We start from the raw sequence: 138409 nt of genomic DNA, 5'->3' as shown, positions 1-138409 counted from the left end.
CTTATAGGCTAAACTAGACCATTAGGAGAAATACATACTAATTGGTGTCAAAGGTGTAGGTTTGAATTTAAACGGCTGTAAGGACATGAAACTTGCAGAAATTTGAACCTTTTCATTTCATTTCCTGCAGTTTCGCTAAATATACCTTCTTAAACACAATAAGAGCAGGGAAATAGTCCAATCAGATCATATACAGATAATTAATTACAGTCACTCACGAGTCAATATAACTAGTTTTCTATATCTTTATGACTTACATTTGATCAGTTATGCCATTTTCTCATAGTTTACCAGTGAAGAGTTTTATGAATTAATGTTAACATATAGCTGACTGATATAAGGTGTTTAATTGTTTGTGACGCAACACGATTGTAGTCACGAAGGGTATAGCACATGTAAAACAACACCTGAGACATTAATAACCTGTTTTAAAACTGGACAGCAAATCCATCCAGACAACCATTCACACTCACAGTCACACCTACAGTCAATTTAGTTAAGTATCAATCAGCCTCGTTCCCTTTTGCATGTCTTTGGACTGTGGGAGGAAGCCGGAGAACCTGGAGAGAACCGACGCAGGCACAGGGAGAACATGGAGACTCGGGGGCTGGAACCCAGAAACTTCTTGCTGTGAGGCGACCCTGCTGACCACTGCACCACCAGGCTGCCGTGTAAATTTCAGCCTCCTCACAGCAAATTCAAATTCATTAAACTATTTGATTCTTTTATTTGATGTATTTATTTATTTATTGGAAATTACAAATTTGGTATGGAAACACAATGGTTCATACCACCAGGTATAAAGAACTCAAACAATAGCTTTGTGAGCAGTCTAGTACTCAGGATAAAGAATGGTACATAATATCAGCCTTTCTTATCATGGCACTCATAAATATGTAAATAAGCTTTGCAGCTTACACTTGATAACAAGAAAGGATTCGTGTGTGAGGAACACATTTGATATGTTCATTATTTGATCATACTGATAAAGTGCTAGAAAATCAAGCCATGAGTTATTGGCAAAAGATACACAATGATCATAAATAGTACACTGATGAGGGCCAAGTACAAAACCTTGAGGAGTCCCACAGGCAACACAGTCTGATAGATTCATCTCTGACGTACCAGTACAGGATCCTAAGAAATCCTCAGGGTTTATTATCAGTGGAATGAAAGTAGGGGACCTTGTCACAGGGTTGGTGTTATTGATATGCTTAGTCAGTTGTTGATGAATTTAAAAAAATAACTGGAACCTGTCAATGAAAAAATGAAAGATTAAAAAAAGAGTAAAAAGTATTACATTTTTTTGGTTGAAGCATAATTTGGCCAAAGTCTCACAAAAAAGAGGAACATTTGTTTTATCTCGTGCAAAGATGTACTATAATGTTTAATTTCCATTTATTCTAGTTTCCCAAAGGTACTCCCTGGCCAGTTTAAATTTTGTATCCTAAAATTTAGTAACGAAAATAACATCATTATTTCTATCACGTTACTTGCCATTATGGATCTAACAAATAAAACAGGTGAGTATTTGATTTTTGTGCTCTGATGAAAAGGGTATCACCCAACTTCAATGTTGTTCTTCAAATGGAACGTCCCGCTCTGATGCTGCAGATATTACTAACATGATTACACACAGACGTGTTGCCCACGCACACAGCTGTGTGCACCTTGCTCATTACACTTCTGGTAGCAAAAAAAAAAAAACCCTCATCAACTCCTCTGTCTTTGCTGACATTCTGTTATCACACACTGACAGACGCACACAGATAAACACGAGCATTAAATATTCACTGAAGTATTTATGTTGGCAGAAACACCGACAGGCAAACACACTCATACATGAACACAAATCACCAGGCAACAATTAGTCTTGCCCCATAAGTATTCTCTCACTCATTTCACTTAGCTGTAGGTGCAAATTAAATTTGTCTTAATGCACTGTCTGTGGTCTCTCATCATAGAGGAATATGTCAGGGTCACACAGAGACCCAGACAGGTGCACTCGCTAACACTGCACGCACCAAAAACACATTATTACAGCACTTTTTAATGTCCTGCTGGGAAGACAGTAGTATCTCAGAAGACAGCTGCAGAATTTTAATTTGATTTTTTTTTTTGTATAGTGTGAACTGAAAACAGAGTCAGGTTAAAGGGATAGTTCACCCAAAAATGAGAATTCAGTCATTATTCACTTAACCTAGAAATTCTGTCCATGTCTGCTCCTTTAATTTCAATTTCAGGTTTTGCTGCAGTTATAAGTACAAGTATATTTATCTACTATGTTAAACAAACTGTAACACAGAGACAATACATGTTCACTAATTGCCTGGTGAACAAACAAGCTGATGTTTTCTCCGCATTCCGCTCTTGGTCATTTGAATAGAAGTTCAAAGAAACAAGCCGGCTAAAATGAGGAGGTGGAATGAGAGCAATAATGTAGTCCTGCTGTCAATTTGCATTCTGTTTAAATTAAACCACATCAAACATCTGTCAATCATCCCTGTTCATGCTATTTGATGAGGGAGGGTGAGGAGAGCAGAAGGAGTCTGACACTTTGATTGGTCACTTTTCAGAGGCAGCAGTGTGTCACATGCCTGTGCACAACGGAACGCTCAAATTGTAGCAGCATACTTTGATGTTAAAATGCATGCCCGCAATGCAAGATTTGCAAAGGTCGAAGAGGCAGAGAGCAGAAAATAGTGGCGATTTAGCAGCTTAACAGCCACATATTTCTCCTACGCACTTGGTCAGACACCATTATAGAGGATGGCTACATTCCATTTAGGTGCACTAGTTTAGAGTCCTGTTGACAAGTACGATGGCTCCCTTGTGCGGCTGGTTGAAAAGTTAAAATTATTTATTTTTAAACAAATTGGGACCGTGAGGTCCAAATACCTACTTTGGAATGCGGCTACGTCAATTCTGGCTTGAAATTAATTATCTTATTCTTAACTACACCTATCGGCTGAATGGAGCTTAATTTAATAATGTACTAAAGTAATATGATTTCTCAAAGACTTTGACATTAACTACACATACAAAATGTAACCGAGGATTTTAGTTGGCCTCGTGTGAACATATAACCAGATTTCCTGCAACAGTGTAATTTGTCACAGTTGCTTTGAAGTTTCGTCAGTGATTCAAAACAGTATAAAAATAAATGCGAGGCTGTGCAGTGACTTTGCCACATGAAGTTAAGCACACTTGTACCACAGCAGTGTTGAATGAATGAGTGTCAGCTGTGGCAATATGACAACGGAACACTCAAATCAATGGCACTCTGCTGCTAATTAATGACAAGGCTAATTGCAGGAACGGCTTGTTGCTCTTTGGTTTAGATAAATACTCCGACAAGTGAAGTGCTTTAATTATCCCCAGTGTGTTTGTGCTTGAATGCTGTTGCCGCCGCTTCACTCGAGATGCCTGCCGAATGAGACATGCTAATTAAGAGCGATTTCCCCACTCCCCACTCATTAATAACAACCACAATTAACTGGAGCTAGCGGAACATGGTGCATTTGGTGCTAACAAGATTAGCCTCGGGGAGCAACGGGTTTATTAGAAAGCGGGGCACACACACGCACACATACAAAGAGAAATAAGGTGCAAAAGAATAAATCAATTTAAGACAAATTATACTGTCCAGCTGAAGAATAATGGGAGAAATGCAGCCATTGTTGTGCTAACTTATATCATCTAACTTTGGTGTCTTATTTATGATAAATGCTTTGGGGGTAATAAAAGAAGAAACATACAATGTGTGTAGATACAAATGAGATACACTAACAGGTCTTTGTATTTTTGTTTTTGGTCCAGAGCACCTGGAGGAACCTCACAGGCATTGGGAGAACATGCAAATGAAACACAGAGGGTTTCAGACGGCCAACAGGTTCAAACCCAAATACAGGCTGTGAGGAGATGCTAAACAACCATACCGCCCACAAAATCTTTTTAAAAGAAATATGAATAAAACATGCGAAGAGTCTATCACACCCAAATATGCACTAACGAGGAAAATTTTTAAAAAAATACATGCTGAGCATACTGGTAGTTATTCCCCTTCTTAGGGCTTTACTGATATCTAAAAATCTATATTATACCATGTTAATTATGGACAGTATTCATAATAATGGAGAAACTGACTGCATAAAATAATGGACATCATCTCTGGATGACTGTGTACTATAGAACATTTCATTTTAGGAAAGGTAAAATAAAATAACCTGGATAAAGAATCGCACCACCAAAGCGAAAATTCTGTGTTGTTGTTTTTTTCATTTAAGAAATAAATAAATGAATACGCAGTTGAAATTTCTGCATTTGAGGAATTCGCTGGGGTCAGCACAACTGGAATACGCTGAGCCTTTCACCCAGGGTACCACCCCACACTGAAAAAAGACACAAAATACTCTACTGGGTTCACAAAATCCCATTTGCAACAAAACCTTCCAGGTACAGGACTATCTTAGTCTAGTAAAGCAAATTTATTGGGTTCTAGATCTGAGTGTTGAACACACAAACACACACACACACACACACACACACACACACACACACACACACACACACAGAGTACACAACGGCACAACTACTACTGAAACAGCCAGTATCAAGCCAGTGCTGCTTGATGAAGGTGGAAATCATGATCAATATTTCAATGCTTATTTAACATCCTGCTCACTTGTTCTTGTTGTTCCTTGTGTTCAACCAAATGTTAAACAGCAGAACCTTTGTTGTTGACCAAGAGCTCTCCTCCCATCATCTCTGGTATGAGCTGACCATGCCACTACCTGGCTGAGATGGAGTGCAGGAGGCTTAACTTTATTATCTTAGTTTGGTCAAAATTCCATTCGAAAATGAGAAAATACATTTATATACCTCATGCTGGTGAGTTATTAGTGCAAGTAAAATATTGGAAATTCATTCACCTGCTGATCACAAACATGCCTTAGTATTAATATTTCCACAACAAAAGCTTTAGAAACAGATAGTATGTTGAATGTAGTGTTTGCAGGTTATTGCACCGCCCCCAAGAGGCCAGAAAATGAAATAATACAAGTTGGGTCATTCGTTATCAAAACATCCATCCATCCATCGTCGTCTTCCGCTTATTCCTTACTAGTAAGGGTCGCGGGGGGGCTGGAGCCTATCCCAGCATCAACGGGCAAGAGGCGGGGTTCACCCTGGACAGGTCGCCAGTCCATCGCAGGGCCAACATACAGTGACGAACAACCATTCACACTCACATTCATACCTACGGTCAATTTAGAGAATCCAATCAGCCTCGTGTTATCAAAACATGAATATTAATAGTTGCACATGTACATTTTATTCACATGAAGCCATCATTTGAAATGTTGCACTATGTAGTTGAATTACGGCGTAACAGCAAAGGTTTTGGAAATGAAATAGAGTCATTTATTTTCTTCATATGGACGCTGAAAGAATAGGAATAAACTTGTTCAAGGATAAATTCACAATTCAGTGAGGCTGCTCCTTGAGCAGACAGCATGTACAATATCTATAGAAAACAGAGTCTAACACAATGCAGAATGTGTGTATGCGTGTGTGTGCGTGCGTGCATGTGCGCACACATGTGTGTGTAATACAGTGTAAAGGACGTCAGTCACAGTAACTTTTCATGCTGCAGCATGGAGCTCTTGACAAGAGACTCAATCAGCAGCACTAAAGCCTGCCTCTGCTTCCTCTGGCTCTGCCACCCTACTTTTGTGTCGACTAATCTCCACTGTAGGATGTAGAGGAGCCATTTGATATTGTCTTCCCCGGTGTTTTTCATTATCGCCGTCTTACTGCAGCCTGCCGGTGGCTTTACCTCAACATTAGTGGGCTTGACAGGACGCGAATCACCACCGAATCCAGTCACAACCTCCCATCTCTGCGGTAACCCTACTCACATTTCAAAGCCCATCTGCCTCTTCTTATCTTTCACTCACTTTTTTTTCTCCTTTGAGGTAGATCTGCTGCAGGGTCATGGATGATATTTTGGGGAAAAAATTACAAAGAGGTTGGGTTTTCTTTTCTTTTTTTTTTGTTAAACTTTAATTTAAACAGTATCAGACCACAAAGAACGAGCCAATGTAGAGTTGATGGGCTCATTAAAAGATCTTTAATGGCAAGTAAAAACTAAATTATAGTTAATATTTTATTTTAGAAAGAACCTTCCTCCCAGTTATTAACAAATGTTAGCTTTTGTTTAAAGCTGCTACTATGGACGCAGTGTTTGTTGACTTTTACGCCTCCTCTGGTCAAAAGCAGCCTTCCCATTTCCCACCTTATGTCATAAATATCTTGGGTCTTCAAACTTAGCTTAACTTGAGCTCATGCAATTTTTTTTTTTGAAGGTGCGTGAAAAGACACCAAGTATTTTTGTAGAATGTTTAGAGTTATAGTAATGTATCTTGTTTCTGATTGTGTAAAATAACTATCGGGGTGGTGAAATGTGCAAGATTGTAGATTTCAAACATTGTTTAGGACTGTAACTTCATTTCAGGTCATTTTGCAGGGAAACCGATCCAAACACACGCTTTTAGAAGCAGCGCATAGAATCAGTGAATCTGCTGGTGAGTGCATCGGTCGCTCAGTCCAGCTACGTATGTCTGAAACTCCTATCTAAAACCTTAACGAGAGGGCGGAGTCCTGCCTTGACAGACAAGCTCATTCAAACAATCGGGGTAACGAAACAGGATGCCATCACATTCCAAATTCAGTCTTTCTGCAGAGAAACTCTGCTTGTGCGTATTTCTTTTCTTTCTCAGTTATTGTGTCTATTTTCCAAACACTGCACTTAGAGCTGTTCATTCGACCAACATTAACGTCACCACTTGCTGCTTTGAGAGCTCGTCGACTGCTCCATTTTTCCAGCAGCGTTCTGACAGTATTACGGTAAGAACTAATCAGGAGCCACATTACAGCTGGGTGGCAGAAGTAAGGAACCCAGCTCATCAGTTTGTCTAACAACTATCTGCAATAGCAGTTGGTTTTATTTTTCTTTTTGCAATGAGCAACCTGTTGATGCAAATTTACATTTCTGGAAAATATCTCAAATTTCAGAAACAGATAATAAAAAGACGTAACAAAAATCACTTTGTAGCTTTCCTGCTCTGCTCTGACTCGCCGTAGGCAACAGTGGATCCTATTGTATTCCAGCCAGAAGTGAAGGTCCGTCCTCAACACAACATGGAGGCTTGAACAACTATGATATTCCCACGTTTAGTTTCCCACGACTAATCAGCAACAGCTATCTTGTAACCTCCCTACAAACTTCTTGCTTTAAGCTTGCAACTTTCTACCCTGTTTCTCAAATTCGGAGTAAAATTTCCAACATCTAAAGTTGCAGCACCGGTGATCTAAAAACACCTGAAAATAAACAGCAAGTATTTCAGGGAGTATTTGTAGTTTTTACTCACATAAATGAAGCGATAGCACAAATTTTTAAAAGTACACCATGACAAGGTGAAGTATAAAGTATTTAGTTATGTTCAGCCTTTGTTAAGCTGTTATGCTGGAGATACAATGGGGGATGATGGGATGAAATGCAATAAAGGCCCCAGGCTTGAACAAAAGTTTGGTGCACTGGAAAACATGATCATTGGTCATGTGTTAAAGCCCCAAAGCACCAATATAAGCCAGAATAATAGATTATTGTGTAATATTTCTGACTAATACTTACTAATATAGTTTAAATATGTAAGCGGTATTTTGAACTTGTAGTTGATTTTTTTTGTAGAACGTAGAATCTTTATTTACAATGTTTCTATACCTGCCAAACAATTGACTAAAAAAGTAACAATCGGAGCATCGGCGGAGTGTAAAGCAGTCGGTACAGGAAGCATCTGGGTGAAAACTACTTGATCAGATCCTGCAGTGACAGCAGTTTCAAAGCTGAGCGGCTATGAAATATGCAATTGATAAGATAATTGATATTAATAAGATGCAAATAATGCCAAAAACATTATTAAAAAAAACACAGCAATGTCTCTCAGGTCAACTTGGTACGCTGAAGATGAGCCACCAACTTAAGGCCAAGATAAAGATGGAAGTGCCCCCCCATCAGAGGTTGTTGGTTGATGACATCATGCAGAGTGATGACAAAGTTCACGCGGTTAATGGGAACATGAGGGCTTTCATGGCCACAGCTGAGAGGAGTTGTTATTGAGAGATTTCAGACAGATACAGTATAAATGTTAAGATATTACGAGGCGGTGGCTTATTGTACTAACAGAAGATTCATCTGGTTTAAAGTAATACTTCACTCTGGCAGAACATCTTTATCTGTCAGCACACAAACCTTCGCAGCAGGTCCAACATTTCCTGCCCTGGGGCTCCACTGTCAACACCAACACTCAGACTTTCGCCGCTGCTCTCGCTACTGATATTTGCCAACAGCCAAAATTACTTTTTGGGAAGAATCATTTGGGATGTTGTATAAAATAATAACTCCTGCTTCTACTTTACCTTGTGTCCTTCTTTGAGAGGAAGCCTGATTTCTTTTCATTACATTTCAAAATGAAAGTCGGGGAAATAGTCCAAAAGGAAGCAAAAGAAATCAGTTTTAGATGATGATCTACTATATAAACATTTTCCATAAGGTATATTGGAAATGTTCAAAATCATATTTTGCCTTTTGCTACATAAAACAGGTTCTAAGTCTGAAAAAAAATGTTGAAAGGCCAGCAGGTTAAAAAGAAAAATCCACACTTCCGCGCCTACCCGTCCATTCGCTGCCAGAGCACGAGAACATGAAAGTGGTGCATCTTCTTCTGCAATTACAGCTACACACGTTTATTTCTGGATGCCAGAGAGTGATAGTAGCCTTAAACTTATGGAGAATGTGTGGCTGTCCAAACATAATGAGGAGAATGTGTGTATTGTGAGGGTACAGTTGGCTCTCTAGTTGAGAACCCTTTGTCTGTGGTGGTGAGTTGACCTTCAAAGAAAACCACACTGATCAGTCTGTTTATTTTGGGGGCATGTGAGCAAGCAGAAGAACAAGAGTGAGAGACTTCTTTGTTTCTTTTCCTGAAACATTTGATTTCTCATGGTACTGATGAGTCATCTGTTGTTTCTTTGACGTACAAATAATAAAAACCCTGTATTATACAATGCTGGATCTTTAGATTTATGCTGCCCCTCTACTTTTTTGGGATTTGCCTATGTGATTTGATTAGACTTGCTCTATTAAAGCTGTCAAAGGCTCATTAGCATTGAGAGAAATCTGCACTGGAAAGTTTCGTAACTAGAGATTTCTTGATGAACACTTCCACCTAGAGGTCATTTGAAGCACTAACATCTTGTAGTTTTATGGTGGGTTTGCAGATAAGTAGCTGAAATGTGAGTTTTCAGATAAATGCTTGCAATTTCAACACCTTGACTTCATTCTTCATACCTGGTGGGTTATAAAAGTTACAGTCATAAGCTACAAATGCTAAAATTGCACTCATCTAAAGATAACACATGCCAGGTACTGCTGAGTCATAAATAATAAACCCACACACATATATTCTCCTCTTGTACAATCCTCTCCAACGAATCAGAACTGATACAGTGACCTCCCTGACAAAATGCAAATTTGTCAATGAACCTGACATGAATTTAAAAATGTTACCACCTCCCTCTTAATTTCCTCTGCGGGTTCCTCTCTGAGGTGGCTAAAGTTAAGGGTCAGACAGACATCAGTGCTGCAGGAGCTGCTACAGCGTCAGCGGAGTGAAAGCAGCGAGGAACTGGCCTCTAGACATCCAGATGGAGGACGATCTCTCTCACCGTGAAGCCATCCAGCCAACCCTGCTGCTGTTAGGTGGACCTGTTCACGCCTACTTACTGAACTGTTTCTGCAGTCAGTGGGCACAGAAGTAGTGTGAGGTGACGGATTCACCCCACAGGCAAAAGATGAGTGGTAGTGTAGAAGCACTTGGACAATTACACACTATTATTATCATCATCATCATAATTATTATAATAATAATAATAATAGTAATAATAATAATTATATTATTATTCCATCCATCCATCGTCATCTTCCGCTTATTCCTAAACATTAAGGGTTGCGGGGGGGCTGGAGCCTATCCCAGCAGCCTTTGGGTGAGAGGCGGGGTTCACCCTGGACAGGTCACCAGTCCATCACAGGGCCAACACATAGAGACAGACAACCATTCACACTCTCAGCCACACCTACGGTCAATTTAGAGTATCAATCAGCCTCGTCCCCTCTTGATGTCTTTGGACTGTGGGAGGAAGCTGGAGTACCAGAGAGAACCCACACAGGAACAGGGAGAACATGGAGACTCCACACAGAAAGATCCTGTGCCCAAGCTGGGACTCAAACCGGAACCTTCTTGCTATAATGCGACAGTGCGAACCACAGCACCACCATGCCGCCCCCCCTTTAGATACGGACACTGTTAAAGTTTGATGGCTATTTTTAAAACCATTTTGAGTTGATATGATGATTTGGGGATATCTGTTTCAGGTAGATTTGTCTTCTTCCTCCTTGTTTCTACTATGGACCATCATACATCGTGTGCAGCAACAACAAAAATTGAAATCCAGTAGAAGTGACTGACTGAAAGTAGATAAATCAACATCTAAATAGAAGGCTGACTTTCCCAGTTATTAGTAAAGTGGTAAATTACCTCTATGTTTACTGAAAAAGCCACATGTTCTGACAAAAAAAATCAAGAGACAGGAACTGACACTGTAAAATATAATCATGAAATATTTACTGGAATGTAAACATGACAAGAACCATCTTCAGTATTTACATTAAAAAAACGTTAGTTAACAAACGAATTAAGAATTTACTTCAATGGAACAAATGTAACAGACGTTACCGAACAGAGATCAAAGCTTATTAGCAACAATGACAAGACGTTACAAACCACATGTCTAAGGTGCAGCTTGACAGATCCAAGATGGCTGAAAAACTAGTCGAGTTGAGTTTGACTTATTTGAGTTATTAAACGTCACTAAAGATCTCCAGCTAACTGTTAGCGAGGCTGCTTCACTTATGTTCCTTTAGGAATTCTTTCATGTATGCAGCCAGAGCTTCAGTGTCCTCCAGGGTTACAGCGTTGTACAGAGATGCACGAATTCCTCCAACTGACCTGCAGTGGGAGACAAATCCCCATGTTTACAAGGTTTAGGAAACGCAGAAGCTACAATGACATAATTACTACACATTCATTTTTTAATTACATGTCGCTTTAAATCTATCCAAAACTGTGACAAAACACTAACCTGTGTCCTTTCAGTGATATCATTCCACGTTTGGACGCTCCCTCCAGAAACACCTTTTCCAAGGCGTCGTCTCCTCCTTTCTTCCCAACACGAAATGGGATATTCATTCGGCTTCGACAGGCCTCGTCTACAGGACACCTGTGCAGTGTAAAATGGTTTCCATTTTAAAGTCTATTTCAATTGAATGAGTCCAGCTTGTTAACAAAAAAGCCTAATTTTCAAAGTTTTTGAAAAAAATAAAATAAAAAAGGTATATGAAGGGAACTGTGATCACAAAAGACAGAAAACAACAATCTTAATTGGGTTGCTTCCTTTCGGGTCGAATGTTCACGTGTAATTTTACCTTAATCTGATTCATTTTGGAACATGTCAGGCAACATACATGTATAAAGAAGCATAGCATAAAGGTGCAACAGAGGTTGAACAAACAAAGAAAAACATCCAAATCTTTGATCAAAGGGTGATTAATGTCCTGACTGCACCTTATTAGTGTCGGAACAACTTCATTTTCTTTTTAAAATCAGAGCATTTTCCTCCTGGGTGTAGAATCAGCAACCTTCTCTACACTTAAAACCACCACTGCCACTCATAAAGATTAATAGTTTTTAATAACACTGCAAATAAAAGGTTAAATAAACCTGTATTTGTTTGTAGCAACATCTGTCTGTGGATCTGGAACGGCACTAATGCTTTCACCGACTTTGAACGTTGGAGGTTTGTGATACTTACGCGTAAAAACCATTAGATGCATTGATGATGTCATAAATCATTGAGGACTTCTGCTTGCTGAGCATTTCCATGGCAGCGCTGCCTCCGTTGTTCTTGATCCACTCCAGCACCAGACTCATGATGTAGATGCTGAACCAACAGGGATGCGGAGATTGAACACGGGAAGGAAGGAATTGTTTCAGTTTTGTATTGTGATGAAGTCCACAGAGGAAATGGAAGCGTGTCGGTACCTGAAGCAGGGCGGTGTGTTGTACAGGGAGTTCATCTCAGCCTGTACTTTATAATCCAGGACGATGGGACACTCTTTCAACGTGTGGCCTAGCAAGTCCTCCCTCACGATGACCACTGTCACCCCAGCGGAACCCACATTCTTCTGAGCGCCGGCAAAAATCAGTCCAAACTATGCAATACAAACAAAAGTTTAGTTAGCAGCTAAACTCTCCAAAAGGGACATGCCGATTTTAGAGGTTAGAAAAGACGACAGATACCCATCTCTCCTCCGTGTGCGCATTAGGGAGCTGAGACCCACAAAGAGTGCTAGTTAGCTTAGCACAATGAATAGTAGTGGTCGGGAACTGCAAGCATACCTCCGTAAAACATCTTATCAATCTGAATCACAATCGAAGAGATGAAAAAAAGTCTTTTTGAAGCTGCGTTGGCAAGGTATGCGAACCTGCCCATCCACTAACATTCATTGTGCTAAGCTAACTAGCGGTCAGCTGGTCTTCTGGGTCCCACTTTCCAACTGCACACAGAGAAAAGAAGGGTATCCATCTTCCTGTCTGGCTCTGGGGGGACAGTAAATATGTGTATTGCTTTTACTTTAATTTATCTTAGATATTATTTGATTTTTTATTCCAATTTTGTTTATATGAGAACTGACAAGGATGCTCATTCTGTCAATCAAATTTTCCTTAAGGTTATGCAAAATTCAGACGTTGAAGGACTCGTAAAATTTTTTGGGAAAAAATGAAAGTGCTTGGAATGTTGTTGTTTTTTTCAGGATTATTCTTCACCTCACCTTGGACACGTCCACAGGTCGGGACAGAAAATTGGAGGACATGTCACTGACGAGCACCACCCCGTTTGTTTCCGGTGTGAAGTTATATTCAACGCCGTGGACCGTCTCATTGCAGCAGTAGTAGACATATGAGGCCGAGGGGTTCAGCGTCCAGCTGCTGGGGTCGGGAATTTCTGGGTGGAAGAGCAGGAAACTTTCTCATCTTCTGCAAATATGTATATATGAGGTTAGACTGAGCGACAAGAAATAGGCCCTAACAACATGAGAGCCCCGCCGGACACCTCGATGAAACACAGCCATGTGGAAAGACAGCTCGCATACCAGGGTCTTTCCTTGGCGGTCGGCTCTATTGTTTATTATGCAACAGCCTGGCACACACAGCCAGATTCGGAGAGCCTCGGTTGCAAATGCAAACTGAATAACAATGAGTTAGTCATAACAACCCTAATTATTTTTGACGTGTTGACAATGAAGAACTTTAAAAAAATAAGCAAAACATGTCATGTGATGTCATGCATAAAACAGAATCAGTAGTCTTCACTCCAGTAGGCGTGAGCACACACGTAGACTTACTTGTGTAACCATCCAGCTTCGGGTGGACGATGTTGACTTTGCCGTACTTCTCAGCTTCTTTTGCAGCTTTTGCCGACCAAGTGCCAGTCACTACGTAATCAGCACACTTGTCCTCCTTCAGGCCGATCAGATTTAGAGGGACGGCGCTGAACTGTCCAGAGCCGCCACCTTGCAGGAACAACACCTTGTAGTTGACAGGGATTTTTCTGCGTGAACAAAAGGTCATGTTGTCAAATAACACGATAATCCTCGTACCCTAATTCAAACAGCAAATGTGTGTAACACACACACTCATTTCACGTTGAAACATGTCTTTGGTGCGGTAAGTGTGGGAACAAAGGTTGAAACTACATCTTCAAAACTGACTGGATGGTCTCAGCTGAGAAGACAAGACAAGCTTCTGTGACAAACACTTCCAGGCTTAGAACCCAGCTGACTGCTAGTTAGCTTAGCACGATGAATAGTAGTGGGTGGGAAGTGTTAGCACACCTCTGTCAACAGTCTTATTTATTTGACCCAGAATATAAAAAGAAGGAACAACAGGTTATATAAGCTGAGTAGGCAAGATGGATGTATGCTAACCTGCCTGTCCACTTCTAAATGTCGTGCTAAGCTAAGTAGCGTTTCAGGTGTTCTCTGTGGGTGTCACTTCCCTAATACACACACAGAGGAGAGATGGGTGCTGATAATTAATATTTAATTAATAAATATCATTCCTCAAGACGGCGGCATGGTGGTGCAGTGGTCAGCACTGTCGCCTCACAGCAAGAAGGTTCTGGGTCCCAGCTCGGGCATGAGATCTGCATGTGTGGGTTCTCTCTGGTACTCCAGCTTCCTCCCACAGTCCAAAGACATCAAGAGGGGACGAGGCTGATTGATACTCTAAATTGACTGTAGGTGTGACTGTGAGTGTGAATGGTTGTCTGTCTCTATGTGTTGGCCCTGGGATGGACTGGTGACCTGTCCAGGGTGAACCCCACCTTTCGTCCAAAAGTCAATTATTTTATAACTTCAGATAAAAACAGTCAATAACACAATTATTAGTTTATACTTCCAAAATCAAAGGATAATAATTTAGTCGTCCAGATACTGTCCTCTTTTCCTCCTCACAGTTTTAACTCTTGTTTAATTCATGAAAATCTCTTATTATTATTTTCAACCTGCGTAATGTTAACAGCTGGAACTTAAACATAATGCGGTTTGCTGACGTAACACTTAGTTGAGGCTTAATGATCCTGCACGTGGACCAGCAACCACAACCAACCAACAAATTGGAGCTTTTGATCGTAATTTGGACAAGGCGTCCTCCAATAAACCTTCTCAACTGAATTCATTTAGAAACTGCTCAGGTGATCAGTTGCACAAGAAATGAAGAAAAAAATCATTATTCATCAAAAAAAATTAATAAATATTCAAGGAATCCAGCAAATAAAAGTTTGTCAGGTTCTCTAGAGTAACAAACAGTGATGCACCTCTAAAAAAACAAAAAACAAAAAAAAACACCTCACCAGACCAGATATTAAATTATTTTGACATTCATTCACTGTCAACAAGGTATAACAGGACAGGATAATTAGGAGCTGCCCATAGGGGTCTGTGTCATAACCTTCCCAGGCTTGCTAGGGGTCACTGTGGTACAATCCATCTAAAAAAAAAAAAAAAAAAAACACACACACACACACAGGTGCAGAAAACACTTCAATATTTAGTCCTGCTTTGGAAGTGACAGCACCAGTAAACTAAAACCACAATGAAAGACTTACAACAACTCTCGCAGGAGGCTCTCTGTTTTGCTGAGGATTTTGTTGAAGTCTGGTGACCGGTGGCTCATCTCTGGTTTGAACAAAAGAACGTCGGTGTCAGTTAACCCTTTTTAAACACAAATCATCTAACCCGTCTTAATTTATGGGAATAAAAGTAAAACATTGGCAAAATCAAGTCTTCTTCCTCCCTACTAGACACAGCTGTTCAGTAATAAATCTACACAGATTTCCCTCCCTGCATGTTACTATAAGCATGGCCTAATGTTGCAGCCTACACAGTGAAAATCCTGCATACCAACAAATTACAAATCAAACACACACAGCTACAAGTTATTACAGTTATAGGACTACAGTTACTGTCTCCAGCTACATCAGCATCAGCTGGAGACAGTAACCACTGAGAATAATCACTGATTATAGAAATGTGACCTCTGTGCTTTTACTCACCGAGGACACCGATACCGAGGCCACTGTAGTTGAGGAGCTCCTTCTGAGCCTGGAGCAGCACCTGCAGCAGGTCACACAAGTGACATGAGATCCAAATGAGCTCCGGAGCAGTCAGAGATGATGACCAAAGTTTGGAATTAACAGGACTGAATATATAAAGAAGCATAGCAGCAGCAATGGAAACTTTTAACTGAACTGTGACTTTTTCAGAATATTAAACTGAGGTCAGTTGGACTAAATGGCATTTAGTTTCTGTCCATCTTTGTCTTTCACCCCAATCTGTCAAGGCAGAGTCCGCCAAGTTAGAGCCCTGGCTCAATGACTTGACTTCAAAAATATTGTTCTTTTTTTTTAACGAAATTCCCATTTGTGCCATTTTTCTACGGATCAACCTGCCGTGAAAGAATCTGCAAAACATTTCGCGAGATGCAACCTAAGAGTGTGTTCGGGGGATGATATGTCCTTTAATATTGCTGATTATTTTCAAGGTTTTGTCTGCTTGTTTTGTTTGTTGTTGCTGTTTGTAAAAGAACAAAACAAGTAGTTCAAGGGTAAGGAACTAAATACCAAATCTCATCAATTCGGAAATCAAACGCACGGCTCTTTCTACCTTTGCGTACACAACATTTGAGTCGAGATCGCTAAGTGAGTGTTTTGCTCTGCCACCTACAGGTTGCTAGGAGGCACAAGAGAGCAGTTTCCAATTAAATGAATGAGGATGATGCAACTCAGCCCGGTGTTTTCAGACACTCCGAGCTACTAACCGACAGCAGCTACCGGCAAATCACTGCCCCCCTGCGGATAAACCCGCAAGCTTGGAGGTTCTCACGGAACCTGCAGAGTGCTACAGTTTGCACGCCGCCTGAAAATAAAGCAAAGCTGAGAAGACTGCACAAAGTTGAACTCGGAGACGTGCATCTGCACAAGCGGCGTTCTCCTTAGCTGAGTTGTCTTTCGCTGATTTTCTCAGGGAATCAAAATCGGGATGTACACTTACAGACTGGGGGAGTTTTGCAGGTCCAGCCCCGAAGTTGATGGGATGATAGCTGTTGTTTTGCTCCATGATGAGATGGTAGTTTGTTTAACCTGTGGAAGCCGTCTCCCTCGGTGAGTTCAGCGGTGTAGATGAGTCCGAGTCTAGCCTGCTGTCGTCCACTTCTCTGAGGCGAGCGTGCGGAGTATTTCACTGTGCATCGATGCTGCGTTCAAATGCTCACAGAGAACTCGGAATTCCGGGTACAGAGAGCTCGGAATTCCGGTTACAGAGAAATAACTGAAAATATATATTTATATTTAACAAAAAAAATTTCTCTGTTATAAAACAATATAATCAAGAGAATGGATAATTCTCATGTAGGTGAAAATAGCAGGTATTTTTCAATTTCTTTCACAAAATAATACCTAAAATAAGACAATATTATTTTGGATTGGAAATGTTTAATCAGAAAATCATGAGCCATGTAAATTGGTCAGTTTGTTCTCGTTTTTTATGTTTTATTACTTAAATATTGAAGTCAGTGGTATCGATACATAGACTAACAATAAACTACTGATTAACAAGTGAATAAAACATGTGGAAAAACACCTTCCTGATGACAATGTTCAATTCCCCACATCACTGGAAATATAACAAACAGTAACAGTCAGAGGAACATACATGGATGAGATAACATATTATTTCTAAGTTAACACTTGTGTTTTAGTTAAGTGTAAGGGAGTTTGTATGTTGAGGGAATATTTTTGTGTAAAAAAAAAAAGTTTTCAAGAAAATAAAGATAGCATATGGTTACATTTCTGCGGTAGTCGTACCTGCTATTTTAAAGTTAGTTTAGTGGTTCAACACACTCGAAAACGGAAGTACATTTTTCCGATAAAACCTGAACGCAGCACAAAGAAAGGGCATCTGCGCCAGCCTTCCTATTGGCTACCATCAAATGTCACTTTAGTCAACGTTTATCATTGGTGAATATCGATTTACGCGTTATCTGGTTGGCTCCTGTGTCACGCCACTGACGTGTGACGAACCTGGGAAACCGACAAATGGAAGTCACAGTGTTTCGTTTGATGATCTGGAAATCAAATGTCGTAACATTAAAAGTCACGTCACTACGCAATGGAAGGGTGTAAACTGCTGTAAATGTACCAGAGAGGGAAGAATATTTCAAAATATCATGAACACCGTAGCCTACATGTGGCTGTTATTTCACAATAACAAATCAATCGGCAAAATCAATTGATCTGGAGGAATTTGCACACATATTAAAGAAGCGACCGTCAGCACATAGAAGCCTGAATGTCTCTCAGTGCAGCAGTTTAATTAAGGTGAACTAGAAGGGCCAGATTTAGAGATGCAGTACTAGTACTTAATGTGCTATGTATCCATTCTAAGTAGTTACTCACATGAACACAGGCCGTGGCAACCCATGTGTAAAACATAAAATATAACACCAGATACACACTTTTAAAACAGAACTGATGGCCATTAATGAGGCCAAATATAAATTACATTTAAGGCTGTAGTAATGTACAGTAAGTCCCATTTTATGTAAAACTATCTAGTCAATAATGTAGATACTAGTTTTGCGTAAGCGAAGGGTGAAGGATGCAGTGACAAAGATTTCCAGTCCAGAAGTTCACAGTTGACATCCAGTAAACCGATTGCATCAGTCAGCGGAGCTAGAAAATCTGGTAATTGTAAGCTTGCAAAAGTGTGTGTGTGTGTGTGTGTGTGTGTGTTTCTGTTCATGAAGTTTTTGAAACACTCTGTTCCTCTCTGGCATCCTCTCTGGACAAACTCTGCCCCCTGGTGTCCAAACCAGCCAACAAAAAACAACCAAGTCCATGGCTCTGTGAAGTTCTGAGAGAACAAAGAGCTGGACTCAGGGCAGCAGAAAGAAAGTGGCGTAAATCCCAAGAACCCACTGACTTGTCCTTATACAAACAGAAACTTGCTTCCTTCACCTCATGCTTACAGTCCGCTAAGAAAGCCTTCTATCAGAACAAGATCTGTGCCACTTCTGATTCCAGAAAACTATTTATGGCGTTTAACTCCTTGCTTTCTCCTCCAGTTGCTCAGCTTTCCTCTGCGCTGACTTCAGACATGTTTGCCTCCTTTTTTTCTGAAAAGGTTGCTGCAATCAGCAACCAGTTCTCTGAGCCTGACCAGTCCAGTCAGCACCAACCTGCCACTGCTGCTTCACCCTTCTCCTTTGCTCCCCTGAGCGAAGATGAAGTCTCCAGACTTCTCCTGAGCTCAAAACCTACAACTTGTCCTCTCGATCCAATACCCACCAGCATCCTGCAGACCATTTTGCCCACTATCAAACCTGCAGTCACACACATTGTCAATTCCTCCCTGGAAACTGGCATTTTTCCTGCTACTTTTAAGCAGGCCGGTGTCACCCCACTGCTCAAAAAGCCTAATCTCAGCCCCGCCAAGGTTGAAAACTACAGGCCAGTATCACTTCTGCCATTCCTGTCAAAAATACTGGAGCGCTAAGTATTTAACCAGGTCTCTGAACATCTGCGGAACAACAACCTACTTGACTCTTTTCAGTCTGGCTTCAGGTGTGACCACTCCACTGAGACGGCACTCCTGTCAGTCACTGAGTCACTGAGACGAGCTTGAGCTGCTGGTCAGTGCTCTGTCCTACTTCTGCTGGACCTGTCTGCTGCCTTCGACACGGTGAACCATCACATTCTCCTCTCCACACTCTCTGAGCTCGGCATATCTGGTTCTGCCTTGTTGTGGTTCAAGTCCTACCTCACAGGCAGATCCTTCAGAGTGTCATGGCGAGGAAAGGTGTCTAGGTCACATGGCCTATCGACTGGGGTTCCTCAGGGGTCAGTGCTTGGTCCCCTTCTCTTCTCTCTGTACACCACCTAACTTGGTGCAGTGATCCGCTCCCATGGCTTCTCCTACCACTGTTATGCTGACGACACTCAGCTTTTCCTCTCTTTTCCACCTGATGACAGAACGGTCTCAGATCGTATATCAGCGTGTCTGGCTGACATCTCCACATGGATGAAGGAACGCCACCTTCAACTGAATCTCTCTAAGACTGAACTTATGGTCTTTCCAGCTTGTCCATCTGTTCAGCCTCAGGTCAGTGTCCAACTTGACTCGAGCCTACTTGTGCCCACAAACTCAGCCAGAAACCTGGGTGTCATGATTGATGACCAGCTGACCTTTAAGGTTCATGTGGCCTCAGTTTCTCGGTCTTGCCGTTATGCCCTCTACAACATCAGGAAGATCAGACCCTTCCTGACCCAACAGACCACACAGATTCTGGTTCAGGCTCTTGTCATCTCACGCATTGATTACTGCAACTCTCTTCTGGCAGGCCTCCCTGCATGCTCATTCAAGCCTCTGCAGATGATCCAGAATGCAGCAGCACGTCTGGTCTTCAACCAGCCCAAAAGGGCACATGTCACCCCGCTGCTGGTTTCTCTTCACTGGCTTCCAGTGGCAGCCAGGATCAAATTCAAGGCACTTCTCTTGGCTTACAAAACAATCACAAGAACGGCTCCAACCTACCTGGAATCCCTGATCCAGGTCTACTCTCCGTCTCGCCCACTACGCTCTGCATGCGAAAGACACCTGGTGCTTCCAGCCCAGCGCTGCTCCAAATCTCTAGCCAGACTCTTCTCTTCTGTTGTTCCCAAATGGTGGAACGAACTACCGAACTCTGTGCGTTCTGCTGAGTCCCTTTCTACTTTTAAGAGACAATTGAAGACTCAGTTGTTCAGAGAGCACCTAGGCACTTAACCTGACTCTTCTCCTCTTTGTCCTGTGGGGTAGAATAAGTCAGAGGATCCAAGACCCAGCACTGAGTGATTATGTAGCACTAACTGTGTTGTGTGATGTTGTATGTCTGTCAAAAATTAAAAAAAAAAAAGGGGGAGGGGGGCAACACTTCTTCTGCCACTAGATGGCAGTACCTGTGACCAAATCACAACTGAAGCACTTTTGCGCTTCCTATGGACTTTTCCTTAATTAAGTCTAAATTCTTGCTTGTGTTGTACGTCGCTTTGGACAAAAGCGTCTGCTAAATGAAATTGTAGAATTGTAGAATTGTAGAATTGTGTGTGTGTGTGTGTGTGTGTGTGTGTGTGTGTGTGTGTGTGTGTGTGTGATCCCCAGAATGAACTATAAATAAACAATAGGCCTACACTGTCCAAATCCCTAACGTGGCATTTAGGACTCAGATGAAAGAAAGTGCATCTCTGTTTCTCGTTTGGGTGCCTGATCGTCCATCTCTCCTCTTTCCTCTGCGTCCATGTTACCCACCCTGACTCTCCTCCGCGTGCGCCACAGATACATAGCGGGGAAGGCATGTTTGAAGGCCTTTCTGAAGTTGTTGCCCATGAAAGCGTAAACCAGTGGGTTGACGGAGGAGTTGGAGTAGGACATGCAGTGACCCCATATCTTCAGCTGCGGACATAAAATGAGATGTATGATCAGAGTGGAGGGAGCAGCAGTTTCCTGCCCCTAATACTTTCTATGTTACAGCCCTAAAGAGCAAAACTGAGCCCAGTCATCAATTTATACAGTTATCCTCCTTTATAAGCTAAAGTGAAGGAATATCACATGTATAGCAGCTTGAAACAGCATTCAGTACGTGGCCCTCATTATTAGAATTTAAATCAACATTAAACTATATTTTCTGGGGGGGGTTTCTGTTTCTGACCACATTAGAAACAAGGAAAGAAATTATTGTATTGCAACTGCAGGCTTCGACTATGTGTGCCTGCTAAAGTGACCTTTGACCTCTGACCACCAAAATCTTTGCAGTTCACCCTTATATTCCAGTGGAACTTGATTCCAAAATTGAAGAAATTCCCTAACAGTGTTGAAGAGACAGCATGTGAACAAGAATGGGACAGATATTACGCACATCTGACAGTGACCTTGACCTCTGACCTTTGACCACCAAAATCTTTCCTGTTCGTCCTTCATTCACCTTGTAGAGAACATAACTGCGGAGTCCAAAAGCTTGCAGGAGGATGCAGACCTGAATGGGCCCCCAACAGATGAGGAACAGGGCCACCATCACCACCACCATACGGGAGACTCTCGCCCTCACAGCCGCCGCCCGCTTGGCTTGAGCCTGAAGCTGGAGACAAAGGAGCTTCACAATGATCCAAACAAAATGCACGCGGAAATAAATCTGTCACCGTGTTTCCATTTATTTCTCTTACTTGGTAGCTGCTGTCGATGGGGTCCACACTTGCCTGGCCCATACGCTTGAGCATGAAGGCGTAGCAGGCTGTGATGGTGAGCAGGGGCAGCAAGTAGACGGCCAGGAAGCTGTAGATGATGAAGGCTCTCTGGAGGTGGACTGAGGGGAAGACCTCGTTACAGTACGTCTGAGGGCCAAACCAGTATCCTGCCTCCACACGCTGGTACACGGCTACTGGGACGGACAGGAGCAAAGAGCCTAGAGAAAAGAAGAAGCATCAACTTTCTGGTTTAAGATCGCTGTCAGATAACAGCTCTAGTTTTGATGTCTAATATCACTTTTTCCAGTTTTTGTTTTGAAATTGTGTTTGATAAGAAAACATGAAATATTCAGGGTGACAGTGACACCGCCCCTTTTCTCATTTCCAAAGCGTTACAGTGTGTGTGTGTGTGTGTGTGTGTGTGCGTGCGTGCGTGCATGTGTGTGTGCGTGCGTGTGTGAGAGAGAGATGTGTTGGTTTGATACCAATCCAGATGGACACAGATACAGCCAGTGCCATGCGTGGGGTGCGGTGTCGCAGTGACTGCAGAGGGTAAACAGTTACGTAGCAGCGGTCCACACTCATGGCAGACAGAGTTATACATGTCGCCTGAGCAGTCACCTGAAACAGAGACACACACACGTGCGCGCGCACACACACACACACACACACACACATTACAGAATATATCATAACATCCAATTGAGTAGTGTCATTAACAACATGAGTTGTTCAATTCTAAAATCAAGTGGTTACATCATGGGGACTTGCTTTATGTCATCAAACGTGAGAACCTCACAAATGATCTGTAAAATTGTGAGGCCCAGTTTATTTGGACACACAATGTACGTTGGACCTCACAAGTATATTCATGCACTCCTGGTTTTTAGAATATACGAAACTTAACAGTGCTATTTAGATGAAATGTTACTGTACTTCATACATACACATTAATACAGCAGGTTATTACAGGATGCTTGGAATATTTTTTCCTATTATTTCCAGACAGAGTAATTTATTACACAATATGCAGCCACTGTAGCATAAATAACTAAAACCAGTCACTTGGATTTTTGCATAAAAACAATATAGATTTAGAAGATTTAGTAACTTTACAAGGGACGCAACAGTTGTGATCATGACTAGTCTTCTTCAACAAGTATATTGTGATTGAGCTTGTGTCTCACCTGCTGGAGGTAGTTCACCAGCCGGCACATAAACTCTCCAAAAATCCAGCTGGGCAGCGGGTAGAGAGTAGCAGTGAAGGGTACGCAGCACACCAGGAACAGGATATCAGTGGTAGCCAGGTTCACTAGAAGAGCACATCAGATCAGATCAGATCAGGGCAGGTGAGATGAGGTGAGATGGGGCAAAAAAGTAAGAAAAAGACAAGAAAATAGATTATTGATTCAATAAGTTAAACTCAACTAGTCTATTTTCAAAATGATTTGCAATCATTCCTGCATATCCAGAACTTTGTCAGGGCTTTGTCATCTCAGAACCACCTCAGACTTCCTCGAGGCCCACACCAATTTTGACATCGAACGGATGTGTGATAGTTTAGATGATGGAGTCACAGCCAGACAAACATACAAGCAATTTCTTGCTGTTATAGATAGATCATTTCCATCCATCCATCCATCTATTTTCAACTGCTTATCCTGCTAAGGGTCACAGGGGAGCTGGAGTCTATCCCAGAAGCCCTCGGGCAAAAGGCAGGGTTCACCCTGGACAGGTCGCCAGTCCATCACAGGACCAACACATAGAGACAGACAACCATTCACACTCACAGTCACACCTACAGTCAATTTAGAGTATCAATCAGCCTCGTCCCCTCTTGATGTCTTTGGACTGTGGGAGGAAGCTGGAGCGGCTTGAACCAGGCAACAGTGCTATGCATCACCATGCCACCCTAGATCCTTCTAAGGTTTAATTTTAATGTTAATAATTATAGACAATCATTGCCCTTAAAGGAATATGAGGACATGAGGGGACACGTGTTCCAGAAATGTGTGGAAGAGGAGAAAAGCGAGTTTTCACTTAATACATATTTTACAAATGAACTACAAAAATATTACAGAAAGTGGAGGATTTATCCAATCATTTTCTATTTTAGTTCAGTATTTTACCTTTAAATCAGCTCTTCATTCACTGCAAAGTTCTTTATAAGTGTTACCTATGTAGAAATTGGTGACAGTCTTCATCTGCTGGTGTTTGGTGACAACGTGAATGACCAGCGAGTTTCCGACCAGGCCGACCACCATAATGAGGCCAAAGAACGTAGGGACCAGCCAGGCATCAACCAACACCGGGGGCCCCTGGCCCTCCAGAGCCGCAGACTCATTGCACATAGACTCACAGTCGGGTCTGCGACTGGCTGCTGATGCCGCAATCATCTTTATTAATCAAATTCAGAAATATTTCTATCATGCATGCGGAAAATATTTGACAACGACTGCACGTGATCTGCCATGAATCAAATGTAACACAAACATTCAATAGTTTCTTAGGAACAATAATACAAATTCAATAACTGCAAAGTTAAATGCTAAAAAAAAAAATTACCTAACTTGGATTTATGACCATAAAGAAAAGGACATAAACCATCTAAACATAATAGATAATCATACAATAAGGTGGTCTTACCTGTAGCATGTGAGTTTTCACTCCGCAAAGGTTAGTGCTGCTGTTGTGTGCTGCTCTACTCTGAGCAGATCTGGGATGAAAGCCCTGCTGGACCCTCACAGCTGGGGAGAGGTCAGGGTGTTTGGGTGAGGCATGAATGCTTTTATGTGCATTTATGTGAGTGCAAGAGTGAGAGGGAGTGTGTGTGTGTGTGTGTGTGTGTGTGTGTGTGTGTGTGTGTGCGTGCGTGTGTGTGTGTGCGCGCGCGGTGGGGGGGGGAGGCTTTTTAAACCATTTTCACATGTAATTATCTAGGACTTGGAGTCCTGCAGCTTGATTGGATTAGATGTTTTAATTGTGTAAACATCCAACATTTCTAAGGTTGCTTTCACCTCAAACTGCCTGTGTGCGAGACTTGATGTCACTTTATCTTGATTCCTCAATGTTCTGTCTCATTGGTTACTTTGAATTTAAGAGAAATTTAAGAATACCTTTCACATGCTGAGTTTGAATAAGTAATTCAGTAACAAAACAGGCAACACCGGTAGATTGATTCCTCGAACAGCGGAACTATAACTGCTGGGTGGTCATGATAGGACAGGTTGATCTCTCTGTGGCGCACCACGCAGTTTGAAAGCCATCATTAGACCCGTCATGGCTGCCAGTCTGTGTCAAAGCTTGATAATCAGCAAGAGTGACACAGGCACATGGAAAGTGATGTTTTTGTGGTTAAAATATTCTCATGGGTATAATACAATCATTAACTCTATAAGGTTGTTTTTTTTATTTTTGGCATGAGATTATTTCAAATGGTGTTTCATAATAATTCATGTTGAGAAAAAATATCCAATCTCATTTTAATATTCAGAGACAATTTTTCCATAGATGGAAAAATTTACGGGCTGCACGGTGCAGTGGTTCGCACTGTCGCCTCACAGCAAGGAGGTTCCAGGTTTGAGCCCCGGCTCGGGCACAGGATCTTTCTGTGTGGAGTCTGCATGTTCTCCCTGTTCCTGTGTGGGTTCTCTCTGGTACTCCAGCTTCCTCCCACAGTCCAAAGACATCAAGAGGGGATGAGGCTGATTGATACTCTAAACTGACTGTAGGTGTGACTGTGAGTGTGAATGGTTGTCTGTCTCTATGTGTTGGCCCTGTGATGGACTGGCGACCTGTCCAGGGTGAACCCCGCCTCTCACCCAAAGGCTGCTGGGATAGGCTCCAGCCCCCCACGACCCTTAACAGGATAAGCGGAAGATGGATGGAAAAATTTTTGAGGCTTTAACTGGCATTTCGTACATTCAGATTTCAGATTACAAAAAAAAACAAAAATTGACATGCAGTTGCTTTTTTCGGACGTGTCTTTAATGAAACACTTGTAGAGTGCTTGTGTTTACACCCACACTTCCTCTCGTCTCCGGGCCCCTGAGAGGGTCTCCATCGAGGCCATCACCTCACCCTGTGTGTTAGCTGTAATCTCAGGTGATGTTATTTACATTTACATCTCTGTTGAAATGAACTTTTATCTTGAAGTTAAAAAGCAGCCTAACACGTGACGTGCTTTTTCCATCTCTTTATTCATTTTATGTACACAGACATATTGCACAGAATCAAACTAGAACGGTCTATACAAACAATTTGATCGAACAAACCATCATAAACCTTTCAGGTGAGGGTTACATGTTTTGTGCGTGGTATTTTTTTGTGCGTTTGTGTGGTTCAAGGGGGCTTTACATTCTTTCTATATACACAGAGATAAATACACATTTTACTGAACAAAAGAATATACAAACTGATAAAGCAGTTTCAAGACACGTTTGCTCCATATACGGTTGCTGCGGGACTGTGGCGGTACACTTTTTTACAGTGTTTCTTCTCAAATGGCTGTTTTTGGACGTATCTTCCCCTTCTTCAACGACCTGCACCAGGATGCAGGATTAGAGGGTAACTTCAGGGTCCACCTGTGGTTTATGCTACTACGGAGGCGGTTCACGTTTAGTATGACTTACGCCGCAGAGCTAACCTGCTATAGTTTAGTACTTGAGTGATGTGGCACATGATCTGTCCATGTTGGTGACTGATCTTCTTACACTGACTCCGCCCCTTTTATTTGAATGCGAACACTGGTTTGATTTAATGGATTGATAATAATCATCATAGTACCACTTACTCTTGGAGTTTGGATTTGTCAACCTTGGACAGTAGTGATGCGCGGCTCATGGTCCCCACCCATTATTAGAACCACCCCATCTGAAAAAATAAGTAGCAATGACAACCCAAACCCAACATATCCTTCATATACACACGTTTGTGTTGTATTAATTTAAGTATCCTGATTGTCAGAACCACGTTGTCTCCAGAAGCATGTCTGTAGACTGGAGATTCACTATAGATGTACGTTTTTGTAGCCAGAACAAAAGCTGTAGACCAGGGGTGTCAAACTGATCCAGTAAAGGGCCGGTGTGGCTGCAGGTTTTCAATCCAACCAAGCAAAAGCAACACCTGATCCAACAAATGAGCTGTGTGGACACAGCTCGATTGATTTAAGTTGAATCAGGTGTTGCTTTTGGTCGGTTGGAATGAAAACCTGCAGCCACACCGGCCCTTTACTGGATCAGTTTGACACCTGTGCTGTAGACGGTCAATATCTCACTCCTCCTAGCTCACAGTTCCCACGCGCCCCTTAGCCCACCCCGCTAGCCCCGCTGGCTGTGGGCCAACCTGCGCATCACTACTTGACAGGCTAATTTTGCTCCATAGTACAGACCCCCAGCTCTCAGCTACATCGAACATGTTCTTGGCCCATTCTGTACCATTTCCTCCTGTGTATGAGTTATGATGAGAAAGAACTGAATCTCTGAAAATGATGTGCGTATTGGTTAAATGGTAACCAGTCACTATGTTAAAAACACAGCTACTAAGGTCCTGAGAGGGTTTAAATGCTGAGAACAGGAAGAAGCAACTGCCGATATCAAAAATGTAAGAGCCTAAAATCAATTCTGCCGCGATGGCCATGTTCAGCACGGACTGCATTAAAATCATTAAAACTTAAGCTTCACAAGTGTGTGTGCGTGTGTGAGCGGTGTGCAGGAAGAGTAGTAGTCAAGATGCAGTTGCGTCCGCATCTCAGGGAATTCTTCATGTTCAACACCCTCGTCCACACTCTCAGTCTTTATGGATGGGACAGGGGTTAGGTTCGGAGCGGGGGGGCGGGGGCGGCACAGAGGTTCCATCAGGCTCAGACATTGAAGCTCTCTCCACAGCCACATGTGCCCTTGATGTTGGGATTGTTGAAGACAAATTCACTGGACAGCTTTGATTCCAAAAAGTCCATCTCAGTTCCCAGAAGAGTCAGCTGAGCTTTCTTCTCTATGAAGACCCTCACACCTGCGAGAGGGTGAGGGGCACAGGCGTCACCACACCAGAAGTTCTGTCATTGATCACTTGTAACCACATTGTTTTGAAAAATTATTTTACACTTTTAACGCAACATACTGTTATTTGCTTCAGAAAGACAACTGAAATCCGACTTGGGCTGGTGATACACTTAATATTACACATATACATGCATATCAAAAACATCAGATACTCTGATTGCTTCTCTGGGTATTTCAGACAACTACATCTGTGAATATTGATCTTTTTTTAAGTACAGAATTGATACTGAATCGTAACGATATCTCATTGAATTGTGACCCGTGTTGTTGTAATGAAAGCACATTGTGAGGTCCCAACTATTTGCGACTACCCAGTGATATTACACATCATGTTATATGTATATAATATGTTAATTTCACTCTCTGGTCTATCATTGTGAACTAATCATTAAGAGCATACCATCTTGCAGCACCTCCTCATCAGATTTGTCTCTCTCTTTGGTATAGTCCAGTGTGTAGGTCAGTCCGTTGCAGCCCCGGGTTCTCACTCCGACCCTCAAACCAATCTGGAAGGAGCAAGAAGAGCATTGACACACAAACTTCTAACTTTATGTCGGTATTGCGGGAATCTGAGGTGTCAACGTGGATTATGGGGAAAACACCCCAAGAGAGAAGTCATTATTAAAAGTCTGATTCCAAATCAGTTCTATGACTGGAGCTCAAAAATGTCCCTTGTTAAAAAATTTAAAAAAAAAAAGGAAATCGATACAAACAATATTTTTCCAAGTTTATGCAGGGTTACACATATGAGAAAAAAATGACACATTCTGAACTTTATATATTTGACAACCTATATGCGATGGTCACAAGTTTTGTTCTCAGGTGAGTCCGGGGTTACGCTCAGGACCACAGAACTGTGTTTTGTTTTTTTAATAGGATCAGTGAGCAGTTTTGAATGAGACATTCAGTTAAATCAAATATCACAGTTTAAGACGTAGGATTTGATTACTTTTGACCTACAGACATCACACACAACTTGTTGAAGGAGTCCATGGGAAAGCTGAAAATGCGAGGATCATTTTTGCTTTTCCAGCTTCCGGCTAATTAATTAAGGCAATTTTTCTTAAACACATTGTTAAATCCTGTCAGCTGGTTCTGGGTTCAGTTAGGAATATGATTCCATTTCATTCATACGTAAAATTTCATTTGAGCACTCATTATGTAAAAGTTTTATTAAACACGAAGTGGACGTGATGTTGTATTAGATCTTTGTAAAAGAATCATTAAATTCCTCTTACATTTGACATTCAGAATTCAAACCAAAAGGTGACAGTGTGTCTATTTATTATGACGTGTACGATTCGGGCCTGGAGCAACACTGCACCCTGCTGCCATTACAGCTGACACAGCTACAGAAGCTCTGACTTGGTTGTTTCAGGGACTTTTGACTAAATCCAGTACTCACATATTCTGGCTTGTCCTTCAACAACAGCCTGATCTTGTTCACAGCTGCTGGAGTCTGAAGAGAAAACAGAAGAAATCACAAGGATATGAAACATAACCAACATGTACTGTTTGGAACAACTGTACCACTGACATTGTTGTGACATAATAATTAAGAAAAAAAAAAAACACTGAGAAATGGACTACGCTGCCCGATTGGTTTAAGGCAGTTAAACTAAAGCATTAAGGGCTTTTTCCTGCAGTTCAGAGGCTGATACTTCAACCGAACTTGCCTAAAATATCCTGCACCCGTCCCTTACTGTAGTAAACGTAACCCAAGACACAGGAGTCATAAGGATTCCTCTACGACTGTGTGTGTTTACATCCCAACCATTTCAGACTTGTCATACCAACAGTCACAGGCTAAATATAGACAAGTTAGCTTGTTCCTGGGTAATATATCCTCAACAGGCCTATCATAACACCGTAGTAGTGAATACTACAATATACTTCCATTTGACATTTTCTATGTTATTTTGCGCTTAGAAAATAACCAAGAAGTATCTAATAACACATCTTTTAGTGCTATCTCAGCGTGTGCAAAACACTAGTCATGTTTTTATCAAGCCAGAACACCCCCCCCACCCCACCCCCCACAGTATCTTGCAACAACACTGTTACTGGCGCTCGTCAGCTTCATACTGCATTTCCATAGCACCCATAACAAGAACGATGACAGCTAAGTGCCAACACTCCTTCAGCTCATTACTACACTTAACACTTCTGCGCTAACTGCTGATTAATCCAGTCATTCTCTGGTTTGATTGGTTAGAAAAGCCTCCCAAAAGTTCCCATACAGTCGGCGTTTAATCGGGATGAGATCAAATATCTGCGAAAGCTCCAATTCATGATATGAACACTTTTCCCAGGAGACATCTAAATACATTATACCTCTCCACTCATTTATCAGGTTCATATATTAAATATATACATCAAGAACTACAGCCCACTTCCCAATAACTGTTAATAAACATTTAATATATGAGGGTTAAATGCTGAAAGCTGCCCCTTTTCAATACACATTTGTATAAAACCATGTATTGTTCTCTTTTTGTCCTTAATAGGTAATACAATATCAGTTAATTTCAGGAGTGGATTAGAGTCCCACCGATATAACGATGTGGCTGTTAATATCGATCGATGATAATTCAGTATTGTTTTTGTCCGATGTGAACCAGTACTCATCTGTTTATTTATTTAACAGAATATAATTCTGAAAAAAGAAACTTACTGTAATTTAAAAAAAATAATTTCCAAGTAAATTTTATTATGTTAGTGCACTTATATAAAACTGGAGTTCATTTTATAACTGTCAAGTATCATTCCTCCACTTCATACCTTTATTATTAGTATTGGTAGTAAATGTACAGAATAGTAAATGCTGCTGAAAATATTTAAATTTCTCCTGTGTGGGATTAATAAAGTATTCTTATTCTTATTATCAGGCTGATAACCATATTGAAGAGATCATTGCCACCCCAAAAAAAACAAATAAACATCACTTTTAGAATGAATGTTAGTGATGCCAGCACACAGTCTCAAAGATCCAGTACCAATCATATTGTACGTATAACAACATGTGAAGCTGCATTAGTGCTCAGTGCACTGAAGCCCATCTTAGATAATACAGAAAGTTGGTTGTGACCATGATCCTGCTTTCATCGCATCTCTGGTACCAGTGATTGATAACCACATTGGACGGACAATTAACTGTGAGTGGAGTGTTCTTCCCCTGATATCAGTATTGGCCTAAAAAAATCGTGTAGTACTCGGATGGTACTTGAGTTACTCAAAAACATTAGCAGGCAAAGCCTTCAAGAAGGAGGAACTTGTCGCATGGCATCATAATCTAACATTGATTATGCAAAACAAACTATGAAGTAAGTATACAGCTGTGGTAGGTACCCAAAGCTCTCTAAAGCAACGTACTTGAAAGGCACAGGATCGTGATTAAGTGCTGAATACTGTTAGATTAGCCATTAGGCAACTGCACCGTCATGGTATGTTATCAAACAGCGGCTTAGCAGCTTAGTCTAGCAAGGAGCAATGCTAGGAGGAAGTTATGTGACTAGATGACGACGCATATCAATTCAACCTTTAGAGACGCATTTGAGCCCCTTGGTGTAAAGGAGCAAATTTAAACTGAAGTCGGTTTACAGGAAAGAGTATAAATCCAGTCGTTATTTCAGTTTAATGTCCACGTAACAAAAATTAGCTAGCTTAGCTAACATTACATCACGTAATACTGCATAGCGACAGCTCCTATTAACACAACTTCCTGTGTTCACACAAATGAACGGATTATTTTTCACACGTGTTCGTATACGAATTGATGAGATACCAATGTCAGTGCAGCTCTGGTTGGAAGAATCTTTCTTTTGCTGACCGCTCGGACAGTCGCCCGGACCATGGAGGCGGACATCTTGCTATCTTTAATAACACATTCGCTTGCGCTTGCGCGTGAGAGGAAGAAACGTAGTTAACCGCCCCAAATAAAGAAGTCGTCCAGTAAGAGTAGCGAACATGATGATAGGCAGATAAGACACCCAATAGGCTTACAGATAAAAGTTGGGTAACATGTTCATAATAAACTTGTTTAGGATAAATCTCGCGTCGAATGCAGGCGAGTAGCCGAATGCAGACCGGGGAAGGAGTTAGGAAGTGGGACACTTGTGTTTCCGCGGAAACCAGAACGCGTCCATTTGACATCCTTCACTTACGCTCCCCGATATCATTTAAAGTTCATATGTTCACTGTTCCACAGGAGGAAACGCACTGACTTTGATAGGTTTCACCTCTGAAACATAGATGACATCAAAGGTATCCAGGCAGAATCTCAGACTTAATACTAGGTACACACCGGTGCATTGATTGTGCACCTCAATACATTTTATAATATAAATCTTTGACTTAACCTCAACTATCAGCTAAAATAGTAGCTTAAAAATCTAAAACCACAATTAAAACTAAGTACAACTCAATGCACTGATCATTTCATGCATTATTTTGGAAAAAAATCAAAAAGAAAAGTTTCAAGGTAAACTTTGTCTCTTGGATTTTATTTTGGTATAATTACTTCTTTGAGATTGAATGGATTGCGGCAGGATTGGAGTTTATTAGCGAACAGAACCTCTCAATTGGGTCCAACACAACAGAAATGTAGTAAGGCAAACATTAAACATGGCTACTTCAAAAATAAAAATACAATTACAATTTCATCAACAGCACAATGTTAAAAAAAAGACCCAAAAAAATTCAACCATATTAAGACAACAATAAAGCCAGAAAGTCCATATCTGAAGTTGAATGATTAAGCAGGTTTGTCAGACATCAACTAGCAGCAACAAAATTTAAGGGCGTTGACCCTCACAGTGCAGCTACCGAACTGTGGCAATGATACAACCAAGTGTAGCCTCTTGTAAATAAATACTCTTGTTTCCATGGAACTGACTGAGATTACCTCTAGTTTAGGCATAAAATAATGCAGTATTTGCTGTCAGGGAATTTAATCGGTTGCTTTTTTAAAACTTTGCCACAGACTGTGTCATGTAAGCTTTTTTTTTTCCTTCTCCAACTTCTTAAAACTAATGTTCTTGCACTAAGGTTATAAACACCCCAGGGAACAGGAGTGCAGTTAGACCCTACTTCAGTAAAACGAAGGGTGGATCAGCAGTCTCAGAATCAAAAACAACTATGACCTGAAATATCTACACTGGTCACTTAAACAGACTCACGGATGTCAGTGCAGAAAACAAATCAAGTACAAAGAATCTTTTTTTTTTTCTCCTTAAATTATGAAAAAAAAATGGTACACTGCCACTCCAATGTCTATGACCATCTTTTTTTTTTTTTTAAATAATCTCAATAGCAAAAGCTTCTTGTGATTAAAGAAAAGGGAATAATAAATATCAGGGTTTTTTTTGGGTTGAATTTCAAATAGAGAGGACGATTGCTTATTTGGTTGACAACATACAACACCAAAACATGTCTTTTCTTTTTTTTTTTCTTTTTTTTTTTTTAAACAGCAGCCGTGTTAACTCGTAACCTGACTGCAAGGACAATTTAGTATAAACTGTTGAAAAGCAAACAGATGTATAGAAAGTTATCCGTATTAGATACTTAAAGCCATTTGCTATTCATAATATAGCAGATTCAATTTCATAAGTTTGAATTTAGACTTTACACCGCTTTTACATTGATGTTGCTTGAAATGCAATGAGTTTAAAAAAAACAAAACAAAAACAAAACTCGACTGGCAGTGTATGAAGACAAGACACAGGGTGTGCACACAATGGCTTGTCATGTTAAAACAAAAGCTTAAAAAATCACCTCCCACAAAGACGAGAATGTTGTGGAGGGGGAAATAAAATACACACATAAAAGGCCCTATATGGCTTCAAGTCAAGGCGTCCCGGCTTTGGCTTTTATCGGGCTCCCATCAGCCCTACAGTCTGGTTCAGATTCAAGGCTTTCTGGACCTGGGTGGCTGTCTGCCTGGAGAGCAGTAGAACCTCGTGGTTTGTGTAGCCACTGCTCATTCCACTGGGCTGTTCCTGTGACCAGAGTGACTCACATTTCTGCAGGCTAAACTTCCTGCAACACATTTAAATTCAGTTGAAATGACCAGAAACTAACGCACAAAATGAACAATGCATGGGTCAATCTTGATACAACAACAACAAAAACCTTGAAGTAAAACCCCTGATCCTAAAGACAAGAGTTGTTTTAGCTTTATTTGCTTGACATGATTATTTCTAACTACAGGTAGAAAGCAAGAATTTACAGGAGCAAAAACAAAACAACACCTGGGCCAAAATATCAGAAAACATTTGCTCTGTCCTGAAAGAGTGGACAGCATTGAACCTGCAGCAAATCTTTCTTGCTCTCAGTCTCTCTCCTCACTAATCCTACGGCAAAACAAGTGACCCGAAATACAAACAAAAGCTGAATACGGTGAGGTGTCCTAAATGCTTGTATGCACACATAACCAGCAGTTTCTATAGGAAATCTTCACTATCAATTCAAAGCTTGTGTGTGAGCATTTATACCTGGTTGTGGACTTAATATCACAGCTTGCTGCTTTCTCTTTTTCTTCTCTTCTTGTAATGGTAAACCCTGGAAAAAAAAAAAAAAAAAAAAACATGAGTCAGGTGCACAGGTAAAACTGTGTGAACTATCTCAGTACAGAAAAATTCTTAATTCACCAAGAACTTAAATAAATCATACTTGTTTCTCCCTCTCCCTCCAATTCCTCAGGTGGCCCGAAGACGGTGAAGAAAAGTTTTCCATCTTCATATTTCCTGACCAAAATAAATACATAAATTCTCTAAATCCAGCTTGGTGCTTTTTATAAGGTTTGATAAAAGAAGCCAAACATGGCAAACCTGCAGGACTTCTGTAGAGGTGACAGTCCTTCTTGATGTGAGCGGTAGAGCCACACAGGTAACAGCAGCGCATGTCCAGTGCATCTCTTTTCCTCCAGTGCTCATTCTTGTGTTTGTGCTCGACTGCGTCCTCTCCCGGGTCCATTCTGTCTCTCTCTTGCCTTCTCTCCGACTCTCGTCTGTGCTTGGATCTAAGTCACAGTTGGCCATAATACAATAAGAATATGTACATTTGACATCCAGGGTAGACAGATTGAACCCTCCAGGCCGAAAGGATGTGATCTGCTGTTTTCCGGTTAAATGTTTCAGGTCTGTTTCACCTCTGCAAGGAATGTCAACCTGCTGACAGCTACAAAACACCGGGCACGGCCACAGCTATTATAGCAAATTGCGGCCATAATAAATCAATTGAAGCTGCTAAACTGACAACAGGAGTTGTGGACCAAGGAGCTGGGATATATTTTTTCCCCTCTATGCATGACACTGCAGGGAAAAAAAATAAATAAAAAAAATCAAACCTTTGAGAACAATTAAAATGAAAAGCTCACATGTTCAGAGGCAATGTGAGGAAGCAGTACATGTTTTCTTTCCCCCCATTTATACATCAAAGGGGACGAATCAAAACTGATGCATGATCCTGAAGTTTATACAAACGCAGATCAGTAGATAATGTCTGAATACTGACATTGTAAATGACAGGGGAACATAGAGTATCCTGTTCTCCACTTCAGACGTAGAAACTGACAGACCAATCGTGCATTTTTGACACTCACTTCTTGCGCATGGGGCAGTCTTTCATAAAGTGGCCGATCTTGCCACAGATACGGCAGCAACGGTCATTAGGAGCCACTTCTCCCTCAGTAAGAGCTTCGGGATCGAAGAAATACTCCTGAGAAAGGTGCAGACGAATCACAGTCTCAGTGCTTAGATGATATCAGCATGACCAAATGGGGTGCTGGGACAGACAATACCAACCATCTGACTGGGGTACTCAGGTGGAAAGGCTCTAAGAGGTGTGCCAAACACTTTTCTGCCATTGATGAAAGCCTTCATGATGAAATTTGTCACTGCATTGATGAAAATAGCAGTAGTTAGACTACATGAATATACAAGTGAGACGGAACAGACAGAAAACAGGGAATAATCATACTTTTCCTGGACAGGCCTGCTCCTAGATTATGATTGAGGTCAAATGGATCTGTCACATGAATAGAAAAGAAACAATCGTTATGAAAACTGACGACAGTTTTGACAATAACAAGTCAGGGTCAGAACCTTACAACTAGCATTTGTTGTGATGTGGTTTTAAAATTACTTTATGTTTGTATCCCTGAGGTCTGGGCCTCAGGGCATCCACCAGTGTAATCAGCCATGTATCACATTGACCGATTTTCACTTTGACTGACATCTGATGAGGAGGAAATAAGATGGAATTCACAGATGGCAGTCACCAGAGCTCTTTGGTTGATGGGAAAAGACTTTGATTTATAGACTATCAAAAATCCGTCACTATTGGCAAAATAAAACAAAAAACTAAAGGAGCAGAATACACAAACTTAGCTTTGCCTCCTGTGCAGCTGTTAGCTTAGTATATAGGCAATTTCCTACAGCAGTTCTTTGCTTCAACTCCTGCTCTATCAGGCGAATGCACATCCACCTGTGTTCTTGTGTATAAGCTGACCTTCAATGACGATGTATTTGGACGTCCACTGTTTGTTGAAGGTGGTGAGGCGGGCTTGCTGGCGAATACAGACAACATGCTCTCTAAAGTCAAAATCCTCGGTGTAGAAGCGAAGCAGGCCGAGCCACAGCTCCCCCACCGTTTCCGTGTTCTTCCCGTATTCTGGCCAGCGGTTGGGCTGCGGGTTGAGAGACACAATGATTATGTGTCAAGATGGTGAGGGTTGTACACACAAATGTGTAAAAATACAAAGTCCTCACAAGTGTTTTTAAATCGTCAAAGAAGTACACATTCCACCCATCCACTAAGATCTCAGGCTTCTTCTTATCATCATAAATCTGCAAAAACACGAGCAATCAAGAAAGCAGAGATTAAACAGCGGTGTTACTGATCACATCTGTGTTTGTAAGGTTGGTAATTCATGAATAGAAATGTTGGGAACATACAGACAAACGTGAACGATGAGGCTTAATGATCAATAAAGTAAATGATTGGAAAATTTAAAAATAAATAAATCCACATTTCAGATCAAGACCAGGTGGGGATGTCTTCAGGGATTAAAAACGATGGAAGAATTTTCACTTAAGGTAGCTGATAATAGTGAAACCTTAAGGTTGATCAAATCAACATTTATAAATTCAAAACAAACAAAAGCCAAAGTACACATTTTAAATCTACATAGATGCACCTCTTGCAGCACAGGGATAATTGGTGGATTTCTCTGCTGCAGGAAGAACAGAACCATGAGAGTGTAGGCGTAAGACGAGAGGCTGCCACGAGACGCATCTCCAATGTCACACATCTGTTAAAAAAAAAAGTATTCTAATTACATGTACAATACAGAATTTACATTTCACAGAGTGAAGCTTTGGCTGTGGAAGGTCAAAACAAGCTCACCTTTGCAAAAACCTTCATAACATAACACAGGATCTTCACTCTTCTGTCAATGGCAGCGTAAGAAGCTAGCAGGTGTGTGTTGTGCAAAGCCTGAGGAGAAAGAGGTTTGGGTTAACTCTCTACGGCAGAATTTTTTAAAAAAAATCAGTTGAACACTGTTATATTTTGAATTGTGGTCTAGTGGGAAAGCCTCAGACTGAAAGCCCCTACCAGTGTGTTGTATAGACTGATGTCTCCCTCTAGGCCGGTGCGGACGTGGAAGAACTTCACAATGGGAACTTTTGCTGTCGTGATGGGTAGGATGTTCTTCAGATCTTTTGGCAGGGCACAGATGTGGAGACAGGTAGAAGGACACACACGCACGGGTTCAATTTCATCCAATTTTTCTTGTAATTCGTTCTTGTTTTGAGAAATAATAGGACAGACTTGATTTATCTGACATTTCTTACCAGGGTGTTTCTTCAGAAGTCGCGCAAGACATTCGATTATACTGATGCAGTCAACGTCCTGTGGAAAAAACACATGTTGTGACTCTGAACTAAAGAAACCACCACTGAGTAATTGGGGCTACTGCAAACAACTGACAAAGCTTGTTCGAAGCAAGGTGCATTCTTGGCTAAATGAACAGATCAAATCTTCCTCAGGTGACTGTATGAACAAAAAATTATATCATGGCATATTTTAAAATTTTAACGGTTTCACAGTATTTTTTCATGCATTATCAGGTGTTCACAACATTTTCTACTTGAGAGATGAATTACTGCTATAGATTGACTTAGGATGGACTATTTTATGATGAATACTACTGGAGAATAATAATTCCACTCTCGTAGTAATAAAGGTTTGCACGGCCCCAGAAAATTATGCCGTTTACAAAGAAGAGCCACGCATGAATCTAATGAAGAGAGGAATCAGAATGCAAAGACAGTTGTGGTCAAAATAAAGAACTTTTACCATGCAAACTTCAGGAACATCTTTTATAAAACAAGCCTTATTTTTCCGAGTGTATTAAGCGGTACCATGTCTTTGGCTAGGTGGACACTGATAGCAATAATCTCAATCCACCATTTGCTTTTTCAGTCGTAGGGAGTCCCTCTAGCAAACGCTCTTTAAGTGACATTCGGCTCGACTTTTCTTTTGCTTTCCCCGTGATGCCTGCTGCTGATGTAGTAAATTTCATACATTCTTGATATTCCAAGACATGCTTGCAGCCAAGGCGATGGAGCAAATAGCATGTGTTGCCGCCTCTGGTGACAACTTTCGCTCGACAACACTTGCATAAAATGGTTGTGTGGTCCACGTGGGACTTCTTGAAACCAAAAAAACCCTTCAAACAACAGACACTGCTCCTCTTTTAGGCACAAGCTCTTGTGTGTCATTGTGTTCTAATAGTTCTGCAGCTTTAAGTGTGGAACTTACAATATTTGTCCAATCCAGCTTCACTGTAACGCAATAACAGGGCGCTGTTTTCCGTTTACCCTCACCGAGCCACGCAGTCGTACCATGCGTGTTGAGAAACGCAACGTTTAGAAGGGTCTGCCTGAAACACTGTTGCGCACTGTTCTGAACGTTGTGGAATTAAATTCTCCGGTATGCCAGCATGCTAAAAATTTGTATCTTAACGAAATTATACACAACGGTACTCGGTATGAACCAGTATACGGCCCAGCACTATGTATAAATCTAACATTGTTACAACAAGAAAACTTACATCTATTGTGTCCCGCCCTTCCAGCACCATACAGATGTCTAGGTCACTTTGTCTGAAGCCAAATCCATTTTTGGAGGATCCAAACAGCTGCAGATGAGCACCTGTCCATCAAAAAAATTAAATGTTAATTCTACACTAATGGTGCTTTCTGATCTACAAAATGCATTACTTAATCAAACAAGGTTTGAAAAACTGAATGATGGTAGTTTACTTCACCAGGAAACTGTCGTCTGACAAAGGTCTCCAGATCTTGAAGGATGTGTTCTCTTACACCCACTTCCAGATTATCGGGGGCAAAGTCAGCTAGAGGGAAACACGGCAAACAGATTGAACAAAGAGTAATAATGTCACAAACATTAGGATGATGTAATTCAACAGTGTTCCAAAATATATAGCAGAAGACCTACAACTCCATCTCCTTTCACTCCAAATTTAAAAAACAAAACAACATGTTGACTATCTAGAATATGGTCTGGAATCATGTATATATTTAATATCCATTTTGAATTGATCATCTTCTATTAGCTTTTGAAGATAAGGGTCAGCCGTGATGGAAGGTAAGAGAAGAGTGCGACCAATTTTGAATCAGAGGTATTTTGCATTACAAAAATAATCTTTTGCATGACGTTGCCAATCATACTCACTGTAGCACTGCTCACAGACGCTATTCAAAATACTGGAAAACTCTGGGGTCATGGAGGGCAAAGGTTCCAGCTCCACCTTCTTGAAGTCTTCTGGACAATCCTTCTTTAAGTGCCCGTCTCGCTTGCACAAGCTGCACACAACCATGTGTGACTGACAGAGATTAAAAAAAGAAAAAGAAAAAAAGAAAAAGATTAACAATGCACAAGCTAACTTGCCACAAGTTACAACAATTTTGATATAAAGTCTTCTGGAAAAATGTTCCTCTCCAAAGAGGTTTGCATAAATGGTGTAAATACGATGAGAACAGGCTTCAGGTGACTTTTACCTTTCCTCGGGTGAATGCTTGCCTGGTGAATTCATACGACCGTTTAGTCTGTTTTTGGTTTTTACTTTCTAGGACCTCATCTTTCAGCGCACTGTCTAAAAGTGTGGGTGAAACACTGGCAGGTGGCAACTCCTCCTCATCTTCATCATTTGAACCAGGTGTGTCCAAATCTGGACCCTCCTCATCAGACAAAAGCTCCTCACCAGAGATCTCATCCACTGGGAAAATGTCCTCATCTTCTGTGGTGAAGCTATCGAGGTGATGTCTGGTAGACGTGTCTACATACTCGTCTTCCTCATCTTCAGACAAACTACTTTTGCCTAAGTCTACTTTTTCCTTCTCTCTGTCCCCATCTGATTCACTGTCTTCTTCTACTTCTTCCTCTTCTTCAATAATACAATCAGAGTCCTCAGGACCATTGTCTTCAGATTGAGGTTGACTTGCATGTTGTGACTGAGTATCGAGGCAACTGAAATCCAAGAGGCTGGCCTCCATCTCACACGCATCCTTAGCCTTTGCACCTTGATTAGGCTCATGCTGCACAACTGTCTTGTGATTAGCTCCTGATGGGCAAAGTGGCAGCGCAAAGTACTTGTACGTGGTTTTCAGGCAATGGAGGATGTATTCATACATTTGCTGGCTGTTGACGGTGCGAGCCACATTCCTTTTCACAGCGAATGGGTCTAAAGACAAGAACGCAGATTTGTTAGACTTACAGGTTACTCCTACTGAATTTCAAAGCTCTTCTACGAATAGGAAAGTTGCTGACCCTCCACAGCGATACGTTTCTTTGGCCAGTCTTTAGTCTCTCGGGAGAGGACAGCAGTGGCCCGCACACAGATGACATTGTCCGCCAGGTTGAATTCAAGTGAATAGAAGCGGAGCATTTCAACCCAAAGAAGACCCACTTCGACGGGTGGGTGAGGGCTCTCAAACACAAGAGGAACCTACAGGTAAACACATCAGACATCCTCTAAATATAAACATGTCAATGCTCCAACTAAGCCGGCAAAAAATTCCCATCATTATTGCCACTACCAAAAACATGGAGTTTCTTCTGTGAGGTCATTGTTACCTTTCCCTTCATGCAGGCGCCGTCCGCTGATTCTTTGGATGAGGAGGTGTAAGCCCAGTGTACATATCCATCCACAGCATGCGTGAGATTGAAATCTGACAGCCTACTGAGTGAAAAGACCCTAATCTAGAGAGATAATAAAATGATTAGCTGAATTTCCATGAGATAAGGAGCAGTACACATAAGAAACTGATCAGTCTTGAGATGAAAGAAACTCACACCTCTTGATTCAAATAGGTAGGCAAGAGTGGCACTTTACGCTGTTGTAAAAAGTAGATGACCATGAGGGCGAAGACGTACGGTGGCAGCCCCCCTTCTTCTGCACAGTCAATCTGACAGATCTAAGCCAGCCACAAAAGGTTAAATGTTAGAAACGCGTAGCTCCTTTAGAGTTGTTTATCAGATCATTCTTAAAGGTGGATTTACATTTCAGTTAATGGTTAAGATCCTAATTCTAGACTAACCTTGGCCCAGTGTCGGAGCCCGACAACCAGAGGATGCAGGAGATGCTCCCGGCTTGCAAGAGAAGTCAGATAAGTGGTGGTCTGGAATGCGTTCTCATTCCCAGCGCTCACTTTGCAGATCAGCCCACTGTGGAAAAAACACAACCTTATCTGTCAGAAGTGGTTAAACACCATAACATCTCGCTAACTCTTTATTAGCTGTTTGCACATTTGAAATCATAGTGCAGGAATTTCTGGTGGTTTTCACACCTTGATGTGAAACATCTACATCTTGAAGAAAACCATGTCAAAGTTAGAAATCCTTGAATTTCAATATGCCAGAAATCAAGTGGATGAGCAACCGATGGGATACCCACCTCTTATTTTCTTTGCAGATGACCACAGGCACCCGAGCATGAAAATCAGCTTCCAGATCAACAAAGAGAGCTGAAGGCACAAGACGTGATACATTTCAAGTAAGCCTTGCATATGACTTCCACCGAAAGTTCTATAGTGTCAGTTAATGCGTTAAAAGGAAAGAGACTTGACTCACGGCTCACAGAGAGGCTCTCCTTGACCAACAATAAGACATCTGGCTGATGCATCTGTGAATACATTCCATTTCAAAGCCTTTATAAACCATAAATACAATATACAAAGATAATATTAATATGGTGAGTGCTACAAATTCAACAAATGCTGCATATTCATTGTTGCTTACTATCAGGACTTGTCCAAGGCGGCTTAGTATTCACACTATCACTGAGTTACTCACATGAGGTGGAAACTGAATGTCAATGTTGACATCGGAATCCTTAAAGCCAAACTTAGTGCAAGACGATCCATAAAGCCGGAGCCTGATCTCTACAGGTACAACAGATACAGAATATTATCAAAAAAAATCACAAAACACTTCGTTGGGATGAAGCATAACAATCTGTTCACGACCAAAAAAAAAAAAACTGTTCAGGAATTCAAATTCAGATGCATCATCTGTCATGTTATCTGCAGATATTGGTCTTTTTTTGGATGGAATCGGTGCATTGAGCCAATATTTATCACTGCCCAATTTTGCTTCTGCTACAACAAGGAAATAATGCATTAAATAAACTTAATTTCATAAAGATAATCAACACTGATAAACAACATACAGCAGCCAAATCAGTAGTAAAATATTAGTATATCAGATGAAGACAAAAAAAAAACCCTGTATCATGCATCCTTAGATCTGGCCTATTATGTCCTTGGTGGCTCACCAGGTAGAGTGGACAGAAGGAGGTCTTGCATGAGGGACACAACATTCTGTCTGCACTCAACATCTTTGTCATTCAGTCCATGTTCCTGGACAACCACCTGAAGTGCAGCATTCACTGCACTAATCTGCTCTGGGCCAGGAGGCAGGATTTCAGTCAGCATCACCTGCTCTTGCTTCTCCTGTAAACAAACAAAAGTGATCATTCCAGACCCTGACGGACCTGTAACATGAGTAATACTAGTAATTAGTTAAAACTGTTTTCGTCATGAGACCATTTCTCACCCTGGCCCTCCTCTTATGACGCTTGTCTCTGATATGTCTGAGAGCATCGGCCACAGATTCCAGGTGAACGCCACAAAGAGCACAGGTGTAGAGTGCACTGGAGTTGCTGTTGTGGGACCTCTGAACCAATTAAAAAAAGGAGACATCAGAGATAAGTTGCAAATGTGATAAGCTATCAAAGCTAATAAATGTGCAAAGCTCTACATGTAGGCAATCGCTCTGGCTATCTGTACCTTCTTCAAGCAGTAGATCTCTTCTTTATTAAGCCGCTTCTCGATCTGCCGTAAACTGCGCAGCTCTTTGGCTGAGAGTGTGGACTCGTCATTCAAAGGGACCCTATTCTCTTCTGCAAAAGCTTTGCCTTTGTTCTGGTTTCTCCATCCTCTCCCTTTGGAGGCAAGTCATAAATTCATGAAAATCTCTCAAATGAAATCCTTCACATAATAGATGTGACACAGCTCGCAATGGGCAAAATTTAGTATTCTCACAGAATAGGTTGTCATAACAAGCATTCCATTTCGGGCTTGCAAATGAGACTATACCCTTCTGCAGCATGTCAATGAAACCTAATTTGATTGGTCATTTTTAACTTCTGAAATATGTTCCAAGAAAACAAAAGAATTTCCAGTTTATTTTGTGTTGTACCAACTCTGCAATAAGTTGCAAAGCCAACTCCTATGTGGCTGCCATAGCAAGCAGTGAGGGCCAACATCGTGCCTGTGTATGGCTGACTGAAGCTACGATAAAAATGTTACAAGTGATTACATCTTAAATGATCTGAGCATCTGTACAATCCTCATCCTCAAAAACTGTCTAAGGTAAAACAACATGGGGGGGGGGGGCTTTAAAAGACAAATAGGACCCTCTACAACTGAGCTCTTGGGTGGCCCCCGACCCAACCTTGGGTGCCATGGCAAAAGTAGGACACAGGGATGGTTAGGATTGGTCCAGAAGAAGCAGTCCCCTTTTCATCTCAGCATAAAGTATACAGTACAGATTACAGAAGTGGTGGTTTTGGCCTCTGGTTAGTGCAAAAATCACTCTGTTGAATTAAGTTTGAGTATGTAGTGAGCTGTGCATTAGCTACTGATTCAGAATGCAGAGTATTACTTTCTAACCTGGTTTATGAGCACCACCATCACTGGACTCCTTCCTCCACTGTTCCCTGTCCTCATTTGGACCCTCTCCCCGTGTGTCCTTTCTCCATTTCAGCGACTGTGTGCGGTCTCTCCAGTCATCTTCTCGATTACCACCACTGTTTTCAGGAGGTGAATACCACCCATCCCTCTGCATGGGGCTGTGACCACCTCTAAATGTTCCAGGGGAATAACCTGAAGGTCCCTGTCCTCCTTTACCAGGGCTACCCCGATATGACCCTCCCTGGTTTTTCTTGCCCTGCTGTCCTCTGCCCTGCGGTCCTCTGCCCTGGTCCTGGTTCCTCCAGCTTTCCCCCCTGTCTGCCGCTGCTCCCCTCTCCCGTCCACCTTGCCTTCTCCGGTAAGGTCTGCCCGAGTTTTCCATGGTACAACTGTGCTAAAACTACAAGGAGGAATCTTGGGTTAAACAGTTGAAATGTAATCAATTCAGTTACACTGTAGCCTTTGGCAGGTGCTACTCATTTGCAGCAAAAAGGTAAAAGTTGCTCATCTATATAAAGAACCTCTCATTATAACATGTTAGCCTTATAATTATGTAGCATGTAAAAACTCCGTTTAGTGTTGAATTGTAGAGGGAGACCGTTAGAAACAGCAATTAACTTGTATTTACCGTTACTAGGGACGGTTCATGTCACTACACATTATCCTAATAACGTCACGGTTGGTTTATTTATGGTAACTGTTTACATACAAACGTAAGGCAAGCCAACAACTCAAGTTACCTGCAAACTGAAACATTAGCCAAGTTTAAGTGCTTGTTATGACCTGGCATTAGCACAAGCTAGCATACAAACGAACAGTTAAATTGGTGTTTGATTTTCGCAGCAACCTCTTCTCGAAGTTAACAATGTAACGTTAAAAATTAATCGTGCATGAAACAAAAAAAACCCTCCACGGATTAGTATTAATAGGCATATATAAAGTCATTATTTACTTAGCTTCTATGCTAGGCCACCTAGCTACCATACACAGCTAACAGTAGCTAACAGCTAACGCTAGTTATTATGTTGCAGTGTTACTTGTGGTTACGCTATTCAACCTGCAGCTTGCAATAAAGCAGTCAACAGTAAAACGCCTCTAATACTTAAAATATAGAATATTTTCAGCCATCAAAATACCTTTCGAAGGAGGACAGAGGACATATCTGAAGCCTTGTTCAGGACTGACTTTGCATGAACGCTTGCTCCCTTGTGCCTTTCGAAAAGGTGACGTCTGTTTTGAAGTCCTCAGCTTTAAAGTTCCGCCCACCGGTATCACACGACCATTTATGTTGATCATTAACTTCACCAATCCATACAAAGGTTGTAAAAGAAAACCTTTGACATAATCACAGCGTACTAAATCTCAGTGTTTAAGTTTTTATTTGGCTTCTTTTGCTGTAAAAAAACTAACAAAAAATAGTTATTTGAATCTTGCGATTTTCTGATATAGGACGCTTAACTTAGCGTATGAGAGAAAGTATTCCATATATAGACTGACACAACTACGAAAAAACAAGTATAATTTTTACAAGTTAGTGAATTCACATTAATGTTTGGACGTGCATGTGTAGGCCCAACATACTTTATGTGTTTAGTGAAACATTTTACATGTATACATGTGGCGATATATAGTTTACACGTTTTTAGATATAACCTTGAATGGGAGTGGAATATATGGTTCGCAAATAAACCTAAATTGGTACACGTGATTGTTTAGCTTCCCCTCTCAGCCTCGGTAACCCTGGCGACCGGAGAAAGGTGAGCGGCACGAGCGGGGTAGATCCCGGGAAAACTGACGTCACCAGGAGGAACTCCTCTCGCCATCCAGCTTCTATCCAGGAGATCGCCGCTCAAACCCTGCTTTCAATTCTATAGTAGGAGCCGGTGCGCCAGGAGCTCCGGCGGAGATGGTGTTGCTCCTGACGGGTGGATCTCAGACAGTTAATAAGCGGAGGCGAATGACTAACGTGTCTCGCTGGACGCAAGCGCTCACTACACCGGTCCAGGGGCGGCAGACAGATCGGCACAGGAAGCAGAAACTCATGTCAAGATTGAGCGACTCCGGTTTTGAGGAGGACTTTGGTTCTTCTCACATTTCACCCCGTATATCTGCGTCGCCTCTTCGTATAGACGACCTAGAAGGTACCGCGGGGCAGCTGTCCAACTGGTATCTGCAATACGGGGACATCGGTTTCAAGATCCAGAGAGATAAAGAGGCGAAGTTCCACCCCTGCAAAAGCTTGGCACGCCAACCACAAGTAGGCTTCACTACACTTCAGTTGGGTCCTGTTGGATAATAATAATAATAAAAAAACCTGACAATTTACAATGAGTCATATTTAATGTAATCAATTCCTTGAATTGTTATAAATTAATCCAGTGTTTAATCTTTTCCCATTAACTTATTTTCCTCATCAGTAAAATGGAACTAAGTAAGAACAAGTGGATAATTAAAATAACAGTGAACCCTTTGATGAAAACACACAAAGCTGGACAGTCATTTGTGTTTGACTCTCACTGATATGTTTTCAGTAGTCCCTTTGTCCACTTTTCAACATTTATGACTTTTAACCTGTTGATAATGAGACTTAACTGTGTTAGGTGACTGCAGAGGACCGTTGCAAGCTTGTCAGCTGGCTCATCCCCGTGCACAAACATTTCCGTCTGTCCTTTGAGTGCTGCTGCCTGGCGGTGAACATCATGGACAGGTTCCTGGCATCCACACCGGTGGCTGCTGACTGCTTTCAGCTGCTAGGTGTCACTGCACTTCTCCTTGCCAGTAAAAAGGTGAGTTTATGCTTGAGGAGTAAACAGAGTACTTAGTTCAGTCTACCTCACTTGCTATCTGTGTGTCAGGTGGAGGTGTGCTCACCCAGGATTAGCCATCTCCTGTCACTGTGTTGTGATGCCTTCACCAAGGAGCAGCTGTGCAACCTGGAGTGTCTCATCCTACTCCGACTCAACTTCTGCTTGGGTGCTCCCACCCTGGCCTTCTTCCTGGACTATTACACCAAGTGCATTGAAGCGGCCCAGCTTGAATCTGGGAGTTCAGACAAAAGAAAGCCCAGGCAATGCAGCAATTTTGCACGAAAGGTGTGTGAACTGAGTCTAGCAGACTACGCTTTCAACAAGTACCTGCCATCACTGACTGCCAGCTGTGCACTGAGACTCTCGTGTGAGTTACTGAAAACTGAACAGGGGCTCATGGAAGCAACCGTTCCATCAGGGGATGATCAGAGGGACACTTTTTGTGAGAGCAACCATTCACTGACAGATCGTGCTTTTGCAACGGAGAAGCCTGGCCTGTTGGAGGGCTGCTCTCTGTCAGTGAGTCAGGGGAGCTGCGACAACAATCTGGCTCAGGAATGCAAAAACAACCTGAAGCTGTTGGTGTCGCTGAACCAGGAGACGCTGGAGGTGTTGTCGAACATGTGACCAACAGTTTCAGACCATACCAAATGTCATATCCAGTCCCCCCCCCCTCCCATTTTAGTTACATACAGTATGATCTCTGATGTCACAGAAACACACAAGTGTGAATGAACGTTGTGTTTTACATGTGTACTGTAACATGAAGGCTTGTAAGTGAAAGGATACCTCACAGACCCAAAGCTGACTGCAGCCACTGAATGTTTTGCAGATAATGGTTATGTTATATTTATTGCTTGTTTACATTTATCAGCTCAAAATATTAATATGTCATTTTACTTGATTTACAGTTATAAGCAAAGTCATTATCACACGTGAAGTGATTTGTTGCAGGTTTATGAATTGTGTTACTGCTGCAAACTTGGTATAATGAAGGACCTGTAAAATGTACTGTGATGAAATGATTTGTTTTTGTGAAATAAATGATCAGTAATCTCTGAATGGAAAGTCCTTATTTTTAATTCAATTTGATGACCCCCCCCCCCACACACACACACACACACACACAGTCTGTCTATCTATCTATCAAACTCAATTGATTTTGTTTTATTCAACTAATTAATCTTTCGTATTCATAAAAATCCAAATTGGGATCTTGGAATTCCAAGTAGGAAAAGTCTCACCAAATAATTCACTATGAAATTCAGTTGGCCTCAAAATTCAAATTTTTTTCAGAAGTAAGTTGCATTGAAATTTGTATTTTTCTCATGTTATCTACCTGTCTGTCTATCTATCTTTCTACCTACCTATCTGTCTATCTACCTACCTATCTATCTATCTACCTATCTATCTGTCTGTCTATCTATCAGCCATATGTATGAACCGTTGCATCACGGGCAGTGTGTACTATGTGCCAACACTCTCTTTATCTGATAATCCATTACACGTGGCAGCTCGACCTGCTGACACGGTGTCGACCACACAGGCGCATTGAGCGTGAAGGGTCGAGTAGAGTCGCTCTTGTTTGTTTACCAGTGGAGGCATTTGTCACCAGTGTTTACCGAGCTGTCTACTTTAATTGCCCTTTTCCTTTTCCACTTTGCTCCAAATATGGAGACTGGCCTTGACCTTTATTTGGAAAAGGTATTTTACGCACAGTTAAATTGAAATTATATGCACAAAGGCTGAGGAGAGAGCACAAAACAAGTTCTGTTGGCCTGGTTTGGATATAATTTAAGACGTATTGTATATAGCATAGGCACGACTGTAATTAGTCACATTCGCCCCACGCAGGGGATCATTTGGCCGTAGGCTCAAGGAGGGCAGGTCTGACGCAGAGAGCACCTGCTGTAGCCGAATGGCGCCGTTATGCGCGGTACCACCTCTCACTTCAGAGTAAAAACCGTTAGTCTCCACCAATTCAATCTCCGAGGACGCTTTCATTCCCTGGAGACCAAATAAATACATTTGATTGGGCCAAAGCTATGAGTCCGCGCCATGGACAGACTCAGACCGGGAGAATGTGGACTATATGAGCTCCACATCAAACCGGGGAGCTTGAGTACTGCAAACAGAGTTGAACTAAAGATGCAAAGACAGAGCGCGTTGTTTACAGCTGTATGTCCTAATAGAATGGGACCTAAGGGAGCAGCAGCAGCCAGCAAGGTATGCCATCTAGTTAAAATAGTTGCCCACAATGCATCTCTGTAAAATTTGGCTAAAATACTTCGTGTAACTGCAGGATAAAGTGCTGGCGCCCAGGAGCAGCAGCCCCGTCACCGTGTACGTCGAGCTGCCCTGCATCATTGAACAAGGTTTGCGCATCTCTGACATCATCTGTGTGCTCTCCTTTCCTGTCCTTTAACTTTTAGCACAAATGTGCAAAATCAGCGTGTGTCAACAACGAGTAACATCCTTGTGGTGTCTCAGCCTTCTCAACTATTGCATGGGATGATTTGGAAGACTGCGCTTCCATGGTGAGAAGGGAGAGCGACTTCATTGGCTCACAGGTGAGGAAAACCTTGTCTGCATCAGAGTGAAATGTTTATATTCTTTTTTTTATTGTCCACATATCAAGTTCTGGAATGTTTTTAATCAAACACTTTGCAACACTAAAATCGTCCTGAGAGATCCTGCGGCAGATCTGCATCGCTCACAGGCTGTTAATGTTTGACACGATGCGCCGGAATCTGCACGAATAGCATCGTAGTTCACTCGTGACACGCAGGCTACCGCAGCCTAGTTGGCTGGACCTCAAAGGTTTTTATCCACAACCTCCACCGTTCCTGCCCTAAACACATTAAACACACTCGGTGCAATGACTGCTAATACATGCTCTGCTAAAACTCCATGCATCCCTGCGTGGTCCTGGTGGGATTTTCAGGTAGAGCTCATTGGTCCAGGTACTTATTTTATCTTTGACAACATATTTTAAATTAATCACATTTCTTTTCCTCTCAGGTGAATGAATCTGACGCAGATGACCAAGATTTTGGAGATTATGGACTGGATTTTCTGGCAGGTGAGGAAAAAAACAAAAAAATGAAATGAAACATAAGACATTTAAGTCACTATTTCTATAATCATCATCGTTATTATCTGAATAAAGAAATATTTGCTTTTTTTTTTTCAGATTCTCCCGCCACGCTGGAGAGCAGTCTGTCTCCGGCTGAGCTGGTTCCATTTCAGGGCTGTATCATACCTCCCCTCACTCCTCAGAGGTTCTTCTCTCCAGAGGATAGTCAGGTCAACTCTTCAACAGAGACAGACGACCCACCTTCTCTGGACCGAGCTCTGTGGAAGGGCATAAGCCAGTGTCAAGGCAGGGTATTGGGACAGTCATTGGAAGTAAATAACCAGGTAAACCTTGTGGATGTGCGGCACAGATCCCATCTTCCTTTTTTTTCCTTCTCAGTGGTAAATATGATAAATCTACATTGTGATTTTAGTATTACAGAAATTCCAATGCCCTGCTTAGCTTTTGCAAATGCAATAAAAATATCTTGGACAAGTACAGTAAAGGACATCTGTCCAGGAACGGAGATTGTAGTGAGACGAATGCACTACGGCTTGAAAAGATGTAAAAATGATTGACTTGGTTTGTCGACAGCTACATGAGACTCTAAACCAAAAAAAAGAAGAGATCAGCTCTCTCCAGGAGAGAAACCTTCACCTGAGGCAGCTGGCCTGCCGAGCCAAGCACCTGGCCTCAGTGCTTGAAGTGAGTGAACTATCTGATACAATTCAATAAAATAGTATGCACAATAATGCCCATGTGTTTAACCTTTATTTCTGATGGTCTTCAGAAACTAATGAGCGTCAGAGACCCAAGTGAAAGAGAACCAGTGATGCCTGGCGCCGGTAAAACAGCGAGTCCCTGCAAACGTCAGCGCCTGGATGACGGATATGAAACGGAGTCCTCGGACTCAGTGGAGGACATGCTGAGGGACCTCAGTACACGCTGCAATGCTGTCCTGCACAGCACTGAGATACAGCAAGACACAGAGACCATACAGGTCTACGGTTCATTCTCAGGCCTGCAGACGTCCATATGCAAAGACAGCGGCATGAAGACGGATGGAGCAGAAGATGAATGCGTCCCATGTTTCCGTACATCTGTTCGAGAACACTGCACAATCAGGACCCAGGTCTTTCCTCACGGTCGTGCCTTTACCTCCAGCACTCAGCAAGGAGGATACCGCTTTCGCTGGGTTCCCAACCACAGCTGAAACCTACCCAGAATTAGAAAAATAAATGTTACTGGATCTCTAATTAGCCATTTGAGGCCTGGAACTGTGAGGGAACTGATGCTTAACTTCTAATCTTTAGTGACATCTGTAAATGATTGCATGATGTCTTCCTCAGGTAGCGTGTAAGCTGATCAATCAGAGCTGGTGCCGACGAAAGGAATAATACTGCCCACACTTTTGTTTACGTTGTCTCTCTGTTTACATACCTTAAAATTTTTGCACATCAGTATTTGTTGATTTATAAGTTGGCGAATAAAAGTTTTTAAAGTTGACTCAGGATTTCATTGTGAAAAGAAGAATTGCAAACAAATGGAAAGAAACTGTTCTTCAGTTTGTACTTTCCTTGTTTGAGCAGTGAAACAAATGTAACCTCATGACCTTGTTTAAGCAGCAGGGACTTCCTTTCCTTTTGTCTCTGTCTGCGTGGCTGTGTGGTCCCACGAAAGACCACTGAGTCATGATGCATTGCAGTCAACATCCTTCTTTATATCCTTGTTTTAGACATTTGATTTTGTTGTCCTAAATAGGAGGATTTGTTCCTCAAAACTCCCAAGTGGATAAAGAGGAAAAAAAAAAGAAAAGAAAGACAAGCTGAACTTGTGTGACTTGGTGCGACCTTTTGGAGTCTGTGACGTAAACGCCCCCTACCCTCACTGTTGAGGGTTTTAAATAGCGGGTTTTGTGTGGGGTAGAGTGGTCTAAGGAGACAATGTTGGACCTCAGGTCAGACACCTGTTTAAACTTCCCAAACCTGTGTCTATTTGCTTAAGGGCAGTGAAGGCAGCACATCAGCCCCTCAGAGACAATTATAGGACTTCTACTGCTGTCAGGCACACTCCACCTCTCTGTACACCTGAAGATAAGAGACTGGCAATGAGATTAGAGACAAATAATGAATGAGATTCATTTGGACGTGTTGAAGAGAGAAATGTTGAATTTCTTCAAAATAATGCTTTTGTGTAGAGGCGGACGCTGCAATACAGCCGACACGGCCTATACTGTCACTGTTCAAGAGGTATTACACAGATATGGGGATGTATCCAAGACTAACTGTCTTGCGATATCATTGAAAAATTGCTACAATGTGTTATTATTGTTATTCAGTGCAAAAGATAAATAACAAATAGATCGAATCCCACCACCTTATGGTATTAGCAGTGAGATTTGCATTATAAATCTAAAATGACACCTCAGCTTTTACAATCATCAAACTGTTTCAAAAAAGTATACGAAGACCCGAGAGGGACTTCCACCTGAACTTTTTTCAATATGGAAGCGCTGAAGTAAAATATTTCATCAGGATGATACAGGACAAGTTTATACGGCTCTATTCTATCATGGCAGATGTTAAACTGTGCAGTCAGATTCAAAATGTAGGTGATCAGTTTCTGTGCATGGTGACAAATTTAACACAACACAAAAGTTAGCGAAGACTTGATTATGTCTGTGTGTAAATCTTGTCCTTAAATTCAAGATATAAATATGTATATATTCTTTTAATCACCTATCTGCATTCAACCACACTTTTTATCTCCTCATTTGAAGTCTAAATATTCTTTCATTCAAAGAAATGGAGGTGACTTCATCTTCCTCTATTAGCAGGAGCACATTTTAGATATCCATTTTTCCCTCACTTTTAATCTCTGAAATGTCTGTTTACGCATGCCAAGCACACCAAGAAATCTAGGCCTGATTTTAATTTTTTTTATATTTAATTAAAACTGAATAACCTGCTACATGATTTGATGTAACATGAAAAAAATATATCAGTAAATCAATATTAACCAGAGCAGATTTTACTAAGTTGATACTGAAGACTGAGCTAAAACACTCCTACTCAGATATTCATTCACTATGTGTGAGTTTTAAAAAATACTGCAACTATTGTTTCTGGAAAAGTCTTACTGAAGCTGCATTATGAAAGAGACACGAAGACAGAACATCCTTATTTGTTTACTCACTCAACTGATAAGTATCAGTATCATCAAGCTCGAAAAATACAAGGAATTTGTTATGGTTGGCATAGCTCACTGTACAGGGAAAGGGAGGAATAAGTTAGGTAAAAAATAAGAAGGAAAAATATCCATATAGTTGTATGTACAAATAGGATATATATATATGTATATATAATAAGAAGGAAAAATATCCATATATTTGTATGTACAAATCGGATATATATAAAATAAGAAGGAAAAATATACATATGTACAATTATACCTATAAACTTATCCTGCTGCCGCCGTTAACCATCTCAGTTCCTGCTGCCAACGCTCGCGCCCCATCGTTAGGTCAGCAGGACCCCCACCCCATACACACACACACGCGCACGCACACACAAACACACACACACACACACACAAACACACACACACAAACACACCCCACACACACACAAACACACCCGGCCACTTTTACTGCAAACAAATCTATGTCATCGACAGCAGGGCTGGTGGTTAGAGTATGGGGGGGGGGGGGGGGGGGCTTGCTTTGTTTCAAGCTGGTTGTGACACATTTGACCGGTTAAGCTACCGCCAAACTGCGGGGGATAATGCGGGAGGAGGAAAGGAAAAAGGGACACAATGGGTTTCTAGGGTGATTGAAACTAAAGCTGCAGGGAGGGTGCGAAGCAGACCGAGTCCCGCGGGAAGGAGAAAGGTGAGGAAGACTTTTCTTGTGGAGAGATGCACAGAATTTACAGGAGCAGGGCCTCTGGTAGTAAATACCCCGAGCATATTAGCCTCCCTTTGCCTCAGAACGTCGCCATTATTGAAGTAATAATACGATAATTCGGTGTTATTGTCTTTAAATGACGTAAATTCATAGATAGGAATATAAACTCATTATTCCCCCTCAAATATAGTCTGTGGTCCTCGTATTATTATGTGTACCATCATTTATAATAGTTTATATACCACGCATCAACCTTTACTCTCATCAAAAATCCATGTCTGTGAAAAAAATCTTAATTAAAAAAGCACTCAATCTAACACGTCTCCTGCTCCTCCTTTTGTTTACACGCCACAGTTTAAGCTGCATCTTAAAAAGTTACTGCATTCAAAGTTTCCACGCTTGGTCCTGCTCGTAAAGTTTCCCATAAAGCAACAATCAAACTCCGTGAACAACCTCAAACATCCAAACTACATCCTGCTGTTCCCTCAGCGCGACCTCGGGGTGTGTAGATGTGTGAGCGCATATGGAAGTGGCAGTGGCAGGTGGCAGGAACGTGCGCATCGCTCGCGCCGTTCAGCTCATTTTGCGCCTCTTGCGGCTCTTCATTAAGCGGTGACTCCCGCGGATCCTCGGCCCGGACCCGCAAAAGTGCCACCAGCAGGAGCGTTTTAGTTTTTACTTGGCAATTAATATTTGGCCCGAATGTGAACACAAAATAAGATGCGAAAAAGAGGAATCAATTCCATCAAAAATAGCCTTCCTTTAAAGTTAAAATTGTTAAAACAATGAGGATCTTCCCCCTCCTCTTCTTTTTATTCTTCTTATAATAATAATAATAATAATAACAATAATAATCTATTTTCTTTTTCAATATATCATAGAGGTGGGTTACACACATTAAAAACGTGATTTTTTTCAATAAATACGCAGTTAATGGCGTATGAAAACATACATCAATCAGGACATATTTTTAAGCGCCATGTGAACATAAAAATTGATTCAAAACAGTAACACGCTCCAACAAAAATCCTGGTTGTCATCAAATGCGCAGCACCACGTAAATTAACAAGAAATATAAAGGATAATTTTAATAGAGGAAATGCACAGACACCATTACTTGCAGCATTCATAATCTAATCCTGATAAATGAATGGAATTGCATACTTCCGAATACAAGAGTGCAAAAAGGCTGTAACCATGACAGCTTTAGGTTATACATTAGCAACTTTCGGTAATAATGACTAGGTTTGTTATATGCTAAACTCGCATCAGCCTTGAACAAAGTTTTTAACTGATAACACGCCGCGTTGTTCTTTTTTTCTCTCTTTCCCCTCTAAATTACGGCGTCTATTTGTCTCCAGTAGAAACCAGGACGCGGAGGGAATCCCTGCGACCAAACACTTGATTCAAAACAATCAACTTTCTCCGGCTAACCGCCCAATAGCGGAGAGGAAGAGAAGGACGGTGCTTCCCGCCCCGTCGTCCGCCCCCGGGGGAACTATTTAGGAGCGCAGCCCGTCCAGGAGAGGAGACAACAGGTGCGCGGGGCATGAGAGGCCGGCCTCCTCCTCCACCTCCTCCAGGCTCACAGCACCGGGAGGAAAAACGCTGATTGCGGGGACGGAAAATGCGTCTGAGAGGCGAAGAGTCAACTGAACAGGTGAGAAACTTCTGTGAGAGTGTAAAAATAACCTTAAATGAGACAGAACTGCTTTCACTCCTGGTCCGTTGCTGTTGCTGCTACTAGGCAACCATGCACTTCAAACTCTAAACACATGGCTAGACCGCTTTATTATTACAGATTATGACTAAATATATGAGTGAGACAGGTTCAAAACAACACTGATGAACTGTAATTGTATGGAATCTATGATCCCCATATTTAAATGTCTTAAAATCATTATTGCACCAATAAAATTCATTTTAATGTGGCACAAGAGCTTATTATAATCAACAAGTGTTTCCATTTTTGCTTTGCTTCTTTCTATTTAGTTCCTTTTTTTGGGAGGGGGGGGGGTTGTTAAATTATGAGCAACCACCTAAAGTCTTGTGTTGATACACAGGAAACGATGAGAAGAATTCCAAGAAACTGTGTCGGGAAGAGGAGGCGTACTCTCCAGGTAAAAGCAGAAATATCCCACTGGTTAGAAACAGCACTGAAAATGTGACTTTCCTCCAGGTTTGTTGGCTGCAGCCTTCAAGCTTAGCTGCTAGTGACAGTGTGGCAGTGCACTGCTGCTGGCTGTGTTCTCTTACTGACAGCCGTCAGCTGCACTCCTCACTGCTACCATCATCTGACCACACACACACACACACACACACACACGCTGATGACCTGGCCACATGTGGGACATAACAATTAGTAGGACACATGCAAGCAGCTTTGAAATCAGCCTAGTAAAAAAAATATTCATGAAGTCCAAAGCAGGCGTTTGCATTAGCAGCACCGTGACCGGTTGGGTGGCAGTGCTACGTTAGCTGACGGAACCTCAGTCAGCTCACAGTGCTCTGCTACCTTAACAGTCACTCTAAACTGCTGAAGAATCCTCTACTGGTTTCAGGCACTGTGCTTCTTCTCAAACGTGTGAAAGAGGTTTATTTTGTGGCAGATGTGAGGAACATCTGGTGTCCTAACTTTTAAGGCGTATTTGATCCCTTGCTGTTTTCAAAGGCAGCTGGGATGGTGGGTGGCTGGGAGGCAGTGTCTTGTTAGCTGGTTGAGTCTGGTTGTGCCAGCTTACTTGCTGCTGCCCTCCAACTGTTCACCTCAGCCACCAGCGTGTCTCCTATCAGCCCTCCATCAGCACCGCGACCGTGCATCTCCTTCTTAAGATCTTGAGCTACACGCTGAACGAGTGCAGAAATGGAGTGTTACTTTGTTCACCTACTACATTTCTAATGTTGTATTTCACTTCAACGCATTTATTTCACAGCTTTATCAAATTTATATTTTCTCCATATATAGTTTAATAATAACTTTTTATGATTATTTCTGTACCAACAACAAGCACTGACATTTTATTATATAACTGAACTGTAAAGAAATATGAAAATGATTAAATGAGGCTTTTGGTTACTGAAAAATAAAACCAATTGCTTCTTCGGACCACTAGATGGTACTAAATCTAAAATTTTCAGTTTTCCCTGCTTCAGTAACAATTGCAAAATGGATCCGTTTATACAGATAAAACACGTGCAGTTGACATGGTTTTCCATTAAAAACAATGGGTCTAACTGACAAAATGGCAATATGTGATATTGTACATCACCAGGAAATTCCCTCCAGTACTAAATTGTGATTTGAATCTTTTTTTTTAACTTGACTTTGATTGCAGGAATTTTACTTGTAATTGATCACTTTTTATGGTTTTGTGTTGGACTTGTTGTCATTCACAAAATATCTCAGGAACAACTTTAAGGGTATGCCTTAAAATTTGGCCCAAAAGTCCACTGGGATTCAAAAAAACAAATACTTCCACGACTGAAAAATTATTTTAGAAATGTCAGTCAACGATAATCGGTTTTACAGAGCTTCAGCACCAATATGCCTTTGTGTTGCTTCACTGTAAAATGCATTTTAATGTAAACATTTGGCAGAAATGGTACAAAGAACAGAGGAGGCCAAGCTAAACATCGGAAATGTGACGGAACAATATTTTAGTGGTCATTAACCGGAGAGTTCATCATGGTTGTCATTCTTAACCACAGGATGGTCCCTGCCACACGCATGTGTGCACACACACACATACACACACACTAACACACAACAATCTGATGAGCCTCACACAACTTCCATCCCTGCTGAATCTTTTCGTCCTGCTGGTGCAGAGTCACCATCCAGCTGCAGGTCCAGTCACAGTCTGGTCAGTCCAAGCTGGACGGACGGACACAGTATTCTACCAGGAAGTGCCATCATAGCTCCACACGCTTTTTCAGGATGATTTCTCGCACCAGAGTTGTGGCCTCTTGGCGAATGCTCTCTATCGGCTCGTCTGTTCGCCAGAACCGCACCACTTTCCCCTCAGGATTGATGAGAAACTTCCAAAAGTTCCACTTTGGAATTTTCTGCACAGAATCTGGGAAAAAAAGGAGAAAAAAGAGAGTTGTCAAATATTCAATAGTTTTTTTATAAAGACTCATCCGGGCGGCGTTTCGTCATCTTTGCGAGCCTGTGTCCACCTAAGTATTCTTTTATTTTCCAGCTACATTTCCCTGAGCTCACCTGAAAGCACCCATTTGGGAACTTATGACACATGATAGGTGTAGCATTCGGTTGCTATGATACCAAATATCTGCAGAAGTAAAAGTGTCCTCACAAGGTACTTCCTCCTGTCTTTGTTGTGGACAACAGAGGGAGAGAAAACTGACCCGACAAATTCGTATAAGTTCATAAGATTTTGTGGGCAAAGAAGCATGGTGATGTCATTGTTGTTCATTGTTCATATTATTGTTGTACGTGCAGGATGTGGAGTATGTCCCGCCCCTATTCAACTGTGATTGGACAGTAAAAAGTGACAAGAGACATTTTACAACTCTTAGAAACTGGAAGAAAAAAACAACAAAACCAAACGCTCACGTCGCTGACATCTATGGTACAGCTTAAAAAATGATCCACTGGCCTTAAGAACAAAAAGAGACGCTGGCTACAGGAAAGAAGGCTTCGGTGGAATCAGGCTCTGATGCGGTGGGATGTAGTTCTGCAGAGCGGCAGTGAACTCCGCTGATACAATCGGTAAAACGCCAAAACAGAGCAGTTCATGTCATTAGTTGAGTACCGCGCTATTGTAAGATGACATGAAGTATGAGGGGCTAGCACGAGTCCAACTTTGCCTCTAGTATCGGAAGGCAGTACTATTACTTGATGCAGGAGCTCAGAGGGGGAATGAAATCTGCATTTTGAGCTAAAAATGCAAAACCAGGTTGATAGAGCCAACATGGTAGCGATCAGTTGCTAATATAGGCCACATATGCAGCTCAATGCTAACCTGACTACAAAAAAAATTATGTATATGTACATGTATGTGAATTATTAGTGTATGGCAGCAACAATTATTCTCATTATCAAACAATTTCTTAAAAGTAAGAAAATAAGGAAAAGTCTGTCAGTTATTGTTTCTTCGAAACATCGGTGAAATGTCTCTTTTGATCCAAACAACAGTCAAGTATTGTTTTATGTATAAAGGCTTCAATTATTCATATTTCAAAAGGGGCAAATGTTTAGTACCTTTGCTTTAAAAAAGCAGCAAAATGATTGAGTATAAAATTATTTAAATATTTGTTGTAGATATATTTTCTTAAGAGAGAGAAAAAATCCTGTAAGTCACTTGGATGAGCAATCATATATTTGATTGACAAACAGTATGGATCGGCATTATCAGGACGCAGGAACTGCATGTAAAATACACACAAATCTTTCAAAAGTCACTCAGTTCAGAGGCAACTTGCATCCTGGACATCTGAGTAGTATTTTTATATTTAGTTTTAGGAGTTTGTTCAGAAATAAAGATAATTTAATAGAAAAAAAGCTGTTTTAGGTGGTGACAATGATCAAAGTTAACATGTCTCTGTAAATCAGGTGGTAATGGAAACATGGTAGCCCTCAACACTAACATACCCCCCCCCCCCGCCCCCATCACCACCACCACTACCACCACCAACCCCGCGACCCTTCACCTGATAAGTGGTATTAGAAATGGCAGGATGGATGGTTCAGTTCTCGATCCGTCTACCTGTGAGGAACTTGAAAGCGGGGTCTGCCTCTGAGCCCATTATTTTGATCTTGCTGAAGAAGGGGAAGGTCACCCCATAGGTGAGCTTGGCGAAACTCTCAATGTCCCGGCTGGTCCCGGGTTCCGTGTCCCCGAACTGGCCACAGGGGAAGGCCAGGACGTTGAAGTGAGAGGTGCCCAGCTCCCGGTGGAGCTCCTGCAGGGACTTGTAGTTCGCCTCCGTCTGCTCGCTGTGACTCGCCACGTTTACAACCAAGGAAACCTAGAAAAGAAGCGAAACAACCCGCAGTGGTCACGTATAAATGCCCCAAACCCGATTTAAACCATGATGGCAGAACTTCTGGACAACTTGGTCAAAAATTTGCGCAGATTTTGTCCTCATACACTGGAAAGACTGGTGATGATGTGGACCTACTTTTCCTCGGTACTTCTCCAGGGAAACCATCCTCCCTTTCACGTCTTTGACTTCGAAGGAATAAAAATCCTGCGGTTTTCTCGGCTTCACCAGCTGAGTCTGCAGGAGGAACAAACAGCCCACACCGACTGTCATGCTCAACAAAACTCTTAACTTTTTCGCTTTTGGGTTGGAGGACTTGGCAGGGTAGCCCCCTAAGGCCTCCATCTTGGAGGGGGAAGAACACTAATCTTCCAGGTGGGGAGGAGAAATCTGCCCCAAAGTCTCGAGGGCGGGCCAGAGGAGTGAGCTGCGTAAATTCTTACGTAAAACTCAAAGAAAATCTCAATACCGGAACCGATGGTTCCTACAAAATAAAATTAATGTTGAAACGTCTTTATTTACTCATTTATCTAATGCATTTATTTACTTTTAAATTAAAGTCAACGTATTTTCTACATGAAATAAACAAAACTGTTCAGGAACTAACTGTGAATTGAATAATTCAAAAATAATTTCACATGCAACATTGTTTAGATACTTAAATTATTTCATTCTGGTTGTAATGGGATTTTTTTTTTTCATTTTCAGATCCATTTGTAAAAGGAATGTGTTTTTTTTTAAGTAATTCTTTAAAGTGGTTGCCTTGTGACAGTGTAACGTTTAAAATAAACGTAATTTTTAACACAGATAAACAAGTAAAAGTAAGTAAACTGAAACAAATGGTTAAATATTTCAAAATCATTTAATATTTATTAAAATTATTACATTTTTTGATTTTGATTTTTTTCATTTTTAAATATTTCAAGAAGAGCTTTTATTTGTTTGTGTAGCTTTTAAAACTTACTAATTAGGCTACTTTGTTGTATGTATAATGTGCATTTTCTATGTAAAATAATACAAAAGAGAAATTAAAACAAAACATGCAATTCATAGTTATTGAACTTTTGTTAATGTTAATCAATTTAATTTAATTATTTTAAGATAGGCTGTTCAAACTATGTTCTTAATGTGTTGTGTGTGTGTTTTGTTTTGCTTTCAGGGAGACAGCGACATACATCATGCGTCCTACAAACGGTTCAGGAGGTGGATCATTCAGAAGTCTAACAGCGAGGGTCCGGTTGCAAGTACACCTCTGACCTCTGGGCGACAGTGTGACTCAAGCTTTGTGTTTGATTCTGTCTGTCAGAGACTGGAGTTGGATTCTACTTCACAGCAACATGAAACAGCTCTTGGAAACAAAGGTGGTCCATTACATAAACAATCCATCACACCATAAAGGACAATATGATCCACTGATCTCACACTCAACACTGTTTAATTCAGTGCTGTACTGTATGAGGACGCATTGCTGTTCTCCTAATTTCCTAATAATCACAATTTACTACCCTGAACATATTTAAATGTGTTCATGTCGACATTTTTTTTCAAAGGGGCATAAGTAGTAGTGGTATTGTCTTGCACCAGCTCATTGCTTTTGCACTGGACAACTTCTACATGGAGCCCCCCACCCCCCACGACCTTTAACAGGATAAGCGGTAGGAAATGGATGGATGGATGGATGGATAGATAGATGGTATCTGCAGCACCACCCTTTGACAGCACCTGGCACTGTGGTTTTCAGCCGGAAAATCTGCGCTCCTCCTTGCTGAGCCTACAGTACCATGGGAAGAGGGGTTGGAGGCTTCCTACAAGAGGAAGAGAGCAAAATGTGCAGACTTGGCAGAGTGCAAGGAAGGAGGATGGAGTGTCAATCCCTTCCTGGTTGAGGTGGGAGCCAGATGATACGTTGCAGCCACAACACATCTGCTCAAGGCCCTGGAGTGTCAAAGGGCTGAACTTTATGAGGCATCCAGGGAGCTGTCAAAGGAGGCTGAAAAAGCAATCTCCTGGCTGTGGTTCAGTAGATGGGATAAGGAGTCGGGGTGAACAGATCCTGATGAAGGTTAGCTGCAGGAAGTATCAGGGAGACATCCCCGCTCACTGCCCGGGGACCAGGAGATATTCAGGGTTAAGAGACAAAATATCCATGAGCGGTGGTCCCTAGCTGATGATTTTACAGCTCAGCAGGCTCGGCACCATTTGGGGTGCAGCAGGACTAAGGCCATGTAGGAACAACACCTATCTGTGAAATGAGTAGCTGATTATTTAAAGATTAGTGGGCACTTTTGAGGGCGGCACAGTGGTGCAGTGGTCAGCACTGTTGCCTCACAAGAAGGTTCTGGGTTCTTTCTGTGTGGAGTCTGCATGTTCTCCCTGTTCCTGCGTGGGTTCTCTCTGGTACTCCAGCTTCCTCCCACAGTCCAAAGACATCAAGAGGGGACGAGGCTGATTGATACTCTAAATTGAATGTAGGTGTGACTGTGAGTGTGAATGGTTGTCTGTCTATATGTGTTGGCCCTGCGATGGACTGGTGACCTGTCCAGGGTGAACCCTGCCCCTCGCCCAAAAGCTGCAGGGATAGGCTCCAGCCCCCCCCCCCCCCCCCCCCAACAGGATAAGTGGAAGAAAATGGATGGATGGATGGGCGCTTTTGAACCAGGTCCCAGGACAACTGACCCGGTTACACCCTTTTGTGTAATCTGCTAACACATACAAACGGACAGACATCGGAAAAAAAAGACCTCCTTGGCAAAAGTTATGCTTTCGGTGTGAAACATTTGTTTTATTCGGAGTATTTTTTTTCCTGTATGTCATGTTTTTCTATGGCAGGTTTAGATGAAATCATAAGTGACCCGCAGCCATTTGCCGTCCTGGATGAAGACTCAATGAGTGTGCAGGGGATGTCACTGGAGAAGTTGGCTGCACCTTCACTGCTAAATGATTACTGTGAGAGAAGATCTGTTGTTTACTTTCAAAAACATGTTGAACTAGAAGGGAAATCAGAGAGCACAGAACACCACCATGACCAATATTAGTCCTCTCTTAAATAACCATTTAGTAAGATTCACATTTATAGATATTATCAGCGTTAATCTAATACTTGTTTTCCCATGACATGTTTCCTAGTAGAAATTAATGTAAATATCAGAAATGTTAAAGGTGCACTCAGCCTTGTTGCATGGTTCCAGCGCCATTTCCTTTTTGTCTCAAATCTTAGGTGTCTTCCCTTGATCCGCTAGCTGCCTGCCCCCTGAATAAACAATGAAAAAGTCCGGTCTCTGGAGACAACACAGGGCTCACAAATGACAAACAAACACTGCGTGCACAGGATTTGTACATAAACATATCAAACCATGATCCAGCCAATTGCCAACAACATGGTTGGGGTGGGGGGTTAGTCTGCTTGCATACATTTGGGAACAAGCAGAGTTGACTGAGTAGCGTAGTTGCTGTGACACTCGTAAACCATTTTTCAATGTCATAGTTTGTTCTTCCTAGCTTACTCTGTAGGTCCTAGCTAGCACTAGCATGGATACCAGGAAGGACAAATTCTACAAGAAGTGTCTCTTTCGCACAAGCTCCTAAAATAATTTTCAATATATCAGCGGAAATTCATAGCCTAACAAAATAATTTAATTTCAATAATTTACAGAAACACAGGGCGAGGGGCGACCTTGCTCTGTTTTTGTTTAGTATTTATAATAAACATCAGTGGAAGTGACGTCAGGCAACATCACTTAGTGCACCTTCAAAGATCTGTCCTGTGTTTTGAATCTGCTCCCAAATGGCCTTTACCTCTCCTACTCCACCCGTAACCAGTAAGAGGAATGAACAACCCAAGAAACTTAACCTCATTGATGGAAGACATACTTTTACTCAGTTTTAAAGAGTTAAGTTAGCCCGTATTAAGCTGTGATTATAAAATAACTCAGTTATGGTGCCCTGCAAAATGTGATCCAAATTTTTAAATTCTTTCGGTAAACATGTCGAAAAGTTCTGAGGAGTACTGAGAATGTTTTGAAGGGAGAAAACAAAGTTGACATAACTAATGTTCCAATGTATCACAGCCCCAAGCAGAAACCCTGCATTCACTCATCACCTCTAGTGGTAACATGGGCACTCATCATCATAGTCCACATTCTTGATGCAGAATGACCTTATGTCAATATTCTCTCTCTCTTTTCCATTTCTTCCCTTTCAGACACTAATCTTCTTGACTGCAGTTGTAACGGTATCATCGCCTTAGCTCTGGGCTCTACTGTTTACATCTGGAATCCAGAAACACGTTCTCTGATAGGACATTTGGATTCCAGGCCACCACTTGTACGACAGCCCCACCAGTCTGTCTCATCTCTGTGTTGGAGCAGAGATGGCCGAGCTCTCTGTATTGGGACCAGACGAGGGGAGCTGCAAGTAAATGTTTGGATTAGAGGAAATGAGGACTTAAACTCACTGTGGTATTGCAAGGGTCGTGTGAAAGCAAATGCAACACTTTGCTGAATCAGCAGGATTAAGGTTTGTGCATCTGTTCTTCTTCGACTCTGTAGGTGTGGGACGTTGAGCGAAACCGGACTGTATGTTTCTTCTCGCCACATCTATCTGTGGTTAGAGCTCTTTCCTGGAAACAGCAACTACTTAGCAGGTAGTGGTGTGTTACTTCTCACAATTCTCTGCTCAAAATGAGGTTTACATTTTTTTTTTTTTTTAGTGTTCTTTTAACTTTATTCACACCGGGATGATACAGAAGTTGGTTTTTAGTCATCACATCTAGTTGCACCAAAGGAAATGTAGCTGGTGTAAAAAGTGAAACAAACTTAGGAGTTGTATAAAGTCTTTAGAAATAATTTTCCACTATTTGACAGTGGCTCAGTCCTCGGACACATTCATCACCATGACCCCCGGGCCCCAGCACCTCTGGTGGGTGCAGTCTTCCAGCAGCAGGGTGTCTGCAGCCTGCAATGGTCATCAGATGAGGACTGGCTTGCCAGTGGCTCAACAGATGGACTCCTCAATATATGGGATAGTGACATCATAGGGTTCTCGAGATCACATCAGCCAATCATCACAATGAAACAGCCCAGCGCTGTTAAGGTATGTTTTATGGGGGTGTGCAACCAAATCCATACTGACCAACACAATTTTTTTAACATTGTGGTCTCGATGTGACACATCCACTTTAAATGTAAAGCTCCTCTATGTTGCTTTGTCAATTTTACTGAATCTATGGTGCAGTAAGATTCACTAGTTTCAGTCTTTTATCATAACAGAACCGTTGTTGTGCTTTATCTAATCCACCTTAGTATCATTGAGATTGCTTTTGTCCTATTTGTGAAAGCGACTAGAAAGTTAGGTTTCTTTAAGCTGTGCTCAAAATTCTACTGGGTAGGTTTATTGACTCAATACAGCACACAAACACCAGTTCTTAGGGGATACATCGGTTGCATTTTAAAAAGGGGAAGAAATAGACCACAAAAACAGGATAAAATGCAATGTTAAAAGGGAATAAAAGATTAAAACCAGTCCAAAGAGTGTCAATGTCCAAGGGCCCAAAGTGTAATGTGCCTAAAAGTCCCATCTGTGACGCTCCTGCGTTCCTGACGTCAGCTGCCACTTGCAGCGTAGACCTCCAGCAGGTGTGGGCGGAAAGGAAGAGGAGAAACCAAACCAGCAGATCCTTCGACTCACTTATTTCTTCTCAGAAGTTCCAACAAAAGTAACGAATAGGGTCTAAATTTAACTGAGGGGGTGGCCTAGTATAACACCCAAAAGCACTACGAATAAGTCACACCATGAATTTAAACAAATTAATAAATCAAGCACAACGCAAAGGAAAATCATTACACAAACTTAAGCAAATAAATGGTAGATCGCAAACGAAATATACCAAAGAAAAACATGAAAACAAGAAGCGGCCCTCCCTTTTAATTCCAGTTCGGCAGGTTAACTCTCTGATGAAGTCAGCAGCTGGGCGAACCGGGCCTAAACCACGATCACGTTCACCCCTCCACTTTCCCACTTAGCGTGTCTCCCTCTCTGCAGCAGCGGGCGTCTACTGGTCATGCCTGGTGCGGTCGAGCTGACGTGGCTCTTCCCGACCACTTGAGTTCGGTCGATCCGGCCGTCGGCTGGTTGGGACTCCCGTGGTTTTCCCCGAACTCGTCGGTCCCGTCTCTGTCTGCTCCACTCCTCTCTGCCACAGCACCTGTCGTCTCACCTTTATTTTTCACCCGCACACCAGACTCGCATGTCTCCATAGGGCTGGTTGAAAGGAGTTGGGCTCACTGCTCCAAGCCGCATGGGCAAATCAGCATCCTCCTACGGAACGCGCTCACACGCACGCAGAAGCACTGCACTCCTGAGACATTTTTGCCGAGAGAAGCTCAGGACCAGTAAATGCATACAACCAGCAAACAGAATCAGAATTGTGCATGTTAGTTTTGTGTCTCCAAGACTCGTACCCGTCACAGGGCCTTTGACCCTCTAAATTCTTTTCAGTTCATTCAGTTTCAGTGGAGTTTTTCTGGCTAGCTTGAAGAAATCCCTTCAGTCGGTCCCAAGATTTCATGTAAAGACCTTCTGTGAACAGTCTCTGTGTCCGTGTAACACAGACCATGTTTGTGATTCCACTTTGTGAGTGTTTAGGCGATGGGTTGGTGTCCATGGCAGAGAAAGATGATCGCAACAGGAGGCGGATGGAAAGATGGACAGCTGAGAATATGGGATGCAAAATCAGGAGCGTGTGTTACTTCTGTCCACACAGACTCACAGGTTTGAGACTTTTGAGAAAGTGACAGAGTGAAACGCTGACGAGGCCGCATTACTGAATTAACACTGTGATAATTGCAATTGCAGATCTGTTGTCTACAATGGGCAGAGAAGAAGAGACGCCTCATCACTGGCCACGGCCTCCCCTATCACCAGGTTATCTGCTGGGACTGGGATTTCCCTTCACTCAACCCAACGTGCCACCTAGAAGGTAAATAACCTGAAATACAACTGATCCGCATCAGCAGACCTCAACAATCCCTGTAGAACTTTCGCTGAGCGATATTTACATAACAGCGTGAGTTCTGGTTATTCTTCCGTCATCTACCGTCGTCTTTAGAATATTCATCCACATGCTCTGCTGACTCACTCTTGTCCGAGTCTTCCTAGTAAATGTGAAAGTACAGCATTGACGTCATGGCATTTGACAAACGTTGTCACACTTTCCTATAGTAATTAGGACAAAAGACTTACAAGAATAAGACTTCACATAATGTGCCACAAAATATAAAAGCTCTTTAAGACATTTTATATTTCACGAATATTTGGCAAAAGAATGATAAATGCAGATTCGAGACTTATTATTTTATGTCTTGTTGCTGACATCTCAGCTAATTTCCTGCAGCCATTTTTCTGGCTCTTGCATCTACAAACCAACAGACTCTGGTTGGCTCATTAGGGCCGGAGCGCTCGACAGTGTGGAAGCCTTCTTGTTTTTCAAAGACTTTTTTTTTTTTTTTGGGATTTTCCTCCTCAAATAGCAGCAAATGTTTAAATACATTTTTTTCTTTCCAACTGTAAAGTCTAAAAACCTCTCATATATCATCGTGATTCACATCTATCCTGTTTATTTCCATTATCATTTGTTCAAGCTAGTGATGTCGTGATATACTGCTACAAATGGTAACTGATACTTTTAAAATCGATCATCAGACTTGTGTGAAATAAATGTCACCTAAACAAGAAGAAAGAAAATGAAATCTAACTTTATTACTTGGTAGTACTGCAGTACTTGAGCTGTGACAATGACAACAAGACATTTATAAGGAAACAGTATACTGATCCGTCAAAGTTCATCGATGCTGTTGTTGTTTTCAGGGCATTCAAATCGCGTCCTTCACTTGGCTGTTAATCCCGATTGTTCCCAGCTTTTCTCTGCTGGAGCGGATCAGTGCTTCCACATTTGGGCTGTCTAGTTTCCTCATTTGGCCACCGCGCTGCCGATCTTGGGAGGCGAAAGTTGTTGGCATCTGCTCAGACATTTGTTAAACCTACTGACTATTTATAACTCCTGACATCTACTGTGCAACTCTTGTAACTCTGGTAATCACCCACTGCAAAGATTTTAATGTACAAAGTTGTGTGATATGATATTTTAATCAATCCTTTTTTTTTATACGAGAAATCAAATTATTTCCTGCACCATTTATTTGATTTTTTCTGTTCCAGCCAAAAATCTATTCAATATTCTGCATATCCACACATTGAATGTAACTTGCAACCCAATAAATATCGCTTATCTTATAATCTTATAATATGTCCTGACTATTTTATGGATTTTTTTTGATGGCTTTGATGCAATTTCTTTTTTTGGGTCTCTCTGGTACTCCAGCTTCCTCCCACAGTCCAAAGACATCAAGAGGGGACGAGGCTGATTGATACTCTAAATTGACTGTAGGTGTGACTGTGAGTGTGAATGGTTGTCTGTCTCTATGTGTTGGCCCTGTGATGGACTGGTGACCTGTCCAGGGTGAACCCCGCCTCTCACCCGAAGGCTGCTGGGATAGACACTTATCCTGTTGATGTAGGTTGGACATCAACAGGATAAGCGGAAGAAAATGGATGGATGGATCATTCATGAAGTTATCCAGGTGAAAGTCAACATGGCCACTCCCATTTTCTCAACCTCTTGCATCACAGTCGACTTTATAAAGATCCCTTGCAGATACGAATGCACACACAGGATTGGATCGATTTCAACAAAACACAGTTAACAAGATGTGGGAAACACCAGAGAGTAGCATGGTCAGATGTGGGGTGGCTGTCCAGGACATCACGGACTGGATGTTTGCTCATGAGTCACAGATCCTGCAGTGTCTGGCTGTTCTGGGTAATAAGTTATCATTTAATGTAGTTGTGTTTTCTCCTTTTGCATTTGTTTTCTCTTTTGTGTTTGTGTTTTTTCAAAGTGAACCGACAGCTATACAGGTCAGAACAGCTTGGAACACTTTATTAAAAACGCGTGCATAATCTAGGCAACTTGCAGTTGGAATTCTTCCTTTTTTCTTTTTCGCATTTTACTGAACCGAAACGCATGGTTTAATCTCCGTTTTCTCTCTTTGAATCATCCTGAGCTGTCAGTTTACTGCAGAAAAAAATAATTTTGACTATTTAACTCAGGATACTCGGGATTTTTCAGCTGTATTACTGAGGAATATTGATGCATTCTTAGAACGCGTCTTGTAAAATTTCACGAGTAAAAATCAGAAGCGCACAAATGTTTTATTTCTTGGGGTGATAATAGAAACTGTAGTCTGACCCCAAATGAAATTCCAAGCAAGAGACAAACAGATTTACACAGCTGACAGCAATCATATCTGACTTTCAACTTCTGCAAACATTTTTATTGGCTGTTCTCATGTATTTTAGGCCTTTGTTGTGACCCCCGTGGCTCTACATTGTATTACTTTCTTGATGCACTCTGTATTCTATCAAAGAAATGTGACATTTTTATTGTTGGTACTGCTAACGTCACATCAGTACATATTGACTCCAAGATGCTTGACATGATGCCTTTGTTTGCACATTAAAATCAAATTAAGGTACGACTCAACACATCTTTCAATATTCTCCAGCAACAGGCTCTTCTCCAGTTTCGTTTTATGTCAGTTGATATGTTGAACTTTTCTCAGGACTCACAGAATGAGTCATGAGCAGCTAATATAGTCAAAGCCCCTCGAGCTGTTTGACATCCTCACTAGTCTGAACTCCCCCCACTTCGTATCCGCTGATGAAAATGATCCTGTTAGCTGGTAATTGACATCAGCGTTTATCACAGGTTGATGATGTCCACCCTGCTGACTCATGAATTTCCATGGTTTAACCACATCCTTTGAACATATAAGGACTAGCGTGAACTTTGAGGTGGGTTTCAGTGTTCAGAGCAGCCGTCGTCACATCAAAGAAAGAGGAAATGTTCAGCTTCTGGGGGATCAGCGTTCTTCTCTTTTGTGTGGTCGCCCTCGCCGTCAAGTCAAGTGAGTCGTTGATGGCTTTCAATACATGCAAAGTAAAGCTACTGGTGTGTTGAACTCAGCTGCTGCTGCAGCAGAATGTGATGTTTTGTTGGTGTGACCAGCTCCTTGCTGCATGAACAGTCTGGATGTTTGCTGCTGTAGGTGATGGTGCTGAAATCATTGATGGGACAGAGGTGGTTCCCCACTCCCTGCCTTTCATGGCTCTGCTGGGCAATAAGAGTCCACACTGTGGAGGGACACTGATCCATCCACGGTGGGTCCTGACTGCTGCCCACTGTTCTGGGTGAGTTCAGGTCTACATTATCCATCCATATGCTGCTGTGAGTTTATTAGAGCACCTTCAATTGTGTAGAATCGTGTTGTTAAGTTTTATAGCAGAATTGCTTTTGTCTCAATTTGATGACTGCATAAGGAAAATGAAGATTATAACACTTTCAGTTATTGAAGAGTGCCTAAGTCCAAGTATAAACACCTCAATGTTCTAGTTGTTAAATGGATGAGTAATAATGGAGAAATACAGTTTGTGTCTTGGCATGTCTGTGATTTAGCATCTTTGTACTGCAGAACATTTAAAGAATGTGTTACAGACATGAAATCACTCAAATTATATTCCTTTGAGGTTAAGTGCTAAATATGTTCTAACTGCAGTATTATGATCTGTTGCTTACGCCAACAGTTTTAGAATGTTACCTACCTTTAGGAAGGACATTTTGAAAACAATTCGGAACAAAGAAAAATGACCAAAACACTGCACATTTATCAGATTGGAATCTTTTTTTTGTTGTTGCAAGGAATGTGTTTATATTATGAAATTTGTTGTGGATGCATTGAAGGGAAGAACAGCTGCAACAAGGCTGTAGTTAATAGGGATACTTTTAAACTCAATTCTAATAATACAGGTGCAAGATAAAGCACATGTAACAAGATGATGTCAACTTTCTGTTGTGTTTTTTGTTGAATTTGAACGGTAGTTGAACAGACTCCTCTGTCTGGTTGCAGTATTAAGATGGTGTGGCTGGGGGTGCACTCCTTCAGAGCAAACGAAAAGGATACCAGGCAGATCAGAAAGGTCAAAAAAGACTATATTCATCCCTGTTATGATAAAACGGACAAGGTGAATGACCTCCTGTTGCTCAAGGTACGTTGCTGCACGTGTTCCAAATTATCCTTCTGCACCTAGAGAGACCACAGTAAGACTGAGTTTGGGTTAGATTCACATGGAAAAAATATGATTAGTCAGTGACACCTCAATCACCTGCTGCAACATTAACTTATGTTTCTTTTGTTTTCAAATTTCAGCTTGACAAACCTGTGACCCTGACCAAAACTGTTCAGTGTCTCAAGCTGAGCAACGTCATCAAAGAACCAGCAGCTGGCAGCAGCTGTCTGGTGGCTGGATGGGGTAAAACAAGCAATAGCAACAACAACATGTCCGATGTACTGATGTCTGTCAATGTGACTGTGATTGACAGAGTGAAATGTAACTCTCCTCATTATTACAACTTTAACCCTATCATCACCAAGGACATGGTATGTGCCGGTTCAGACGGTAGAAACCATGCTGATACCTGCCAGGTAAATACAGACAGGTTGTTAGTTTCCTCTTCTGTTCAGGAAGCACCAGACAGACTTCTCTGTTCTCTCTGCAGGGGGACTCAGGAGGGCCACTGCTGTGTGATGGAAAGCTGGCTGGAGTCACCTCTTTTGGAGTGAAGTGTGGCCTGAAAAGAAAACCTGGAGTTTATGCTTTTCTCTCAGAAAAGCAACTCAACTGGATTAAAAAGACAATGAAGAAGTCTGAAATATAATCATCTCTTCCTGTGAATTAATACCTTTAATTCAGATCAGATTTAATTTGTGTCAGATTTATTATGTACGAATAAAATAATTAAATTATTGTTTGACATATCTGTATATATCCGCACATGTGCCTGGTTGACTCTACAGATGTTCTGGGGAATATGATGACTAATATATTATATATATAATAATATGTATATATATATATATATATATATACATATATATGTATATATATATATATACATATATATATACATATATATGTATATATATGTATATATATGTATATGTATATAAAATATACACACATTATATATATATATATATATATATATATATATATATATATATATATATATATATATATATATATATATATATATATATATACATATACATATACATATTATTATACATAACATAACATAACCCTGCCTGGATGTCTAAACTCTGGTCTCAACACCAGTTTAAATATCTTTTTATTTGGGTTTTTGCAACAAGGTTACATTGTCTGTAACAGTAAAGACAAGATGAGAATCACACCACTTTGAAATCTGTGCTTTTTTTTTGCTGTTTTTATGATGAAAACTATTGGCTCTAATTAGTTGAGCTTCTTTTCACTGTTTCAAAACAACACTGCACACCAATGAACTTTTCAGCTTCTGTGGAATCTTTCCCCATCTCATTCAGTTCATACCCATTTCATTTGAGTTGAGTTGAATTCAGAGCTTTTTGTCCTTCAGGGGGAAATTTGATTTTCAGTTGTCAGAGTAAAAAATCAATAAAATACAAATTTGGTTTGCGGTTGGCATTTTTGGAAAAACAGTAAAATCCAATAAATCAAGGATATAGGACATCATAGCAACACACAACAAAACCAAACTTGTTGACGTCCCTGCTAATTGACCTTTTCTGCAGTGTTTGTACGTGAAATTTATCGATCGATCGATCCATTTTCTTCCGCTTATCCTGATTAACGGTCGTGGGGGGCTGGAGCCTATCCTAGCGGCTCACAGGCAAGGGGCAGGGTTCACCCTGGACAGGTCACCAGTCCATCACAGGGCCAACACATAGAGAAAGACAACCATTCACACTCAGTATCAATCAGCCTCGTCCTCTCTTGATGTCTTTGGACTGTGGGAGGAAGCTGGAGTACCAGAGAGAACCCACACAGGAACAGGGAGAACATGGAGACTCCACACGGAAAGACCCAGCCTGAGCCGAGACTTGAACCTGGAACCTCCTTGCTGTGAGGCGACAGTGCTAACCACTGAACTTCCACGCCTCGTGAAATTTACATCAATTTAAAAACTTAAGGGGACGCTACCAAAAGGTTACACACAATGACAACTATCACTGTCACCTCTGCCTCTAAGAGATTTGGCCAATTTGAAACAGGGGCAGGTACGATCCACCTTCAGCAAGAACTGTGGGGCCTTCAAAATTATACACTTGTGACAAGATTTAAGAACCCTCAAGAAACAATACAAGGTAGCCACTGTGGAGGAGTGCCAGCCACTAGCAAAGTTGTGAGGATTACTCAGAAAGAAATTCAAAATGATTGATGGAGCAGAGTGGCACAGAAGAAAGGACAGTTAAGAACCAACCCCTCCAGCTATACAAGGAAGTTGCTCGGTGTAAAGTGAAGTGGCCACCTCGAATGCTCAGCAGCAGGGCCCAACTGATTAATCGGCCAGCAATCTATAAAAGCCCAGACCTGTAATTGACTGAGTGCCACGTCTTCCCGTGATTTCCTGTGGCAAGTGCAGCCGTAACTTCCTCAGCCTACACCGTAGCTGTCCATTCACTGTAGAGCTCTTTTTTCCTTGACAGATTGGTACCGTCCTCGCCTGCTGACGAACTCCGTCCTGAGTGACACTCAGCCTGTTTTGTTTTTTTTTTTTGGCCAACTGGACACTTATCACTCTGGTGGTTATCTTGAGTTTTTTTTTCATGAAATGCCTGACCAGGCATTGAACCTCTTCCCTGCGTCCTGTATGGTTGGGCTTTGTTCCGAACAATCAGGCCAACATGGAACCAGCACCCACAAGATGTCAGCTAACAGTCCTGCAGACCCTCCAATCCCTGTGGGCAGTGGTCGCTGACCACACCCAGCAGCTCTAAAACGCCACAACCATGGTGCATAACCTGACGGAGAAACAAAAAGCACAGACCAGTCATCTTGAGACTCTCACCCAACAGCAGGCTGCTCTTCTTGCCCAGATGCAGACACTGACGTCCCAGCTCGCTGCACTGGGTGCACCAGTCTCCATGCATACGCCCCAGGCTCAGCCTTCTGGTACCACATCATCCTGGTAACCCTCCCTGGATAGCAGGCGACCCCTATGATAGTGGCTTCACAGAGTACTGCTGGTTTATGCTGCAGTGTGGGTTTATCTTTGACCTACAGCTCAGCTTGTTCACCGCTGATGCTGCCAAGGTAGCCTACATAACTACTCATTCCACTGGAGAGGTGCTCCAGTGGATCCAGTCCTACCTGAGTGCCAATCTGGCCATGAAGCACAACTATGCTGAGTTCGAGAAGTTCAAGCTAGTGTTTAACCACCCTGTTGCTGGAAAGGATGCAGGCTCCAGACTCCTCAACATCAAGCAGGGCTCCCAGACAGTTTCTGCCTACACCATTAAGTTAAGTTCTCTGGCGGCCAGCACAGGGTGAGAGGACTCTGTTTTGTGCTGCATCTTCAGAGGAGGACTCACCAAGGTGAGATGATGGGCAAACTAGTGAGGGATAAGGCAAACACCTCCGTGAATGCCCAGGAACCAGAGCACTGGTGCACCAAGACACACCCCACCTGCCCCGTCTCGACACTGGCCAGCATACCCGTCCCTCTTGTCTCCAGGAGGCGCCCTCTTCTAATATTACCATAGAGGTGGAGCCTATGGAGGTGGTGCAGACACACCTGATGGCTGCTTGGAACACTGAAGGAGGTGGGGCCTGTGTTTCACTGTGGCAAGGAGGACCATGCAAGAGAAGACTGCCCCAAGATACCAAAAGAGTAGGCTCATCAGAGACTCGGGGATTTCAGGTGAGCAGAATCCCTCATTCCCCCAAACCTTCTCGTGCTGTCAAGTTCCCAGTTCACCTCTCGTGGCCTGGAGGGACACTAACTGCTAATGTCCTCATTGATTCAGGTGCCGATTGCAGTTTAATTAACATGCAGTTTGCAAAAGTTGACAACTCTGGGTTGGCATGTCATGTTAAGGCTTTGAGGAGGGAAGAGTCAGCACAATGATGGGCCTGAGTTAGTGAGGCGCTTGGACAAGGACACAAGAGAAAAGGTCCTGTTAAGGCCTAATGTTCAGGGTGGACCGTAATGGCAAGAGACTGACTCATTTCTCAGGAAAAAACAGGTGTTTAATTGTCACAACAGAGCAAAGTCAAGAATCCACAAAGTAACAACTCCAAATCGCAAAAGTGCTAAACCAAAATTTGTGGTCAACAAAGTAGGAACAAAAGAGGGCAGGCGGGAAGCTGGCTGGTCTCAGCAGACAAACAAAAAAAACCACAGGTGGCAGCAAGGCAATCGACACTGGGGACAAAAAGGAAAAGCAAAAAGTAGTTTGGGAACAAAAAAACTCAGATGAGGAAACTAAAGGGCACAGTACAATGACTGGAAAAAAATGGAGAACCAGTGGTACAATGAATGTCATGGTAAGACAGCACAGGTGACTTCCATAAGGGACTAAAACAATCTGGCAGTGTAGCACAGGCTGAGCTGGTGTTTAATAGAGCGCTGATTAGGGTGGATTGATGACAGGTGTGCCTTAGCCGCCACCTGGGAAAGAATTGACCAGCCACGCCTCCTGCTACACATCCTGCTGAGAGAACAGGCGGGGGGGGGGAGAGTTAAGGGAGAACAACAGAACATAGAACGCAAAACACAACCAAGCCATCAGAGGTTCCCTGTTTTCTACTTGGGCTGTTTTTCTGATAAAAATAGCATCAATCACATAAAAAAGGGGAAAACAAATGAAAAGAAATTTATAAATCCCTAGCTTCAAAATGGATATCTAACATCTCATAGTTAATGATTTTATGCTGCAGTGGTCATTGTATCAAAAACACATGTTCATGTGCTCATATTCTCTGCAGGAGCTCATTACCTATCGATGTCAAAACAGCACAGCTCCTACTCAAGCTAATTGCATAAATGGGGAAATGTCTTCACCTGGTGGGCAAATCAAAAATTGGACCTTTTTAACTACTTGAGAATAGACAACAGGACCATGAATGAAGGAGTTACTTTTCAATGTCTGATGGTCATCATCCAAAGCATCATTTATGCTCAAATCATGAAAAGTCTTTGTGCAACAAAAAGAAAGAAAAGACATTTTGAAACTTAAACTGCCATGGCCAGCCAGTGACATCTGTACTGTTAAACCTTTCACGGTAAAAATACAGCAGTACTGACAGCAGATTTGCCACCAAACTGCAGTATTTTTACGGTATCTTACTGTATTTTAGAATTACACTATATTACTGAAAATAAATCCACAACATGATGCTGATAAATTACTGTATACTCACAGTATTTGAATTGTATTTTAATCTACACTACACTGTAAATACAGTACAGTACTGCTGGTACTGTACTGTATTTAATGATAATTACAGAATGCTACTCTAATACTTCTACTTCTACAAATAATAATAATTATAATACCATCAATCACAACAACAACAACAACAACAGTAATAATAATAATAATAATAATAATAATAATGATTGTAATGAAAATAAACAAAAGATAGCAGGACAATATTCATTAAGTAATTCCTTGTCAAATATTTTTTAAAATAAAAACAATGCAACATAAGTAAAACTAGACATGAATAAACCTTTACTCCCTGTCTATTTTCTTTTCCTTGCTTTGTTCTTTTAAAAGATTAACAATCTTTAATTTTAATTACAGTGCATACAATATGTGGCAACTCACTGTGACAATTTTGTTATTGTGAGAAAGGAACGTCAAACCATTTTAATTAACGTGCTGCAGAACAGCAGCAATATATTTTGTGCAAGTGTAGCTTATGGAAGTGAACAGTTAACAATTATGCAAAAGTTTTTCTGACAAATCCAAACAGTTTGGACAAGAAGAATACACTGAGGTCCCTAGAAGTCACTGATATTCTTGATGTGCCGTTGGCTTCTTTTGGACCATCTTGAACCTTCTCTGCCTGCTTGCTTTTGTGCCCCTCTCAGAATTGATGTCAGTGCAGCTTCTGAATAACAATGTAAAAACATACAAATATTTTTCTTTCAGGTGATACTGGTTTATGAATGCAACATATCAAATAAGAGTGTGATCAGAACAATGTAGCGATGCAGAAGGAAACCCATGCAAGCACCGGAAGAACAAGCAAACTCCACAAGGAAAAACCCCATGCTGAAGCGGGGTTAGAACCCAGAACCTTCTTGCTTTGAGGCGACAACGCAAACCACTGCACCAACATATAATTCATAATTTGATGCTGCAATGGTCATTGGATCAACAACAACAACAACAACAAAAACAGGAAATGAATACATGCTCCAATTCAACACACAAAGGCACAAATATTTCTAATATTGATAATTAAAATTTTATATAATTTTTATTCTGTTTTTGAAAGAGCAACATTATTTGAATCCAATCCATTAAAAGCGAATGCATGTAAAGGAAACCCTGAGGGGTAAAGAGTTGCTTGTTGAACATGAAGGCTGAACACCAAATTGATTTTCTTTAACGTGTCAATAAGATGAACCACTTCCTGCATCAAGGGATCAAACTGACATTTAGGCTCATGAAGAGACTGTGTGATACAGGCTTATCTCGGGTACAACACGTTATCTCCTCATGATATCAACAGGCTACATCAGGTTGATTCAAACAGTGGCCGATAAAGAGGGGTGGTCTAGGTTTCTGCAAGATGGTTACAATTAGCCTTTAGTAGCCTGACTGCAGAAGGAATTAGGGAATTTGCATATCTGTTCATGGTGCATAAGAGCGCCATCCTGAGGGAATACAGTAAATGAAAGCTCTCAACAAAGCACACAATCAAGTTGACTTATTGTTCCTTCTGCTTTCTGGAGAACATGCTTCTTTTAGAGGAACACAGGTCTTTCTGTCAGATGCTGATGATCTCAGAGCAGACATTAATGTTGTTATTAAAACTATTTCATTTCACTGAAATCGTTCATTTCACTTCAAGTTGCCTCCAGATGATGCTAAAATTGCTCAGTGCACAAGATGATTCATGCCAACATTGAGAAACACACAGTCCTGAACCACAGCTACTATCTAGTCCATGCAAGACCACAGAAGACAAATGCAGAAGGGTTGAATGAGGACATCAGTTGTCTGCCCCCTTCAATGTGTTTTTAACATCCTAATATTTGTTTAAATAATCTGTAATTTCTCAAATTTGTCAAAACTGGATTTTTTTTTTTTAGTTGGAGCTGAATAATCTGTGCTGAACGGCGCCCAGCAACAATTCATAACTGAACGTGACAGCTAGTTGACGTTAGGACGAGCTTCACCTAACTTGCTGCAGCTTACCAACACAAAATCAAAAAAGAAAGATAAACCCACTCTTTATGAATGAATGAATGAAAAGTGTTTATTCCAAATATGTTAACAGCAAGAAACGGCAGGAAAATACATAAAAATAAAATTATAATAACAATTGTGATAATAATCCTCATCTTCACCATAATTATTATCATCATTATCATGGTAATTATACTGAAAGGCATGAAACACAGGAAACTGTAAAACAAAGACTTTTTAAACATTTTTGAAAAGGGGAGGGAAGAAGACGAACCATATTTAATCCCTGACGTTGAGATTGATAATTAATCATCATCAATCTCCCCGTTCCCTAATTTATATTTTCATACATGCACCCTTGAACACAAGGTCAAGTACAGTTTCACATCAACTATGAACAAAAATGATTGCCTTAGGAAGAAATGCATATTCAGTAACCCAATATAAACAATAGATACGGTGACTCCTAAACAAATAAAAAATTAAAAAAGACCAATAAACATTTGATTATTGTCAACCCTCAACTTGAAATATGGTGAGGCTCGTGAACAGAAAAGAATGTGAAGTGATTTTTGATCCAGAAGCTGCTCAGCTTCATATAATCCTGAAATGCAATGTGACATTTTGGTGTTTAGATATTTGATCAGAGACTTCCATCTGATCGTTTCATTCATATTTACCCCAAGAATATTTATTTTCATGAACCTGTTCCATTTTGACCACATCGATTTGCGTCTGCACTCATGCCTTCATCCTACAGTTTCCAAATGACATCATCTTTGTTTTACGTTCAAGTTTAATGAAAACTTATAAATATTAATCAATATTTTTATTTCCTCTTTTCTTTAGTGATGTCCTCCAACAGCTGATGTACATTTTCCTAAAAGCAAAATATGTTTGAAGCATCTGAAAACAGCACTTGATTAATATTGAAACTCCCCATGTGCTATCAATGGACTTAATGAACAATGGTCCCAGCACTGACCCCTGGAGGACACCACAAGTCATGTCCAAACATTTACCACGTGACGATGGTTCAAATGAATTCTTATGTAATGTTCTCATCCTTGAAATGTCACACCCTTTGAACATATAAAAACTAGGAGGTGGGTTTCAGTGTTCTGAGCAGCCGTCTTCACATCAGAGAGAGAGGAAATGTTCAGCTTCTGGGGGATCAGCGTTCTTCTCTTTTGTGTGGTCGCCCTCGCTGTCAAGTCAAGTGAGTCGTTGATGGCTTTCAATACATGCAAAGTAAAGCCACTGGTGTGTTGAACTCAGCTGCTGCTGCAGCGGAATGTGATGTTTTGTTGTTGTGACCAGCTCCTTGCTGCATGAACAGTCTGGATGTTTGCTGCTGTAGGTGATGGTGCTGAAATCATTGATGGGAAAGAGGTGGTTCCCCACTCCCTGCCTTTCATGGCTCTGCTGGGCTTTAGGAGACCAGGCTGTGGAGGGACACTGATCCATCCACAGTGGGTCCTGACTGCTGCCCACTGTTATGGGTGAGGTCACGTCTACATTATCCATCCATTATATATTGTTTTTGAGTATCTAAAATTGTGTGTGAACTTTTATTTGCCAGAACTGCTTTTGTCAACTGTTATTATGAGACAAGGAAAATAAAATTAACTGTGTATTGTATTCCTCTAAGGTTTAATGTTTGCTGAAAACATTCTAAATGCAACATTCTCACACAATAAATATCTAAATTATGATCTGTTGCTTACACCAAAGGTTTTTGGACATTTTCCATCCTCTACCTTTGGGAGGAATATTTTGCAAAGGAATTCAGAACAAAAGTATGAAGAAGATATACGTTTTTCGTTATGTTTTTTTGTTGAATGAGTTGAACAGACTCCTCTGTCTGGTTGCAGTATTAAGATGGTGTGGCTGGGGGTGCACTCCTTCAGAGCAAACGAAAAGGATACCAGGCAGATCAGAAATGTCACAAGTGAATTTCCTCATCCCTGCTATGATCCAAGAGATATGGTCAATGACCTCATGCTGGTCAAGGTACAGTGTTGCATTGAGTCCAAACTCTCCTCCTGTACTTAAAAGAGAGACCACAGCAAGACAGAGTTTGGGCGAGACTCTTTTGGAAAAATGTGATTACTCAGTGACAACTCAATGACCTGCTGCAACATTAACTTATTCTCCCTTTTTTAAATTTCAGCTTGACAAACCTGTGGAACCAACCAACACAGTTAATCATCTTGAGCTGAGTAAAGTCATCAGAGATCCAACAGCTGGCAGCACCTGTCTGGTGGCTGGATGGGGTAGAACAGTGTATGAAGACAACAAAATGTCCGATGTACTGATGTCTGTCAATGTGACTGTGATTGACAGAAGGCAGTGTAACTCTCCTCATTATTACAACTTTAACCCTATCATCACCAAGGACATGGTATGTGCTGGTTCAGATGGTAGAAACCATGCTGATACCTGCCAGGTAAATACAAACAGGTTGTTAGTTTCCTCTTCTGTTCAGGAAGCACCAGACAGACTTCTCTGTTCTCTCTGCAGGGGGACTCAGGAGGGCCACTGCTGTGTGATGGAAAGCTGGTTGGAGTCACCTCTTTTGGAGTGAAGTGTGGCCGGATAAGAAAACCTGGAGTGTACGCTTTTATCACAAGAGAGCATCTCATGTGGATCAAATTTATAATGATGTCTGAATAATAATCATCTCATTTCCTTTATTTCTGATCACCTGTGTGCCAAATTGGTTTTATTCCTGCAAGATAATTAGATTATTGTGTGACACATCTGTGTATATCCACACATGTGCCTGTATGTATCTAATATGATGGATGAACCTGCCTGGATGTCTCAACTCTGGTCTCACCACAGCATTTGCCAACATCGGTTGGAAACATTGTTGTTTTGGTTTGAACAAGGGTCCATTGTGTCATGTCTCATATACAGTGTGAAATCATATCCATGTTATGTCAAGTCTTGTTTTGGTTCACCTTCCCGTCATTTTCAGTTTAGTTAAGTCACGAAAATCCAATCTTGTCATCACTTCCTGTTTTATTTTGGTTTTTACCTTTTCCCTCTTGTTTCAGACCCTGACTTCCCCCCTTTCTCTAGTTTTCCCTGCTCTGTGATTGTCAACCCTTCCCCTGATTGGTTCCACCTGTTTTCACCAACCTCATGTATAAATAGTCCTCGTCTGGCCTCGTTTTGTCTGTTCTTTTCACAGTCAGGTTGTCATAAAAATCTTCCCAAGCCCGTTCCGGAAACGATTGTTTGCCTTCTCTTGATATCCTCCAAGTGAGCGTTCTGTGTAGTATTTTTCATGTCTTCCCTGAGAGCATTTTGTGTTCCCCGATTAAAGTCCTTTTTTTTCCTTCTTAAGTCGTGCATTCAAATCAGGAACTGCCAAGGGTCGTTACAAATTGTGTGGAACAATAAACGGAAGATGAGATTTACACCACGCTGAGATTTGAGCGTATTTTGCTGTTTTATGGATTAAAACTAATCGCTCAAATTAGCTGAGCTTCTTATCACTGTTTCGAAGTAACAATGCACTTCAATGAACATTTCAGCTTCTTCTTTCTCCATCGCGTTCATACCCCAGTTCATCACCCTTTCAGTTCAAATACAATTCAAAGCTGTTTTGTCCATCCAGGGGAAATTTGATTTTCAGTTGTCAGACTAAAAAAAAATCAATAAAATACAATAAATCAAGGATGTAGGACTTCATTACAACGCATAACCAAACGTCATGAAAGCAATCTTTATCACTCAAAGTGTAAATATCATTAAAGGTCACCTTTAAGAATATCTGTTGGGGAAAAAAAGTTACAATGGTCATTTAAAAAAGAAAAAAAAGAAAAAAAACATCTCTGTGTTTTCCACAAGGGCAATCTATCAGTTAAAATAAAAAAAGAAAAGTTCATAGGATCCGCCCCCTCCCCCCCCCCAACCACCCTTAATAGATACGTAAATAAAATGGATCGATTGATGTTCAATCACATGAAAAATGGCGGTGGGGGGAAATAAATAGAATTTGTATCTGTGTCTTCAAAATGAGGCAGAGCAGTGGTGCAGAGCGAATGGTTGTCTGTCTCTATGTGTTGGCCCTGACATGGACTGGCGACACGTGCAGGGTGAACCCCGCCTCTCGCCCAAAGGCTGCTGGGATAGGCTCCAGCCCCCCACAACCCTTAACAGGATAACCGGTAGAAAATGGAGGGATGGATGGATGGGCTTCAAAATGAAGAACATATAACTAACATATAATTCATAATTTTATGCTGTAATGGTCATTGGATCAAAAAAGGAAATGAATACAAGCTCTGAATCAACAAACAACACAAAAGGCAAAAATATGTGTGAGGAAAATGAAAATCCAATTAAAATTTCATATTTTTTTTCTTCTTTTTTTTTTGAAAGAGCAACATTATCTGAATGCATTCCAATGTCTGATTCTGATAAAAGCGAATGTGGGTAAAGGAAACACTGAGGGGTTAAGAGTTGCCTGTTGAACCTGAAAGCCAAACATTAAAGAGGTTTTATTTACGTGTCAACAAGATGAACCACTTCCTGCACCAAGAGATCGAACTGACGTTGAGGCTTGTGAGGAGATTGTGTGATACAGGCTTATCTTGGTACAACATGTTATCTCCTCATGATATCAACAGGCTACATCAGGTTGATTCAAACGGTGGCCTGTGGGCCTCATGTGGCCCTACTGTATGTGCTGCAGCCCATAGCTGCAAAAGAAATAGAAAAACCAGAGAAAAGACATTTTGCAAGCCTGCAAACCCTGCTTGTTGTTGTGTCCATCTTGAAGAGGTGGTTCTTGATGAATTGCATAATGTCTCTCTTAACACAGAAAGCAAGAAAAACTCGCAATGAAAAGACCTGACTGACCTCGTCTTTCCAAATTGATTCTTGAAATGAAAATTCATGTGTGCTCTGTATCATTTTACAGTTTCTATCAATGAGCATCCAACTCCTGTTAAACTGAAGTTATTTTCTTGGAATTTTTTGTGGGCGGTGACTTCCAAAATAAAAACTGTCTTCATCTCAACTGCCACTCGTGATTATACATGTGACTTAAGGCTTAACTTTAGTAACTGAAGATACATTCTCTGAGGAAAGAACAAGATTGAGTGACTATCAGAAGTCAATCATTTTATTTGCAGACAAAACTTTGATACTTCTCAATGTTTGGAACGAAGAGCAATAAATGGAATGAGTCATGTCAGCCACATGTCATTATTTCACACCAAAACAACAAGCATGAGTCTTTGTTTGTGCGTGTGTGTGTTGCAGTCATCACTTCCAAGGACGTGCTGGCCACTGGGAAAAGGCCCCCACTGGGACGATTCCCGAACAGCCGGTTCAGCCAAGACCAGCAAGGCTGCGGAAATTTTTAAATCTTTTTTTATAGGCCTATGTAATTTCCAGCACAGGCACTGGCAGAGTCCACCCCACACACACACACACACACACAGATATATCAATATGGCATTTTCATAAAGTAGCCCTATCTGAAATTGTATCATATTCCATCCATCCATCCATCCATCCATTTTCTACCACTTATCCTGTTAAGGGTCATGGGGGGCTGGAGCCTATCCCAGCAGCCTCCAGGTGAGAGGCAGGGTTCACCCTGGACAGGTCACCAGTCCATCACAGTGCCAACACATAGAGACAGACAACCATTCACACTCACAGTCACACCTACGGTCAATTTAGAGAATCAATCAGCCTCGTCCCCTTTTGCTGTGAGGCGACGGTGCCAATTAAAAAAAAAAATTCCTGAAAATTTCAAGAGAAGCAAACGTGTGTAAAGGAAACACTGAGGGATTAAGAGTTGTCTGTTGAACACAAATCTGATTTCTCTTCATGTGTCAACTAGATGAACCACTTCCTGCACCAAGAGATCAAGCTGACATTTAGGCTGGTGAGGAGATTGTGTGATACATGTTGATTCTGGGTTCAACATGTTATCTCCTCTTGAAATCAGCAGGCTACATCAGGTTGATTCAAACAGTGGCTCGTGGTCCTCCTGCGACCCAGAAGCAACCTCTATGTGGTGCGGCCCTTAGCGCCGTAAGAAACAGAAAAACAGAGAAAAACACATTTTGCGACCCTTCAGAAATTCCAACAGTAGTCCAGGCAGTGACTTTAACCCTGAGCAACATTGGTGCTGGTGTGTCCGTCTAGAAGAGGTGCTTCTTGATGAACAATAGCATGTCTGCCTCAGTGAAGAAAGGTCTCCTAAACTCGTCTTTTCAAATTGTTTCTCTAATAAAACAAACGTTTCTCTCATTTTTCATTTTCTATCAATGAGCATAAAAAAGTATTGTTTAACTAAAGTAACCTACACCGAAACAAAAAGTGTGTGTGTGTCTAGAATGAAGGGCAATAAAAGAAAACCTCATCTCAGTCGCGTGTCATTATTGTACATCAAAACGTCAATCGTTTTTGCGTCTGTGTCAGTTGCACAAATGTCTTGATTAAGATGATGACATTAACAGGACACTTCAAACATATTTTCATGTGTTTCCATAAGTGTCTAATAAAATGAGGAATGAAGAATAGATACATTTTGATATGTGTATTATTTAGTTTAGTTTAGTTAGACCATGAGATGCTACTAGATTAGCTGCTATCTCATTTGTATCTAATTTTGTCTGATTACAAACAGCATAACTCTCTCTCTCTCTCACACACACACACACACACACACACACACACACACACACACGCCAAAGAGAAAATCAACTATCCATCCATTTTCTTCTGCTTATCCTGTGAAGCGTCGGGGGGGCTGGAGCCTATCCTAACATCCTTCAACTAACAACTCCACCACTGTACCGCAGGAAAAAAACAGAAGAGAGTAAAAGTATCACTGCACAGAGGACGATACATGAAGTCAGGTCAAGTCAGCGCCAAATCACAACGAAAGTTATCTCATGACACTTTACAAATGGAGCAGGTCCAGCACCACACTCCTTCAATGAATGAACATTCAAAGGTGGAACACAAAATTAATGGAAGGACTACATATCGGCCATCTGCCTCCTTTACTGAGAGGATGGATTGGTATATGGACTCTACTGTTGAGAGAGACTCCACAATCTATCTATCTATACAGATAAAGATGTAGATAGATAGATATAGACAGACATATAATCATCCTACCTGAGCCCACATGCACCCTTTAACCCAAATTCAAATACAAATTTACATCAGTTATGTACAAAAATGACAAACAGAAGATAAACGGTGACCCCTAAACCAAAAAATACCAACAAAAAAAACAACGACAACTCAACACTTGATTGTTCTCAACCCCCCACTTCTTCGTCCCTGTAACCCATGAACATGTTCTTATGCCTCATTTTAACTGGTTTATTCTTGGACTGCTGACGTGCTTTAGTTCCACATTGAAACTGTTCTTAGGTTTCTCTCCAGCAACTGAGAAACAACATTTTTTTCTTCTTGTTCACCTACTTCCAGTTTACCTCTTGAGTTTTCCTCTAAATTGTAACCTTCCTCTCTATCCCTGAATGATTATTGTACATTTCCTGATAGTTTTGTAATTTTTAGTTCAAACATGTTTTGCCATGTGTGATATTTCACTATCTCTCAGTTTTAATAATTTTGACTGTAAGAATAATTAGCTGCTATTATCATGACACCCAGTGCTAATCAGTGTTTTCCTAAACATCTGAACAGAAATTGAAATACGGTGAGACTCGTGAACAGAAAAGAATGTGAAGTGATTTTTTGATCCAGAAGCTGCTCAGCTTCATATAATCCTGAAATGCAATGTGACATTTTGGTGTTTAGATATTTGACCAGAGACTTCCATCTGATCTTTTCATTTGTATTTACCCCAAGAATATGACTTTCATAAACCTTTTTGACCCCATCTGTTTGTGTCTGCACTCTTGCGTTCATCCTACAGTTTCCAAATGACATTATCTTTGTTATCCATTCTAGTTTAATGACAATTTATTTCTATTGAACCATATTTTTATTTCCTCATTTCTTTAGTGATGTCCTCCAACAGCTGATTTACAATTTCCCAGACGCAAAATATGTTTGAAGCATCTGAAAAAAGAACTGCTTTGATTAATACTGAGGCTTCCAATTGCCATCAATGGACTTAATGAACAGTGGTCCCGGCACTGACCCCTGGAGGACACCACGAGTCATGTCCAAACATTTACCACCAGACGATGGTTCGAAATAATTATTACGCAATGTTCTCATCCTTGATATGTCACACCCTTTGAACATATAAAAACTAGGAGGTGGGTTTCAGTGTTCAGAGCAGCCGTCTTCACATCAAAGAGAGAGGAAATGTTCAGCTTCAAGGGGATCAGCGTTCTTCTCTTTTGTGTGGTCGCCCTCGCTGTCAAGTCAAGTGAGTCGTTGATGGCTTTCAATACATGCAAAGTAAAGCTACTGGTGTGTTGAACTCAGCTGCTGCTGCAGCAGAATGTGATGTTTTGTTGGTGTGACCAGCTCCTTGCTGCATGAACAGTCTGGATGTTTGCTGCTGTAGGTGATGGTGCTGAAATCATTGATGGGAAAGAGGTGGTTCCCCACTCCCTGCCTTTCATGGCTCTGCTGGGCTTTAGGAGACCAGGCTGTGGAGGGACGCTGATCCATCCACAGTGGGTCCTGACTGCTGCCCACTGTTATGGGTGAGGTCACGTCTACATTATCCATCCATTATATATTGTTTTTGAGTATCTAAAATTGTGTGTGAACTTTTATTTGCCAGAACTGCTTTTGTCAACTGTTATTATGAGACAAGGAAAATAAAATTAACTGTGTATTGTATTCGTCTAAGGTTTAATGTTTGCTGAAAACATTCTAAATGCAACATTCTGACAATTTAAATATCTAAACTATAATCTGTTGCTTACACCAAAGGTTTTAGAACATTTTCCATCCTCTACCCTTGGGAAGAATATTTTGGGGAGGAATTCAGAACAAAAGTATGACCAGAACATTGTATCTGATACTCTCAGAACATTAAGTAGAACAGCTGCTTCAAGGCTGTAGTTATAGGGATACTAGTAAACACAATTGGAGCAGTATATTTGCTAGATAAAGCATGTGTAAGAAGAAGATGTAAGTTTTTTTGTTATGTTTTTTGTTGATTGTGAATGGTAGCTAAACAGAATCCTGTGTCTCATTGCAGAGTTAGGAAGGTGTGGCTGGGGGTGCACTCCTTCAGAGCAAACGAAAAGGATGTCAGGCAGGTCAGAAGAATCAGCGGCTCATTTCCTCATCCCTGCTATGGTTCAAGAGATATGGTCAATGACCTCATGCTGGTCAAGGTACAGTGTTGCATTGAGTCCAAACTCTCCTTCTGTACTTAAAAGAGAGACCACAGTAAGACAGAGTTTGGGCGAGACTCTTTTGGAAAAATGTGATTTGTCAGTGACAACTCAATGACCTGCTGCAACATTAACTTATTCACCGTTCTTTTTTTTTCTTCGTCTTTTTTTTTTTTTAAATTTCAGCTTAACAAACCTGTGGAACCAACCAACACAGTTAATCATCTTGAGCTGAGTAAAATCGTCAGAGATCCAACAGCTGGCAGCACCTGTCTGGTGGCTGGATGGGGTGTAACGTGCTACATTAACAACAAAATGTCCGATGTACTGATGTCTGTCAATGTGACTGTGGTTGACAGAAGGCAGTGTAACTCTCCTGATTATTACAACTTTAACCCTATCATCACCAAGGACATGGTATGTGCTGGTTCAGACGGTAGAAACAGCGCTGATACCTGCCAGGTAAATACAGACAGGTTGTTAGTGTCCTATTTTGTTCAGGAAGCACCAGACAGACTTCTCTGTTCTCTCTGCAGGGGGACTCAGGAGGGCCACTGCTGTGCGATGGAAGGCTGGTTGGAGTCACCTCTTTTGGAGTGAAGTGTGGCCTGAAAAGAAAACCTGGAGTGTACGCTTTTATCTCCAAAAAGCAACTCCGCTGGATCAAAATGACGATGAGGTCTGAAATGTAATCACCTCTTCCTGTGAATCAATACCTTTAATTCTGATCACCTTTGTGCCAAATTGATTTTATTCTCAAATTAATCAGATCATTGTGTGACACATCTGTGTATATCCACACATGTGCCCGTATGAATCGACAGCTTTCCTGGGTAATATGATGGATGAACCTGCATGATGATGTCCTTGCATTGTTTGTAACAATAAATGGAAGATGAAAATTACACCACTTTGATGTGAGATTTGTGCTTTTTTGGCTGTTTTTATGATGGAAACTAATCACTCCTATTAGAATTAAAAATTCTTTCTAAATTACAGTGCACATTAATGAAAACTTCAGCTTCTATGGAATCTTTCCCCATCTCATTTAGTTCATACCCCATTCAGAACAGTTCAGTTCAATTCAGAGCTTTTTTTTATCCCTCAAGGAGAAATCTGATTTGCGGTCGACAGAATAACATAACAATAAAACACAATGAAGAATAGGACTAAGGACAACATAGTACTAATTTTTAAAATTCCAAATTTTAAACATTATCAAATGTCAATTTTTTAGAATATCCATCTGGGAAAAATTGACAATGGTCGTTTGTATAAAAAGTAATTTTAAAAAAAGTAATTTTTTGTCAAAATGATGATGATGATGATTGATTTTTTTTATCAAATAAAAATCTTAATTAAAACAAAAACAATTTATTAAAAAGGATCTTGAAACTCTAATTTTCTCGGCCAACCAGTTACATCTTGGAAAAGCCCAGAACAATTCCTCCCTTTTCTACTAAAGCTGTTTATACTGTGGAAGAGAATTAAGGGCATCACACCGTATAGGTCATAATTCTATACTGCATGGGTCATTGGATCAACAAAAAAGAAAAAGAAAAAAAGTAAGAGAATTCAGGCACTCTGATTCTCTGCAGGAGCTCATTCTCCGTTGATTTCAACAACGGAAACTCAGCTCCGATTAAAACCAGAGGCGTAAATGAGGAACTGAGGAAATGGCCCCATCAGGCGTGAAATACAAAAATTGCATTTTTTAAGTCCTTTAAGATGAATAATACCACGCGTTTGAACACCTGTATGGGAATTAGGGGCACTGTTTTGAAGTGGTTTCAGTCCTACCTCTAAAACCGGAGCTTCTCTGTCCAGCTGGGCTAGCTTTCCTCGGCCATTTCCCCTCTAAGTTATGGAGTGCCCCAAGGTTCTGTTTTGGGCCCCCTCCTTTTCTCAATATATCTGCTGCCTTTGGAATCCATATTTAGAAGGTATAACATATCGTTTCATTGTTTTGCAGGTGATGTGCAAATCTATTTTCCCCTAAAATAAAATGGTCAAGCCTCTGTCCAGGCTCTACTTGACCGCCTTAGAGATATTCGAACACGGATAGAAGTTAACTTTCTGTCTTTGAACAAAACCAAAACAGAAATCATTTTATTTGGTCAACAAAATCTGCTTGATGGGTGTGACAGCACCATTGGCTCCCTCAATTCCTACTGTCATCCTTTTGCAAAGAAACTGGGATTTTAGAGAGTAACTATAGGTTTGACAAGCAGATATCCTCCATTGTCCAGACAAGCTTCTTCCAACTAAGGCTGTTGGCAAAAGCAAAGGCGTATCTCCCAAGAACTGTTTTTGAGAAATTAATTCACACCTTCATTACATCCCGTTTAGATTACTGCAATACACTGTGTGTTGGCCTTGACCACAAAGCACTGCACCGCTTGCAGGTTGTTCAGAATGCGGCCGCCAGCTTGCTAACTGGAAAGAAAAAAGACGAGCACATTTCTCCTGTCCTTGCATCTTTGCACAGGCTGCCTATTAATTTTAGGATTTCATTTTAAAATTCTCTTAATCGCTTTTAAATGTATAAATGGTCGAGCACCACCTTATTTATCAGAGCTCTTACAGCTGCACACCACTGTCAGGGCACTTAGGTCATCAAGCCAGCTGCTCCTGGCTGTAACCAAGTCCAGACTCTTCACTCATGCAGACTGAGCATCCTCAGTCACAGCTCCTAAGCTGTGGAACAGCCTGCCTCTCCAAGTTAGAGCTGCACAGTCTGTGGAACATTTTAAAACACTCCTAAAAACTCATCTCTTCTCCTTGGCGTTTGCTCCCGGCTAAGCAAGCAATCTTGGCTCTCTGCCTCTCTTTCTTTCTCTCTCTCTCTCCCTCTCTCCCTCCTTTATACTCTCTTTTTAACCTGCTTTTGTTTTAATTTGACTATTATCCCTTGTGTTGTTGTTGTTCTTTGTTGTTTTTACAATTGTAGAGCACTTTGGTTGACTGAGGTTGTTTTTTTAAATGTGCTTTATAAATAAATGGTGACTTGACTTGACTTGACTTGACGATGAACAAGGAAGCTTCTTTTCAGTGTATAATTTTAAGGGTTTCCAAGATTTGTGGTTTTTATAGAAGTCAAAACCACAAATACATGCAAGAGGAAGCTCAAAAACCCATTTTATAGTTTATATGAAAAATCTTTTTTTGAAAGCGTTAAATTATTTGCACGTCATGAAAAAAATCCTTAAAATTTCAATAAAAGTGGAGAAATGTATGTAAAGGAATAAAATTTGAACCTGTGGCTTCAAAATGAATTACATATAAATATAAGTAACTAATGGTCACTGGATCAAAAAAGGAAATGAATACAAGCTCTGAATCAACAAACAACATAAAAGGCAAAAATATATGTGAGGAAAATTAAAAATCCAATTGAATTTTCATATCATTTTTTTAAAAAATAGCAACATTATTTGAATGCATTGCAATGTCTGATTCTGATAAAAGCGAATGTGTGCATAGGAAACACTGAGGGGTTAAGAGTTGCCTCAACACTAAAGATGTTTTATTTACGTGTCAACAAGATGAACCACTTCCTGCACCAAGAGATCAAGATGACATTTATGCTTGTGAGGAGATTGTGTGATACATGTTTATTTTGGGTACAACATGTTATCTCCTCACGATATCAACAGGCTACATCAGGTTGATTCAAACGGTGGCCCGTGGGCCTCATGTGGCCCTACTGTATGTGCTGCAGCCCATAGCTGCAAAAGAAATAGAAAAACCAGAGAAAAGACATTTTGCAAGCCTGCAAACCCTGCTTGTTGTTGTGTCCATCTTGAAGAGGTGGTTATTATTAAAGTCACTGCCAGTGGTTTTTACCCTGACATACAGTATATTGTGAACTCACAAAGATGAAAACGCTCATTAGTCAATATGGTAAGAATGAATCAAAAAAGATTATATTTAATCTGTTATATCTGTCCTGTTAGCTGGTAAATGACATCAACATTTATCACAGGTTGATGGTGTCCGTTCTGCTGACTGAAGAATTTCCATGGTTTGACCACATCCTTTGAACATATAAGGACTAGCGTGAACTTCGTGGTGGGTTTCAGTGTTCAGAGCAGCCGTCGTCACATCAGAGAGAGAGGAAATGTTCAGCTCCAGGGGGATCAGCGTTCTTCTCTTTTGTGTGGTCGCCCTCGCCGTCAAGTCAAGTGAGTCGTTGATGGCTTTCAATACATGCAAAGTAAAGCTACTGGTGTGTTGAACTCAGCTGCTGCTGCAGCAGAATGTGATGTTTTGTTGTTGTGACCAGCTCCTTGCTGCATGAACAGTCTGGATGTTTGCTGCTGTAGGTGATGGTGCTGAAATCATTGATGGGACAGAGGTGGTTCCCCACTCCCTGCCTTTCATGGCTCTGCTGAAGGGTACGACATACTGTGGAGGGACACTGATCCATCCACAGTGGGTCCTGACTGCTGCCCACTGTCTGTAAGATCACGTCTACATGATCCATCATTATCCTGCTGTTATTTTTTTAAGAGAGAATGATTGAGATTGTGAAGCAGACCAATCAGCTGTGTGCAAACACTTTCATGTTGAAGTGGTTAAGTGGGCAAGCAATAAGACACTGATTGTTCAAACCCCTCTCTTAGTGGTAAACCTGTGTTAGACCTTTGTTTAAATGCTGAAACCCTGAGTGCTGCAAGCTTGAGGAACTTGGAACATGAGACAAGTTGGAAAACAGTAAAATATTTAAAGATTTTTTGTAAAGATAGAATTTGAAATAATTTTCCTAAAAGTTTAAATGTTTACAAAATGTTTCAACTGCAACAGCGAGAAATTGTTGAATATTTGATCTGTAATCTGATGGTTAAAGCAACAATTTTAAAATCTTTTTACAGAATGTTATCTGTCCTATCACTGAGAAGAACTTGTGTAAAACTTAAAAAGCAAAACATAAAACATTACAAGAACAAGGAGCATAATAGTTTCAGAATAATACATATATGTGCTTATGATATTGGTTGTATGGCTGCATTGCAGGGAAGAATAGTTGCTAAAAGGCTGCAGTACCAAATTCTAACCTTATCATAAATATAATATAATGGGGTGAAGTATGTTTTTTGTTATATTCTTTATTGAATGTGAATGGTAGTTTAAAGACTGTGTATCATTCTGTAGCAAATTTCAGACCGCGTCGCTGGGGGTGCACTCCATCACCTCGAACGAAATGGATTCCAGGCAGATCAGAGATATCATAAGCCATCACGCTCATCCTTCTTTTGACAAAAAAACATGGGTCCATGACATCATGTTGGTGAAGGTACAGTGTTGCAAAACTAACTGCCCCAAAAATGAGAGACCACATTAATCTTGAGCCTTTATTTTGGTTCGCCACATATCCAGGATTACCGCACCACATAAAATGTAAATTTGTGATATTAGAATCAGGGATCATGCGTTTAAAACCTCGCTCATGCCATCAATGCCACTGCAGGACTGTTTAGCTTCAGTATTTAGCATACACAGTACCTCTGTTTTTAGGGTTGGCCAAGATTCAAACGTTTGGAGGTCAATTTTCCCTGATGTTGTTGCAGGAGCTACTCCTGCAGGCGCTCTTGCTATGTTGTGCTGGACACACTTGATAATCCTAAAGCAGGTGTGAGCACCGAGGAGAAGGAATGAGTTTAATGTCGGCTTCTCACTTGGATCATGTGTTTCACTGACCGAGCATTTGATTCTAAAGCCTTGACCTCCATTGTTCCCAGCTGAATTGATTTCTTACACGAGGTGAAGCTGGCTTCAAAAACGCTCCCCTCCAGTGGCGCCAGGGCGGCACAGCGGTGCAGCGGTTAGCACTGTCGCCTCACAGCTAGAAGGTTCTGGGTTTGAGCCCCTGTTCGAGCACGGGTTCTTTCTGTGTGGAGTCTGCATGTTATGCACTTAATGTACTTTTTTCCAAACCACACATAACTGAACTTGAACCTCCCCATCGTTCCTCATAGCATTCCATAAGTTATATCATAAAGGCGGGTGTATTTCTCTGATAATAGCCCAGCGGGAAAGTTAGTGATGATTTGGTCCATTGATTTATTTCTGTACTGGCTGTCGAGGAACAGGTGTAACTGATTAAACCATGAAATACCAAGACCAAATAGTCACATCATAACTTTTAAGACATATCAAGTCATATTATGACTTTTTAAAGGTATTAAAATCAGATTCTTAAATTTAAAACTTTTAAGACCAGCAGGATTCCTGATATATAAAATCCATCCATTGTCTTCCGCTTATTCCTGTTAAGGATCGCGGGAGGGCTGGAGCCTATCCCAGCGTCTACAGGGGAGAGGCGGGGTTCACCCTGGACAGGTCGGCTATCCATCACAGGACCAACATAGAGAGACGAACAACCATTCACACTCACAGTCACACCTACGGTCAATTTAGAGTATCAATCAGCCTCGTCCCCTCTTGATGTCTTTGGACTGTGGGAGGAAGCTGGAGTACCAGAGAGAACCCACACAGGAACAGGGAGAACATGCAGACTCCACACAGAAAGATCCCGTGCCCGAGCCGGGGATCGAACCTGAAACCTTCTTGCTGTGAGGTGACAGTGCTAACCACTGCACCACTGTGCTGGTGATATCTAAATTATTATTGTTATTATTTTGTTTATAATCTTACAAAATCTATGATGTCACTTACATGCTGCAACATTAACTTATGTTTTCTTTTGTCTTCAAATTTCAGCTTGACAAACCTGTGACCCTGACCAAAACTGTTCAGTGTCTCAAGCTGAGCAACGTCATCAAAGAACCAGCAGCTGGCAGCAGCTGTCTGGTGGCTGGATGGGGTAAAACAAGCAATAGCAACAACAACATGTCCGATGTACTGATGTCTGTCAATGTGACTGTGATTGACAGAGTGAAATGTAACTCTCCTGATTATTACAACTTTAACCCTATCATCACCAAGGACATGGTATGTGCCGGTTCAGACGGTAGAAACAGCGCTGATTCCTGCCAGGTAAATACAGACAGGTTGTTAGTTTCCTCTTCTGTTCAGGAAGCACCAGACAGACTTCTCTGTTCTCTCTGCAGGGGGACTCAGGAGGGCCACTGCTGTGTGATGGAAAGCTGGCTGGAGTCACCTCTTTTGGAAAGAAGTGTGGCCTGATTAAAAAACCTGGAGTTTATGCTTTTCTCTCAGAAGAGCATTACGACTGGATCATTAAAACAATGCAGAAATCTGAAATATAATCCTCTCTCCCTGTTAATAATTATCTGTCTGATTGCTTTTGTGCAAGACTGATGTTATTCTCATAAATTTACTTTGAATCATCTGTGAGCGCCCATGACTCAATTTACAATTATGCCTTGCAAATGATGCAAAATGGCCACTTTTGTGATGACCTAGTTTAAATTTTGGTGTGTCAAAGTAGGACCCAGCAACTTGTTCTGCGGCGTGGGCATTATTAATCTAAAGCTCCATGACATCATCAAGTATCGCTTGCTATGCATTTGAGACTTTCATGATATATTGTAGAACACAGGATTTTGTGTGACAATAAAAGGATAATAATTGACTTTCTGGCATTGCTTCTCAGGTGCTGATCAGTAGTTTCAACAGGTGTCTTGACATCAGTGAGTACTTCAATGAGATTTAGGGGTGTGAGCATTTGCATACATCATGAGAACTCATATTCCAGATAATTCTTCTTCTTTAGTTTTTAATACAATTAGAGACCCATGTGGATTCTTAATGTGTCCCCTTTTGAACGCAGCATCAGCCCACATGAGTTGTGGACTGATTTGATTTTTAAAACCATCCATGTAACCACAAGCTAAATGTCAAACACATGTTACTACACTGGCTGGGATAATCGCTCATTAGCACAAATTCAATAGCCTCTATAGCCTATGACTAAATGATATATATATATATATATATATTTTTTTTTTTTTTATTTTATTTTATTTTTTTTTTTAAGGGAAAAAGCTAGTAGACCCGATCTTAAAAAAGGAAGAGTAAACATTTAGGGACACTTCAGCTTGTGGGAAAACTTTCTCGATCTTTTTTGATTGTACCCCCTTCAGTTCAATTCAGCGACACAGCTAAACTCCGAACACAAACACGCTCACTGTTGGCAACCGAGTTGATTCCTCACTCGCTTGCCAGCCAGTCACACACACACCTGCTCTGCTGCCCTGCTATCAAGCTAAACAAGTGGCACCTGGTCTGCTCACTATTTAGGCTTCAGCCTCACACTGACAGCTTGTTGTTTAGCTTTGTGTGAGTTGCTCCAGCACTTAGCCCCTGACTGCTCACCTGCTCCCAGCCTTACCTGTTCTTAAACAAGGCTCATCGCAAGTTACAATCCTTTGTTGATGCGCTGCTTTTGGACTCAAAACCAACCTAGTTCAGACTTTTAGTGTCCTTTAAGAATGCAGGATGTCACGTCGGAACACAATACAGCCAAACTTGATTAAAAAAAACCCTACAGAAGGAAATATTAAATTTGTGTATAAAAAAGTGACACTGGTCGTCGATAAAAGGAGTCTTTAAAAAGGGGGTTTCCTGTCACTTTAAGATCTTCGTACCAAAGGGAAAAAAAACCCACTGAAATTGTACGTTATAGAAGTATTGTATTGATTGAACATCAAACATAAGTGAGGTTTTGTTTTTAACCTATTTGGGCTCGCTTTAGGGAGCCTACGTCTCTGGGCAGAGAGGAGAGGAATGGATCCCTCCAAAGGTGGGAGGTTAAGAGTTGGACAAAACTGACTGTGCATTCTACAAAATTTGCCCATCACGGTTCTGTGTGAAAGAACTGCTGCCTGCCAGTTACTACTTACTTACTGGCTTTGGTGACAATTTGTTTTTCAGTGAAAGTTTCTCATAGAATTCAATAAAATTAAAACTGACCCAATGAAGGATTTGTGGAATAAAACCATCCTTCAAAGTCCTCACACAGATGACCTGGTGGGAATTATCAAGACCAGCACGAAAATTGACATTACTCAACATTTCAAACAGATTAACCGTTTCCTGCATCAAACGATCAAACTGACACTGATGCTTGTGAAGCGACTGTGTGATAAAGATTCATCGTGTTATCTCCTCATATTAATAGGCTATAGCTTAAAAACGCCAAACCTTCGCATGAAATGGAATCTAACAGGCTCTTAATTTCTCATCTTGATGACACCCCCCCCCCCCTTTTTTGTGTTCAGAACTTCCTGAACCAAAGAGCACAAACGATGTTGTATCTAATCAATGGTAGACCACAGAGGAAAAATTCACACTGGGTGAATGAGGATGACAGGAAATGTGCAACTTGCAGATGCATAAATGCCTTGATTAACATAATGAAGACACTAACAGTACACTTCAAACTTATGAACTTGGACATGGACATATAAAGAAGTAAATAAAGATTAGAAATATGTGTGTTATTTAATTTTTAGACCATGAGATGCTTACAAGGGCGGCACGGTGGTGCAGTGGTCAGCACTGTCGCCTCACAGCAAGAAGGTTCTGGGTTCAAGCCCCAGCTCGGGCACTGGATCTTCCTGTGTGTGTCTCCATGTTCTCCCTGTTCCTGTGTGGGTTCTCTCTGGTACTCCAGCTTCCTCTCACAGTCCAAAGACATCAAGAGAGGACGAGGCTGATTGATACTCTAAATTGACCATAGGTGTGACTGTGAGTGTGAATGGTTGTCTGCCTCAGGGGCAGCTGGGAGCCCTCCCTTGACCCTGAACAGGATAAGCGGTAGAATATGGATTGATAGATTCTGTCAGATTTATTCACTAGTTTATTGAGTGTAACTGGAAAAAAAAAATACAATCCTGATCCCATTTGCATGCAGGAACTTGATGAAATAAAGTCTCAGTTTCAGAACTTCTGTTGTAAAAAAAAAAATCTTTCAAAAGCTTACAGAGGATGGAGTTATCACCTCTGACAGACATGGGATTTTTTCCACATTGATCAATAAACTTGCCATCAAAATCATGTTGTATTACTGCAAGAAAACTCTATCCATTCAAAGGCTAAGTAAACACACTACATACTTTATAAATATATCATAATTATTGAGAAAGTACATAAAGTACCCATTATGCAATATGTCCATGTCTTACTCATGATATATGTTCATGTTAGAATGATAATGTGAATAGGAATAAGAAGTATTAATGATAGTTTTTATTTATATACTATACTTGCATAAAAGAGTTGATAGTGAAAGTAATAAACTGCATAAATACTATGCACATTAAAACAAAATTTGGACAGAATGTTTTGAATGTGTATCTGAAATATCAAGACTTCTAAATTCTCTTGAAAAAAAGGCACTTTGAGTGCCATGAAGATAAAAATATAGTCAGTTTACCTTCACGATCATTCTGCCACTGCAAACACTTCAATGAATTGAAAGTAAAACGTACTTTTTTTTCAAAGAATTATTGATTCGCTAATAAGAATGAAACACAAACTAACGCTCGACAGATTACAGCTCACGCTGAAAGGGATTCAACATTTCATTGGAACTGTGAACCTCTTGATGGCGCTACAGGAGAGGTCAAGTTATCACCCAAGTCCTTTGCATGGCCACCAGGATTGTAATCTAGAACAAAATACTACTATCAAACTCCGGCTGTAAGCACTTTTAAAAATTCTACTATGCGCTTCTGATCTGTGTTTTTTCTGTTTTAATATCTTAATGTTTCTGTCGCTGTTGGAGATATCTGAATCCTTGTACAGCAACAAATGTAATAATAATATTTTTTTTTTTTTAAATCTGCGTCATTCGAAGCAGATCTTGTTTTGTGGTTTAAAATTCAAAACAGAAAAAGCGTTTCCTTGTTGCTGACCTGCAGTCACGTAGAGTTGAAGTGGGGGGGGGGGGGCATTGCGACCACACCCGGGAAATTCCAGCGTGTCCTTTATTTGAGCTCCAGGTGAATGATCACCGTTATTGACCAGGTATCTACAGCTGTGTTTACTCTGTTTCCATGGTCACCCACAAAAGCGTACAGGCCCACCTCAATGGCGCGGAACTATCAAAGCTCACCACACCCATATTAATTATTTTGTCCTTTTTTTTATCATTCATCCATATTTTTTCTGTGCTGTTTCCACCTTTGCTTTGGAGATCACCATCATACAACACACACAATTCCTTAAACTCCCCATCCAAACAATCACAATAGAATGCTCTAATTCGAACTTTCCCAGAAAACTGCTGTTCTGACATACGGGGTCCTTGATTTTGGTCCCGTCAAAGCTGTTGGACCCCGAAAGTTCAGTGGGTTTACAGACCCCATAACTGCAGTAAAATGAGCGTGCACACATGCTCATACAGGTATGTGTTTACCTTGACTTGCATCACTTGTGACTTTTGGACGAGCTTCCTACCTTGCCTCGCCTTTCCCTCGCCTAGTGATGCAACACACACATAAACACAGAGTGAAAACACGTTTTAAGAGCAGGAATCAGTTGGACCTTACAAGAACCGCACACTGTGACTCAGAGATGTCTTGGTTTATATGCAAATTGATGAGAAGACATTTGTCTGTCTTTTACCATACTGGTCTAATATGAGATTGTTAATTTTTTTTATTCATTGTTTTTGGGGTAAAGAAAAAGGTTAAAAAAAAAATCTTCGGCAGTTTGGAAACAAAGGGCTGCACAGTGGTGCAGTGGTTAGCACTGTTGCCTCACAGCAAGAAGGTTCTGGGATCTTTCTGTGTGGAGTCTCCATGTTCTCCCTGTTCCTGTGTGGGTTCTCTCTGGTACTCCAGCTTCCTCCCACAGTCCAAAGACATCAAGAGGGGACGAGGCTGATTGATACTCTAAATTGACTGTAGGTGTGACTGTGAGTGTGAATGGTTGTCTGTCTATATGTGTTGGTCCTGTGATGGACTGGTGACCTGTCCAGGGTGAACCCCGCCTCTTGCCCATTGACGCTGGGATAGGCTCCAGCCCCCCCGCGACCCTTAATGTAGGAATAAGCGGAAGAGAATGGATGGATGGATGGAAACAAACACAAATATGCATTTTGTGGAGGAATATATCGGAGAAATCTGAGCTGATGCTGTATAACTCTGGTTAAGTAACACTGTTGCACTGTTTCCTACCTCTTGTCAGGGATTCGATCTTGGTACTGTCATTTTTTTGAACCTGATATCTGAGCCACGCTAGCAAACCAGCATCCCCTTGCATTTAAAGTCTTTTTTTTTGGCTCTTCAGCCCTGAACCATCTAATTATGTTGAAGGCTTTGTTTGTATTTGTGTGGAACGTTCTTTAAATTACTGGGTCTGGACATTTCCCAAAATAGCTCAGAGCAGACACACCCCCTCTTTTTTCCCCAGTCCACCTGTGCCACGGTACATTTAGTCACAAAGGTTCAGACGTCACAGCGATAGCCGTGTTTGTTTGAGGCGGAATGATCTTTGTGTGTATTTAATATGGTGTTTTAACATCTGTGAATTTGACTGTCCCCTTGTCTTGTAATCAGAAAAGGTTTTTTCCAGGCGTCAGTGCTTTTTTCTGGTGCCCTAACAACTCTCTGAATTTCTCTGATGATGTCAGAGTTTTCTTCAGAGAGCTCCTCTCACGGCTGGTAGAATCTGTGTCTGACTAAAAGGTCGAGGCGTTTGTGTTAGCCAACTGCTGAGGTATGGGGTGCATCCAGCCATGGGAATGTAAACACAAAACTCAGGCACATGCTCACGGACAAACAACACTTCACTTAATACTGAGACACTTTATTGGTGATTGAATTCCATCCCTTTTCTAGAGCGAGGTGACAAGCGTTTCTCTGACCTATATCAACAGCAATGAGATAAATCACACCAAACCTTCAGAACATCTGAATGCTCAGCATTCACACAATACAGACCTCATAATAATCCAACATACACAAACTCATACAGTCTTTCTGCAATAAATAGTCACACTAAATAAATTACATCCTAACAAGTTTTCATACTGCATTTAATGAAGTCGTCTATTGTCTCTACTGCTCTCTCAGGTCCCGCGACTCTTCTAGTCTTGAGTTAGTGGTGCTTCCTGAAAAAAGGGAGAAAGAAGCAACAATAATGTAAGATTTTCATGTTAAAGTATAATTATTTGTGCTCAGAGTTTACATGCAGTTGATGATTTTATTGTCCTTGTTATTGCAATGCAAAGATTGTTTGCAGATGTGCCCAGAAGAAAAAAAAAAGTGTAATTCACAGGGCTTTTCAGTTGCATCGTAAATCATATTTTTGTTGGATTTTTTTCATACGAAATTGCAAATTAGCTCATAGTTTGAACTGCCAAATGGGGACATTTATGTTAAACTGTTTCATGTCCTTTTAAATAATGATAATAACAATGACACCGTAGATCCAATGAGGGTTCAAATGAGGTCAGCGGAACTTGTTTGTCCATATTTGAAGATGTTTTGCCTCTCATCCAAGGCTGTGTTGAAACATGTGAAGTCTGCACGTGTGTGTCTCAGCGTGATCTGACCACCAGTGAGGTCATCATTCAGGTTGTTGTTGTTTGGGGTACAGGTGAGTGCGAGTGTGATTTTTATTACGCCTGGATACAGCTGAGCGAAGGGACAGGCCAAGACATCCCCAGCTAATCCAGGCTAATTCCTATAGCAGGGATTCCTCTTTTAATGACGCGACTGAATGCATTAAACAACAACAGGCTCTTCTGCCACCAGCCCACAACTTCCTGTTCAGCTTAACACTCACGTGCGCCTGACACTACCCTATGAGCCCTGAAGCAAGGCTTTAGATACGTATTCCATCAGAGATACAGGTGCACTGGAATACATTTGAACTTTTACAGAGTGATGTCATGCAATTACTTTAAATTTAAGAAGAAAACAGCTGTTTATTTACACATCGAGCAGGATAGAAAGTACCACCAGCAGCGATTCTGAGTCGTGCGTTTTGAAGCAAACGTAAACTGAAAGGAAGAAAAAAAATCGGCATCTTGATCTGAAGTATGTTCCTCCATGTTCACCAGCTAGTTGCTAACACAGAACCACATCTCACAGAAATACATGAAGCCGCCGCAACCTCTGAACGTCACATTAAATGTTACCATAGAAACAGTCCTCATAGGAACTCGATTATCTCTTGGTGAACACACAAGATCCTGGGTACACTGGTATATATGGTAGATGGGCAGAGGTTAAAGATTTTGTAATATAGAAATCTTCATAAAAGAAATAACATTCACTGTTGAAAAATAATCTTTCACGATAAAGGTGTGGTTGTTGTTATGAAACTGTTATGAAAATGCAAAGGAGCAGTACAGTAAAAAACTGAATCCATACTCCGCTCTAATGTTGATGGAATCTGATTTTTTTTTATGAAATAAATGAAAACAAGAATGATAATAAGTGAGAAATGATAAGTGAACTGCCGTAGACACCTACCTCCACCGTACTGAAGCCCTCACACTACGAGGTCACCGATGGGTTTCTGCAGCTTCTCCTGCTCCGCCCAGGTTCCCAGGTAGGATGCCAGAAAATTTTTGTGTGACCTGTAACTACAAAAGAAAGATAAGCTGAGTACGACACTTGATAAGTTCCTCTGTAAAGGCCAGAGTAAATATTGAGTTACACAGCTTAGATCCTATCTGAGAGACATGAAATTTGAGGTGTTTTTTTTTTCTGTTTGTAGTTTTTTTTGTGTGTTTTTTTTCACTGTGGATTACTTTCTTGTACTAAAATAAAATGCCCTGCGAAGTAATCCTGTAATAAATTCTACCCTGCCTCCACCTCTTCGCGACGCGCGGCAGTAAAATACGTGCTCCCTTGGACTGTTGACTTTGTCCCAGATATTTGGTTACACATTGATAAGCATTTATGAGTATACAGTTCTTGAGCTGTCATACTTTCTACTTTATCTCAACTATTTCTTCAAAGGAAACCCAATAAACAATTTACGGTAAAATTCTTGAGTCCGGCTGGTGAGCAATACCTATGCTGGGAGGGTGTGTTTGGGTGTGTTATGTGCTTTTTGATGTGTCAGTGTGTTTGGCAGGATGTGTGGAGAATAATGTTGGTTCTGTTGGGATTTGCTGGGGTGTGGAGTGTTCCTCATTTATGATCTGACTCTGCAATGAAAGACTGCTATTTTCTTTCCCTTTTTCTTTTCTTTTCCTTTCTTTTCTCATCTTTACATTTATGGAAATTTTAGCCAGCTATTAAGAAAAGTAAATACCTATAATTTGGGTAATTTTGGGGGGATTTAGGTCGGAACACTTCAGTTTCTGAATTATTGAATAATTATCAATTTATGTGCGAAATGTGGTTGAAAACGATATGAAAGAATTAACTCATTCAATCACAAGGACCCCCCCCCCCCCCCCCGCCGCCCCCAATAACAGGAGAAATAAAGACCTTCAAAATAAGATGAGCCGGCGGTGAAATTTGTGAGGTTTTATCTGATTTAAGCGATTAATTTGTGTCTTTACATGTTTTTGTCGACAGGTTGCTTGAGTTAGCTCAGTTTGAATAATTTAATGTTATTTGAGTGAAGATTGCAAGGTCCCTCACTGCTTCCTTCTCAGAATGACTTGTGTCGCACTTACTGAGCGCAGGTCATGAGCAAGATGGCGGTGCAGCTGATGACTGACAGCACAACAGCGATGATCACTAAGACCGTCTGCACCAGCTCGGCACTGGTGCTTTGGTTTGTGTTGTTTCTAACCGTCTCCAGGGTTTGGATGCCACAGCGCTCCCCATCATAACCTTTCATGCAGCTGACAAATGAAGAGCAGAACAAAAATTAGTTGTTAAAAGTTGATGAATATTATTTCTTTTCTATTTGTCAAGAATGGATGTGGCTGTGACAGCTTTGACTATCTCAAGATCATGAGTTGATGATGGGTTACATGAGATAACCAAGGTTGTTTACTTGTGATAACGGATTAATAAAAAAGGGCCTTTTATTTGTTGAAATAGTGAGCTTGGTTGTTGGGAGAAAATGAAATTAAAAAAAATCCTGATTATGCTGTTTCTTTTAATCAACTATGATGATGAGATTTTCCTTTTGTATTCAATTCACATGCAAACACAAACCCAAAATGAACTGGTTGAGTACTCACACACACACTGGTTCTGGCAGACCCTCCATGTACTTGCAGTAACCATGGATACAGTAGCCCAGATGGGTGGAGGTGCAGGGATTCTCTGTGGTGCTCAGAGTGGACGTGTAGCCACTAGTGAGGAACGTGTGTTCAGGGTTGAAAGCGGTCGTGCTTTTGTTCCTGTACTTGTTCTTCTTTTTGCCTTTGCCTTTCCTCTTCTTCTTCTCATCTTTACTGGGATGGAAGTCTGTAACAGGAGAGATGCTGATGAGCTTTGCGCTTCCGGAAAGTAAGAGACTGAAATTACAGGATACATTTTCATGCAGTGATTCTCCAATCTTACATATAATGTCTAAATTCTGAGCAATCCTGGTAAAAGGTGACATGAAGGAAAGAGGATTATGCTGACTGTTGATCAGTATCTGGCAATGCAATCAAAAGACTGATACAAAACAATCAAAATCTAAATTCATCATTGGGATTTTTCTTTTTGCTTTTGCTCTCCTTACACTGAAAATCACGTTCTTGTACAACAGTTGAATTGTACTATAACATCAAGACATCAAGCAGAAAAAGGACAGAGAAAAAAAAATACCATAAATGTTGACATTTTCGTTGGCTCCTCCCAAGAGCTCTTCATCTATTTCCAGCTCGTCATCATCGCTCAGAGGACTCTGGAGGCCCTCCTCTGAGGCTGGACCCCCAGTTACTCTGCTTAGTTCAGCGGACGATGTGGCCTCAGGTCCCTGAGCACCAAGAGCGCTGTAGACTACTAGAAGAAACACATTCACAGGGAAACAAAGATTATAAAACTGAATCTGAAGAGAATTCTGGAAATGAACTGGTCAGAGTTTACATAAGAGACGTAAAGAACCCAGAAGAGAACAACAAAAAAGGCTAAACATGTATTTAGATATATTAACAAAGAAATGTATTCCACAATGTGCAATTCCATTTTTTTACTCCTCTTTTATGGTCGGGAGCATTCTTCTGTCTTACAGTAAAACCACTACAACCAGTCCACATCCAGAACCACGCTGTGCCTTAATCCATCTGACAAGAACATTAGTGAATGAGGTTACAGAAGTTTTTGAAATATGTCATCTCTGCTAGTAATAAATTGGTGTATCGAGGCCAAAGGTGTCCCATCTCTGTCAGAGCTGAACACCTCGCTCCTGCCTGACAAGTCCTCACTTGTGCTCTCGCACTACCCTTCCTCATACCAGTTTACCCTCTCTTTCTCTCCACTTCACCTGCAAACACACAATGTAAAGTAGATTCAAATCCAGACTTACCGAAGCACAGGAGACAGGTGAGGACAAAGAGGTTCATATCCCAGGAAGAGTTGTTGTGTGGATGACGGTCCTGCTCTAATCTGAAGTGTGGTTGTGTTGTGTGTGTAAGCGTGTCTGTGTGTTTGTCCCCTGCAGATAGAGATTGTGCTTTGGTCTCTTAACCTCCACTGGGATTGGGTGCAGCTTTTATAGACCTACGCCTGCCTCTGCAGTCTAAGGACAAGGGTATGTGTGTGTGTGTGTGTGTGTGTGTGTGTGTGTGTGTGTGTGTGTGTGTGTGTGTGTGTGAGAGAGAGAGAGAGATGCATGTCTGTCGTGTGTGTGTGTGTGTGTGTGTGTGTGTGTGTGTGTGTGTGTGTGTGTGTGTGTGTGTGTGTGTCTTAAGGGTTAATCTGCCCCAGGCGACACATTTTGCATCTCATGTTCTCACATACATCAGTGAGTCTATGAAGGAAGTCTGACACATAAAGTAGATTCATGTATTCACACCTGTTTCTCCTGGCCATTCAGACACACCTAAACAAGCCACAGTTAACTGTTATTACTTCCTTTTCATCTCTTGCTATGGTCATGTATCCGGTCGGATTAATTACAGCGTCAATCCATGAGTGAGCCACTTGGTACACACACACACACACACACACACACACACATGCTCTGTTGCTAGGTAAGCATTCCATCTATACAACCTTTGTGAAACTGAATTTTTAAAAAAAAGTTTCAACCATTTATCAATTACAATTTTTGTATGAGTATGTTTGAAAACTGATGAATCTGATAATTAAGGTGAAAATGGTGTGAATTTTCCACCTCACAGCAACACAACATTGTTGTCAATAAACTGCAACTGCACTTTATCCAAGGTGCAACAGTCAATAAAGTATAATTACAGCACAATGAGAGCAATAATCTGTTTTATGGACGAATGATTTCATGCACAGGTAGGAGCAAATGGGGGAAAGTTAAGCTCTTCTATACATCATGAACAAATTTGATCTATTGAGTCTGTTGTTTGAGTTTATTAGTGTTTTTGAAGATTGAATATAATAAATGATGCATTATGCAAATCAGGTGTTTTCTATTGTTCAGGGGTTTCTATTTCTGAATGACTGTGAATGTGTTTTGATGACTTTGTAAGTACACAAGCGTTTGGGTGGGGATGATGCATGGGCGTATGTGGCGACCATGTTGTGTCTGCGAGCGGTGGTTGTCCTTTCATTCATGCTCCGCCGGAATCCTAATAGAAACCTGCTTGGAATGCTGGGAAACTTCTTGCTCTCATTCCTCGGCCCATGACGCGTTTTGTTTATAACGGCTGCGGATGAAATGGTTTGGATTATGTGTAATGGCATTGAGGGTACGTGACATGAACGTGTGGAAAGTCTGACACAAGCCTGGAGGGAATCACCTCATACAGCCACCCACTGTAAACACATGACTACACAACTAACAGACAAAAAACTGGACAAAAAACAGTTGTATCTGCTTGGATAAAATAATGTTTTAATAAATGATTCCAAATGCTTAGGTGTCTCAATTAGCACCCCCCCCCCCCCCCCGAAACCTGAATTCCTGCCGATACACAAAACACAACCATGAACCTCTGATGCAAAGCCACAAGTGTGTACCTGCAATAAACACATATCTGAATACTCACAAACGACGCTGACTAAAGACTAAAGAGCCACTAGTGACAGACATTTTGAATTCTTTTCTTTCTCTACTGGGCCTAAGACACCCACTATGCTGGATCCCAGGCAAAGAATGAGTAAGAGAGTTAAAACGGGAATTTATAACATCAAATTTTTATGTTTTATCTCTATCACACCCTTTTAAACCCTAGAGTTTTGATTTTAACACCCATATTCCTCCTACTCTTCCTCAAGCCTAAACTAGACACCAAGCGCTGGCCAGTCAAAGACAGTAGTGCCACAGGTAGGTCTGCACATTCAGGAGGTCCATGTCCTTAAGCATCCAACATGTTGTCTGACTTATTCAAATATATAAATGGTTAATGGTATATTGGTATAATATAAATGGTTAAAAGATCTCCCCTCAGATCCCTGGGAGCAGCTGAAGCTGTCAGTCAGAGCTAGCATTTATGTTAGCCGTGCTAGCCCAGCCACTGTTGGGGCCACGGGGTACACCAGGAAGTTCCAGGAGGTTCACAGTGCATAACTCAATAAGGAGTCACGAAAATGAACTTTTTCAGAAACTTTCGTACAACCACCTAAGATATGTTGCTTCATACACTGTCAAGAAATTTGGACTCTGACGCATGCCCCTATGTTCATTGTATTAATACCCATAATTCCACTGAATTTGATCAAAATCCTTGAATCAGTTTTCCAGATATCCTGCTAACAAGCACACAAACTAGTTGATACGCATTGGTCTTGACATTACTTCTAAGATGGATGTAAAAATGAATAGACTTTGAGTACATGAAATAAATAAAGGCTAAAAAATATGTTTTAAGAAGCTTTTTGAGGGATTAATAATTCCATGTAGAGGAGAGTTTTCCAGGTGGACAGTGCGGAGTTGCACCTGGATTTGAGAAGAGTGATTGGAGGAGGCCAAGGAAGCGCAGCAAAAGTCATTTACATGAAGCTGAAAATCAGAGAAAACGAGACAAACACAGCAGGATGAGACATGAGACTCGCTGGTAAACATCCTGATAGTTGTTGAGATGTTTTACATGTTTAAACTAAAAAGGAGTGAGGCCAACCCAGAAATGTCTGACCAAGATTCATGCAACTATGACAACGGTGAAAATATAATATGACCTGTTTTGATCTGTAATACAAACTGTACACATGGCGCCCGTGCAAGTCTTTGTTTTGTCAAAAAACATGCGGGGATGCAGCTTAATGGAGCTTACACCGACCACATTGCATGAAGAACCCACTAATATGCAAACAATTAGGTAATAAGGGGAAGATAAAATCAGCGCACGGCTTCTCCACAGCTTTTATATTTAGCACCAAATGGGCTTTGAATCTTTCTGTGTGTGCTCAGGCGCGTGTGTTGTAAGTGTGCCTGAGACACACCGGTGAGGCAGGTGAGTTAATGTTTGTGTGTGATCATTACTATTCATCAGAATACGGAACATTAAAAAAAGCTTAATTCGGCTATTAAGGATGGCTCAGTGCTTTTGGTTGCAGCTCTAATGAGGGCGCTGGGAAAAAAAGTGGTGTCAGTGATTAACTCGACACACTTCGGCAAAGTTTGTTCGGACATGGTTGCATTACATTAGTGTTTAGTAGAATTTCTTGACTTAGTTTGAGAGAAGTTCGCACACGTATCATGAGATTAACAAGATAAAGAGCGGCAAAATTGAAGTTCAGAAGGTGCAGGATTTCTCGTCTATTTCATTTCTGAAAATCATTTCTGATTTTGTATTTCTGTGATTTGTAAGAGTGTCTATATGCTGTCATACTAATACCAATATCGAGGTCACGTCGATGATTCCTGCAGTTCTTGCGCAGTTGTTGCAATGGTGCCACTCAACTAAACCTGAAATCCCTCCATTTAAAGATGTAAATCCACATAACACTGGTCCCTTCATGCATCAAACGTCTCAATTTTCAAAGTTCTCGATGTTTTGTTGCTGCCAAAAAAAAACAAAACTTCTGTAATTTTTCACTGCAGAAATGAAAATTATAAAATAGTTCATCACGGTTGTACATCCCCGCGATGTAAGCCTGTCACACACACACACACACACACCTTTGACATCCTTTATTTTTCCAGCTCATCCTTGAATCCAAGTGGATGTTTGAGGCAAATATGGAGGAATTCTGTCAAGGCGTTCCGAGGACATCATGGTCCAAGGACAAAAAAAATGTGAAAGACAGACAACCCAAAAACATAAGTCCTGATGACGAAGCGTAATAGAAACAGCAACAATGAAGGTATCTTTCTTCTCATGAACTTGGTCCAAATTGCTACCATCAAAGCTACTCAGTGCTTCAACATTAACCAAGTAATAATCGTGGTAAAACATCTACAAACATGCATTTTTAAAGTTGAGACAAGTTCTACATCTGAGAATCAGCATTAACTGAAGGGGGCACATGCTGCTTGAGAGATACAGCTGCTTTGTTTTATATTGGATTTAAAGTCTTTTCTTGATACTCTAGGTGTGGATTATACTACTGTTGTAAAATAACAAGAAAAAAAAACAAAAAACTCTGTCCGTCAGGCTTTATCATGGGTTGAGAATGAGCCGTACTGATTGAGTCATGACGAAAGCGTTGCAACGACAAAAAGCAACACATCAATACAAGAATAGAAAACAAAATAAAGTTTTAATACTTTTTGTGGTGTAACAGCTCGTCCAAAACATGTTGTATGACTGATGTTTTACAGTACAACTCAGGATCCGTTTCACCACAGATGATGATCATAACGGCAGGTTTTGGTTATTTATTCTAGGAACAATAGGCAAAAAGCAAAAATAAATTAACACGTAACCAGGCAGAATATATTTATATATAAAGATATAAATTAGACACTGTTATAAAATAAATTGTGAAATATATTAAACTACTCTGGAAAGTCAGAACGCAGAAAGCAGCAAGATGGCACAGACTTGATCTACTTTTATGAAATTCTATTTAACATTGGTGAGGTACGAAGAAATCTTTGATATTTGTATCAAAATTTTCATTCAACTTGCAAGACCTGCTGGGACAAGTCTGTTTCAGCAGCTAGTGTCAGTTTGAATTCTGCAAAAAAACAAACGAACCCTGGTGTATCACTCTTCCTTGCTGCCGGGAGGGAGTTTAAAAAAATAACGAAGATCGAATCATCGACTCTAGCCTCAATCTCGCAAAGCACGAATCGCTGCAAGAATTTTTTGACAGTTATGTTTCAGGACTCGCCGTCACCATTTTGATGAGTCTCATGATTCTTTTTTTCAATGAAATACTAGAATGGTGCTGCGATCTGCAACAGAAATACAACAAACCAAAGCTATGCAAAGTCTTGTAAACCAGCTGTCACTGTGTTGAGCATCCATGGAGAGAACTGGAAAGGGTTCAGTGACTGTCTAAGCAGTCTGCATGCCTTTGGACTCCTGACACTTCTGACTCGGGAATCTGTTTTTCTTATACCTGGAAAAAAAGGTGACACGCACACACACACACACACACACACACACACACACACACACACACACACACAGAGCATATCACATAACGTTTTTTTTTTTTAAACAAATAAAGCAATGAGCTCGTGATCGCCCTCTGCTGTTGGACGAGCCTGCACGCGAGACAGGACGTGAGTGTGTCTGGGGCTCGGTTTTGCAGGTTTTATAGTATGTAAAGTGCCGTCTGATCATTGGCGCACTTTTAATGCAAAGAAAATTTGTAGCCATCAGGATTAAAAAAACAAAAAACAAAACAGAAATGTGGGAATTTAAGTTAATGTGGGAGGCTTTCATTAAATTGAAGTGGATCATTTATCAAAAATGACGATGTTTAGGAAATTCCAGGGTATCCCAGAATTCCTACCTGGATACAGAACTATTCACAGGTGTTGAAAACTTGGGTTGATACGAATACAGATTTGTGTCGTTTTATTCTCACTTCTATGCCGCATAAATGAGGAAGTCTTCATTGAAAGAAGAAATAAAATAACAAATAAATAGAAAAAATAATAAAAAAAATGTTTTCAGCACTGCAACTATACAAATTTATCCCAAAAAAACCCCATTATTTTACATCAAGAGATTAAAAAATGGAAACTGACATTGGTTAATGCATTAGTAGTCGTCATTGCCTTTCAAACTGTGTATTAAAAATAGCACGAATGGTGACGTTTCATTATGTTCACTCACCATTTACAGCACAGGTACAGAGCTCCAGCCAGACCCACGATCAGGAGACCCACACAGAAAATGATGACAATAATCTGCTTTTCTCCCATTTGCTGAACGACCAGCTCGGGGCTGCTACACCTGGTCCCGTAGAAACCTTTCTGACACCTGCAGCACCAGGAGATCGGTCACAACACGATCAAAAACACACACACACACACACACAAACACAGGCGGAGGGTCTCACTTGCAGTGGTGTTCGTTGATGTCCACCAGCAGCATGCACTGGCCATTGTTCATGCAGTAGTTGTCAAAAGTGCTGTCGCAGTTCTGTGTTGACCGCTTCCCCACATGATGGCGCTCTTCTCCCTGACCTGAGTCATCAGCAGCAACACAGATGGAACAAAAAACTTTGTCACAGGCGCCAATAATCCCAGTAAATGAAACCCAGAAATTAGAAGCCTTTATATCAATCTATATTTGTCTTATCTCATGTCAAATGGATCATTTTTCTGCTGAAAAGCCTGAAATGATAAAGTTTTGTCTAGAAAATCATGCTGGAGTGTAACCCTGTCTATTGGAAGCAACATGACAAAAATAAAAGGTTTAGTTACTGACCTTCAACTTCACATCAAACTAGCAGGTATAGGACTTTAACAGTGAAATGGTATGCAAATTAGCGCTCACTGCTAATGTGTCATATAGTCACTGTATTTGAACATAAAGTGCTCCATGAAATATTTTTTAAAAAATGTCTCAAAATAAAACACCAAACGTGACGACAACCATCGACATCTTAATAAACCTCGGGAGGATCATTTCCAGTTGTTCAAAACAACATTTGCACCTCTTACCAACAAAAAATCCTGTCAAACAACTCAATGCAAAATCAGTTCAAAAATAAATAGTAGTATAACAGTTTTCAAGAATAGCAAAAAGTTTTAAGATCAGCAGGGGCCAGTACCTGCAGGAGAGGCGCCGTCGGCAGGTTGCAGTTTGGATGAGGCACTCTTGGTGAAACCAAAAGGCCAGAGCAGCAGGACACCTGTTGAAGGGAGAATATATCCATTTCTCCTTTATTTCTTCTCATTGACTGATTTAAGCCGATAAAAATGCCTGCGCGACACTGCGTTTTATCAGTTTCCAAAAGTTAACGCATTTCCATTCCCTCTCCAAAACAAGAAGCTGCTGCAATCCGTAGATGTACAAAATCAAAATGTTGTTGTTGTTTGTTTTTTTTGTTTTTTTAGTATTTTCCTCTTTTTTGTGAACAAAGTTTATTTTTTTGATTATCTCTGCAAATATTGTAGTGACAAAGCGACAAGACAACGACAGAAAATGTCATTGAATTCTCATTGATAATAAGTTATGATGTCAGCATCAGCTACTGACAAAACCACACTGGTCAATCACTCCTGTGGAAGCTGGAGGATTATGGGTGTTGTTGTTGTTTTTTTTTTGGGGGGGGGGGGGGTTGGGGGTGATTAAAAACCAAACCTAATACAAACAAAATAAAATCATCTAAAAGTGTTTTAGTGCACTCACCTCATCTAATTTGTCTTTTCAGATGATGAGAGTGTTCGTTATAGAAAACCTGACATGCATCATCAGTCATAAAGGCAGTTTCCAAGTGTAAAAAACAAAAACATAAACGCCAACATGTCGAAACAGTTCGACTGGGCCGTGGATTGTCTTGCGATTTTGGCAGGAAACGTCTGATTTCCTGTCAGGTCTTTGTGATGTGGTGCGGCTGGTGTTGGCTGGTCCACAAGCCTGTACCAGTCCGCGCGACTTTATAACATACGGCACCTGCAGACGCCCACATTCCTGCAGGCAGGCAGGACAGAAAAAGCCAGGAAACTGGATGCAAGATGTGTCTGGTTATGAATAAGAATATACTTGTTGTAAAAGCCTGACTGTCGCACCTCTCCAGGAAGGTGGTGGTGAGTTCCTCTCTGTTGTTATGGCTGCAGACGTGTTTTCAGGGAGAGGACGCAGACGGGTGACGCAGAACCTTTTTATATATATATAAGTAGTTAATCATTGTTAAATCAACTAATTGATATCATTAACAAATGACTCACGTTTATCTGCCACGTCTCCTTTCTTACCTGTCCAGTCCAGTCTTTCTTTTTTATCCCCCAGAACACAAAAACCAAATATGACGCTTTCTGACGCTCCATTGGGTTTATTCTAAAATACAAACGTCGAATGCACAGTTTTTGTGAAAGTAAAAGGTGAGCAGGGTCATGACAAGCCCACGGATGAACCACATGAATGGAACTGGCTAGGTTCAAACCACTCCTTTGAAAGAAGAGGAAATTACAGAATGTTATAATTGAATCATTTATGGTTCTTTTTTTTTTTTTTTTTTTTTAGCCGGTTGAACTATTTACAGCTTGTGCTGATGGATCACTTTCACATTAGTACAAAGATCGAAGCAGCAATTCCCATTTCCTCCCTCATGGTACATCAACACATCTGACTTGTTGGAGTTTACTGGAAGAATAAATAATTTGATGCTTCGATCAGCATCTTGATATTTCTATGAGTTTATATTTTGCCTTGAAAGACAATTGTTCAAAGTCCAATTTACTCTTTCTTTAGGTTTGTGGCACTATAACTTTATGCTTATTGTCATTACATATTCAAGAATAACCAATAATTGTGCAATTGTTGTTGAAGAAACACTTTAGATCGCATGATGACATCGGTAACCTTTTCAACATTCATTCATTGTTTCGAACACAAAAAAAGAAACACTCGGGAAAATCTATAATTTAGTGTAAGAACGTCTTTTTTTTCCCTTCCCATCATGGACCAGTGTGGGGGATTTAGTGACATCTAGTGGACACGTTGCAAACTGCAACTGACTGAACAAGCTTCCATCACTCCCCCGTGTTGACGGAGGATCTGCTGCAGACTTCAGGGGAAATTACTTGTTCAACCAAAACCAGGTAACTTCTGAGTCGCCTTGAAAATATTTGCCCCTTGTTAATGATTTTTTTTTTTTAGCCCTCAATTTAGTCTTACAGACAGAAGTCTTGTGGGTTGAGGGTTACAAGAGATGCGCAATAGATGTCAGGGGCAAGGAGCTACAAATCCCCTTCAGGCTTTGCTTCCTGAGGACTGAAAATTCATAAAGAGTGTAAAAACAAATGTGTGCCTGAAACCATCTCATCACCCCGAAACCTATGTTGGAAACTAGTGGTCAAAAGTGCCAAATTGTATTTTTAAGAAGAAAGGATTAAAAAAAAAACAGTTAAAATAAACAAATCAATGAGCTTCAATTGTGAAAAAATTATGTTTTGAAGGAAATAAATGCCATACACTGACGTATCGTGTTTAATCATTTTTTCCTGCTCCCTTTAATTGTTTGTTTGACGCTTAACCTTGAAAAGAGGAGCGTTTGGTTTGTTCTTATTAGCTTTACCTCTCATAAGTGTTACGCAGCTCTCTGCCGGTGAATGTGGAGCTCAACGAGCCATGGACGGGTGATCCATCCTCGTGTGTGACTGAACTGCCAGTATCAGCATCCCTCAGGCTCAAGGGCGTCAATTCATTCATGTGTGAAAATCTTCCACTCAGGACCACTGCTGATATTCAGTCTCGCAGAGGAAACCTGCCGAAACCTGCTGACTGTTGAAGTCAGCTGTTCTCTCTACCACGGCATCAGAACTAATATGATAATGACACATTAACAGCGAAATGCAGCGTTCAAATTGGTTCATTTAATTGGTTTTCAAATGGGTGTTGACGACCGCGGTGGATAATACGTGCCTTTCCTCGCCCTCTCTCAAAATAGTACATAATTATTAAAGATATGTACAAACTCGAGCATCAAATGAAATGTTGGATGTATTTTCATCATTAATGACTATTTTTTTTTATTTATCCAACATTTAAATTGTTCAATTTCAATATGCCGCGTGTGAAAAGTGAATATTTAAGTCGAAAAATGCATATTTTAATCAACGTTCTGACCAGTTTTGTGTGAGGAAAAACAACCTTGGATCCGCAGCTGTCAAAAGTATTTTGGATACGTTTCAAATATTGTGAAGGAAATAAAAGTAAGGAGTCCTGCAATGCACAAAAAGTCTCCCTCGACATTTCAAGTGGCTGGTACTTGAAGTTACGCATCTCTCTAAAAAATCAACAAAATTTCAATCGACCACCTCAGCACAACGAGGAGTTTAACTGAGGAGCACTCGGGGGCTTTAATGCGCCCTTTTACGCGTCCTTGCTGGCCTGTTCTCCTCTGCTTTGCGCAAAGGTGAGTGGCGCAGATTTCAAGCCAACATCGACGCCCAAATCACAAATCTATCAGTAAAAAATGAATATGCGAGGATGATTTTCTTGGAAATATCGTTGGATAACAACAAAATCAACTTACCTATAAGCGATAAAAGCGCCGATGGTTTGATGTTCCACATTTCCGAGGCTGCAGGTCGCTGAGAGGAAGAACCGAGGGACGCGCAGGTAAAAGAGCGCAGGTAAATGAGCCAATCTGGGCTAGAAAAGCTTCCGACGAGTCAAATTAACTATTAGAGGAGGTGAAGGGGCAGGAGATGCTGCCTCCTCTGGTCCGACGGGAAACCAATGGGCTCATCTGCGGTCTGGGAGTGGTGACAGATCCCTGTAATTTCGACAGTTTCGCACTCCAGAAGATCCGCTCTGAAGACAGGGTGGGGGAGCTCCCATCACCCACCTGACAGCCTCTTTTACCGTCAGAAGGAAGGAAAATTACGGTTTGTTCAGTCACTGCACAGAATCAGCGAGCAGGTCAGGCGTGTTAGGCCTCCTAGGTTGAAACAGAGCGTGAAATGACGTCACAGTTGGTCACGTTGTCATTGTAAAGCAGAATGACGTCGACTAACTTCGAAGAAATAAAGGCCTACGGAGGATTCTTTACTTATTAATCTTTGGTCAATGGTAAAGTTTTAAAAGTTGAACGCGGAATAAGTTATATGTCGAAATTCTGTCTTTGATATACTGTATATACCTATATATGTGTGTACAAATATGTATAAATACAGTACACGTGTATACATATTGATACATACAGTATATACTTTTACATACACACACACACAGTGAGTCCAGCGTTTTTGTCCATTCCCTACAAGTCACATGACATCTAAAACCAACACTAATAAAATTGCAGCCAGACACTGACCTAGGATCAGTGTTTGGTCAGGTTGACCTCTCTGCAATGCTAACCTCAATTAGCAACAGCTTGAATCGCCCCCTGCTGGTCATTAGAAAGAACGAGGCTTTGAAGGACTTGGCTTTTCCATCTACTTCTTTATACGGTCTCTGTCTGCTGCTAAATCAAATCATTTATTTCAAACAAATTATAGCATAGCTGTCAATTTACTACACATTGTGTGTCGCGCATCCAGTGATTGTCTTTGTTTCTGTAACATGGAGTCTTTTTACAGGGTGGGGGCACTGGCCCCACGCCCAACCCCCAACCTAGGGGCCCAGGTGCTGATTTTTGTCTGGCCTCTACCTGGGAGACGTCTCGCTGGGGTTAAGTCCCCGTCATTATAGCTACCCAGGTCATGGAGACACACAAGCTTCCATACCACAACAAGGTGAGCAGCACAAGGCCTTACGTTCCACTTGGGATGAAGAGGATTGATGAAATGAAGTGTCACCAACTGTCTCACATTGGTTTCTAAATCAGCTAAACAAAAATGATCACATTCTGTCCTTTCAAAATAAAAGGGCTTCACCAAATCAACCAAACACTGAATCTATAAAACTAAACTGTTATCACCTTAATTGTAATAGTACAGTGTGTGTGTGTGTGTGTGTGTGTGTTCGCTGTTAATCCCCAGAAAAACAAACACACAAATATTCATTTTCATAAATTTATTACAAAAACTATAAATAAATCTAACAATTTGAAATAAGTTACTTTTGAAACACCAATAAATAATTTAGTTCACACTTTTTATTAAAGGACAATGACAATTATCGTATCAGTTTAACCAATACTGTCATTTTGAATGTGGCTCATTATGCTGTGGTTTATGCTTTTCTAAAGAAAAGTTAGAGTACTAAACAGGGTTTACACCGTGGAAGGTGATGATGATGACGATGAGCAGGAGGAGAAGGAGGAGGAGGAGGGGGAGGAGGGGGTCTCTGAGCGCTGAAACTCACACTGACATCTCGCATGGTTCCGATTTTTTTAACTGTGTGGATTTTTTACACCTGAAAACAGATAAACAAAAGGTTAACCTCTTATTCTTGGTGGCACGTGAGCATTTTTTCACAACATTTTTGGACAAAAACAAATGCAAATCTTCATTGGGCAGAAGCAACCTGCAGTACACAAACTCAAAATGCGGATTTGCAGCTATAGAAAACTAATGTTATGTAAAACAATGGCTCTAATTCATATAAATGAGAAGATTGAACAAATACGAATACTAAAAAAAACAAAAACAAAACACCTCTCAGTTCACCAGCGCCAAAAATGACGGCGGTCAGAGTGTCAGCTGAAACCAATCATCCCCTGTGCAGCATTAGTTTAGGTTTATCTGGTGAATTAGCAGGTGCGTGTTTATGTCTCCAGGAGAAGCACTGTGTGAACGGAGCCTGTAGATTCTCACCTCTTGAAAATGCAACAACCCATGACGGCCAGGATGAAGAGGACTATAAGCACCCCAAAGATGATGGTGATCAGTTGCTCCGCCGCTAGTGGAGCTTCAGAGACCACACCGGTGATTTCGATGACGAAGAGGCAGCGTGGACCGTTGAAGGAAGGGGGGCAGCTACAGAGCAGAGAAATATGTTAGTGCATTCCAGAGGTGAACGCGAACCAACATGTAAACTCCAACATGTTTATACATGCATGTGTGTGTGTGTGTGTGTGTGTGTGTGTGTGTGTGTGTGTGTGTGTGTGTGTCGGGGTGATAATGCTTTACATCTTACATGCAAGAGGGTTTTTCGCTGTCTTGGGGGTACATGCACTGGCCACCGTTTCCACAATAGTTTTCATGTTCACTTCTGCATGAACTGTGTAAGCGTAGCACCACAGGTTCCTCCACGCTGCCTGCAGAGAGAAGAACATGGTAAGGAAGTACAGAACACTACCATCAGTTGGTGACGCGTAAATGATGAATTAAGGGTTATTAATGGATGAGAAATTGATCAAAAACAGACAATTATCTAAATGAATGAGTATATTTTTCAAAATCTGACAGGAATTGGGGCCTAAACAGATGGTAATTATCATAAAATTTAATTAATTAATAGGCAAGAGACACAGAATGGAACCTTGTTAAACTACTGGTCTTCATTTAGAGACAGATCCTCCTTTGTATAATCAGTTCAATGAAAGAAATGCAACTGTGACTTACTGTCATTAAGCAGCGCGGTGGGAGACGAGTCGGGCACAGCAGGAGGTGTTGTGGTTTGTGCAGACTGACCTGACGTTGCCAGGAGAAGCAAAATCAGGAAGGAGATGCCTGGAAAAGAGCGACAACAGAAATTACATCTTTGGTTTAATGATGCTTCCCTCTTGACGATGCTATCCTGCTGTTGCATTTCTACATTCATTTAAACTCATAAACTTTTCACTTATAATTGTTCATATGATCATAAATAATTCATAAACTTACCCATCTTGAGATACGTCTGCCGCTGTGCAAGCATTTTTCTCTTCTGGAGTATTTCAGTCTGTTTACTGCCTGAGTGCTCGTGTCTGCACTGTGACCATCAACAGGTTTTTGCTGAGCTTTATATACAAGCGCGCCCAACCACTGGAAATTTTTTGACAGCCAATCAATTAAGCAGGACTTTTATTAAAAAAAGAGAGAAGCATTTCCTTTGGAATAACTTCTGCATTAGTTCCTTTCATTCATTATTTTCAGCAGCTCCCTGCATGCAGAGACAAAGTTTGAGGGCTGCCAAAGGCTGCCGATGGTGGCGGAAGGAGCATACGATTCCCCAGAGGCAGCGTGGGACGTTTATGAATCCACGTATTTGGCAGATGGACAGTTGAGCGCAAATGCCTCAGTTGAAGTTGTGAGGTTGCGTCACTGAAGATTACAGCTGTTGTGAAAGTCAGGATCCTCTTATTACAGCGGATTACACAGGGTAGACAGATAAGAGGCTGTCTATACAACAGAAAGGGAGAGATCCAAGAGAAGAATCCTACCCAATTATGGTCAGTTTTCCTGGTGCAGGCTCTTTGGGAGATTAAATTAAACAAATACAGAGTGACAGATTGTAACACTGGCACAGTTCTGCTTGTTTTTGGTTTTTATTTAATATTCCCGTTTCCAGTGAATCTGGAATGTTCCAAAAAAATGAATCAAAATGACTTCAGTAGAAAAAATATTAATCTAAATTCATAAAAAGTGAACTCTGAAACAAATAACAATAAATAAATACATAAATGAACAAATTCAAACAATCCAAAATACATATCAAGTCTCAGCAGGTATGGAGTCTTTAAACAAAAACAGTGTATACCTAAAAGAATAGATGTATGTGCTGTATGCCTGTATATGCATATACTATCTTCTGTGTGTATCATTCATTCAAATGAATTTGTGCTGTGTCTAATGCATCAGAGCGTTTCGGGCAGCCGTCACAGTGTTCTTCATCAGCATGGCGACTGTCATGGGACCCACACCTCCAGGGACAGGTGTGATGAAAGCTGCCTTCTCCTTCACGCCTACGATACAACAGCAGAGTTGCGGTTAACCAAAAGGAATAACGTCATCTTTTTATACCTGTGTAAAATTAAATGTGTCATTTGTGACGGGAGTATTTGAATCATAACTAGCTGGCGTTGTCTCGTCTTGCAATACCCCTTTATTCCTCAAGAGGCAACAGTGAGTCAGTGGAGCGCCAAGGCGCCATTCCTGCAACGGGGAGCAAGATGTCCTTAAGTTGGGAGAGCCTGTGATTATTTACCCTCAAAGTCAACGTCACCAATGAGCCGTAGTTTCCCCGTTTTTGGATCTTGAATGCGGTTTATGCCCACGTCGATAACTGCTGCGCTTTCTTTCACCATATCTGCTGTGATCAGCCCGGGAACACCTACACACAAAAACCCAGGAGGAGTTGAAAACTAGAGGATAAAATGATCACTCAATAATGCTTGCAGATAAATCCTTTCAACTGTGGAGAGATCATCAGCTCGAGGACCAAAGCTTTCATAAACACACTTGGAGGTGTCTAGTTTTTAAGCAGAAAAAAAGATAGTCGTGACTCACAGTTTCAAACCTGCATTATCTTGTTGAAGAATTATGTCCGTCTGCTGCTGCGGATCAAGCCAAATGTGCCGACTTGACTCAGCTAGTCAGGCACTAATATGTTTTTCTTTCCAGCATATAATCCTCTGAAGATACGAATTGTGTTTTTGCTAGCTGAGCTCTTTAGAGGAGTAGGTCAAGAACAGACAACCCTGCACCTTTGTGTTTGTTTGCCTTTGGGTTTTTTTAGTCGTACTTTGTACTGGTAGAAAACTATAAGCTGCACCTTCACTAAACATGCGTGTTCTGCTCTGTTTCCACCACAGTTTGACTTTTTTCATGCAACTACTTGTTGCTGATGCATTTGCACAGCAACTCCACGGCCTTGAGGTCCTCCGATGACCGTCCGCGGAAGTCACCCAGACGCAGCTCCAGTAGACATGCAGGCCCCAACAGCGTTGGGTTTTATGGGACTTCTTCATTTGCAAAAGTAGCTGTACCATTATTACTGCCCTGGTTGATGACAAATAGAAATGAAAATTTCCAAATTGGAAATATTATACGTGAGTGAGGCTATAGTAGGTTTCGTTGATGGAGAGGGGAGGTGAGGGGCTGCATTCTCCAATTTAACCACTAGATGACACTACATCGTACACCCTGGTCCTCAAGTAAACTCCTTCCAGGAAGAATTAGTAATATTCAATGTGCCAAGTTGGAGTTCAATGATAATTTTTTCCCTCAAAGCAACCACTGTCCTAGTAAACACGCCAACCACGATCTATATGATTGTATGGGGCGCACAAAGCACAACTCCAATCCGCGGATACATGACAAGAACTGATTATAGGATAGAGGTATAATTTGCAGTTCCCATTAAGATATAATATGAAAATCAAGGCACGCTGAGCTGAACATCCCTCCTGCAATGATGCTTTACATGTCTTCCTAACCGCCAGGCCAACGATGACTAATGACCATGTCACCTTGGCCTTAAAAGGCAACACTGCAGAACAACATGACAACCTCTTGTAGACAGGTGACTGTCTACAAGAGGTTGGAAAAAAAGTGAGCATGTATTCATCTTGATCATCACCCCATTTAGATCTGACTCCTCAGGTGCTAATTTGAGCAACATCAACAACAGACTCCAGTCTGAGCCAAAAAACAACTAAAATACCAGACTGAACTTCAGAAAATACTGTTATATACTGCACACACGTCAGAGGAACACAGTAACCCCAAACTTCACTCCCTATCCAACTGTCTTTTTTACTGCAATTACATGTTGTACAATTAACTTTTCAACATACATTTGGTTCCATGAAACAGCTGCTGATGAGTGGACACTGCCTGGCTGGGCTTTGATTCATTATACAGTTTATAAATCACAATCACAATCTTTCTTTTTGTTTTAAAAAAGGAGGCTGGGGGTGTAAATACCTGCAGCTGCAATAATGATGTCCGCCAGGCTGGTGAGCTCCTTCAGCCGTTCCCTCGGTGTACATCTGTGGGCGATGGTCACTGTGGCGTCACCTGACGAGAAAATTTTACTTTTTCCCCCACTTGACTAAAGAGATGTTTTGTGCAATCATTTTTGACAAAGCTTCATCTGTTTTCATGTCATGAGATAGTCACACCTCCAAAATTGATGTGAGACGTGTATTTGCTGCGAGGCTGCCCCAGTTAGGACAGATTTTCCAGCATAGTGCAAAAAAATTCATCTTTTTTGCCGCTTATCCTGTTAAGGGTAACAGGGGGGCTGGAGCCTATCCCAGCAGCCTTCGGGCAAGAGGCGGGTTCACCCTGGACAGGTTACCAGTCCATCACAGGGCCAACACATAGAGACAGACAACCATTCACACTCACAGTCACACCTACGGTCAATTTAGAGTATCAATCAGCCTCGTCCTCTCTTGATGTCTTTGGACTGTGGGAGGAAGCTGGAGTACCAGAGAGAACCCACACAGGAACAGGGAGAACATGGAGATTCACACAGAAAGATCCTGTGCACCACTGTGCCGCCAGAAAAAATAATTTGGAATCTAAATGATCTACCTAGTTCAGTATCACTAAGGTAAAGAAGGGGAAAAATACCTGGAATTTACTTTTAAAACAATCATAGTAGCTTGTTTTTTTAAATAGTCATTGCTGACAGTTGCATTATGGTTGAGCCAGTTTTTCTCCCTCAAGGTCAAAATCAACAGAGTCTCAAACTCACAAGTGGCAAGTGGTCATGAATGAGAATGTTACACAATGATTACACAATGAGGAAAGACATCATACAGATAGAAATCTAAACCTATCCTTAAAATCCATCCTGCACCCTCATTGCAGAGCAGATATGTTGCAAGTGTGGGGCACCAGAAATTTGATCAAGCATGGAGGGCTTCACGGAAGATACGACTGTGAGAGAAGGAAAGGCAAGTTAAAGCACATCAGACTTCCAAATCACATTCCGGAGAGGATGCCTGTGTGTGTGTGTGTGTGTGTGTGTGTGTGTGTGTGTGTGTGTGTGTGTGTGTGTGTGTGTGTGTGTGTGTGTGTGTGTGTGTGTGTGTGTGAGAGAGAGAGAGAGAGAGAGAGAGAGAGAGTGTGGGGGTATGAATTAAGCAACTTTCAGTGAAAAAAATCTATACCTTCCAGTTAATCAACCAATTAATTGGAAATGGCATGAGTAATCTGGGACACAAATTGTGTCCCCATTTTGCTGACTTTAATTGTTGAGGTTAGGAAACTACTGGTGAGGGTCTCCAGGAAATGAAGGAATGAATGAAAGGTCTAATGTCTAAGTACATTTATGGCCAAAATGCTTAACACCGCAGCTTTAAATGGATGTTGATGAAGGTTAAGATCTTGTTTTGGGTTAGGGTTAGTCTTTGGGCAATGGTGGGGGGGGGGGGGGGGGGGCAGAGAAAGTTTTATGACATGTTTACTATATTGCACTGATCAGGGTGTTATTATATCATTTGGTCACAGTGTTGAACACATAACAGTGATTTCAATTTCAACCATTTGTTCTGACTGTCTTTTATTTCCCTTTTCAGTCATTTGACATAGAGCGAATTGGTTCAGTTGAAGGTGAAGTGAGGATTTCAGTCTGCAGGTCAAACACGGTCTTCTTCTGGGCCGCGCTGTCAGCTGATTCCTACGCTCAGATGCACGCTCCTTTTTATGCTTGGTTGATAAATGACAGCTATTGTATCTGTTCATGATGCATAACCAGACCATTCAAAATGATCAGTTTATCACTTCAAATTAAAAGAGCAACAGGTCAAAATAGTCAATCATTTTCCTTTTTGTATGATTTGTTTCTTTCTTTTCCTACATTGGCCCTCATACATCGTCAAAAGTAACAGATATTTCTTTTTTCTTCACTCCCAGAGGCTAACAGCAGTTGTGCACATGACTACTGTTGTACACGACTTTAAATCCTTGTTTGCGATGCAGCATTGGTTCAATCAACCTCAAGGTTCTTCTAGTGTTTAAAGAAAAATCTACCCTGAAGCAGGAGCAATAAAAAAGCTTCCTCAAATATTGGTCCAGGTAACCACTATTCTTCCTAGTTCCTGCAACAGTTCTTTATGATCTCTTTATAACCAGGTGACTGCAGCACCCGTCACCTTTCAGGTGTGTGAAGACCCAGTTTCTCCTCCATTCTAGTAGATGAAGGGAGCCACATCTGCCTCCCACATCAAGGTGTTGTTTCCACTACATCTCAAACTCAAAAAATTTAGCAGGAATGTCTAGATTTACCAGTCTCGCAGCTTTGTAACTTGAGTGAACTTTTTTTGTTTACATACAACCACTATACTTTGAAAGGTCAAACATATCCTATTGCTTCTTAAGAACAGTAAATTCCATGCAAGCCTGTCCAAATCCCATCCCCTCTTCCTAAACCCTTACAAGGACAGTTGATCCGTCTGACACTGCATAGTGCAACAAGTCCCGCCCCACCCTCTTCTGTTCCTCCACACTCCCTGGTACTCTCTCTTTGTTCACCCCTGGCAGGACATGTATCAGCACTTAATGTTTGATAAAAGAGGAGTCACAGTTGAACTTTGTTGCTGGACATACCGAGACAAAGATTAAGGCATCAAAGGCATTCAAGGAAAACCAGGATGTTGCAAAATCATTTGCATGTACGTGGATCAGTAAATTATAATGTGACTCATCGGGATTTACAAACACTGACACACACACGGATGTAAATCTAGTAATGGTTTGTGTCAGTGGTCCCCAAACTACGGCCCGCAGGCCGGATACGGCCCGCCACCACATTTGGCCCGACCCCCTGAACAATACCAGAGAAGCATTTGGATTTTTTTTCCATATGTGTATTTGTATTTGATCATAAAATTGATAACTAGCTATGAACTATTTTCATTATTAACTATTAAGGTGTGTTCACTGGGGCTGCAACGATTAGTCGACGTCGACAAAAAATCGATAATAGAAATAGTCGACAATGAATTCCATCATGGACTATTGTGGCCACACGCGTTTTTCCAAAAGAGTGAGGCATCTCACTTGATTACCATCTCAGCCGAGAGTCACTCATGCGCAATAGCGTCTCTGTCTCTGAGCGGTAACATACAGAAATGGCGGCGTCAACATCAGGTACGCGCACCAAAACTTCTAAAGTTTGGGAACATTTTAGCCTGAATACGGCGGAAAAAAAGACTACTTGTAGAGGTTGCAAAGCAGACCTCGCGTATCAGGGCGGTGATGCACAAACATTTAAAGAAGCACGTCGGGCAGTTGAAGGAAACGGAGTCTGACTCGCCTCGGTGAGATTCAAGTAACATTCAAGCCAGGACGGTTTTTATGACACACATTGTACATTTTAGAAGCGTATTTTCGCTATAAAAGAGAGCTCTCGCGTTATGCCAGACTGTGCCTGAGAAACATATTTTGAATTAATGAATGTTCAATAAAAGATGTATTTTTCATTGTACCCATCTTTCTTGTTTATCATTTGACACATAATTAAATCAACTTCATGCTAAATTTAAGAAAAAAAATAATTATCCGATTAGTCGACTAATCGTTTCAATAGTCGGTGACTAGTCGACTATTAAAAGAGTCCTTTGTTGCAACCTGAATGTTCACACCAAATGCAACGCAAATTTTCACGTCACTTTATTCGTGCGAATTTGATCGTTGGATCAATTTGTTTATATTCGCGAATAAAGCGACGTGAAAATTCACATTGCCGTTTGGTGTGAACACAGTCAGTCAGTAACTATTTCATACACGCATGGAGCGAGACGTTCTATTCCACCCTTCTGTAGTCCGTGCCCCTATCTGGCAACCCCCAGAAAAAATTCCTAGACCCGAACCCTAAGAGGGTTATTTGGTAGTGTCATATATGTCCTGACTTTTTTTCTGTGAAAAACCCAGAGAGGGTTGTTTGGTTGTGTGGCTTTCTGGAAAACAATAAATTTTTACGTTTAGGCAACCCCATGATCGCCACACTTTTTCTGTTACAAACTGAGCCCAGCCCCCCATCAGAGAAGGGGAAAGTTATGTGGCCCTCACAGAAAAAAGTTTGGGGACCCCTGGGGACCCTTTTATGTTAAGATAACTTGCTTTTGTGATGTCCCAACAACAATAGTGTTACAGGTACACACTTACCCCCAGGGCGTTCATGGTTGCGATCAGTGTGCAGCAACATTGCAATGGGCATGCCAACATTTTTGGAGCGACCAGCAACCAGCACATTCTTTCCCACCGTCTCAATACCTGCATAAGACATGTCCAAGGGAAAATTGTTGTATGATTGATTGCACTGATATGACAGAGTGAAATTTCTTTTGTGACATATTTATCCCTGTCTCTAAGCTGAAAGGGCAGGGAGACAGGAAACAGGGACATGGCAGAGAGACGGTATGGCCAGACAAACATCAGTTTATCTTTGAGTAAATGAGTGAGTGTTTGTGCCAAATTTGACGGAATTCCCCTGTGGCATTCCTGAGATTGCATTCACAAGGCCAGCAAAGTGGCCCTGTGAGACATTCTGACAGTTATCTACCCATCTGCAGCCACATATTCACTTTAAAAGGATTTTAAAAAATGGACACCAAGGGGAACTGTAGTGTACATGATGGAGAAGGTCTGTGACGTGTCCGTGGCGTTAAGCTCAATATTGCACAGATCAGGATGTTATTGGATGTTCCAGTCTATACAGTGGTGATTCTGTGCCTCCTCCGCTACATACTGACGTACGCAAGTGTGACCACGCACCCCTCAGACTGTCACTCAAAAGTGTCAATCAGTTAAAGCAGTGATTTCAATCAAAAACTTGAGTTGCAACTTCGTTTGATCACTTATCAGGCTGTCAGATAAACTAGTTGGTTCAGCTGATCAGTTGACAGAAGGTTTCAATCGCCCCTCGTGGGGTGAGGCTCCAAAGAAACGGAATATACTGGGGCATGGTATTTAAATGTCACCTGTTTTATCAATGCCAGGTCACAGTTCCTGAGATCATTGGACATAAACCGGGACACTTTAGACACCTGTTGAACTCTGCTGAACACTCCTGTGGATGATTTCGCAATCTTTATATTGAAGCTGAAGAGGTTACGTAACTGAAATTTTCCAGTTGCTTCCTGGACCCCATCCCAGCCACTGTTTTAAAGATGGTGTACTGCATACCTACTTAGAGGATGACGTACTACTGATAATAAATCCATGCATTTTATGGTCAAGCCCAGCTCAACCATTCGGCCTATTCAGTCGAACCAACTCGCTCGCTGTTGTCTGCATTGTTCACAGTTGCACCGAACTTGAAGTGTTATGGTTTGCTTGTTTTACGCTCAAATCCAAGTTTTTGTGGATTACTGAGGATACAACTGGATAAAGATGTGAATTGTACAGGATGATGCACATGAGAGTTAAGAAAGGTTTTTGGGCAGTTTGGCTGGTCTTTGATTTCTGTCGCTGTTGTAAGCCATCAGTCACCATTCACTCTGTCTGCATTCTGGAGTCACAAAGAAGTGAGTCAGGAGGGAAAAATGTCTTTGTGAGCTCAAGACATGTTTGTGAGTACTTGACAAGCAAAAAAACCCACTTTTTGGAGGACGTATCGCTTCAAGACTACAGTCAAACATAAAGGTACATATTAACAGATCTGATAGCTTTTGTTTAATTTTTTAAAAATATCTTTCATATAGGCGGCACAGTGGTGCAGTGGTCAGCACTGTCGCCTCACAGCAAAAAAGTTCTGGGTTCGAGCCCCGGCTTTGGCACGATCTTTCTGTGGGGAGTCTCCATGTTCTCCCTGTTCCTGTGTGGGTTCTCTCTGGTACTCCAGCTTCCTCCCACAGTCCAAAGACATCAAGAGGGGACGAGGCTGATTGATACTCTAAATTGACTGTAGGTGTGACTGTGAGTGTGAATGGTTGTCTGTCTCTGTGTGTTGGTCCTGTGATGGACTGGTGACCTGTCCAGGGTGAACCCCACCTCTCGCCTGAAGTCAGCTGGGATAGGCTCCAGCCCCCCCGTGACTCTTAACAGGATAAGCAGAAGAAAATGGATGGATCTTTGGTTTATGTTTTTGTGCAAAATCTCTTTGCATATCTGTAGAATGATATCTTAAGTCTCCCTCCATCATCATGCTCAACCAGTAATTCCAGTATCTTCAAGGTGCTCTTGAGGATGATTAGCATTCTTCAGGTTTTTGGAGGCCAGGACAGAAAGTCTCATGTATCATAGACATGTATTTGCTCAGGGATACTACTGGTTTAAAATAATAAACATTTTCTACCATATTTCCTCTAAAACTGTGTGGAAGAACATCCCATTGTATGGACCACATTCTACACCCTGAGCAACTTCATCACTGTCTGGTATGAGAACTTCACAAATTCTGATAATAATGAAACAAGGTTTCATTAAGGTTTCTCCCTCCTTGGCCCACACAGGACTCATATTTAAACAATTCTCCAGCAGTGTCAAGATCTTCAGTATCAGAGCATGAGCGTTTTCTGAAATAAACAATATTCAGTGGTAAAGAATGGTGAAAATATATTTAGCTTTCTGTAAGCCATGCTCTATATTTAACAAACATCAATAAAGTGTTCAATCACTTTTGTAAATGACACAAAGATTCATGAGTCAGAATTAAAACAAAGATGAATATAAATTCAGTCGCATTAGGCTCACTGCCTTGTCACAATTTAAGAAAATGCTCTTTGACTTATGTAACTGCAGTCTGAAGCAAATTCATCCTTAAATGTAGTTGTTGCAGTCGGTATACGTGTTACAATTCACATTATCCAGAATGTATATGACTCACTGAATCTCCATTTGGCTCAACCTCAGTGTGTGTGTGTATGTTTTACATGTTTCCTAACTTGTACATCACCACCTGTGAACACCTGTAAAACACTGGGAGGATTCTAGACACCACACTGGGATGTGTCAAAAAAACAAAACAAAACAAAACATTATGTTATATTTTCCTACTTATTGGTGCTTTTGATCAGCAGATTCAAACTGAAGACTTCAAATTCTGTATATGTCAATCCCAAAACTTGATCATTAGAATGACTTGACTGGCTCATCTGATCCATTAATGCAGGGGAGAGACTTTTATTTTGAAAATTATTCTTCACTGCCATCTAGTGGGGCATACATGGTAGAGCAGCAGCACTACTTGCCATTCTCTCATTCGCATCATTTTACATTTTTTCCACTATTTAACATGAAACACGTGTTGGGGTTTGTTGTGTGGGTAAAAGGATCCTAATACACATACTGAACATGTAGGAAAAAAAAGCAGTATTTTTTTTCTCTACTTGAGTGTTATTTTGTGTTTTTAGATGATGGTGGGCTCACATGTTCATGTGAATATATGGTTTCTCTATTACTTTTTGGAAAAAAAAAATTATCTTGAGTTTACTCTTTAATCACGTGTAAATTCTGATCATTCAAAATCAAGAGTTGAGAAAATATTTGCTCTCTGTCATTTAGGATGGGCCGGCTTCAATGGTGCCTGACACAAAAACAGTACTTCATGGTACTGAAGAACCGGTGGTGGTTTACCTGCTCTTTTGATGATCTCCCAGACAGCAGCAGGTGTGGCAGGCACCATGGATCTCTGGTCCAGACACAGCTTACCAATGTTAACAATATGGAAGCCGTCAACATCCTTCTCTGGAGCGATGGCATTACATACTGCTCTTTCATTTATGTGGTCTAAAAAGTGAACGAAGTACAACAAGATTTTCATTTATAATGAATATAATAGTATAACGGCAAATAGCTGGACACTGCTTACACCGCATGCCTTATAAATACAATTCAATGTTTTAAATATATGAATAATATGATTTGCAATATTATTATACAGTATTATAGTCTATTTTGTGTTTTTCTGGTCTCGCTCTCACAGTAGCCCAAACCAGGTCAAATGGTAAAATGCTAAACAAGTGATGTGTAGAGAAAGTCTCGCTAGCCCTTGACACGTGACACGTGACTTGACACGAGGCAGACTGAGAGTAAAGTGAGGTCATTCGTACGATCAACTTTCAGCAGCGTGAGAAGCCCACATTTTCATGTTAATTTTGAACGCTATGCAAGAACCAAAGTACATGTAGGCTGCTTGACTTTGACGTCACTGAGAAAAACTCATCTGCGCTTACCAGGAAGTGGCAGCTGCACCAACAGTCCGCTGACCCTCCAGTCACGATTCATCTTGTCAATAAGATCCAGCAACTCTTCCTGAGAGATAGAACTGGGCCGCACCACTGTGTCACTGGAAATACCTGGAGCATACATACACACACACACACACACACGCACGCAGGCACAAACACACCATGTTCAAATTTTAGTCACGTGCATGGTGTGACATTATATCAGTTTTGCATGTGAAAGACTTGTTTATCCATGTGTATCTAACACGTTCATGCGTGTCTATAAATGGAAAATTCATTTAAGTAGATGTAATGTTATATTTGTTCTCCAGGATTCACACGAGTGTTCAGGAATGTGTACAGTGTTCACATCTGACCCAATACGCTTGCAGCCCGGGTCTTATTCCTAACATAGGTCCGACTGGCTGGGTCGTCTCCCACAAACACCACTCCTAGATGTGGTCTCATGTTGCCCTGAGCTACGAGCTCTTCCACATCGCGCTGGATTTCTCTGTGAAGCTGACGAGCCATTGCTGTCCCTGAAATCACCACAGCAGCATGCCTGGAGAGGTAAAGTGCAGACAAGTAAGATTAATGATCATGTGGTCATGAAAATGTACCGTCTTATTCCACAATGAGCTGAAATTATCATATTCTGATGACTGAATTAAAATAATTGAATTAAATGAACTGGTCAGAATTACAGTCACAGGGAACATTTTGCTGGTTTTACTCTCAGTCTTGTCCTGACAAAACAAGAACTTGACAATCAAATTGAGTTTTGAAAAAAAGTTATTTTTTGTACCATTAACTCTTTTAATGATATAAGAGAAATAAAAGAATAAATAAATGTGAAAATATAGAGACAAATTATCTAAATTATGGAAAGGAAAGGCAAAAGAATAATTCTCTATTCACAGAATGTTAAAAAAGGCAATCCAAAGGAGCATAATATTTTTTGAGGATATTACGAATATACAGAGAAATACATCAAACCTTAAAACCATTAATCATTTACGAATGTGTAATCATTTTTATTTCTACATTTTATTTAGTTTGTATTATTTATGTCTTTAAAAAACGGCCATTGTCTACATACCCAAAGACCACAAATGGAAAATACCTAGCCGCTAAATCTGGTACATCTTTTATCCGAGTTTGTATTATTTTTTTAATAGTCTTAGCTTTCATCATACGTATTGATTTGTTCATTTGTATTTACATTCACATGCATATTCTAATACACATTCATTGTTTCAGTGGCACCCGTATGTCTCAATAGACCCTTGTTTACAGTGGTTTAACGTCACTGTTTGCTCTGATAGTAAACCAACGGCTTGATAGGACAACTGGTGCAGCGCAGGTCAACGAAAGGTCAATGAAGACAACAACTTTTACCCTATTTTCTCTCGCGAGACGCATAAAGTTCTGATGCTAATTGCAGCCAACCGCCCAATTAGCAGCAGCAGCAGCAGCAGCCAGCCTATTTTATAATGCGTGTCGTTAAACGCTACAGCCGTGTTTTAATTGCTCGTTGTCAATTTTCTCCAACCTTTAATTGAATCCTGTTGAAATGACGGCGCGCTGAAGCCGCACCTGAACCCTCTCCCTCCCCAGCGCGAGCCGTCAAAGCCTGCTGTCAACAGCATCCCCTGGCACGTGACGGTACTAGAGACTTCAACGGTTCAGATACTCGTCAATCGGGGAGCGTAATGTCCCGTAGAAAACGTAAACGCGGCGCCATGTACCTCGTCTCCGACAAGTGTAGATGTCTCCTTTGATATTCACATTTTCTGTGTATCCGGCAGCAGTGATGGTCATACACCAGTGGGCTACAAATCCTGAAGGAGGAGCGTAGCGGTGAAACAGAGGCCGCCATGTTTGCGTGTGTATGTAAAGATCGTGCGTACGTAGTGCGTGCGTGCGTGCATGGCGTGCGTGCACGAGAGAGAAAGGAGGAGTGTGTGGCGATAGAACGACATACTAGCGGATGTAGAGTTTCGCTGTACACGCGTTTGTATGTATTGTGTGTGTATATTCTATGTTTGTATTACAATGTTGATTAAGAGGAAAGGCGACATGAATCTAGTTGTAGAACTGAGTGTTCAGACAGGTAGGGAGGCTACAATAACGTTGTAAACACTCTGTATAACCAGTGAATGAACCAATGAAAGTAATAAGAATGGCTTTCTCATCTCTCTCAGTTAAGGTCAAGACTATCCAAACAATTTCCTTTGAAGGGCCAAAACTGAAACTTGATTGTGTGCTGGGGGCCATGAGCATAGAGCTATTGAGCTGTTAAAAGGCATTTTGTCTTTGTATCACTGTGTCTGCCTCTCTACTTTTTCTTTGGTTTATTTTTACCAAATAGTATAAATAAATATATAAAATAAATTCATTAATTGTCAAGAATCCTAGATATTTGAAGAATGTTATTACTTCAAATGAAAAAAGTCAAACGGCAATATTTTTTAAATACATTTAATTTTATGATCAACCGTTATTGTCACTTTGATTTTAAGTGTCATTTTATAGTTTGCAAACCATATCAAACCTTATGGCTGATCAAATTTGGCCCCCAGGCCCCGCTTTGCAGCCCTGGTCAGGGTCGTATGGCTTGTTCTGTTATCGAAGCTACATGAACATGTTAAATCATATGGAAGATAGGAAGAAAGAGTTTGTGCAGAGTTTGAAAGTTTTTGAAGACCAACACATTTCACAAGTTATAATTTTTCATTTTGTTAACTTAGGGTGTGTTTGGCAGATTTTGACCAGAAGAAGGTTTGTTTTTCCATTTCTTTTATGCTCTGGTTGTACCACGTTCCAAAAATGAAAATAGCTTGCATATCATAAATTGGTCTTTCATATGCAGAAATATACTGCATTTTAGTGTGTGTCAGTGTTAGTGTCAGCTTTTATTTGCATTTTCAAAATGTTAACATTTAATCACAATTATTTAAAACCTAACATCAAAACTGAAAATGAACATCTATTTATGTTGTAAATTACCTCTTGCAGCCCTGCTGCAATAGTGCAAAGTGGGATATCGCTGCTGCAAATGGAGGGAGCGATGATGCCCTATATTTGCCACTAGGTGGCAGCAGATAGTTGTAAAGATTGAATAAAAAAGGGCCATATGAGATTCTGAAGTTTTAAGATAAAGGAAACAGGTCACACAGGTGTCTATCTGGCTCTAAAGGCCCACAATGCAGGGACAACCGACTTTTTCACACACACAGACAAACAACCCAGAGTTACATGAATGTACCTGAAGGTTTATATCCTGTCTCGTGCCTCAGTTTAGAATATTTTTCCCAGAATACATCTTCCCCCTTGGTCAAATAAGAATTATCAAAATCGAAACATTCAAAAAAACAAAATACATGGATATTGAGCGTTAATAGGCCGACAACGAGAGGTTTTACAGGACAAGTCCACAGTCGCTCATGAAATTCTCTTTTTTTAGATGTAAACTTTCTCAACAAGCTCCCCTACAGGAATATCCCAATTTAGAAAACGTAAAATCCAAAATAAATGGAGAAATTGGGAATTGATATGCTTGGAGGTAAATGTCTCAATGTTAAACATAAAAATAGGGAGCTTCGAATCAATGCCGATATTGCTCCTATAACTTATATGTATATAAAGCGTTGGGGTTATGTCAGATAAACAAAGAAGACTTAGGTTGACATAGCAAATTAGCACCAGCCAGTTATTTTAACAGATGCCATTGTAAGATGGTGGTAAGAGACGGGTACACAGTGAGTAACACTAGCAGCTGTGTGTCTCCAGGTTATATAATTGAATTCCATCATGTTGGTGGTGAAAAGTTCAAGCACAAAATGTTCAGAGCATTTAAAGATTTTGTATCCTGATGGACACAAATCTGTTTTTTTTTTTTTTTAAAGTGGTAAATTATGATCAAAAACAGGAAATGAAATCGAACAAAACAAAAACATCTGTAGTTTCTATGCTGTTTCTGTGCGAAGGCAAGTCGTCGATCTTGTGGCGCTTTTGAGATCAGTGAACATAATGTATGACACATTCAGGGTAAAGGTTTGTTTGAATGGTGGGAATGTTTTCAGAAATGTAGTAAACACTGCACCCATCTTGGCATGCCTAGACAGGAGACCCATGGGGTATACAGTCATTTATTTATTGTGACAAACTTGCTGAATGAACGCCATTTACGTACGTACACGACATGTTTTCCATTCTATTACGTAATTCTGAAAGTCTTTTAAACAGTCACGAAGACGCCGCAGCTCCAATCTGGTTTAATTGGTGCCACCGATTACCAAAAAAGGTCACTGATATCAATTTGTTGTAAAAGAATATTTGAAACTTATCTGATGCAGTGTTTGTGTTACAAACCCAAACTGCGGAGTAAATAGTAGAGTTGCCGACACGGACGCAATACGGTATGAAAAAGGCTCCAAGAAAGCAAAAAGAAAAGAAGATAATTTCCTGTAACTGTGACGAAGCTGTGATATTTGATGCGTGACTGCGAGGGAGAGCGAGAGCAGACAGTACATCTGAGGCACAAGATGTTGACCCTTCAGTGTTTGGTGGACAAGAACCCCTGTGAAGAAGGGGAAAAAAAAACAGCAACAACAACACTAAATTCTAAGTGTTCCACTTGATTCAACACGTTAACTCTACCTTAAAATTGTTCTTTTAGAAAAAAAAAAATCCTTTCTTAGATGATTGCCTATGTCACTCAGGGTACTGCTTTTCATCAGTGCACTGCTGAGTCAGCTCGACTGGATTGTTGTCAATCATCTTTAAATATTTAGTTGAGAACGTGGATTTTATTGATAAACCTTGATCTAAGTCAAAAGTTCTCAAATGTATTTGACTTGTGTATCACGTCTTTGCTACTTTGACTCTGACTGCTTTTTTTTTTATGTCAGTTTCTTTGGCTTCCCTCTCATTTCAGCATCATTTTCTCGGCCTGCCCGCCTCGCTATCTGTTGTGTTGTGAACGTATCAAATCAACAGTAAAAGCTCTATTTCTCTTGCTTTAAAGGAGCACGACAATGTTTTTGGGGAAAAAGAAGTTGGTAAATAAACTGGGCGCCGGGCAAGAAAACCGATCAACTTCTTGAGTGTGCAGTAATGCTTAGACCTACAAACACCGTCTGACCGCTAGTTAGCTTCGCACAATGACAGGGAGTGAATGGGAACTGTTAGCGTAGCTTCATCAAAAGACATTAAATACAAGTTTTTTTTTTCCACAAATGTAAAGTATGCATTAATATAACTAGGATTGTGCATGACATAGCCATTTAATGTTATGAGTGGAATTATAGAATCAGACACATAGCTGGAAAATCAAAGCACATCCTTATTCATTTTAGCCAAGAATAACAAATTGATCCTCTGAATTTACTGAGAAGAAACAGTGTAATGTTTAGCCTCATAACACTGTACAAACCTGGATTATTAATCAGCCTACATGTTCTAAGAAAATACTTCTGTATGATAAGAGCACTTTCTATAAAAAAGCTTTAATGTGCTTTGTTTGGCAAAATATTATGGCTGTTGCCAGATAGCCGTGACTGAAACTGTACAGTAAGTTGTTCCACCCATTCATTTAATGGAGTCATGTCTCAACAACGCAGTGTTTATACAGTTCAAAAGGGAAATTATTCCCCTGCCCATACACACACACACACACACACACACACACACACAAATTATACATTATGACCACTTTGGATGATTCAAACTGGGCTTGTTCCTCTTAAAACTTGAAAAAAAACACTTCAGTAAAAAATTAATTATTTATATATTGCAACGTTGCAAGTCTGAAAAAATATTTAAAAACCAACTAATCTCGACGTTATCTTTAGACCCCACTGTAAATTGAAATCACACTGTAATGCAAGGTTTAATTAATTACCTCTCCAAACAGCCCCCCCCCCTTCCTTCCTCCCACCCACTGTTGTTGACTGGCTCGGCTGGTTACGTAACACATTTAGTCTCAGCGCACGTGGCCACGGCTACAATAGATGGCAATATTTAGTCGGATTAAACATTATCATCGACCCACTGATCACAACACGCAACCTTCATTTTACCTTAGGAGGCGTCAAATAAAGACTGAAAGCGGGCGATGGTTCGATTTTTTTTCACCGAAAAATGACACACCCGCAGATTCCACCGCTGGGCACGGGGAACCATAAACATAATCCACAAGAAAGGGAAGAGGGTGATCTGTTTACTTCTACCTGAAAACTCGCTGTACTTTATGTTTTAACCCTGTAATCGCTTGGGGAGGGGAGACAAAAAAAACCAAACCCTTGTACTTGTGTTACGATCAGGAAGAGTATAGCAGCTGCGTGTGCATCACTCAGCAACAGTTTTTGACAGCGCAAATAAATCCACGTCCCACCGTAATCTTCGCTCGGATGTATTCAGATGAATAAAATACGATTGAAGTATTTGATACTGGTGGAAATACAAAACGAGCGCGCGCTGTGCGGCGGCGTGCGTAAAGGTGTTAACATCCTGCTCATTTACAGTTGTATCTTGACTTGTTAATTGTATTACATGTTTCTCTCTCCCGATTTGGTGTCACCGTGCCCTCAACAGACTGACCACAACCCCCCCCCCCCCTCTCTCTCTCTCTCTCTCTCGCCGTCTCACGCTATCACTCCCCCTCCTTCATCCAAAAACTGTCATCCTGAAGCGGCACAGGGCTCAATCTCTAAACGCCCGGATGAGAGCAGCAGGCGTTATTCAAGGCAACATGGTCGCATGAGTCGGTCGGAGCGAGGGCAACCATTCCGGGGGGACGGCAGCCACTGCTGGAATCTGTGACATTTTTCGACGCAGCCCACGGAGAAGGGCTCTGGGAAATTACGGACAGAGATACAGGCGTGGAGACGCTGCGGCGCATTTCTCCCCTTGCGGTGTCCTATTTCGTCAGTAAGTACATTTTGTTTAGCGATACGAGCTGCAAACGTGTATTTTCGCCTTTGACTGAGTGTGTTCGCCACTTTCCCCCCCCCCGGCATTTCTTTGTGGTGAGCGTGTGGTGCATTAAAGGAGGACCGGGCCTTGTCAAAGAGTATCGAGCGCAGCCTTAAAAGAAAACGAGTATTTCAGTCAGCTGCTGCAGCCCGTAAACACACAGCTTTGACACACATACGGCCAAAATGTTGCCTTTTACCGACATTATGCTCAAGTGTGCCTCTCTACACATTGTTGTCACTCGGTAGCACGCTACAAAACCAGTGAATGGAGCTGATACACGTGTGTGACTTCACATCCGATAGAGTCACAAAGGCAGCAATTGAGAGACACTGGTTGGTGGACTGGCCGCCGGTCTGAGAACCAGTGTGGGAAAGCTGGAGGTGCCAAGTGAAGACAAACGCCTGATGAAGAGCTTTCAACGAGCGCCCAATCATTTGTCTGCTGATCACGCGAGTTCATTCCACTCTGTTGAGCCTTTTAGTGCGCAGAGCAGACGGTGTTTGACGACAAGGCGGGTCGACAACTGAGCATGCGCACTGATCAGGTCATTACCCAATAACTGCATGAGCTTGTTCAAAGATAGTAAGAGTTCATGTCAAGTTTCCTCCTATGGTGACCATGGAGAGCTTTAGTGATTAGTGTTCAGTCTTTCTCTCTGGCTTTATGTGTGTGTGTGTGTGGGGGGGGGGGGGTAGCAAGAATCAAGAGTCCTTATTGTCGTTGTGAGAACATAACAAAATTTTGCAGACTCCTGGCTTAAAAGGCACACAAATAACACAGACATTTAAACAACACACTTGTGAAAAATATAAACCCTAATCTATTTCTAAAAATATGTACATGTGTATGTAAGAAAATGTAAAATAAATTCAGTGGAAGTCCCAGGCTATGAGATGTTGTGAGTGTGTGATTGTCTGACTGCAGAACTGGCAAACAGCCAGTCAGACAGTAAAAGAAGACTCTTAGAGTCAACATGGTGAGGGGACTAAATCTGTCTCATCAAAGCCATAAATATTTGAATATACATTATTTTTCTTATACCTTCAAATAAACTGCCATCAGTGTAACATTGTTTAAAAAAAAAAAGAAAAAGAAGTTGTATTCGCATGACGTCACAATTTTAACAGAATTTATAGAAATTTGACTGAAGGGAATGATTGCATGTGTCCATCTGCTGCTGTTATGTGAATATTAAGTGCCCGTTAATCAAGAAGGGACACGCAAATTCTCATGTCTACCGCCGTAGAAGAAGAGGTAGACGATGTAAGTGAAAAGAAAAGCACAAGTCAAAACTCAAACGAAAACAAACAAAATGAGGGGATGGATAGAAAACAGTCAGACAATGGAGATGGAGAGTTGAACCTATAACAGCTGTGATGCTCCTGGAAGAAGACACCATTGAAGTACAACATCATTTATCGGCTGAATTTATTCCCATATATCTTTTTATCAATACAACAACTTCTTAACCACCCCAAAAGCTCAAAATCTTATTGGATTTAAAGAGATTTATCGGAATTTTCAGTGGATGAGAAAGCATCTTATGTGGG

The 138409-nt window shown here is 41.1% G+C and overlaps 15 protein-coding genes and 1 long non-coding RNA gene across 25 annotated transcripts in view; 8 read left to right on the top strand and 8 right to left on the bottom strand.

Moving 5' to 3' along the window:
* Positions 1-10734: 10734 nt before the first annotated feature.
* Positions 10735-16979, bottom strand: psat1 (phosphoserine aminotransferase 1). The gene is made up of 9 exons (XM_086205383.1): positions 16790-16979; positions 15793-15853; positions 15346-15415; positions 13583-13788; positions 13010-13182; positions 12219-12388; positions 11989-12117; positions 11260-11397; positions 10735-11126 (listed from the first exon to the last, which is right to left on the bottom strand). The coding sequence occupies exons 1-9, from the start codon at positions 16853-16855 to the stop codon at positions 11024-11026; spliced, it is 1116 nt and encodes a 371-aa protein (XP_086061509.1). The 5' UTR covers positions 16856-16979; the 3' UTR covers positions 10735-11023.
* Positions 16980-20989: 4010 nt separating this feature from the next.
* On the bottom strand, positions 20990-24410 carry kiss1rb (KISS1 receptor b). The gene is made up of 6 exons (XM_086205382.1): positions 24191-24410; positions 23202-23326; positions 22500-22635; positions 21994-22232; positions 21756-21908; positions 20990-21226 (listed from the first exon to the last, which is right to left on the bottom strand). Exons 1-6 carry the CDS (start codon positions 24408-24410, stop codon positions 20990-20992), a joined length of 1110 nt encoding a protein of 369 aa, XP_086061508.1.
* A 1784-nt stretch (positions 24411-26194) lies between these two features.
* On the bottom strand, positions 26195-31990 carry isca1 (iron-sulfur cluster assembly 1). Its single transcript, XM_086206658.1, has 4 exons — positions 31858-31990; positions 29479-29532; positions 28474-28579; positions 26195-28023 (listed from the first exon to the last, which is right to left on the bottom strand). Exons 1-4 carry the CDS (start codon positions 31936-31938, stop codon positions 27875-27877), a joined length of 390 nt encoding a protein of 129 aa, XP_086062784.1. The 5' UTR covers positions 31939-31990; the 3' UTR covers positions 26195-27874.
* A 564-nt stretch (positions 31991-32554) lies between these two features.
* Positions 32555-45627, bottom strand: tut7 (terminal uridylyl transferase 7). 2 transcript variants are annotated; one of them, XM_086206653.1, is made up of 29 exons: positions 45490-45627; positions 44333-44753; positions 43448-43602; positions 43215-43334; positions 42934-43111; positions 42453-42541; positions 42231-42282; positions 42055-42124; positions 41699-41825; positions 41456-41575; positions 41235-41360; positions 40929-41106; positions 40160-40842; positions 39834-39984; positions 39406-39492; positions 39190-39290; positions 37928-37985; positions 37689-37792; positions 37479-37568; positions 37270-37383; positions 36842-36919; positions 36582-36759; positions 36051-36098; positions 35876-35967; positions 35674-35789; positions 34901-35091; positions 34743-34816; positions 34565-34631; positions 32555-34109 (listed from the first exon to the last, which is right to left on the bottom strand). In XM_086206653.1, exons 2-29 carry the CDS (start codon positions 44733-44735, stop codon positions 34051-34053), a joined length of 3909 nt encoding a protein of 1302 aa, XP_086062779.1. In that variant the 5' UTR covers positions 44736-44753; positions 45490-45627; the 3' UTR covers positions 32555-34050. The 2 variants fall into 2 exon arrangements, with proteins under 2 accessions (XP_086062779.1, XP_086062780.1); XM_086206654.1 differs by lacking the exon at positions 45490-45627 and having other exon boundaries at positions 44333-44923.
* On the top strand, positions 40316-48196 carry ccno (cyclin O). 3 transcript variants are annotated; one of them, XM_086206656.1, is made up of 8 exons: positions 40316-40417; positions 40916-41112; positions 41251-41293; positions 42073-42153; positions 44573-44711; positions 46083-46610; positions 46954-47139; positions 47209-48196. In XM_086206656.1, exons 6-8 carry the CDS (start codon positions 46260-46262, stop codon positions 47785-47787), a joined length of 1116 nt encoding a protein of 371 aa, XP_086062782.1. In that variant the 5' UTR covers positions 40316-40417; positions 40916-41112; positions 41251-41293; positions 42073-42153; positions 44573-44711; positions 46083-46259; the 3' UTR covers positions 47788-48196. The 3 variants fall into 3 exon arrangements, with proteins under 3 accessions (XP_086062782.1, XP_086062781.1, XP_086062783.1); XM_086206655.1 differs by having other exon boundaries at positions 46070-46610; XM_086206657.1 differs by lacking the exons at positions 40316-40417; positions 40916-41112; positions 41251-41293; positions 42073-42153; positions 44573-44711 and adding an exon at positions 45213-45576.
* Positions 48197-49218: 1022 nt separating this feature from the next.
* Positions 49219-51684, top strand: mcidas (multiciliate differentiation and DNA synthesis associated cell cycle protein). The gene is made up of 7 exons (XM_086205214.1): positions 49219-49386; positions 49463-49535; positions 49651-49730; positions 50182-50242; positions 50354-50580; positions 50831-50941; positions 51027-51684. Exons 1-7 carry the CDS (start codon positions 49219-49221, stop codon positions 51447-51449), a joined length of 1143 nt encoding a protein of 380 aa, XP_086061340.1. The 3' UTR covers positions 51450-51684.
* Positions 51685-55477: 3793 nt separating this feature from the next.
* On the top strand, positions 55478-68444 carry LOC147260193 (cell division cycle protein 20 homolog B-like). 2 transcript variants are annotated; one of them, XM_086206647.1, is made up of 10 exons: positions 55478-55800; positions 56204-56260; positions 61306-61507; positions 62976-63092; positions 64348-64559; positions 64694-64788; positions 65009-65237; positions 66782-66914; positions 66999-67122; positions 68010-68444. In XM_086206647.1, the coding sequence occupies exons 1-10, from the start codon at positions 55768-55770 to the stop codon at positions 68041-68043; spliced, it is 1236 nt and encodes a 411-aa protein (XP_086062773.1). In that variant the 5' UTR covers positions 55478-55767; the 3' UTR covers positions 68044-68444. The 2 variants fall into 2 exon arrangements, with proteins under 2 accessions (XP_086062773.1, XP_086062772.1); XM_086206646.1 differs by having other exon boundaries at positions 66789-66914; positions 68010-68437.
* gpx8 (glutathione peroxidase 8 (putative)) lies at positions 57106-60552 on the bottom strand. Its single transcript, XM_086205381.1, has 3 exons — positions 60285-60552; positions 59870-60131; positions 57106-58216 (listed from the first exon to the last, which is right to left on the bottom strand). Exons 1-3 carry the CDS (start codon positions 60489-60491, stop codon positions 58053-58055), a joined length of 633 nt encoding a protein of 210 aa, XP_086061507.1. The 5' UTR covers positions 60492-60552; the 3' UTR covers positions 57106-58052.
* A 798-nt stretch (positions 68445-69242) lies between the features above and the next one.
* On the top strand, positions 69243-82175 carry LOC147260192 (granzyme A-like). Of its 5 annotated transcripts, XM_086206649.1 has the most exons (6): positions 74920-75018; positions 79627-79742; positions 79884-80025; positions 80398-80536; positions 80697-80972; positions 81047-82172. In XM_086206649.1, exons 2-6 carry the CDS (start codon positions 79679-79681, stop codon positions 81197-81199), a joined length of 774 nt encoding a protein of 257 aa, XP_086062775.1. In that variant the 5' UTR covers positions 74920-75018; positions 79627-79678; the 3' UTR covers positions 81200-82172. The 5 variants fall into 5 exon arrangements, with proteins under 5 accessions (XP_086062776.1, XP_086062778.1, XP_086062774.1 ...); XM_086206650.1 differs by lacking the exons at positions 74920-75018; positions 79627-79742 and adding an exon at positions 69243-70168 and having other exon boundaries at positions 81047-82174; XM_086206652.1 differs by lacking the exons at positions 74920-75018; positions 79627-79742; positions 79884-80025; ... (1 more) ...; positions 80697-80972; positions 81047-82172 and adding exons at positions 69245-70212; positions 70310-70451; positions 71168-71306; positions 71468-71743; positions 71818-72133.
* A 4650-nt stretch (positions 82176-86825) lies between these two features.
* LOC147260191 (granzyme K-like) lies at positions 86826-88740 on the top strand. The gene is made up of 5 exons (XM_086205380.1): positions 86826-86912; positions 87054-87195; positions 87699-87837; positions 88024-88299; positions 88374-88740. Exons 1-5 carry the CDS (start codon positions 86849-86851, stop codon positions 88527-88529), a joined length of 777 nt encoding a protein of 258 aa, XP_086061506.1. The 5' UTR covers positions 86826-86848; the 3' UTR covers positions 88530-88740.
* A 3179-nt stretch (positions 88741-91919) lies between these two features.
* LOC147260190 (granzyme K-like) lies at positions 91920-95380 on the top strand. Its single transcript, XM_086205378.1, has 5 exons — positions 91920-92021; positions 92163-92298; positions 92992-93133; positions 94561-94836; positions 94911-95380. The coding sequence occupies exons 1-5, from the start codon at positions 91958-91960 to the stop codon at positions 95067-95069; spliced, it is 777 nt and encodes a 258-aa protein (XP_086061504.1). The 5' UTR covers positions 91920-91957; the 3' UTR covers positions 95070-95380.
* A 5194-nt stretch (positions 95381-100574) lies between these two features.
* On the bottom strand, positions 100575-105366 carry areg (amphiregulin). The gene is made up of 6 exons (XM_086205377.1): positions 105205-105366; positions 104505-104681; positions 103928-104156; positions 103412-103582; positions 102252-102364; positions 100575-100882 (listed from the first exon to the last, which is right to left on the bottom strand). The coding sequence occupies exons 1-5, from the start codon at positions 105239-105241 to the stop codon at positions 102271-102273; spliced, it is 708 nt and encodes a 235-aa protein (XP_086061503.1). The 5' UTR covers positions 105242-105366; the 3' UTR covers positions 100575-100882; positions 102252-102270.
* Positions 105367-108943: 3577 nt separating this feature from the next.
* On the bottom strand, positions 108944-115823 carry LOC147260188 (proepiregulin-like). The gene is made up of 5 exons (XM_086206645.1): positions 115419-115823; positions 111990-112070; positions 111273-111399; positions 111047-111193; positions 108944-110321 (listed from the first exon to the last, which is right to left on the bottom strand). The coding sequence occupies exons 1-5, from the start codon at positions 115456-115458 to the stop codon at positions 110258-110260; spliced, it is 459 nt and encodes a 152-aa protein (XP_086062771.1). The 5' UTR covers positions 115459-115823; the 3' UTR covers positions 108944-110257.
* LOC147260187 (uncharacterized) lies at positions 115496-118560 on the top strand. The gene is made up of 3 exons (XR_015116522.1): positions 115496-115773; positions 116467-116622; positions 117609-118560. It is a non-coding gene; the product is annotated as an uncharacterized LOC147260187 (long non-coding RNA).
* On the bottom strand, positions 118052-131777 carry LOC147260186 (bifunctional methylenetetrahydrofolate dehydrogenase/cyclohydrolase 2, mitochondrial-like). The gene is made up of 10 exons (XM_086206644.1): positions 131627-131777; positions 130256-130440; positions 129885-130007; positions 129286-129438; positions 125875-125982; positions 121681-121773; positions 119960-120085; positions 118657-119717; positions 118396-118503; positions 118052-118088 (listed from the first exon to the last, which is right to left on the bottom strand). Exons 1-8 carry the CDS (start codon positions 131755-131757, stop codon positions 119602-119604), a joined length of 1035 nt encoding a protein of 344 aa, XP_086062770.1. The 5' UTR covers positions 131758-131777; the 3' UTR covers positions 118052-118088; positions 118396-118503; positions 118657-119601.
* A 4744-nt stretch (positions 131778-136521) lies between these two features.
* Positions 136522-138409, top strand: part of slc20a2 (solute carrier family 20 member 2) — a 49837-nt gene continuing 47949 nt past the window's right edge. Inside the window, exon 1 of one of the 2 annotated variants that reach the window (XM_086206643.1) lies at positions 136522-136811. The gene's annotated coding sequence lies outside the window, so the exon portion shown is untranslated. The remainder of the gene's footprint in view (positions 136812-138409) is intronic. The other variant, XM_086206638.1, reaches the window with a different exon arrangement.

Source organism: Aulostomus chinensis, chromosome 6 (assembly GCF_037954235.1).
Source record: "Aulostomus chinensis isolate RoL2024-O1b breed Wild chromosome 6, RoL_Achi_v1.0, whole genome shotgun sequence".
Classification (NCBI taxonomy): Eukaryota; Metazoa; Chordata; class Actinopteri; order Syngnathiformes; family Aulostomidae; genus Aulostomus; species Aulostomus chinensis.
This window is presented reverse-complemented; position numbering and strand designations above follow the sequence as displayed.

Excerpts from the sequence above, each read along its gene's own strand:
- psat1 (XM_086205383.1), bottom strand. The coding sequence starts at position 16,855 with ATGGAGCAAAACAACAGCTATCATCCCATCAACTTCGGGGCTGGACCT. Across the intron at positions 13,789-15,345 it reads AGCCTCCTGCGAGAGTTGTT|AAAAATCCCTGTCAACTACA; the intron begins GTAAGTCTTTCA and ends TTGTTCACGCAG. Across the intron at positions 12,389-13,009 it reads GACCTGTGGACGTGTCCAAG|TTTGGACTGATTTTTGCCGG; the intron begins GTGAGGTGAAGA and ends TGTATTGCATAG.
- kiss1rb (XM_086205382.1), bottom strand. The coding sequence starts at position 24,410 with ATGATTGCGGCATCAGCAGCCAGTCGCAGACCCGACTGTGAGTCTATG. Across the intron at positions 23,327-24,190 it reads TGTCACCAATTTCTACATAG|TGAACCTGGCTACCACTGAT; the intron begins GTAACACTTATA and ends GTGCTCTTCTAG. Across the intron at positions 21,909-21,993 it reads CCATCGACAGCAGCTACCAA|CTTCAGGCTCAAGCCAAGCG; the intron begins GTAAGAGAAATA and ends CTTTGTCTCCAG.
- isca1 (XM_086206658.1), bottom strand. The coding sequence starts at position 31,938 with ATGTCCGCCTCCATGGTCCGGGCGACTGTCCGAGCGGTCAGCAAAAGA. Across the intron at positions 29,533-31,857 it reads CCAGAGCTGCACTGACATTG|ACTCCAGCAGCTGTGAACAA; the intron begins GTATCTCATCAA and ends TTTTCTCTTCAG. Across the intron at positions 28,024-28,473 it reads TGAGGAGGTGCTGCAAGATG|GTGTGAGGGTCTTCATAGAG; the intron begins GTATGCTCTTAA and ends ACCCTCTCGCAG.
- tut7 (XM_086206653.1), bottom strand. The coding sequence starts at position 44,735 with ATGGAAAACTCGGGCAGACCTTACCGGAGAAGGCAAGGTGGACGGGAG. Across the intron at positions 37,793-37,927 it reads ACTTCTGAAGAAACACCCTG|ATCTGAAGAACATCCTACCC; the intron begins GTAAGAAATGTC and ends CCCTGCCAAAAG. Across the intron at positions 36,920-37,269 it reads TTATCCCTGTGCTGCAAGAG|ATTTATGATGATAAGAAGAA; the intron begins GTGCATCTATGT and ends GTGTTTTTGCAG.
- ccno (XM_086206656.1), top strand. The coding sequence starts at position 46,260 with ATGGTGTTGCTCCTGACGGGTGGATCTCAGACAGTTAATAAGCGGAGG. Across the intron at positions 46,611-46,953 it reads GCTTGGCACGCCAACCACAA|GTGACTGCAGAGGACCGTTG; the intron begins GTAGGCTTCACT and ends TAACTGTGTTAG. Across the intron at positions 47,140-47,208 it reads TTCTCCTTGCCAGTAAAAAG|GTGGAGGTGTGCTCACCCAG; the intron begins GTGAGTTTATGC and ends TCTGTGTGTCAG.
- mcidas (XM_086205214.1), top strand. The coding sequence starts at position 49,219 with ATGGACAGACTCAGACCGGGAGAATGTGGACTATATGAGCTCCACATC. Across the intron at positions 50,243-50,353 it reads TGGACTGGATTTTCTGGCAG|ATTCTCCCGCCACGCTGGAG; the intron begins GTGAGGAAAAAA and ends TTTTTTTTTCAG. Across the intron at positions 50,942-51,026 it reads ACCTGGCCTCAGTGCTTGAA|AAACTAATGAGCGTCAGAGA; the intron begins GTGAGTGAACTA and ends GATGGTCTTCAG.
- LOC147260193 (XM_086206646.1), top strand. The coding sequence starts at position 55,768 with ATGCGTCTGAGAGGCGAAGAGTCAACTGAACAG. Across the intron at positions 56,261-61,305 it reads AGAGGAGGCGTACTCTCCAG|GGAGACAGCGACATACATCA; the intron begins GTAAAAGCAGAA and ends TTTTGCTTTCAG. Across the intron at positions 65,238-66,788 it reads AACAGCCCAGCGCTGTTAAG|GCGATGGGTTGGTGTCCATG; the intron begins GTATGTTTTATG and ends GTGAGTGTTTAG.
- gpx8 (XM_086205381.1), bottom strand. The coding sequence starts at position 60,491 with ATGGAGGCCTTAGGGGGCTACCCTGCCAAGTCCTCCAACCCAAAAGCG. Across the intron at positions 60,132-60,284 it reads TGGAGAAGTACCGAGGAAAA|GTTTCCTTGGTTGTAAACGT; the intron begins GTAGGTCCACAT and ends CTTCTTTTCTAG. Across the intron at positions 58,217-59,869 it reads CGCTTTCAAGTTCCTCACAG|ATTCTGTGCAGAAAATTCCA; the intron begins GTAGACGGATCG and ends TTTTTTTCCCAG.
- LOC147260192 (XM_086206648.1), top strand. The coding sequence starts at position 70,105 with ATGTTCAGCTTCTGGGGGATCAGCGTTCTTCTCTTTTGTGTGGTCGCC. Across the intron at positions 70,169-70,309 it reads CGCCCTCGCCGTCAAGTCAA|GTGATGGTGCTGAAATCATT; the intron begins GTGAGTCGTTGA and ends TTGCTGCTGTAG. Across the intron at positions 71,744-71,817 it reads ACCATGCTGATACCTGCCAG|GGGGACTCAGGAGGGCCACT; the intron begins GTAAATACAGAC and ends TTCTCTCTGCAG.
- LOC147260191 (XM_086205380.1), top strand. The coding sequence starts at position 86,849 with ATGTTCAGCTTCAAGGGGATCAGCGTTCTTCTCTTTTGTGTGGTCGCC. Across the intron at positions 87,838-88,023 it reads ATGACCTCATGCTGGTCAAG|CTTAACAAACCTGTGGAACC; the intron begins GTACAGTGTTGC and ends TTTAAATTTCAG. Across the intron at positions 88,300-88,373 it reads ACAGCGCTGATACCTGCCAG|GGGGACTCAGGAGGGCCACT; the intron begins GTAAATACAGAC and ends TTCTCTCTGCAG.
- LOC147260190 (XM_086205378.1), top strand. The coding sequence starts at position 91,958 with ATGTTCAGCTCCAGGGGGATCAGCGTTCTTCTCTTTTGTGTGGTCGCC. Across the intron at positions 92,299-92,991 it reads CTGACTGCTGCCCACTGTCT|CAAATTTCAGACCGCGTCGC; the intron begins GTAAGATCACGT and ends ATCATTCTGTAG. Across the intron at positions 94,837-94,910 it reads ACAGCGCTGATTCCTGCCAG|GGGGACTCAGGAGGGCCACT; the intron begins GTAAATACAGAC and ends TTCTCTCTGCAG.
- areg (XM_086205377.1), bottom strand. The coding sequence starts at position 105,241 with ATGAACCTCTTTGTCCTCACCTGTCTCCTGTGCTTCG. Across the intron at positions 104,682-105,204 it reads CACCTGTCTCCTGTGCTTCG|TAGTCTACAGCGCTCTTGGT; the intron begins GTAAGTCTGGAT and ends TGTTTCTTCTAG. Across the intron at positions 104,157-104,504 it reads CGAAAATGTCAACATTTATG|ACTTCCATCCCAGTAAAGAT; the intron begins GTATTTTTTTTT and ends CTCCTGTTACAG.
- LOC147260188 (XM_086206645.1), bottom strand. The coding sequence starts at position 115,458 with ATGTGGAACATCAAACCATCGGCGCTTTTATCGCTTATAG. Across the intron at positions 112,071-115,418 it reads GGCGCTTTTATCGCTTATAG|GTGTCCTGCTGCTCTGGCCT; the intron begins GTAAGTTGATTT and ends TCCCTTCAACAG. Across the intron at positions 111,194-111,272 it reads ATCAACGAACACCACTGCAA|GTGTCAGAAAGGTTTCTACG; the intron begins GTGAGACCCTCC and ends CTGGTGCTGCAG.
- LOC147260186 (XM_086206644.1), bottom strand. The coding sequence starts at position 131,757 with ATGGCGGCCTCTGTTTCACCGCTACGCTCCTCCTTCAGGATTTGTAGC. Across the intron at positions 129,439-129,884 it reads GGTGCAGCTGCCACTTCCTG|ACCACATAAATGAAAGAGCA; the intron begins GTAAGCGCAGAT and ends TTCACTTTTTAG. Across the intron at positions 121,774-125,874 it reads CAACCATGAACGCCCTGGGG|GTGACGCCACAGTGACCATC; the intron begins GTAAGTGTGTAC and ends TTTTCTCGTCAG.